Source organism: Lithobates pipiens, unplaced genomic scaffold (genome assembly GCF_037356315.1).
Source record: "Lithobates pipiens isolate NorthernLeopardFrog02 unplaced genomic scaffold, aLitPip1_a1.2 Scaffold_13, whole genome shotgun sequence".
NCBI classification, from domain to species: Eukaryota; Metazoa; Chordata; class Amphibia; order Anura; family Ranidae; genus Lithobates; species Lithobates pipiens.
Window position 1 is genome coordinate 34,224,622 of NW_027507718.1, and position 130,110 is coordinate 34,354,731.

Sequence of the window (130,110 nt, forward strand, 5' to 3'; positions counted from 1 at the left end):
TGAGTTTATTGCTCTACTTATTTTTGTGTCATACACAAAAACTGAGACTGAGCTATTTATTCTGTTCTCTATATCATTTATAAAAAAAAATTGAATAGAATTGGTCCCAACACAGAACCTTGGGGACTCCACTCACCACTCCATACCAGTCTGAATAAATTTTATTAATCACCACCCTTTGGACACATCCCTGTAACCAGTTTTTTACCCAAGCACAAACTCTTATGGCCCATGCCTGCAGATCTCAGCTTGTATATTAAGCGTTTATGGGGGACTATATCAAATGCTTTTGCAAAATTCAGATACACAAAGCCCACAGGCCTCCCCCTATCTAGATAGCAGCTCACTTCCTCATAGAATGTTAGCAGATCTGGCAGGAACAACCTTTTGTAAACCCATGCTGATTACCCTTATTGATATACTTTTCCTCTGTAAATCTTTGGATATAATCCCTCATCATCCCCTCCTATATTTTACCCACTATTGATGTTAAGCTGACTGGCTTATAATTCCCAAGAATATGTCTCTGCCTTTTTTGAATATTTGTAACACATTGGCTTTTCTCCAATCAGCTGGTACCAATCCTGTCATTATTTTGTCCACAGAGATTATGAACAATGGCCTGGCTTATAACCTGACTGAGTTCTCTGAGGACTCTTGGGTGTAAGCCATCTGGTCCTGGTGATTTATTTGTGTTAAATTTTTTATAAAGTCTTTCCTTGACTCCAGCCTCAGTTAGCCATGAGGGAATGTCCTGTGTTGTGCCATTAACAGTATAGTCACGGTCGGTAAACCTTTGTTTTTCCTGCGTAAAAACAGAGGAAAAAAAGGTATTTAGTACAGATGCCTTCTTTGTGTCATCTGTAACCATCCTCCCATCCTCATCTATTATGTGTGCAATGTGTTCTGATTTTGACTTTTTACTGTTAATATATCTAAAAAAATTATTTGGATTCTTTTTACTTTCTTCCGCTATGCCTCTCTCGTAATTGTTTTTAGCCGTCTTGATTGCGATTTTAACTTCTTATTGCATTCCTTGTAGTGAGGGAATGCTGATGGTGACCCAATCCCTTTATATTTTTTAAAGGCCATATTGTTCTCCTTAATGAAACGTTTCACATTACGGTTTAGCCACCCAGGTTTAATCTTTGCTCTTCTATATTTATATCCCATTGGAATGCACTGTGTGATACCTTTGTTTAATATGCTCCTAAAGCACTCCCATTTCTCTTCTGCGTTCATCGTTTGCAGGATTTGGTCCGAATTTATGTCATGTAGCAATGATCTCAGTTCAGAAAAAAATTGCTTGTTTAAAATGTAGTGTTTTTTGTGCTACCCTCATGCCTCCTCTTCCTATGATTTATGCTAAATGTGATCATCCTATGATCGCTAGATCCCAAGTTGTCGCATATCGCAACACCTGAGATCAGACTTGGATTGGTCATAATTAATAGATCTAACAGGGCATTCTTTCTAGTTGTGGAATCCACCAATTCGGACATGAAGTTGTCCTGTAAGACATTCCTGAAATAACGGGCCTTTAATGAGTGAGCTGTTCCCTCAGCCTAGTCAATATAATATAATTGATAATAATAATTGAAGTCCCCCATTATGATTACATTTCCCTGTTTCCCTGCTATTTCTATCTGTGATAGTAGTTCTAGCTCCTCCTCCTCCTGCAGGTTGAGTGGCCTGTAACATACCCCTACTACTAATTTCCCACTTACTTCTTTTCTTTGGAGTTCTACCAACACTGATTCAACCTCCCCCTTAGTCCTATTCATAATGTTGCTCCTCTCTACCACCCTTGCATCATTTTTGGCATATAGACACACACCTCGCCCTCTTCTACCTTCGCTGTCCTTGCGATACAAGGAATACCCCTATATGTTGACCAGCCAATCGTGAGAGCTGGCAAACCAAGTTTCAGTTATTCCCACGAAATCTAAGTCCTCCTCAGCTCCAGTTCCTCTATTTTGTTGGCTAGGCACCTAGCATTTGTGTATGCTCCTCTTAGTGTTGTATGGGTGCATATTATTTTATCCCTTTGTTTCCCCTGGCTTTGTTTTTGCATATGGCAATTGTTTGCATTTCCAAATACGACTGGATTTGATGTTATGGCTGTATTATCACTGCTGACTTCCTTATCACCCTCTGTTGTCTGCTCACTGTCAGCTATCTCTTCCTCTGACCCTTGTGGGGAATTTTGCACCTAAACACTTCCTCTAGCTTCCTCAGATGTGGTGGTTACTGTACTGGCTTTCTTTCTTTCTTTCTTTCTTTCTTTCTAACACTTTTTAAGCTAAATACATTTTCTGCAACACAGAAAAATAACTGTTAATCATGCCAGGAATCCTGTTTCCTTTTAACTTACTGTGTAGTGAATGGAAATTTCAAACAATCTTTTCTGTCTTCCTAGCTATCTTCTGTGAACTACAGAACACTTCCTCCCCATGTCATTACCAATGTGGATCATTGCAGCACTTATTGTATGTGGAAGGTCAGGAAGCTATTTGGAGTGCACCATACTCTACCTTTTAATACTACCTTAGTACAGGTAACAGCAGTGATGTACGGGATGAAGGATGAAACCATAGCACCTGGTGGGAACACAGGCATCCAACACTCCCAAAAGACACAGGGGTGTCCAGAAATATGATTATAATACATATTGCACAGAGCTGCCATTTAATAATGCTACAATTTTAACAAACTGTACGCTTTCTGTTCTCCACTTAGATTTATGATGTTTTTCCTTGGCTGATGAAACATGGGCCAGGTCCACACCAGACTGCTTTTGCCAAAATTAACTATCTGACACAGTTTTCAGTAAAGGAGATTTAGGCCCATAAGGAGAATGGATTACTGGAGGAACTTCAAGATGTAATTGACTATTATCTGGACAAGATTGAAAAAGTAATGGTTTTCCTCAATATTGAACTCATTGCACACATTACAATCTGGTTTTACAATCTCCTTTAGTTCTACCAACATCTATGTAGTGCGAGGGCCTACCTGAGCGGATGCAAGTTGATTGGATAGATTAGGTAGTTCCAGTTTGTAAATCCAAAGATTGTAAAAAGATAGTATAGTCCGATTGTAATATGTATGGTAATCAGTGCTCCATTAGGGGCGCAGGGGCGCCACCCCCTATCCATGTGTCCGGCCCCCTAATCTACATGCGGAGCACCGGATGCATGGATTCCAATGTTTTTTTTTTTTAAAGCATGTGATTAGAGCCTGAGGCTCTAATAGACTTAAAAAAGGGTGGGCTTGAGGGGCGCACCAAGCCTACCAGTTGTGTGACAATAGCCAATGAATATTGGCTATTGTCACACTGATTCTCCTCCCGGCCAATCAGGAAGCGGGTCTTGAGACCTGTTTCCTGATTGGCTGAAAGGAGAAGAAATCCTAGACCTATGAGGAGGAGGGAGGAGGAGGGAGGAAATGTCATGCAGGGGAAGCCACTCTGCCGTGAAGCTGAGGAAGGAGGACGCAGTGTGAAGCCACCATCCGGGGCAAGCCTGCACCATAGACACTGGCGGTGTGTCCATAAGGGCGCACAGGCGAATTTCATAAATTGAGTAAAAATAATCTGTGGACAGCCCACAAATAAGTGCTGGTTATTACTGTTACTCCAATTTTATCACAAAGCATTGCTGCTTCTCTTCATACCGTATTCAATTGAAACTGAAATCTAGAAGCTGTCCAAGAAAAGTACAGCTCACTATCCCTCCCCCCCTCAGCACACAAATGATTGACACCTTCAACTGTGCATGTTTTCCTATGAGAATGTGTAGAGGGTGGTGGGTGTCCTTTCCCTCCACTCAGGTGTCAGATTCAGTGGCGGCTGGTGAAGTTTTAGGATAGGGGGTGCCAGACCCCGCCCCTCCCTTTTGACCCATCTCACTTCTCATAAGCCCCACCCCTTATAGAATCCACCCACTCTGTCCCCTCTATTCCATTAACTTCCACCCATAGTGTCAGAAGTATACAGCTCAGTATCATGGGACAGAGTATACAGCTCAACATCACGGGACAGAGTATATAGCCCCAGCATCACAGGACAGATTATACAGACCCAGAATCACAGGACAGAGTATACAGCACCAACATCACAGGACAGAGTATACAGCCCCAACATCACAAGACAGAGTATACAGCCCCAACATCACAAGACAGAGTATACAGCCCCAGCATCACAAGACAGAGTATACAGCCCCAGCATCACAGGACAGAGTATGCATCCCGAGCATCACAGGACAGAGTACATAACTCCCATGGTTAAACAAAACCAATCCCCCCTACCACCATCTCTCTCCCCATCATTACACAGGACCCTTTCCTCAAAACTATCCCCCATTGTTACACAGGACCCCCTCCCTCATACTAACCCCATAATTAAACACAGAGAGGTTATTTGTTTAGGGTAGAGAGGCCAGGATTGGGGGTGATTAGGGTGGAGATGCGGGGGGTGGAGAGGCAAGGAGGGGGTGTTTAGGGAGGAGAGGCAAGGATGGGGGGTGTTTAGGGTGGAGATGCAGTCGGGGGGGTGTTTAGGGTGGAGATGCAGGTGGGGGGTGTTTAGGGTGGAGATGCAGGCAGGGGGGATGTTTAGGGTGGAGATGCAGTCAAGGGGGTGTTTAGGGTGGAGATGCAGTCAGGGGGGTGTTTAGGGTGGAGATGCAGTCAGGGAGGGTGTTTAGGGTGGAGATGCAGTCAGGGGGATGTTTAGGGTGGAGATGCAGTAGGGGGATATTTAGGGTGGAGATGCAGTCAGGGGGGGTGTTTAGGGTGGAGATACAGTCAGGGGGGATGTTTAGGGTGGAGATGCAGTCAGGGGGGTGTTTAGGGTGGAGATGCAGTCAGGGGGGTATTTAGGGTGGAGACGCAGTCAGGGGGTATTTAGGATGGAGATGCAGTCGGGGGGTATTTAGGATGGAGATGCAGTCAGGGGGTATTTAGGATGGAGATGCAGTGAGGGGGGATGTTTAGGGTGGAGATGCAGTCAGGGAGGATGTTTAGGGTGGAGATGCAGGCGGGGGGGTGTTTAGGGTGGAGATGCAATCAGGGGGGGTATTTAGGGTTTAGATGCAGTCGGGGGGTATTTAGGATGGAGATGCAGTCAGGGGGGATGTTTAGGGTGGAGATGCAGCCAGGGGAGATGTTTAGGGTGGAGATGCAGGCGGGGGGGTTTTTAGGGTGGATATGCAGGCGGGGGGTGTTTAGGGTGGAGATGCAGGCAGTGGGGGTGTTTAGGGTGGAGATGCAGGCGGGGGGGTCTTTAGGGTGGATATGCAGGCGGGGGGTGTTTAAGGTGGAGATGCAGTCAGGGGGGTGTTGAGGGTGGAGATGCAGTCAGGGGGGTATTTAGGGTGGAGACGCCGTCGGGGGGTATTTAGGATGGAGATGCAGTCAGGGGGGATGTTTAGGGTGGAGATGCAGCCAGGGGGGATGTTTAGGGTGGAGATGCAGGCGGGGAGGTCTTTAGGGTGGATATGCAGGCGGGGGGTGTTTAGGGTGGAGATGCAGCCAGGGGGGATGTTTAGGGTGGAGATGCAGGCGGGGGGGTCTTTAGGGTGGATATGCAGGCAGGGGGTGTTTAGGGTGGAGATGCAGTCAGGGGGGTGTTTAGGGTGGAGATGCAGTCAGGGGGGTATTTAGGGTGGAGATGCCGTCGGGGGAGTATTTAGGATGGAGATGCAGTCAGGGGGGATGTTTAGGGGGGAGAGGCAGGCGGGGGGTCTTTAGGGTGGATATGCAGGTGGGGGTGTTTAGGGTGGAGATGCAGGCAGTGGGGATGTTTAGGGTGGAGATTCAGGCAGGGGTGTTTAGGGTGGAGATGCAGTCAGGGGGTGTTTAGGGGGAGATGCAGGCAGGTGGGATGTTTAGGGTGGAGATGCAGGCAGTCTGCTGTTAGGTACATGATAACAGTAATGAATGTATTTTACTATTAACAGTACAACTATGAGTGCAAAAATTGCAAATAAACTATATGGCTATGGCATACTATTGTTTACTGGTACACCAGTTGTCTAATGGTTGGAAACTGACACTTTATGTGAGAAGGGTTGCTGCCCCCTGATATTTCTATTATTCTCATAAAAAATTATTATTCAGAAAGAAAACCTCTGGGCAAATAGCTAACAACACAGCTAAGCTGCAGATATACTTAAGTTGTTATCAGTCATATGATTTGAAATTTGATCAGCCAGTATTCTGGTTCCCACACCCCTTCTAGACTTCACAGCCAGGCACACCTCTCTTTCTGAACCAGGAACAGTGGAGTGGTCTTCCTGCTTATGTGGTGTGGCAGAGGTGTGTGAACCATAGCACTAACTTAAAAGAATTACACATTATTTGCCTCTAATTCAAATGTGATTCTCTGGAGTGGCTGGGGCATACAGAGCTAACAGAATACAGCAGGCTGATTACTAGTAGTTAAACACATTTTCATAGTTCTCAGTCATCTGTTACAGAAAAAGTACATAAGGAACTGGATACCATTCTTGATGGATCCAAACTAGTCTGCTATGAAGACCGGAAGAGGCTTCCATACACCAGTGCTGTGATGCATGAAATCCAGCAGTACTGTATGCCAGTATTGCAGCTGTAGGCATTCCAAGGACATGTGTAAAAGAAGTTCATCTCTATACATACTCTTTGAAGAAGGTGAGAACATATTTGTTCGGATTAGATGTATTCACCATTTACAGCTTCGATACAATTTTTATCTGATTTTCAGTGCGATTATGTAGCAAAACTTGGATGCAATTTGGATGGGGTTCGCATATTCTATGGACCCAAAATCATGCTGAAAAAGTAGTACAGGAACTTTTTCCAAAATTTCACCATGCTCAATTACATTTATGTGAAAAAGCATATTTGTTCTGAATATATATATATATATATATAATATATATATATATATATATATATATATATATATATATATATATATATATATATATATATCATTTAGTGCTTGTTCTCACCAGTCTGCCCACTAAAACTCTGAAAACACTGGTTTACATTGTGTAGGGGCAGTGAAAAGAGGTGCAATGCATTGTTACAATTATGTTTACTGTTTACTTTTTTCTTGCAGTGAAGCTATAAAACGAAGGCTAAAAACTCAGGGGCCACCACAAATGTGATACAAATGTGATACATATTGCACAAAGCTATAATAATATAATAAAAATATATAATAAAACATTTACAAAAATGTGAGGGGTGTTCTCACTTGTGTGACATACTGTGTATACTGTGATTCTGTACTCGCTAAATATGCTGCAAACATCTCTCTCCACCGAGTTTGGCTGCATACATTTTAACTGTGGGCAGCTGAAGCTGCTGTCTGTTCACTTCCTGGATTTACACAGACACACAGAAGCACCCCTTCAGCTCTGTAGCTCTCATTGGCCCTCTTATGACTCATCCCCTTCCTGGCAAACTCTCATGAGAGTGAGAGAGGGCTGTGCATGATGTCATAAGCCTAGGCTTTTTACCAGACAAGAAAAAGAAAGCGGGCTGTATAAGGTATCACTGGCAGGAAAAAAAAATTACTATTCAAAGTTAAAACAACAAGGGCAGAAGATTTAATAAATGGAAAGTTAAGAAAATGACTGAAGGTCCGCTTTAATTTTTTTTTTTTTTTTGCATACAACAAATCTAACAAACTTTATCCTGTCTGATTTCCACTTAGATGGATGATGTTTTTTCCTGGCTGATGAAATGTGTGCTAGGTCTGCACCAGACTGCTTTTGCCTAAATTAACTATCTGAGACAGTTTATTATATTAAAAGAGATTGTTAGGATCTACAATATACATTCAGTACTTTATGCTAAAGTTGCTCTTATTTGAAGATACAATGGTGCTGGCCAACTTGAATTCTGTACTTTTTGATCCCTAGTATTGGAAGACACATGATCAATTTAACCCAAATAATTTCTTGGATAAAGATAGGAATTTTTTTACCAAATGAAGCTTGTTTACCTTTCTCTGGAGGTACAGTCTACTGATCTAATTGACTTTGCTGTAGGATGTGAGTTGCCTAGCATGTAGCATGAACATTGTAAAAAATTATTGTAAAAGTAAAACAAATTAAACAGCTTAGACATTGGGATCAGCCAGAGAGCCCATGCTCATTAGAGCATTCCTGTTCATGTCAGCATGATAGAGGAGGAGATAGTTGCCTGGTTCTGCCCGATGGATGTTTCCCCGACCAGACAAGTTTACGGGCTTCACATTAACAAAAGCATGTTACCCAAGTTAAAACTGGCTGGATCAACAAACTATCATCATATATCCATGGGTATTAATTGGTAACTAATCAATGCAAGTTGTCTTTTTGGTCTGATACATTCTTGTTCTCTACATATAGGTGCCCAGATGTGTCTTGGAGAGCAACTTGCCCACTATGAACTATTTATCTTCTTCACCACTCTCATGCAATCATTTCGATTTCATCTCCCAGAAGGTGTAACCGAGGTCAACACAAAATACATCTACAACCTTACTCTACAGCCTCACCCTTACAAGATCTGTGCTGTGGCATGTTAGCTTGGTGGACCTCTTATACTCTATTGTTTACCCAATAACAACATCAATTTACAGTTCTGTTTTCTTTAAGTTCATGTAATTGTTTTAATTTTTTATAAATGAATGTTACTATATAAATGTACAATTTTTCTGAAGAATACAATTGTTGACAATGATTTTCCATGTAAATGCAAGGTAGTATAAATGCAGTCAGAACAGTTTCTGTATTATAATATACATAGTGTTGTGTACGCCGGTACTATTTTCCCTCACCTGTTACAATGTAATATAAGGGAATATCTGTGCAACAGGGTAACACATCTCAAGAACGGTGTGCAAGAGCCACTGTGCTTAGAGTTAGATCTAGGTTCAGAGAGATGACCCTTCTTCCAGTTCTGCTGTGCAAGAGATCACAGGATGCTGATCTCAAAACAGTCAGGTACGAATAATCCTTACCTGTTAAAATACATTCAATGTTTTTTAATGATTAGGTAGCATTTGCCTATGTCCATTACAGGTTTGCATTTTTTTTTTAATCGGACCTAGTGATTCTCTCCAGACAGTCTTATCAGTGATCATTTTTTACTAGAAATTCTACTATATGTATGTAGCAACCAGTCTTTATGCAGCCCTGCGTGGTTTAATTTCATAAGTATGATCCAGTCAGCCCAAGTTGACTTTATGTTGTAGGTGGTGCCGTAGGTGGCATGTCCATGATGTCCTGCGCTCACAAGAATTGGGCTGAATGCAGTGGCAGCTGGTGAATTCCTTTTTTGGGGGGTGGGCAAACAGCACACTCTCCCCCGGGCCCCCAGTGGAGCTGCACTAACATACTCCCCCACCACCACCCGCTGGCCTTACCTTGGATGCGGCCGGTGAGAGCGTAGCGTGTTCGGTGAAAGCTGCTCTGGTGTCCTCTCCTGGAGCAGCTTCCGCGGTATCTCCTCTCTCCTCCTCCCAGCGCTAGGTGTCCAATAAGATCACCGGACGTTTTGGCCAATCGGGAAACGAAAGGTTTCATACCAGCTTCGCGATTGGCCAGGAGGAGGATCAGTGTTGCAGCAGCAAAGATTGCTGGGTGGGCTCCAGAAGCAATGCTCTGCGCCTCGAGTCTACCCTATTTTGAAGCCTATTATGGCTCTAACCAGCGCTTCAAAAAACAAAAACCCCTGGCAATTCATATGTCCGGTGACCCGAAAGGGGCTGGACACATAAAATAGGGGGCGGCAGTGGAAAGATTCATGCTATGCATGCTTCTAGCCATTATGCATATAGGGAGTGGTAGTGCCCAGGCGCCCCTAATGAACAGGACCCACTGGTTGAATGACACTGGGAATTAGTTAACTCAGATGAATCAAGTAGTGCAGGTGCTTTTTATTTTGCGCAACAAAACCCCAAGATAGATTTTTACTAGAACACCATCTCTGCATGTACAGCTTCAAGTCACTGTTCTGCTTACATTCTAATTGCTGAAAGCGCAATCTCTGTGAGTTATCTTAACTTACTGTCTCAGTAGCTTGGTAGATAGTGACTCGATCCAAAATACATCATCATGCAGATAGTAGAAAGCTTTAATCCAAAATTTGTGCAGATCATATCAGATTAGTCACAAGAACATAGCGTGTCTAGCTCCAGAAGAATACCGCACACGTGATGAATAAAAGCATGAAGAAGGGTGGGACTAAGTTGCCAATTTCCCAAAAATGTATGGTTGCTAAATGTTAAATATAGTCAATGTTTATTACCAGGCCAGAAAGTGAGAGCAAATCTCCCCAACAGGGCAAGGTCTGCAGTCAAACCTAACAAAGGATGTAACTGTTCCCCACTATAACCAAATATAAAGTTTTGGCTGAAGATACGATGAGAACGATAATTATGAACCTATTAAGGCTTGCCTGTTCGCAAATGCACAGCACTCTCACAGAATCATTATTAGTCATGAGAGATGAGCCGAACACCCCCCAGTTCGAAGGTTTCACTAGACAGCCTGGTCGACACCTCTTCCAAAGGGATCTCCCAGCCTTATCAGTATCCGTGTAATCCTTTACTGACGGGTAGTATTGCAAAGGACTGATGCATATTTGCTTGTCCCTTGTTGGAGAGTGTTAAAAACTGAAAGGGGATGTCCAAGTGGAGTAGCTAGAGCACCGATATGCAAATAGCAGACCTCCAGCTGTTGCAAAACTACAAGTCCCATCATGCCTCTGCCTCTGGGTGTCATGCTTGTGGCTGTCAGAATCTTGCAATGCCTCATGGGACTTGTATTTCTGAAACACCTGGAGGTCCGCTAATTGCATATCCCTGAGCTAGAGTATCAGAGCTGTGCCTCTTACTTCAGTGCCCAGCTGGCTTTATAAAAAAAAAAAGTCTCCGTTACTTCCTGGACAGACCTTGGGGCATGATGTCACTATGATGTCTATGGATATTAATAGGAACACTGCACCAAAATAAAAAATTATGGCGTAGGAGTACCCCCCCCCCCCCAAATCCATACCAGACCCTTATCTGAGCACACAACCTGGCAGGCCGCAGAAAAAGGGGGCGCTCTTGCCCACCTTCTGAACCATACCAGGCCACATGCCTTCAACATGGGGAGGATGCTTTGGGGTCCCCCCAAAGCATCTTGTCCCCAGTGTTGATGGGGACAGGGGCCTCACGCCCACAACCCTTGCCTGGTGGTTGTGGGGGTCTGTGGGCGGGGGGGCTTATCAGAACATGGAAGCCCCCTTTAACAGGTGGGGCCTTGGATCTGGGGGTCCCCTTATTTGAATTGCTATTGAGTACATTGTACCCCTACGCATTCCCCCAAAAGAAAGTGTCAAAATGGTAAAAGTTACAGTAGACAAGCCCTTTTTTTTTTAAATAAACTGCCCCACAATGTCCCTTCATCTTCGATCACAGTGTCCGACGACACGTGCAAAAAAAAGTCACAGAGGAAGGCAGGGTCATCCATTTACATCGCTGTGTGGCCCCGCCCTCTACTGTATATGCACTATACAATAGCTGTCATCACAAAGAGGCTTCAGTCAGCGGAAGCCTCCCATGGAGGTGGAGTTGTTGTGGGACATGGGACAGTTTGTTTTTTCTTTTAATAAAGGACTTGTCCCAAATTGTCTACTGTCATTTTTACAATTTTGACACTTTTTGGTGAACGTGCAGGGGTGTAATGTACCCGATACCCATTCACATATGGGGAGCCTGGAATCTGGGGGTCCCCTGGTTATAGGGGGAATCCAGATTATTACAAGCCCCCGCCCACAGACCCACCACAACCACCGGGCAAGGGTTGTGGGGGATAAGGCCTTTGATCAACACGGGGACAAGGTGCTTTGGGGGGACCCAAAAGCATCCTCCCCATGTTGAGGGCATGTGGCCTGGTATGGTTCAGAAGGTTTTTCTGCAGCCTGCCACATTATGTGCTTAGATAAGAGTCTGGTATGGATTTCGGGGGGACCTGATGCCTTTTTTTATTTTGGTGCAGGGTCCTTAAAATCCATACCAGACCTGAAGGGCCTGGTATGCATTTTGAGGGGAACCCCACACATGCTTTTTTTTTTTTAATGTTGGTGCGGGGTTGCCCTTAATATTTATACTAGACTGAAAAGGGCCTGCTAATGGACTGGGAGGGAACCCATGCCATTTGATTCAATGATTTTTATCTATATTGCTGGGGGATCTGACAATACATTACAGCCGCAAGCAGTTTTAAATTACTTTTTCCCTTTAGAAATGTCATTTTGCTGTGGTTATGCTCTGAGCACGGGGAAAACATGCTACTTTACAGACATGCCAAGCACACCCCCGCCTCCAAGCACGGTATTTAAAAGGTACCTTTCATTTTTATCATTTCACTTTACGCTTTATTAAAATCACTGCTCCTGAAAAAGCATCTGTTTTTAAAAAAAATGTTTTGCATTGATACATGTACACTGGGGCAGGACCCAGGTCCCCAAATACTTTTTATGGCAATAACTTGTATACAAGCCTTTAAAATTAGCCCTTTTGGATTTGTCAGGTTAGTGTCCCATAGACTTTAATGGTGTTCCATGGCTTTCGAATTTGCGCATAATGTTCGCTGTTCGGGGAATAGGCGAACAACCGATGTTTGACTCGAACATCGGGCTCATCCCTGTTGGTCAGTGATCTGGTAAATGCTAGTCTTCTCTTAGCTGTGTGAAGGATTTCTAAGCACAAGAACAAAACTTGTTATATTGCAGCTTACCAGTTCTTAAATGCTGTGCCCACTTTTGTTGTTTTTTTTCCAGGCTCATTTTCGCAAGTATTTAAAAAAAAAAAAACTGTACCTGGCCAAAATTCCAGTGTCTTTGTAACTTCACTGCAATCTTATCAGTTTTCTCAAGATATCTTCTATGAAGAACAAAATAACTACTCCCTGTGTAACAGAGGGGGATTTGTAGTGCAAATCCAGAGCACAATCTAGGGCGACAACCTCTATAGGTGCAGTGCAAAAATAAAGCAGTCATTTAAAAGACAGAAGTGTATTACTGGCAGGATCACCACAAAGTGGAAGAGGGGGAAAAAGCCCAAAAGTGTCAAACTAATAGGAGTCACCATTTCGAAGGACTGGTAAGCTTAAAGCGGTTGTAATGTCACTAAATCACAAATCCTGGAATACCCTGTTCCAGCAAGATACAATGTGCAGTGTATATATTTTTTTAAAATTATGCGGCAAAATAGCCAATTTTTACATTCCCGCTGTGCAGTCACAGTCTGAGGGTTAAAGCAGGAGGGGCTGAGATTCCCCTCTAAACATCAGTCAGGAGGAGACTGGCACATATCTGCACTCCAAAATTAGGTTGTTTTTTTTTGTTGTTTTTTTTTTTTTAATTATGCAGCAAAACAGACACTGCACAATACATCTTGCTATAACAGAGGGGATTCCAGAATGTGCGATTTTACAGGCATAGCAGAATAGGGGTGGGATGAGGTGGAGATGGCACACACACAGACTCCTGAGCTGACAGGCAGGCAAGGAGGGAGAGAGGGAAAGACTGCGGGATGACTAAACGGACCACGGTATCATGAATCGGTAGACATGATTACCCTGGTCAGCACCCTAAGAGGGACACAGGAACAGGCAGGATCAACCTGGTATTTTACAGCATAGAGCAGGACAAATGACACTGCACAAGCACTATGCTGTATAACCTGCTTTAAAGAAACAGGATTTTTTTTCTCTCTTCGGGTTGCAACCATTTTAATTATTTTTTGGTTTAGATAAACTTTAAATTCTTAGGCAATAGTAAATTGTGAGGTCAAAATAATTAGGACAAGCATTTACATCAAAGGCCTGAAGCTTTATTTTGATTAATATTTAGAATTTCTTTTAATTATTTTTTTTTTTTTTTAAAGATCAGTAACTATATACAAACACAGAAATACTGTAAAAGCACAAGACATACAAATAAAATATAAAGCAAATCAGGAAATAATTTTAAACAAATCGGCCTGGGACTTTTCTACATAGATGGATGGTAGGACCATTTAATGAAAACAAAACTTCTATTAAACTCAGCAGTGCAATTATTCGGTAGGAAACATCAGACTTGGGTTCAACTACCTTGAGTCAGTCATTCTGAAGATGTTCTCATGCACAGCTTTGATAAAACACAGAGGCAAAGTTGATCATATAAAGACAATACAGCCTGACATTTTAAGACTATGGAGAGCTGTGGCTGCTCTGTCTGGTGCAGCTTTTTTCAGTACAGCCTCACTTGCAAAGTGTCACCTTCAGACTTCTAAGGTGACATCTCCTTCATTTGTCTGAGTAGGAAAAGAAGGCAGATTGACTCTTATGGGTAGGGATGGTAACACTGGTGATTTAATGGTTACTGACTATAAGGGAACATCAGAATAGAAGCTTATCTCCATATGACCTGCATAACAGGGATACAATTCATTTTTTTTAGATTAAACACATGTATCAAAACTTTTGGTAGCAAAGGCGATTTAAGATGGTGCACTATACGTTAAATTAATTTCATCCCATAAGACTGCTGTGCATAAATCATATGGCCAACGGTCCTCTTGTCATGTTTTTTTTTCTATAAAGAACCTATTCATATGCTGCATAAACTTTAACATGGATATATAAAAACGCAACTAATGAAGAAGTCACTGATTATTTTAAAATAGCTTAAGATATTCAAAAAGAATTGAAGGGCAGTGGTCCTCCGTAAAGTCACCCTGTTTGTAAAGATTTGGTTTAGTTATTTTCTGTTGCATTTTCCTCCCAGTTAGTTTGATGAATATATATGTAACATATGGAAAAAATAAATGATGTGAATGCCATTATGCATTATAAATATGTTAGTTCATGGGCTAGTAATACGCACAAGGCATCACTCCTTTAATATATTCTAAAGAAAAAAAAACGAGAGAATAAAAAAAAAAAACACTGCTTGTGGCGAATGACACATTTGGTTTATGTTGAAACAATTTCTAAGCTACATATTTACAATATACCTAAAATACAATTGAGGGATCCCATTTAGAAAAAGCTGAAGCCACTACACATTGTACCAGTATTCCGGTTTCACCTTTAGGGATACTGCATATGAAAATGTGATGTACTGGCCTATTTAGAGAAATGTAATAGCATCTGATGTCTTAACCCTTCAGAGGCAAGCGATGGACCCCTGTATATGAAGGATTTAATTGGGACAATGAAGTGGATATTCCAACAATGACTAAACTTGCAGGTCTGCTATAATTTACACCAAATTACCCAGGACGTTACTTTTTTTTAACCAATGCCCCATATACAATAAAAGTTATGATAATTTTATAATTTAAATACATCTAGTAATTAATGGGAAAACAAATGTATTTAAAACAGGTCCTTCACCATAGCAAACTAAAAGAATGCAACTGTCCATTCAAATGTAGCGGTCCCATTTAGAACTAGTCTGCCCAACAACGTTGGTTGAGATTTGATAGCAAAGGAGTAAATATTTACTTTTGTGGCCTGTCTCTGAAAGCACATTACCACCAGCAAAGAACTCCTGCTGCCCTTTTTTAAATCTCTGCTCTACTTTTATTGTAATGCCTCCAGAGCAGTCACTACTGCAACTAAGGACAATTCCATTTATTCAGCTGGAAACTCAGGGTGACTATGGCCAGTTCTGTCTGAATGACAAAGGTCTGGACAAGAATGCGCCAACTGCTGGTTCAGATTACACAATACCAATCACCCCAGGAAAGCAAAAAGGGCAATTGTTAATTTACTCAACAAATCCCACTCATCTGTTGGGTGGCATTGTTCTACAATATAAAAAACAAAAATATAAAAACATCCATAGCCCCAGACTAGCAGCAGAAATAATATTTTTGCCATTTTTCTTTTGCTATTTTATCTTTTTGGGTCCATTAAGTGTGGAATCTTCTACACCTTGTATCAGAGTACAGCTACAAATCAAGCATACAGCATTTGATAAACCAGGTGGTCACATTCCAAAATCCCATAGCCATAACTGTGTAAAATTTAATTAAACAGAAAATACTTTGTGAAATATTTGGAAATCATTTGAAGCTTCAACGTGCTTTATGCCACACCGTGTATAACAATTCGGCAAAAGCGCACACATTGAAGTTTTAGGGTACAAAAGAGACCGCTGGTTTAAATAGATATTATGAATAGGTTAAGCATAGTGAGCCATCTCTGATTAAGATTATAAAACAGAGTCTATTGTCTGTGGAAGTAGCATGCAAGTTGATGACACACTGCAGGACCTTTCCTGTAAAATGGTCAACACATTGTTTGTGACTTTGATGCGGGGTGCCTTTTTACGACTTTTACGATTGGTCCAGCAGCCACGCCAAAGGAACAATTTTCTTCCTAGTTGTCTAAACTTGTGCCGAAAGCTCCTGTTGATCCAGAAGTACACAAAACAGTTGAGGAAGCCATTTCCACTTGGAAGCCACAAGGCTACAAACTCCACCCATTCTGGAACTCTTTCATGTGTAATAGCTGAGAGAGAGAGAGAGCGAGAGAGAGACACCATTAGCGAATACATTTTATGAGATGTCAGAGCACTAAAGAGAAGAGCCTTTGGTGGACCAGACGCATAGTAAGGTGGAAGAGTAAAGGAATGAGGTAAGTATTACCGCTTATTGCTCTACACCTAGACTAATAAGCATTTAACCTTTACAGTGCAGAGGGGCCCCATGCCAACAATATTTTCTAAAAAAAAATAAAACAAAAAAACCAACAGTTCAGCTTTATTAGGTTTAGCAAAAACAATTTACTAAAGTGTAGTGAAGGGTTAAAACCGCTTTTTTTTTCTGTGTGCATCCCATTGCGGAGATTTCCATTTACTTTCTGACCCAAGGACACAACCGAAAGCGAGAGACACCTCACAAATGGAGGAGACATCCTTTAGTCACTTGTCACCAGAACAGGAGTTCCCATTGGAAGACTAATACTTTAATTTTTTCCAGTGACAACATACAATTTTGGATTCTCTCGCTTCCCTACTCTATCCAAAAACTGTAAAATAGTTTTCCATATGCATACACTTTATTTAGGTGTGACAGCAGTTTTGTCAGCAAACAAGACGCATATGTGAGAATATAGAAAGGGAAAAAGTTCCACTCAGGCACAAAATCCCCGGGTAACCACCAGCACCAGGAGCTGGTTCTTGTAGTCATTAGCCACTAGCACAGTCTATGCCAATGGAGAAAAGAGGAACTGTGCACTAAATAAAAGTGTGCATCTTCCAACACATAATCCAATCCATTAGGTACGCAAATTCACCAACGTATTTTACTCTGTTAGGAGCCAAATCTCCCGCTTATGCTTATTTTATTCAAAACTGTTCCGAGACTTAATTTGTGAGAAGATCCACTTTTCTCCATTGGAGTTTGATATAGACAGACACTGGAGTATTTGCACTGCAGGAGCAGTTAAAGGGCAAAAATGTATAAACCTAGAAGACAAATTTTATGGGCAAGTTCATAGAGGCCCCGACTAAGACTAAATGTTCTGCTGGACCTGGTAATCTCAAACCATGCAGAGCTCATTACTATATGTTCATGTTCTATAGGATTTCATTTAATTTTATTTGTAAGCAAACACACTAGAAATATAAAAACACTTAACTTTAAGAAAGCTAATTTTCCAAAGATGAGGACTCTCCCAGTCTAAGCCCTTGTACACACGATCGGAGATTCCGACGAACAAATCCGTCTGAGTTATTCCGACGGATTAATTCTGGACGAGGTTCGGAAGTGATGTTGCATACACACGGTCGGACTAAGTTGTCGGAAAATCCGATTGTACATAATGTGATGACGTTATTTCGTTACAACGGGACTACATTCAGGCTAGTAGCCAATAGCTTTGGTCTAGGAATTTGATCTGAGCATGCGTGGCACCTTGTCCATCAGAGTAGGCTACACATGATCGGAGTATGTCCGATTGGAGCATTTTGTCTGAAAATATTTCCAGCAAGTTGGAAAAGTTGGTAAGACGGAGATTCCGACGGAAACAGTCCGATGCAGACCACACACAGTCAGAATATCCGACAAAATGCTCCGATAGGAAACATTCCAACGGAATCTCCGACCGTGTGTACAAGGGCTAAGACTGGGAGGGAATATGGACATCGAACACAGAACGTAAAATGGAAATTCTTCAAAAAGACTGTATGTGAACACACTACAAAGTATATTCCCATGGGCGAGAAGTTTAACCACTTAAGGACCAGGCCTCTTTTTCAGACTTGGTGTTTCCATGTTTAAAACTGTTTTTTTTGCTAGAAAATTACTTAGAACCCCCAAACATTTTATATTGTTTTTTTTCTAACACCCTAGAGAATAAAATGGCGGTCATTGAAATACTTTTTTTCACACCATATTTGCGCAGCGGTCTTACAAGCGCACTTTTTTTGGAAAAAATTCACTTTTTTGAATAAAAAAAATAAGACAACAGTAAAATTAGCCCAATTTTTTTTATACTGTGAAAGATAATGGTATGCCGAGTAAATTGATACCCAACATGTCACGCTTCAAAATTGCGCCCGCTCGTGGAATGGCGTCAAACTTTTAGCCTCAAAAATCTCCATAAGTGACATGTAAAAAATTCTACAGGTTGCATTTTTTGCGTTACAGAGGAGGTCTAGGGCTAGAATTATTGCTCTCGCTCTACCGATCGCGGCGATACCTCACATGTGTGGTTTGACCACCGTTTTCATATGCGGGCGATACTCACGTATGCGCTTGCTTCTGTGCGCAAGCTCGTCATAACGGGGTGTTTTTAAAAAAATTTTATATTTTTTTCTTATTTTTTTAATTGATTTTATTTATTTTTACACTGTTTTAAAAAAATAAAATGGATCACTTTTATTCCTATTACAAGGAATGTAAACATCCCTTGTAATAGAAAAAAGCATGACAGGTCCTCTTAAATATGAGATCTGGGGTCAAAAAGTCCTCAGATCTCATATTTGGGCTAAAATGCAAAAAAAAAAAAATAAAAAGAAAAAAGAAAATCTGACATTTAAAAAAAATATATACCTTTAAGAGGTATGGGCGGAAGTGACGTTTTGACGTCGCTTCCGCCCTCCTATGGTATAGAGACGAGTGGGGGCCATCTTAGCCTCACTTGTCTCTATGCCCAGCAGATGGAAGGACCCGATCGCCTCCGCCGCTACCGACGGCTCCGGTAAGCGGTCGGAAGGTGCGGGAGGGCGGAGGGAGGGGGGGGTGGCACCTCTCCCGCCGCCGATAGCGGTGATCTCGCGGCGAATCCGCCGTGGAGACCACCGCTATCGTACAGCCGACCGCCGCCTGAAGAGATGGATATCTCGGTTGTGGCAGCAGCTGCTGCCGTTACCGAGATATCCCTCTTCAAAAATAGGACGTACATCGTCGTGCGGCGGTCGGCAAGTGGTTAAAACGCTCAAAGTTAGAAAAACTATAAATAAAAACTTTAAAAATGAAGAAACACGATTGTTGTTGAAATGTTACAATATAACAGGATATGTAAAAAGTAAATCAAGGCTGCAAAAATTCTAAACAAATGACAGATTGAAAAACATAGTAGGATATACAAACCCCCAAAAACATCTTCAAACATATTAATAGCAAAAAGGTCAGGTCTGAGCATGTAGGCCCTTTACAAAATATAGAGTGGGTGACTGGGGACAAACAAGGAAAATTAAATACCTTCTTAAGCTCTGTGTATACAAAGGAACATGGAGGAGCTTATGTCCATATTGGGGATGGTATTGACATGCTCAAATGATCCTCAATGGCTCAACATTGATATGGTTCAGAAATATTTAGACAGAATAAAGGTGAATAAAGCACCTGGACCAGGTGGCATATACCCATGAACCCGTAAAGAATAGAGCCCTGTCATTTTGAAGCCATTGCTTCTAATTTTTAGGGACTCTAATGACTGGCATAGGGTCAATGTGGTGCCTATATTTAAAAAGGGATCACATCTTAAAGAGGAAGTAATCCCAGATGGGTTTTACTTCCTCTTTAACTCCCTGCAAATTAAAAGCATAATGGGCTAGTATGCATTGCATACCAGCCCATTATGTGACACTTACCTGCAAACAAATCCATAGCTGTCCCCCATGCAGGCTGTGTCCATCCTCACCCCTCTTCCTTCCAGGGTCCACAGACTCTGGCTCTGACTGGCCGGAGCTGCGTGACATCACTCCCATGCATGCGCACGGGAGCCATCAATAACAGCACACAATGGGGGAAGAAACAGCACGGAGGTCCGCTCCTTCACAGCGCATGCGCCAATTACATCAGTGCACTACAAGTGAAATATCTCCTAATCGGCACACGTTGAGATATTTCCACTACCTATAGCTAAGCCTTATTCTAGGCTTGCCTATAGTTAAAAGTCACTAGGGAGGGTTTACATCTACTTTAACCAAGTAAGTGCTGACCATTTAGTTCAACTTCTACAGTCAGGAAGACACTGCAGAGTTTAATAAAAGACCACATAGACGAGTTCTTGCTGAAAAAAATATATATATTTTAAAGCCTCATACAGCATGGATTCATGAAATTTGTCAGACAAATCATATTTCATTTTATGAAGAGACAAGTAAAACCTCAGACAAAGTAGTGGTTATGGACGAAGTATACTTGGCTTTTGCAAAAGCATTTGACAACGTTAATTCCACATGGCTAATGTGTAAGGTAAATTCTACAGGCCTGAAAATATCAGTTTGTAAATGGATAGAAAACTGGCTAATGATTCATAGTAAGGCTTCATGTGGAATGTGCAGTTCAGTTTTGGACACCAGTTCACAAAAAGGATATTGAGGAACTGGAAAAAGTGCAGAGAAGAGAAACCAAACTGATGAGAGGCATGGGGGAGCTCAGATATGAGGAAACAGACAACTGAATTTATTCTCTAGAGAAGAGGGGATATGAGCAACATGTGTAAATACACAAGTTGTCCAAATAATGAACTTGGTAGTTATTCACTTTAAAAGGTCATCACAGAGGATAAGGGAGGCACTCTACATCTGGATGAAAAAAGATTTAAAGGATCACTAAAGATTGTTACAAAAAAAAACAAAAAACAAAAAAAACCTGTTATACTTACCTCCACTATGCAGCATGTTTTGCACAGAGTGGCCCCAAACCTGGTCTTCTGGGGTCCCTCAGTGGCTGTCTCGGCTCCCCCGCAAAGACTCAACACCTTCATGTGAGCTCCCACGCATGGTGTGGAGTGCTTGCGGGCACACTCCCGTGATCAAGCCAGCGGCCATAGCCACTCACTGTATCACTCAGCCCCGCCACCCAGCGCACCCCGTCATTGGATGCAATTGACAGCAGCGCGAGCCAATGGTTGCGCTGCTTTCAATCCATCCACTGTAACCAATGAACAGCCAGGCTGAGCAGTGAAGAGGATGTCGGGGGCGAGCGTGGGACTTTAGAGGGGTCAGATAAGTAAAAACGGGGGAGGCTGGGGAGGGCGGTATTGTTGGATGTTTTTTCACCTTAATGCATTAAGGTGAAAAAACATGTACCTTTACAACCCCTTTAATCTCCAAATACTGAAAGACTTCACAGTGAGCTCTGAAAAGGTGTAAAAGACTCCCTCAAGAGCTGGTTCTGTCCATATCAGTAGATTGCTTTAAAAGAGGCAATTCTTTCCTAAATGTACACAATATAACTGGATACTAAAATGTATAGGCAAGTTAAATCCAGGGTCTGTTTTATTGCCCCTTGAGGGATCAGGAAAGATTTTTTTCCCCCTGCTGGAGCAAATTGGATCATGCTTTTTTTGCCTTCCTCTGGATCATTGTGACTATAGGATTGTAAACGTAAATTTTTTTTTCCCCCACCTTAACCACTTCAGGACCGCCGTATTGCCAATGTACATCAGCACAATGGCACAGGCAGGCATAATCACGTACATCTACGTGATTGCCTTCCAGCGGGTGGGGGGTCCGATCGGACCCCCTCCCGCTGGTTACGGCGGTCCGATTCGGTCCAGGAGCGCTCCGTGATGAGGGGATGGCCGTTGGTTTTCGGCCACCCCCTCTGGATCGCTCCTGGCCAATGAGAAGCTTCCTCCCCTGTGTATTGTTTACACAGGAAGGAGGAAGTGATGTCATTCTCCTCGGGGCGGTCTTTTTGACCGGACTACGAGGAGAAGACAGAAAGTAAGTGTGCACCAACACTACACTGACATGTAGGTACACACAGGCACACAAACCCCCCCCCGATCCCCCCCCCCCGATCGCCCCCCCCTCCCCCCCCAGTCACAGTGTCACTGATTGCATTGATCATTTCTTTACTGATCAATGCATTCAGTGTCAGTTGTGACAGTAAAAACTGTCAGGACAGTTAGTGTTAGGTCCAGGGTAGCCCCCTATCACCCCCCAATAAAGATTTAACCCCCTGATTGCCCCTAGAGTTAACCCTTTCACCCCCTTTTGCCAGTGTCACTAAGCGATCATTTTTCTGATCGCTGCATGTGTCGCTAGGTAGCTAGTTATTTTTTTAGGTTCACCGCCAGGTTTTTATATCGCTAGGTACCCCGATATACTACCCAATAATGGTTTTAACCCCCTGATTGCCGCTAGTTAACCCTTTCACCCCCTTTTGCCAGTGTCACTAAGCGATCGTTTTTCTGATCGCTGCATTAGTGTCGCTACAGTCGCTAGGTAGCTAGTTATTTTTTTAGGTTCACCGCCAGGTTTTTATATCGCTAGGTACCCCGATATACTACCCAATAATGGTTTTAACCCCCTGATTTCCGCTAGTTAACCCTTTCACCCCCTTTTGCCAGTGTCACTAAGCGATAATTTTTCTGAACGCTGCATCAGTGTCGCTAGGTAGCTAATTATTTTTTTAGGTTCACCGCCAGGTTTTTATAGCGCTAGGTACCGCGATATACTACCCAATAATGGTTTTAACCCCCTGATTGCTGCTAGTTAACCCTTTCACCCCCTTTCACCAGCGATCACAGTATAAGTGTCACTGGTGACGCTGGTTAGCCAGTTAGTTATTTAGGTTCCCCGTCAGGTTTTTATATAGCGCCAGGGACCCCCATATACTACCTAATAAAAATTTGAACCCCCTGATTGCTCCTAGTTAACCCTTTCACCACTGATCACCGTATAAGTGTTACGGGTGACTCTGGTTAGTTTGTTTTTTATAGCATCAGGGCACCCACCATTTATTACCCAATAAAGGTTTAACCCCCTGATCACCCGGCGGGTGATATCAATTAGGTTTTAGGGTCAGGGTCTGCGTCGCCCCAGGCAGCGCTAGGTTAGTGCCAGCACCGCTAACACCCACACACAAAGCATACACCTCCCGTAGTGGTATAGAATCTGAACAGATCAATATCTGATCTGATCAGATCTATACTAGCGTCCCCAGCAGTTTAGGGTTCCAAAAAAACGCATTGTTAGCGGGATCAGCCCAAATACCTGCTGGCACCTGCGTTTTGCCCCTCTGCCCAGCCCACCCAAGTGCAGTATCGATCGATCACTGTCACTTACAAAACACTAAACACATAACTGCAGCGATCGCAGAGTCAGGCCTGATCCCTGCCATCGCTAACAGGTTTTTTGGTAGCATTTTATATTCAAATCCGGAAGGCAGTGCTTGGTTTTCGGGGTCCCGTACGTGGCTAGGCTCCCAAAAAGTCCCCCACATGTGGTATCCCCGTACTCGGGAGAAGCAGCAGAATTTATTTTGGGGTGTAATTTGACTTCTGCCCATAGCATGTGTGAGCAATATATCATTTAGTGACAACTTTGTGCAAAAAAAAAAAAAGTTTGTAATATTCCCGCAACTTTTGGCAAAATATAAAATATTCCATGGACTCAACATGCCTCTCAGTAAATAGCTTGGGGTGTCTACTTTCCAAAATGGGGTCATTTGGGGGGGTTTTGTGCTATTTTGGCATTTTATGGACTTCGAAACTGTGATAGGTAGTGAGGAGTTAAATCAAAAATTTGCACCCTTAGAAATCCTGAAGGTGGTGATTGGTTTTCGGGGTGCCGTGCGCGACTAGACTCCCAAAAAGTCCCACACATGTGGTATCCCCATACTCGGGAGAAGTAGCGGAATATATTTTGGGGTGCAATTCCACATATAACCATGGCATGTGTGAGCAATATATCATTTAGTGACAACTTTTTGTAAAAAAACATTTTTTTTTTTTTTTTTTTGTCATTATTCAATCCCTTAGGACAAAAAAAATAAATATTCAATGGGCTCAACATACCCATCAGCAATTTCCTTGGGGTGTCTACTTTCCAAAATGGGGTCATTTGGGGGGGATTTGTACTGCCCTGCCATTTTAGCACCTCAAGAAATGAGATCGGCAGTCATAAATTAAAAGCTGTGTAAATTCCAGAAAATGTACTCTAGTTTGTAGACGCTATAACTTTTGCGCAAACCAAAAAATATACGCTTATTGACATTTTTTTTTACTAAAGACATGTGGCTGAATAAATTTTGCCCTCAATGTATGACTAAAATTTAGTTTATTCGATTTTTCTTATAACAAAAAGAAGAAAATATCTTTTTTTTTTCAAAATTTTCGCTCTTTCCATTTAGATCGCAAAAAAAAAAAAAAAAAAAAAAAATCGCAGAGGCAATCAAATACCATCAAAAGAAAGCTCTATTTGTGGGAAGAAAAGGACGCAAATTTCGTTTGGGTGCAATATTGCATGACCGCGCAATTACCAGTTAAAGCAGCGCAGTGCGAAATTGCAAAAAGACCTCTGGTCCTTAAGGTATTTATTGGTCCGGAGCTGAAGTGGTTAAAGGCCAGTACACACGATACGAAAAGCAGAAGTAAAATTTCATCCAACAATTTTCAGATCATTCGTATGGTGCTTTAGACAGCCGATTACGCTAATTCGTCCAACAAAATCAAGATGTGCAGACATTTTTGTCGTACGTGAACTCAATGTCCGATTTTTGTTTAATTGGTTTTCGTCCAAAAAATACGTACAAAAACTAAACAAAACATTACGTTGCTTCTGAAGTTTTAGTCTGTCCTACGAGAAGAGTACTTTGACATGAGACTAGCATACAAAAAACAGACGAACAGTAATCCGAAAATCTGATGGTGTGTACGAGGCTTTAGTGGTGCAACTAGATGGGCTTGTGTCTTTTTTCAACCAGACTACGTATATATAGTCATCTATATTTGAGGATGCTTAACAAAAACAGTAATTCCCCCTACTAATGCATACTAGTTCCAGAGCAAAGAAGCTGAACTGCATCAGCTTTGCTGCAGAGGTCACCTAGCATAGTCCCCACCATAAGGCAAAAATATGGAGGCCGTCATTGCCAGCTCATAGCAATATAAATAAAAATACCAGTCCTCTGGAAGTCACACTGATTCAATGGCTTAAGCACCAAGTCACTGACTGGTAACAAGTATGCAGTGTTGACTTCAGTGGACTTTTCAGAGTACCATTACTGTTCCAGGTCAGTGGCTTAATAAAGCCAAGTTACAGCCATGACACTGGTATAAGATGATGATCAGCAAAATGGTAAAACCTGTACCAAGAAATATATCTACACAATTATCTCATTAATACTGCATCTTATTCAATACCTACTACTACCATTTCAGCATTCAACCTAAAGGACCCTCAAACATTTATAAGTATCTAATAAGTGGTTTGTTAGGAATACCTCAACTTCTCCTTTCTCCCTCCTTATGCCTTTAATAGGCCCACTACTAACCCCAAGAACAGCCAGCAACCTGGACCAGGAGCTACAGTCTAACGTCAGGTTCACATATGTGAGGCTGCAGGTTGGTGCCTGAGGTGCCGTGCAGATTTTTTTTTACCGGTTCAGGTCCGAATTTGCAACTGAACGGGACCCAAACACACACAGGACCATTTTTAAATCCTGAGCGCGGCCACCCCAGACATGTGTGAACCCCTCCATTGAGAGCTGGTCACACTCGCATGTTATGCGAATTGGATGCGGGGAAACCCACATCTAATTTGCATACGTGTGAACCCAGCCTAAACTGCATAGTGCACTTATCTTCCACCAAGCCAGTGGGCCATGTGCTGTGCTTCTAATGCTTGGAATCAAACTGACACATTAAGGCCTCATGCACACTGGATGTTTTGGATGTTTTTACAGCAGCTGTTTTGGCAGTTTTCTACAGTCATTAAACTCTCCATCATGTTATCCTATGTGTCCATGCACCAGAGGCGTACCTAGGGTCTCCAGCACCCTTGGCGAGAATCTGTATCGGCGTCACCCCCGCCTTCAGGGCCCCCCTAAAAAATAAATATTTTTGCCAATAAAACGATTGTGTTTACCAATATACAAAGCCGCACTTAGGTTGACAATCCCGGTGGCTGCCTCCCCAAAAAACAGAAGTTCCCCCAAGGAGTCCAGATATAAGTGAAAACCGTAAAAAGTGGGGTCAGTGGCACTACCTTTAACATAAGTTCGTTTTCTCCAGTCATAACTGGGTTTTAACATGCAATATATATATATATATATATATATATATATATATATATATATGGGGTAAGAGAAGATATAGATATAAGATCCCACCTAAACACTCAGTGCCATCCTACTCTTACCAATTGAAAGTGAATAAAGTAATGTATGCCAAGCGTATACAAGCTTAATAATGGTAGTGTATCCAGTGCCCTAGAAGTGTAGCAGTATAATGAGTGTCATTCCAAAAAATACCTAAAAAAGCCCTAGAGAAACACAAAGGGCAAGAGAAGAGAAAAAACCCAGCCAAAACAAAAACTTCACCTTAAATTAAAACCAGCTCTGTATAATGCAAAGATGTAGTGATAAAACCAGAACTATACAGTGTAAACACACACTTAATATATACTAGACACGTGCAGACTGAAATATTTTGTTTCAGAATTTCGTTTTCGTCTGAAAAATACATTTTATTTAGTTACTCCCGAAATTAGTTTTTATTTATTTTGTTTTTCGTTAAAAAATCCAAATGAATCAATGTCGAATCTGTCATTGAAGGCTTATGGTGTCTGTCGAATGTTTAAAGACGATCCGACGGAGCAGCGAAACTCACTGTATGATGCTGCAATCATACATTCCCGGTCTAATATTTCGAATACAAGCTATAGTAGGAGTCTAATGTTGTACGTCTTCTATGGGGTTTTTTTTAAAGGCTATTTGCATTGCACACAGGGTCTGGTATGGATATTAAGGGCAACCCCGTGCCAAAAAAAATATAAAAAATGGCGTGGGGGTCCCCATCAAAATCCATACCAGACTCTTATCCGAGCATGCAACCTGGCAGGCCGCAGGAAAAGAGGGGGGGACGAGAGAGTGGCCCCACCCCCCGAAGCGTACCAGGCCACATGCCCTCAACATTGGGAGGATGCTTTGGGGTCCCCCCAAAAGCACCTTGTCCCCATGTTGATTAGGACAAGGGTCTCATCCCCACAACCCTGGCCGGTGGCTGTGGGGGTCTGCGGGCAGGGGGGCTTATTGGAATCTGGAAGCCCCCTTTAACAAGGGGACCCCCAGATCCCGGCCTCCCCCTGTGTGAAATGGTAAGGGAGTACAAAAGTACCCCTACCATTTCACCCAAAAAATTACAAAAGTGTTAAAAATGACAGGAGACGGTCTTTGACGAGTCCTTTATTAAAGTGTTTCATTTTCTTTATTCTGGTCTTCTTCCTTCATCCTTTGGTTTCTTCATCTTCTTCCTCCGGTGTTCTCGTCCGGCATCTTCCTCCACGGCGTCTTCATTCTCGGGCCACTCTGCACAATGGGAGGCCCCAACTGTGTGACGCTTTTCTTCTGACAGTTCTTATATAATGGAGGGAGGGGCCATCCGGTGACTCCTCCCTCCGTTATATAAGAACTGTCAGAAGAAGAGAAGCGTCACACAGCGGGAGCCTCCCATTGCGTGGAGCGGCCCGATAACGAAGAGACACCGTAGAGGAAGATGCCGGACGAGAACACCGGAGCAAGAAGAAGCATATCGGAGGAAGAAGATGGAGGAAGAAGATGAAGAAACCGAAGGATGAAGAAAAGAAGAAGGAAGAAGACCAGAAGAAGGAAGATGAAAGAAGACTTTAATAAAGGACTTGTCAAAGACCGTCTTCTGTCATTTTTTAACACTGGTCATTTTTTGGTGAAATGGTAGGGGTACTTTTGTACAACCTTGCCATTTCACACGGGGGGGGGGGGGGAGCCAGGATCTGGGTGTCCCCTTGTTAAAGGGGGTTTCCAGATTCCGATAAGCCCCCCTTCTGCAGACCCCCACAACCACCGGCCAGGGTTTTAGGGGGATGAGGCCCTTGTCCTCATAAACATGGAGACAAGGTGCTTTGGGGGGGGACCCCAAAGCATCCTCCCAATGAGGTCATGTGGCCTGGTATGGTTCAGGAGAGGCAGCTGCTCCCTTGTTCTCCCCCCCCCCCCCTCTTTTCCTGCGGCCTGCCAGGTTGCGTGCTCGGATAAGGGCCTGGTATGGATTTTGAGGGGGACCCCTACACCATTTTATTTTCCCCTTAATATCCATACCAGACCTGAAGGGCCTGGTATGCCCTTGTAGGGGAACCCATGCCGTTTTGTTTTTTTTTACATTAAAGTTGTGTTGTAAGTCCCGCTGTGATTCACACTCAAGTCGTGTCCAAGTTACCTCCCAAAGTCGCGCTGGAAGTCATGTTGCCCCCCTGTGAATGGACTGTTATGATACAAGTTCAATAGACACAGATTGTTATTGTCAGGCACGTCGAATCTCCTATCTGTATCGAACTGTGTCAAAACGAAAATGTAAATAAAGCATTTATTTCGGATCTTTCGTTTTTCAGATTCTGTGCTTTTATCGTTTGTCAAAACAATAATAAAAACAAAAATACCTGAAATTGACAAAAATGCACATGTCTAATATATACTAAAAAAACGTATATAGCCTGACTCCAGATTCTCCTGGAAGAACGGAGCTTGGATCTCCAAAGCTCTGTTGTGCCAGGAAAATCTGGAGACATCCGCCACCATGGACTAGACCTTTACATACCTGGTATATGCATAAAAAAAAAGTACCAGTTACTTACCGGTAACTGTCTTTCTGGGAAATCTTCCAGGACGGCACACCTGAGAGATGAGAGGCTCCTCCCTACAGGAAACACAATCAATAGACAGCTGTTTTAAGTCCCCACCCTTCCCCTTGATCCTCAGTTTGTAGAGAAGTAACTCCTGAACCAGGTTCACAAGGGAAATCATTCCTCATAGGTACTCACCTTCTAGTGTTCTAGAATTTTCCCTCCTCCAACGGGCGGGAAGTAGGCCCGCCGTCCTGGAAGATTTCCCAGAAAGACAGTTACCGGTAAGTAACTGGTACTTTTCTCAAGTCATCTTCCAGGACGGCACACCTGAGAGGATAAACAAGTACCTCAGGCCTACCTTAGGGTGGGGCCACTGCAAAACCCTCTTGGCGAACCTTGGCTCTGCAGTGAGCTTTACCTCCATTCCATACGCTCATATGCTTGATGAAGGCATCTTAGCTGGATCATGCGGCTGATCTGCAGGTCTGCTCCACAGATGTTCCTGCCTTTTCCGCTTCAGATGCAGTATCTAGGTGAAATGGGCTCTTAAAAATGGAATCAGAAAACATGTTAAACTTGTAGGTTAGCAATGTTGCCTATCTCACACATCTAACAACCATGGCCTATTATGCCTGTAGGTGCTACTTAGAACCACTAAAAAGATAAATAAGAGACCTGTGTAAGACAAGGACACTACATTAATCAATAAGAGGGCCTGTCTTAACACTATCCTGTTGAGGGAAATAAAACTGCTTCCTTTTTATCTTTATGTCAGCAAAAGACTAAAGGGAAGCCTACTTAAGGGAAATAGATTAACAGAAGCTTGAACCCTGGGTTTAAGGCACGCCCAATCTATGTCCTTACTTACGCCTGAGAGCCTTCTTCAGGAGATTAAAGTCCCTAGCAGGAGTAGACTACCCATATTGCTATGTCTAGTTTTGCTAAAAGGGCAAAATGAAGGCCATGCACCGAGCCGAAACCTATTCGATCGGGTATACATCTTTATACTTCATCCTTAGGCCCTAATACTCCTCTGAACAGAACTCTCCAAGTTCTTACTAAACAGGGCGATTCATTATCCCCTTCCTCCAGTGTCCCATAACCCTACAGGGCTTCAACCCTAGGAAATGGTTCTGGCATCCCTGAATGCAAGTGGTCAAGGTTTTCTGACATGTGAAAGCTGCAGCCCGAACTCCTGGCCCCTCCATGGAAAAGAAGGCTGAAATACAAAAAGGTGATACATGCATTATTAATATCACAAATAAAATGATCATAGATTGTGGGCACGGCACAATAGATTTAGACAGAAAGGACACAAGCATAGACAACAATGTTGTGTGCCTGAGTGTGACTAGCTAAACCAATATATCAAATATGGGAAGAGACCCAAATCTGAACCTCAACGTAGACAAACAGTCCTCATAGTCTGGTTTTCTGATGTGCTGCCAAGACGTAAAAACATTAAGACTCAAGCAAACACTAAATGCTGCGTATTTCTTTAGTGCAGCTAGCTAGGTCATAACTGATATATAAATACGGAAAGGACAGGAACCCCCTTTACTGTTGTGCTTTACCTATGTACAGCAAAACAAGGCTATAAAGACAGAAAGACCCAAACTTCTATGTTGTGTATTTCTGACAAACCACCACAGTTATAAGATTAATATGAACACCAACTCCCGTGTTGTGCATTTTTGCTATGCCACAGGGAAAAATATGGAACACAAGACAATCCTTTCTGTCATGCACTTCTGTAGTGTAGTTCAGATAGAACCAACACTGAGAAAGGACACAAGCAACCTGCAGCATTGTGTTTTTCTGAAACAGAAAGCACCAACAAGCTTCAATCTTGAGTATTTCTGCTGTGCAACAACATAAAAGCAGACACTGAGGAAAAAGACAGACAGCCTTTACAGCTGCAATCTTTCTGGTCTGCTGCAAAATAAAACAATAACGTCATGATGAGTATTCCTGCTGTGTAGCAAAACCTCAATCAGAAGGGACAGATAAGTTTAGGGTTCCCACACCCGTGCGACCCAACCTGCGACTTGGGACTGCAAGACGCATGAGAAGTCATATACTATGGCTTCCAATGGGTACCATTTGTGTCTGTGCGACACCAGCAGTCCCTGATTCCTGGATCCACAGACCTCAAGATTACACAGGTCGCAGGGAAAAAAAAAAAACAAATAGCAATTTTCAGGTCGAATAAGTAAGGGGTCCCCAATGCTGTGACTCCCTGGAGGATTGCAGCCAACAAACCCCTGCTGTGTATCCCTAAGATGCAGAAAGGTAGATCCATGAGAAACACTGCTTAGCCTGATATACAAACGATAAGGCAGTAAATATAGGACATACAGGACACAAACATTCAATCTTTGTGTATGTCTGATGTGTAGTAATATACCAATACTGAGCAGAGAGGCCACCATCCTCAATGTGTCTCTCAGCTGAGCAGCAAAAACAAAATCAGAAAAAGACAAGCAATCTTCACTGCTGTGTCCTTTCTGATAGGCAGCCAATAAGGCAGTATATGCAAGACATAAAAGGACAGACAACCTTCAATCTTGTATATGTCTGATGTGCAACAATATAACAATTCTGAATAGAGATAGCACATCCATATTGAAGCGATTTGGCCTTGCGACTCAACATGTCAAATCGCATGGCTAAAATCAGCACAACACCACTTTGTGGTGCTACATGGATTACCAAAGGCAGTATATGTACTACACCTGGCAGGGGTTCAATTTGTATTTCTACTAAGTAGCCCAACAAATTCGAACCATCAATTTTCACTGCTGCCTTTCTGATAAGGCAGTAATACAGGACACAAAACCTCACAGACCTTAATGCTGTATAAATCTGATGTGCAACAATAAAACACTATGAATAGAGATAGCACATCCATATTGAAATGATTTGTCATGCGACTCAACATGTCAAATCGCATGTTTAAACTCGGCAGCCATTGCTGTTAATAGCACTGTCTGAATCAGCACAGCGCCACGCAAATCAGGACCATCAGACTTCACTGCTGCCTTTCTGATAAGTAACCAACAAGGCAGTAAAACAGGACACAAAGCCCCACAGACAGACCTCAATCTTGTGCATGTCTGATGTGCAGCAATATAACCATTATGAGCAGAGATGGCACCAGACTCAATGATGTGCATTTCTGCTGTGCAACACAAAACCAGAAAGTACAGACCACCTTCACTGTTGTATTTTTCTGATCTGTAGCCAAACAAAGCAGTACCTTTAGTATATAAAGGACAGAAAACAAGCTTCAGTGCAGTGCATTTCTGATGTACAGCAATATAGTCCTTATTAAGCAGAGATGTCACAAATCTCAATGTGTATTTCTGCTGTGCCACAAAAACATCCCAGCAAGCACAAACCTTCACTACTGAGGTCTACTGGTGTGCAGCCAATGAGGAGTCATGGTCTATCCCTTTATGAAATAACCAACAGGCAATTTATTTCATAGGCATAGCCTGGGCTGTAGATACTAAACCTTCACCACCAGAGAAGGAACAGATCCTAAAATGGTTGGACACCCTACTATTAGTAGTAGTTGTTGTCCTACCTTACCTCCATAGACTGAGCAAACGCTAGCCAGCACATATCCAGGTGGTGCTGATTAGCAACTAAAGTCTCAATGAGCCCAGCCCTAGAGACCAATTTAAGACCTCTCTAGAAGAGGTGGTTACCGGTTTAGCCTGGGAGGTAAATAGCTATTTGCAGGCTTCAAGCAATCAATTATGTAGCTCTTGCATAGGTTTGCACAGAAAATCCTCAATTAAAAGGATGTAGGGAGCGATCTATGGTGAATCGCCTTTAGATCTGCCACTGAGTGGATTGTAGCCCAAACCAATAAAAAAAGTTTCTTCTTACCTCCTACACTATAATATAAACACAGTGTAAAGGTGGAGTGGGAGGTTGGAGCTTATGAAAGTTAACTATAGCAGGCAACCCCCAAAAGGAGGATCTGTGACAAGGGAACCCCTACTGTGCCACACAGTAGCTTGGTCTCTGCCCATCCTTGAATGTTAGGTCAGCTTTTAAACATTGTGAAGCAACTTCAGATTCCTAGCAGCTGGGCTAATAGGGCCGGTAACCTAGTGCACCTGCTGACCAGGGGAGCTTCTGAATCCACCAACCACTGCCCAATTAATAACCTGTTCAGTGGTATACCTGGCCTGTAAGTAACTTTGTATCTACCAGGTCCCCTCTGTACGCTATATTCATCCCTACTAAATGTACCACAACTGGGCATGTAGGGAGAGGCTGGCAACCTACTGCTGCGATAACCACAGTGTCTCTGCTGTAAGAGGGAGCTGTGGCTGGTGGTTTTAGCAGTGGCGTCTGCGCTATTTGTATCCCGACCCCAAGTTCTGCACTGCACCAGTCAGTATATACACGGGGAAGGGGGAGCAATGGCCTACCTACCTCTTTCTCATCTGAGGTGGTTTAGGCACACTCGTTCCTCTGCACCACCTGTCCACCATACAGCTTCTCTGATGTAAGAGGGGCTGCAGCTGGTGTTTTTAGCAGAAGCTTAAGGGCTATTTGAATCCAGACCCCAGGTGAGATCTCAAATGCCCAGGAACCCTCTGGCTGGAATTGGGGATTTTGCAGCTAATTTCCCACGGCAAAAGGAAAGTAAAGTACTCACCGTTGTCGTCTTCCTCTTTTTGCCACAGCCAGCGGGCTTGCTTTTCCATCCTTATGGTCCACACGCAAGGAGGATAGCCGCCAAAGTGCTCCCCCCCCCCCCCCAACTGCTGTCCCCATAGGGAGGTGCTAGGTTAGGCTGTGTCCTGCACTGTACCAGTCAGTCAGTCTATATACATGGGGGGGGGCAATGCCTTCCATTCCTCATTCCCATCTTCATATCTGAGGTGGTTAAGGCAGACATACACCGTAGTAAACTGGTGCCTCCTCCCTCTAGAGAAAGGAGGATGTGGGCGCCTGCTCCTACTGACTCTCAGCCTTCCCTCCTGGGTAAGAACGCCGCTGCCATTTTCCCGAAGTTTGAAAATGACGCGGGTGCTTGTTGCCACGCCCTCTCCGGCAGCCCACGCGAGCTACCGGGGACCCAGGAGTCGGGGACAAGATCCCCCTGGAAAGAACCGATGGCCAGCACCCCCGTCTGAACAGCCACCTGTACAGGTAAGGAGGGGGAGACAGGATAATGGCCCCTGAAGTTCTGGGTACACCACTGTACCCAGGGTCCTTCAGCTCTCAGGGGGGCTCTTCCAATTTCTGCTGCCCGCCCTGAGGAAAAGATAGGGGAACCCCCCAGGAAGGACAAGAATATCCTACCAGACCCAGAGGCTTCCCAGGCTTGTGGTCCGGCTCCCAGGGGGAGACCACCAGCCCCAGGCTTCGGGTCATTTGGAAAAAAACAAACAGTTTCGCTGTGTAGGGAGAAACACAATCAAAAACTGAGGATCAAGGGGAAGGGTGGGGACTTAAAACAGCTGTCGATTGATTGTGTTTCCTGTAGGGAGGAGCCTCTCATCTCTCAGGTGTGCCGTCCTGGAAGATGACTTGAGAAAAACTGGATGCCTTGGCATGCTGTATAAATCCCGAGACCAGTGCAGAGTGGAGCTTGAAGCTGAGGGAGTCGGCCTGGTCCAATTAGAGGGAGTGGAATGACATGCATGATATCCCTGTAGGGGTGCAAGGAGTAGGGGAGTAGAGATCTTTTAGGGGGAGCACTGAAGTCACTTGGAGACTCTACGAGCACAAAAGTCACTGGATTTTTTATGGACACTTGTATAATTAATGTAGAAATACTTTCATGGAGTTTAGGGTGAGGTTTTTTTTTTTCTAATATATAGGTGTCTTTTGCATGTTAAAACCCAGTTATGACTGGAGAAAACTAACTTGCATTAAAGGTAGCGCCACTGACCCACTTTTTACATTTTTCAATACAATAAAATGATTATTAGCATATACAAACAACAAAACGTATAAACTTATGGAGGAACAGGAGGGTACAGTGTGGGGAGGGGGGCAGGATGGCACAGTACAGCTGTTAGGAGGGTACAGTACAGGGGGCATAGGAGAGGGACATGAAAGTACAGTATGGGGGAAGAGGGCACAGTATGGGGGGGTGGGGCAGGAAGGTACAGTACAGTGGGGCTAGGAGGGTAAGTGGACAGTACAGGGGGCAAGAGGGTACAGTATAGGGGCAGTAATGTAGAATACTGATATGGTCTCCTGAATCAGCTGTGTAGGGAAGCTGATGTCACAGATCCTATCTATTCTGGCAGGCTGCTGTCACAGGGCTAAATCTACAACAGGAATGACAACTCCGCTCTTCCTTCCCCCTTCAGAGTTTATGGCTCTCTTCTGGTGCTTCGCTGGAGTTGAAGAAGCGAGGGGAGACCAGGCACCTATGGGAAGATCTGTGATATGTGGATATGCGGCCCAAACAGGGAAGCAGAGCGGTGCACCGCTCCCTGTGACAGTTACAGAAACTATGTGCCACGCATCTCCTTTCCCTCAGCAGCTGAAAGCTCAAAGGAGAGAGGGAGGGAGACTCCCCCATATCAGCGGCCCTGCCAGCAGCAGTGCTCAGCAGCAGCACCGCCAGCTCACCCCTGCGGTGCCTGTGCTTAAGAGAGAAGAACACTGCTAATTGGCAGCCGCCCACCCGGTTTGCGCCGGTCTCGCCAACCGCTTGGTATGCCCCTGCCATGCACACAGGCTGTTAGCAGTTTTGGGCAGTAAGGTTTTTGAGCAGTAAAAAACCCAAAACTAGTGGATTCTGAGAGATGTTTTTCAGCTGTAAAAATGCTCTAAAGCTGATAAACGTCGATAAACACTCAAAAAAGTCGCTCACCAGCGTTTGACGTTTTTGATCCAAAAAAAAAAAAAAAAAGTTTTTAAGAAAAAACACCCTGAAAAACTCACTGCAAAGCTACTGGCATTTTTATAATGTTATTTTAACGTCCAGTGTGCATGAGGCCTTAAGTCTCTACAGAAAAAAAGGATCCCCAGTATTGCATGGCCAGCCAGCTTTGTGAAAGCTAGGAGCACTGGCCAGACTGGCATAGACCAAGCTTTTTGTCCAGGTCACCAGCTAATCTAATGCTGGCAGTGGGCCAATTCATGGGGTGACATTCAACCAATATGGAGTTACACCATTGTTTTGCTTTCCAACAAAACCTCCAAGTCGTCAATCTCAGAGAAGGGGTTTTGGGAATTTGGTCACAAAGTGAATGGCAGATCCTATTCTATAGTAGCATTTAGAGTATTCACAGAAAGGTAAACACTTCCTAAATTTTGTAGTAAACTGTCAACGGGACTCATGACAAAATATAAAGGCCAGACCTTGGTAGCAAGGAAAACATCCAGCAGTTCACCCCCTTTTCAAAGCATCTAAAGTAAAACAAATGCAAACGATTTAAAATCAAGTGTGTCAAGCCAAATACAGGTGGGGGTAATGGGGAATTTAATCTGTTGAGTTTTTACTGCTATGCAGGGCTCGGTTAGAGAATTACCCTCATTCTATCCCCCTAAAAAAAAAAAAAAAAGTTTCACCAGACAGTGGATGAGCAAAAATCTCAACAGGGACACATTTCTGGGTTCCTGTTGCAGAATTTCCCTCATATTCTGTCTGAAAAATGTAAAAATCAGAACAGAACGTAAAGCTAGCCATACACAGATTGAAATTCATCTTGTAAAGCAGGGGTGAGCAAGTTTCTATCAGTGTGTGGCCTTCCCCACTCAAAATAAGTAGATATTTTGATCAACTTTTGTCAAAGGAACATGTTGGAAAATATTCAAGCATCAGCTAATCATTGTATTCTTAGAGCAGCAGGTGTCACTGTCAGAATACAATCCCATTTGCCCTCATTTGTGATTCATGGTGGAACCAGCTTAAGGACATGGCTCTCTAATTGAGCCCCAAAAAAATGTAATACATACACGGTGCCCTTTTATTCTGCAAATACCTGAAAACCATGAAATGCTAAATGATTGCATTTAATGAGGTTCTTACCATTATATAGGATCGTAACCATGCATGGTGCCCAGCAAATGTAGAAAACACAGACCACAGGAATTAGCACCCTGGATGCAGCATCTCCTTTACGTGGGCCTCTGTCCACCATTTCACTGGTTGCAGGCCGGCCTCTGCTCAGATGAACTGGTATGCCGCCATCCATATTCTCGCACACTGTGGCAACAACTTGTTTGTTTCTGCCAGACAAACACACACTCATCCTTCTGCTTTGCATTCTTGCAACTCTCCATAGTCGCAGGTTGGCAAACGTGACTATTGCTGAGCAAGGAAAAAAGATGACTATGGTCAGCATTAGAGAGTAAGTCATGTTGCTAGCATAGTCTGGGTTACAGATGAGAGAGGCTCGGGAAAAATAGACATGTATCACTGTGCCACCTGGGATGGAAATGGGAAACAAGAACACAGGAGGCAACAACCAGGCTGCTGCAATTAATAGCTTGACTCTGCGGCGACTCATTACTCTGTTATAGTGCAAAGGAAAGAATACGGCCACATATCGCTCCAGGCTAATGGTGGCCAATGAATAAATAGAAGAGGCAAACACGGAGGAATTTAGAAAGGCCACAATGTGACAGTAAGATCCAACAGCAGAATCTGCTTCATCTTCATCACCTGGCTCCAACACAATACTTCCATACAGATTGAGCGGAACCACGACTAAAGCCAATGTGACATCTGTGCCAGTCAAAGAGATAAGAATATAGCGACTGTTACATGACCAGCCAGAAACAGATGAGGCAATAACAAGTAGTACAAATAAATTCCCCAGGATGATCAGACACCCCAAGGTGGTGACGATGCCAATCTTCAGTGTATGGTCACCATCAGTACACCACCACCTTCCTGCCATGTGCTTCTGGTCAATCTCCATAGTGCTTATGTTCCAGGCAGAGAAATTTGTCAAAGCGCTGAGCAAAATGGACATGTCTAAAGCAGCAAAGGATTCTTGTGGTGCACGCCAATCAGGAGGTGGATTTCCAACCTGCAAAGAAAGATATATTGAAACAATGTTTTATTGATCAAATTACGAGTGCAGGTTATAGCTTGGCCAATTTTGAGTTCCATACAAGTCAACTAGTTCGCACCAAATACTCTGCCCCATTTTAATTCTGGGAAGCTCTGATGGGTTCCCAAGTATCTTCTACTAGGACTACTTCCGATTGTCTTCTCTGTCTACAAGACAATGAGTAGTATTTGTCACCACACATACAAAACCATGCAGTAGCATATGCTATACTTTTTTGAGTGCAACTCTGTGCCTTTACCATTAACCACATTGCTTATTTTCCATTGCCCTACTAGGTACAACTTTTTTTATTTTTATAAAACATAGTCTTAGCATCCTCCGTATACCTGTAGTTTAGACCAATGAACAGAGCCTTCGCCATAAAACACCATGCTATTCTTATTCGCCATTTTCAGTACTTCAGCAGTGTTTTATTATATAAGCTGTAACTTGTCATTTTCATCCAGAGTACCAATCTGCAACAGGTGCAATGGCACTTCCTGTCTCAAATCCATCTATGCTCTTGGATGTTGCGCTTCCACATCCTACAACAATGGAGGAGAGCCTCACTGCCCTCCTGACTGGTTTTCTTTAAGGACAAGGATGCACCATTTCTCAGTGGATTCCACCATGATCTATGCGTTTCCATGCCATCCTTACTTTTAAATACCATTTCTACAATATATGCCTTTTCCATTTAAAGTGGTATTAACCTCTTTGCACCGGAACTTCCCAGCCCTTTAAGAGGCTTATGGCATTGGGAGGCAGGATGCAGCTTAAGCTCATGTAACCACCGAGATTGTCTGTGACGGTGGTCACATGGTCCAAAATATCACAATCATAGGGAGTTATCGAAAAGCAGTTAGGCGACGGTAACTGCGCCAGTAGTGTGCACACACACGGCACAGGTGTATCGGGGCAATCCATGCATACATGTAGCCCCTCAGTGCTAAGGATCAGGTGCAGAGAGGCCATATATTTGTGAATGGCCGGCACAAAGGGGTTAAACCCACAACAATAAAATCAGTCTGTATAGGCAGTAAAGCATGCTTGTTATACTCACTGTAGAACTTAAGGGGTTAATCCTCTGCATTGTGTAAAAAAGATGGTTTGATTGTGTCCTCCCTGATCCTCCCCTTCTTCCACTGTCCCCAATCCATCTGCTAAGAACAGAGCCTTGGAGGCACTCTGCATATACTCTGCTCTGGTGTGTGTTGCTAGAGAGTTTTTTTTTTTTTGGCAGGGTGCATGTGATCAGCACAGGGGCAATCAGCACTGTCCTGAAAAGTCAGGGGTCATTCAGCCTCATAGGACAGTCAGTGCAGAATTAAATCTCCTACAAGATTTAACCAGTGCTCGGCCGCACAATGATAGAAGTCATATGACTGTTATATACTGCTGATTAGAAAATGTATTTAGCAGTTTATATTTACTAACCGACTAGATATAGTGAATGCAGGGTCCTGGATTTAGCAACACTAAGAAATAAATCAACGTGAACAGATCATGCAGCTACCAATGAGACCAATAGGGTTTTAAATGAACCTTATAGATATTTGACATGTACTGTATACTACAGGTTTTAAAGCAGACATTAAAAGGATATTTGGTAAAATATGGCAGCCGATGCCTGAAGGATTGAGATAGCTGCACTTTTAAAAATTGTCAAGACAGCTATGGTTTATTTCCATACGTCCTACACACACTATTACAAACTGACACCAGCTTTGAGGGAGGGGGTGCACCCTCAAAATGCATCAGCTTGGCTCCACAGCCAGGTGTAATTGGGGTACACACATCCTGCTCTTTGTGACATCCTGTGGTTTATTGGATTTTACTAGGTGCATTCTTGTATCTAATTTTACCAGTTTTTATTGCCTCATTCAATTTTTGCTAATGCACTAGGTGCATCTTGTTTGTTTTCGTAACATTACATGTTCCACCCATATTTAAGGTGGAACATGCAACAAGCAGCTGCAGCCATTACACAGTGGGTGGGCGTCTCCTCTGGGCTCCCACTGTCACTCTGAAGCCAATGTGACCGTGCGGGGCTCTGCAGTCCTCTGAGAATGTAAAACTACAAGTACCAACTACCTTTGCAGCTGCCAGCTTGTAGTTCTGAATGAACTACGGTGCTGTTGAGCACTGTGGAATTTAATTTATTCTGTCAGCAAGTATCTGCTTGCCCCTATGAGATTTGAGCAAACAGATACACTGACCTGTCTGTAGGAGTCCTGCATGGTACCACTGATCTTCTGATCACAGGTGAAATGCTTTGCAGTCTCCCAAAACAAAAAATAGTAAATGCACATTTTTTTTACCTGCAGTTTAAATGTGTATTTATTATTTTTTCTTAATAGGTGAACTTCTCCTTTAACCACTTTCCACCCACCGTCAAATGACGGCGGGGCGATGTGGCTCTCATTTTGGGACAATGTCATATGATGGCTGATGGAGGATCAGTGCCCTGATTACAAAGCAACCCCAACAGTAATACCAGTCTGTGCCCATCATTGACGCCAGTCTGTGCTACCTTTCAGTGCTGCCTATAAATTACTTTTTTTTTTTTTTTTTTTTTTTATAAATAAGAAACTAAGAAATAATTTTTTCCTTAAAATGTTTGGTCTTAGTCTGTTTTTTTTTAGCAAAAAATAAAAAACCCAGCAGTGATTAAATACCACTAAAAGAAAGCTCTAATTGTGTAAAGCAAATTATAAAAAAAATTTTTTGGGTAAAGTGCTGCATGACCGCGCAATTGTCAAAGTGCGACAGCACTGAAAGCTGAAAACTGGCCTGGGCAGGAAGGGGGTGAACATGCCCAATATTGAAGTAATTAAGCAAGCCATTGATATTTTGTTTGATTCAGTGTAAACAAGACAACCTTTGAGCTGTGGGTGGCCCTCTTACCACCCCTAGGTTAAAAAAATAAATAAAATTGACTTAGCTGCATGGAAAATTAGAAGACCAACTGTGAATGGGACAGTGTATTAGGTGCAAACAGTGACATCCATTTAGATGCAGTCACTATTTCAGGTAGTCAGACAGCCACGGATGCTTTGGGTGTCTGAATACAATAGCCAGCCATGCAGATTCCACCATCCATGCTAAACAGAACATATATACCATTAGAAATGTACTGGGGTATGGCTAGCCTTAATGAAACCCTACTGAAGCCAGCATGTAGTTGGTGTTAAAGAGACAGTTAGCATTCCTTATATATTTAAAGCGGTGTTCCAGCAGCCATTTTTTTATTTTTATTTTTTTAAGTCAACAGCTACAAACACTGTAGCTGCTGTCTTAATAAGGACACTTACCTGTCCAGCGAGCCCGTGGCCGATCCGTCCATCAGATCGGGTGCCAGCGCCACCATCTTAACGTGAGGAAACAAGCAGTGGAGCCTTGCGGCTTCACTGCCAGTTTCCTACTGTGCATGTCGCACAGCGTTTTGTGAACGGCCCAGTTTTCTGGGACACACACGCGTTACAGAAAACAAAGGGGCAGCTCGCCGAAGTGGAGGAAGTGCCACGGAATAGGAAGAGGCAGATTAGGAAGAATACCAAGAAACAGGGGTTTCTGGCAAGTAAAAAAAAAAAAAAAAAAGTGTTTTTTGTTCAATTTTTTTTATTTTTTTTTCCTCGATTTTATTTTTTTTTTTTTATTTTTTTTATTTTTTTTTGGTGAATGTTAATGTAATTTTTTTTTTTTTTTTAGGGTGGCCCTCCACTTTAACAGGTGAACATAGCCTTTAAAACTGTCTGTGCCCAATGGAACCGATCTAGTGACCTTTTAAGAAAGCCTTTTGTAGAGTAGCTTATGTAGCCAGTCTATACATAGACAATGTTACTCAAACAACTACAGAAAAGCTACCAAAGTTTTGAAATTCACTTAGCCTTAAATGCAAAAAAAAAAAAGCTTCAATCCCTAACAGTCCTAAATAAAATATTTCCGTGTGGATAGACTGCTCAGGAAAGTCTTCATGTATCTGTATACAATGTTTAGGAAAATTGTGTGCTTATGGTTATTACCAATGGTCTTACCTGAAACCTAGGAGTGTCAGTTTGCTAAAAGGCTGCCAGCTGCAGTTCATTTCCTTTTATAGATTATTCCAGACCAGCAGGGGCAGTAGAATGTCAAATGTCTATTGCCCAAAACCAAAAACATTTTCGGCTTGCTATAGTTTTAGCCGGTGTGAATATTTTTTAATATAAAATATATTCCGTATTACCAGCTAAAATACATTCTTTGATTTACTTTTTCTTTTTAGGTGCATACTCAGTGACAGCTGCAACCTTCTGCATTGCATCTAATAGGAGAGAGGCCAAGAGCCCTGCAGCCACATAAAAGAGCTGCTGATGATTGGGTGAGCATTGTTTAGCTACCCATATAGGTGATTCCTAACCCTGAATGTAATTAACAGCTCCCCTTCTCTCCACACTATACACTAGCAATTTTGTGCTTATTCCCTGAAAGGGCAATCTGGTATGCTGTTCAGTGATGTAACCCTTTCTCTCTTCAAGGACCTTCCCATCCAGCTGTAGAAAAGCAATAATACAGCTCAGAGATCATATAAGCTGTGAAATGCAGTAACCCCAAGCAATCAGAAAACATAGGTTAGAAGATTTCAGTATAAGGCTGGGTTCACATATATGCTAATTGGATGCATTTTAACCGCATCCAATTCACATAACATGTGTGTGTTACCGTATTTCAATGGAGCCAGGTTAACACATGTCCAGGGCGGCTGTGGTGCAGTTTTCAAAAGGGTTCTGTGAGTTTTTGGGTGCAAATTCAGTGAAAAATTTGCACCTGAACTGGTGAAAAAAAACGCACAGGACTGCAAACAGCACCGCAGATATGTAAACCCAGCCTCAAATATGAGTAGTTGTAATGTGATACTGCTCTTAGGACCTCTTCACATAATGCATTAATGTGCACTGCATTCATTTCCAATAGGCAGAAGGCACACCTAAATGAAATGTTATAGCTGAACCTTTTCTTTTTATGTAATACACCACAATGCTAATCATGTGACACCACAGTGCACACATCACTGTACTTTTTAACGCACATTACTGCGAGTGTCCATTTTACAAAGAATAATAAAAGCATATATTTGCAGAAAAAAATTACATTTATTATTTTTTTGCAAATCAGTCTACAAAGCATTGTAACTGAAATCAGTGAATGGTGGGTGCAATGCACAGGCTTCCTGCAGGTCAGATCCGCATAGAGGTATAGACTTTCAGTTGGAGAGTTGGAAGAAATGTCAGTGACCTACCACTGCAGTGATCACTGCACTCATATTCCAGTGAGAACTATAAATAAACTACAAGTAGTTTATTAATTCACAAATGCAAAAGTGATAGCAGCTGTGAGAGTGAAGAACTCTCATGCCGCGTACACACGACCGTTTTTTCCGTCAAAATAAACTCTGACGGTCTTTCCGACGGAGTTCTGCTGAAACGGACTTGCCTACATACGATCACACCAAAGTCCGTTTGTTTAGAATGTGATGACATACGACTGGACTAGAAAAAGGAAGTTCAGTAGCCAGTAGTCAATAGCTGCCCTTGCGTTATTTTTGGTCCGTCAGAATAGCATACAGACGAATGGTTTTCCAGATAGGAATTGATTCCGTCGGAAAGATTTAAAACATGTTCTATTTCTAGGTCCATCAGAATTTTTGAAAGAAAAATGCAGCCCACACACGATTGGAATATCCAATGAAATGATTCCGTCTGACCTTTTTTGCCGTAAAGTCCGGTCGTGTGTACGCACCATGCACTGTTGGGGGGGGGGGGGGTGGTCATTTACACCATGTTACACCCTAAATACGAGTGTAACATGTGAAATGGTGCAAAACGTGGAGTTAACCTTAATGGCTTAAGTATAGTCAAATATTAGTATTAGTCAATTTTATTTTGTTATCATAAAAAAAAAACACAGCACAGGGGACAGTATTTATTATCAATGTAAAGTGTCCCTCATGGCTGCTGCTTTTGTTGAAATCTTTTACACCCCCCCCGCCCCCCGTGGTAATCTTCTGGCATGATTAGACATGGAGGCTTTAATTGGCTTCAAAAAGGGTGGACTCGGGGTGCAGAGCACTGGGCCCACCCAGTTGTGTGCCAATAACAAATTAATATTCGCTATTGTCTTCCTGATTGGCTGCAAGTCCTGAGACCCAGTTGGTCGAGAGGCGAAGCGACCATATTGGCCACCGAGGAGAAGATGCAGGGAAGCCGCCATGAAGCCGCCAAGGAGGAGGAGATGCAGGAAGGATCCAAAGCCCTCGACCTAGATGCGGTAAGTGTGGGGCTGGTGTGCGGATGGATGATTGAGTGATGGGGGGGTCTGACCGACCAGGGAGGTATGGTGAGTGGTTTGTTTTCCGCCCCTTCCCCACAATGGGGCACCAGCCGCCACTGTGCCGCTCAGGCTCCCTGAAGGGGTTATCAAGCCTATACACCCACCGCTTGGAGTGCTGGCCAGGAGGGAGCCAGCCTTCTAAGATGTCCTAAAATGTCTCCAGGCCACGCCGGAGTCCAGGCTGAGGTTGCCACTTACTACCATATGATATGGATGTGTGGTCACAGGGACATCTTCATTCATACTGAATCATACTACTACAGTATCCCATTACCACCAGCTCACAAAAAGAGGGGGGCAAGAATACATACTTGAATGCAATAAAAAAAAATATTCTGCGCTCAGTGTATCAAAAACCAATAAAGTAAAACTCTCAAAATGTGAAAAATCTCAGTCAAAAAAGACAGCTGCTTTCACTATATCTTCATATAACAATATAAAACAAATATCAGCAAAAAGGGGGGCATGTTGCATCTCAAAGTGCATATACAGTGCTTTACATAATTCATGAAAAAGTTCATGGGTAGTTCAGGATATAGAATGAGCTAATTATCATTTTTATATTGTTTATGTTGTTCTAGATAGCACTGCTCCTTCCATTATATGATTTTTATTATATATATTTTTCAATATATTTTTTATTTTTTCATTACTTATACATTTTCAGTAAGGAATATGGAATGACAGCATTATAGTTTATTCTCCTACATGTCTTTAAGTTTTTTCAATCCGGATGGTTTGTTTTTATTGCGCCGGGTTGCTGACATTACCATTTATGAGAACTTCAGTCTCCAGTAACATGGCGGCCGTTAAGTGATTCTAAGGAAGTTAGCAGAGTTTACCATTATGAGCCTGTATAGTTCAGTTACCACTGTTCACTGCTACCTCCGTTGCCCCAGTGACGGCGTCCGTTAGGACAAAATGCGTAGGGTGGAGTTTCAGCAGTGACATCATCATGCCCACCTGAGCGATGAACACTTTGTGCACTTGATGCCTGTGTTACTCTTTTTATGTGTAAGTAGATTACCTTTTTTAATAAACATGGTTTTTGGATACTGCACAACAAGCTTTTCTCTTCCTTTCTGCATGTGACTGTTTGGTCTCATTCGTGGCTGCGAGTATATTGCACTTTTCTTGTTGTCTGGTGGCAGTTTGAAAAACACCAAATGGGATTGTATACAGCTGTCAGGTATGCATACTGAACCTGGGCGGGGAGTGGAGCTGCATTCAATTTATCCATCCATCCAACTGAGGGTTTCTCACTAAGGCGCAGCCAGACCTTTCAAAGAGGTCTTAGGGGGTTATTTATGAAAGGCAAATCCACTTTGTACTACAAGTGCAAAGTGTGCTTCAAATTGCACTGAAAGTGCACTTGGAAGTGCAGTTGCTGTAGATCCGGGGGGGACATTTAAGGAAAATAAAAAAAACAGCATTTTAGCTTGCACATGATTGGATAATAAAATCAGCAGAGCTTCCCCTCATTTCAGATCTACCCCTCAGATTTACAGTGACTGCACTTCCAAGTGCAATCTCACTGCAATTTCAAGTGCACTTTGCACATGTAGTTTGCACTTGTAGTGCAAAGTGGATTTGCCTTTCGTAAATAACCCCCACGGTGTCTGGTAAGAGGCAACATTATTCCTTTGGTGGAGCACATTTGGGTGATCACCTGAAGCACAAGATTTTTATAAGAAGCACAAGTGGAGCCCTTTATTATTAATACACATTTCTCTATTACTCCACCACACCACGAGAAACCTTTGCTGTTTTAGACATGCTGTCCTTTTTAATTAGAGCTTTGACAAATTTCTCAGCCTGGAATTTAAGCACCATGGAGATGGGCCAGAAGCACATGGCAGGAAGGTGGTGTTGTATTGATGGTTACCATACACTGAAGATTAGCATCATCACTGCCTTGGGGTGTCTGATCATCCTGGGGAAAGTTTTTTGTACTAATTGTTATTGCCTTTTCTGTTTCTGGCTGCTCACTTAACAGCCGCTATACCCCAATGCAGTTTGCTTCTCTCCCCATGATTAAGCACCGGGGCTGTATTGAAACACGTTGGGGGCATTGCCTGGCTGGAGCACGGACTGAGACAGCCATATACTTCTCTATTGGTGGGATCTTTTCTTCATTACATGCTGATGTTTGGAGCCGAGATGAGCTCCGTTCCCAGTCGGTACACCCAGCAGTTGGTGATGGATTAGGATCCTCTGGAGTCTGAGCGACACCCACATTTGTACATAGGTAGCCAGGTGATAAGCATTAAACAGGTTCTGTTCTTGGATACTACAGTCACATTGTGGCTTTTCCAAATCCCTCTATGTTTGCCTCTTCTACTCAATCTTTGACTATTGCCACTATTAGCCTGGAGTGATATGGACTATATTTTCTCCTTTACACTATATTATTGGGTCACTGCAAAGTCAAGCTATTCTATCCCAGGTGGCACAATGGTGCATGTCTATGCTTCCTGATTCTCTCTTATCTGTAACCCAGACAATGCTGGTAACATGGCTTACTGTCTACTGTTGACATTAGAGAGTAAACTCTGCAATAGTCACATTTACCAACTTGTGACTATAGAGAGTTGCAAGAATGCAGAGCAGAAGGATGAGTGTTGGTCTGGCAGAAACAAACAAGGTGTCGCCACAGTATTTAAGAATGTGGATGGCAGCAGACAAGTTAATTTAAGCAAAGGGAGGCCTGCAACCAATGAAATTTGTGACAGAGACCCACGTAAAGGAGATTCTGTATCTATGGTACTAATTCCTGTGATCTATATGTTCTACATTTGCTGGGCGTCATGCATGGTTTTCGATCTTATATAATGATAAGAACTTCATTTAGTGCAGTCATTTTGAATCATTTAAGATTTCATAGATTTTAGGTTTTTGCATAATAAAATAAAATTGCATGAATAGTATTACATTTCATTGCAGCATCCCTACAGGTAAAACCACATTTTAGAGAACATATAGTGACTTCGGGAGGTGCAAATCCTGACGACAACCTCACATCGAAACACGTAGGGTGGTGCCACATTTTGAGTGACATCACCCCGCACAAGCCCATTCGCTCACAGCCATTGACTTTTTTTTGGAGCTAGTGGTGCTACAGATTACATGTGCTTTATTCCTTAGTGCCGGGCATGTCACAAAAATGTGTAAGTATACTGGATATGTATTTTAATAAATTGTGAAACAGTTTTATGTGGCACTCTCTCTGTTCCTTTATGGCTGTTGAAGAGTCTAAAGCCTCGTACACACGCTAATGCTGTGTACACATGATCAGATTTCTCGTCAGAAAAAGATATGGCGGCTTTTCTGGCGGAATTCCGCTCAACACACGGTCACGCAAAAGTTTGCTGAAATTACGACTGTCAAGAACGCGGTGACATAGCATGCTCTCAATCTTTTTCTGCCTGGAATTCCGCCAGCAAAAGACCAATGGAGCATACAAACGGTCACATTTTCAGACGAAAAAAACTCTCATCGGTCTTTTGCGGGCATGGACGCGGCATTAGATTTTCGGGCCACCAAATGTCCATTTTTTGTGGCATGCTAGTCTCATGTCAAAAATGAAGAGGTTACTTACTATCTGAAAATTTTCTGAACAACAGAATACAACATCAGAAGTGACGTAATGTGTTGAATAGTTTTGTATGTACTCTTTCATTTCTGAGAATGCATAGTCTTGCTCTTACGATTTTAAATAAAGTTTTGACTGCTGCTGCTTAAAAGCTGCTGGAAATTGGGATGTGTACATGGTCATTACACGTGGGAGTTTATTTAATTATGTTTTTTGGGTGAGTACTTTATTCTTTGAAGGTGGAGGACACTGGGTGCAGAGTTTGCACATCTAAAAGATTTTTTGGCATTAAGCACATTACACTTTATGGTGGACTGCAGAGCTTCAGACTTTTTTTATTTTCTTATGGATACTTTTGCTGCATAAAGTTTGTGATGAACTTTTGATGAATTTTTGATATATTGCATTTATTTATTTTTCATATATGCATTTTACTTTATAGTACTTATTACATGGATCTGAGATTTTTTTAGGATGAGCTCAGGCGTGTTCACAACCCGCAAGTGCAGAGCTCGCCAGGAAGTCAGCACTAATCACAAGCAGTGAGACATTTCTCGATCTCTGCAGCCACAGATGGGGAAAAAGCCTCGCTGCCTGCAATTACCGCTGTGCAGTGTCGACCTCCTGGCGAGCTCTGCACGTTTGGGTTATGTACACGCCTGATATCATCCTCAGTCTTTATGGTGTTTTAGGCTGTGTTCATATGGAGTGGATCCGTTGGACAGACTCCACTAGCTCAGCGAGGGATCGATCCATTGATCCCCGCTATGCGGGCAGATGACAGGTCCGTCTCCGCTCACTTTGCAAGAACTGTTAGAGTCCCGTTGTCGTCTATGGGGAGATTCGATGAAAACGGACAGCCTGTCTGTTTTCATCTGATTCCATCCAATCTACTGGATGGATGGTGAACGTATCGTCGATGGCGATGGCGAAATGTACTGAGCCTGAAAAAAATATATAAATGCAGCCACAGCATCAAATAACTGGTAAACTGCTATATATTAATATAATTTTTTCCTCTTGTGTTAAGAAATCCTTCACACAGCTGAAAGAGAAGACTAGAGTTTACCAGATCAGTGACCAATAATGATTCTGTGAGAGTACTGATGTGTGTTTTAAAGCAGCCAAGCCTCTCATTAGGCACACAATTAACATGGGATCTTCGGTCAAAACTTTTCGGTTAGAGAGGGAAACAGATCCTTTATTAGGTTTTCCTGGGTCTTTGTCCCTGTTGGGAAGTTTTCTCTCACTTTCTGGCCTAGTGATAACCCTTGACCATATCACAAATTTGGAGAACTTATAATTTCAGGTAATTGGCAACATGTATCCTCTAATTTTCTTTCCATGTGTAATGAAAAGATGTAGAGGTCTGTCTAGTAATCCATTTTAGGGTTTAAGTCAGTTGTATAATAAACAGAAACAAGGCTAAATATTTTTGTAGCACTACACCCGCAGGAGCTGCTGGATAGAATGGATTCTCTGTTCTTTGCCTCGACCTCCCAAATGACTCCAGCCCCTCTGACACAGTAGGTTAAGTGAACAAAGCTTACAATATCACAGAAATCACCAGATACTTAGTAATGATGATATGACATCATTACAGTGTATGAGACACCAAACTAATTAATAAAGGCAAGTCTCAATATCAAGGGTCAAGTCCTGGGGAAAAAAGTGTGGGAACTCCCACCCAAGATCCACTCCCCCACCAAAAAATAAATAAAAAATGATATGCTCATATTCTTGAATGCTTCAAAAGTGGTATTTTTCATCTAATTTTCGTATTGTGTGTATGAAGCTTAACTGTTAGTACATAAAAAAAACAATCCTCAATAAACATAAATACGGTAATTCTCTGAATAATCAGCATTCATTCAATTGTGCTTCCATGCAAATGTAAACATCATGTTCTGATCTTTATTGGGGAATGTTATTTTGTATATAGAGTGTTTATGTGGTGAGTTTACACTTCATTGAACAGAGTTTGGATAACACAGGGTTAAACGGAAAGGTCATCAATTAACTGCACATTATCTGGACAGAATGCTTGGGGAGATAGTGATGTGTTCCTGCTTAGGAGATGTATGTTAGCTTGGGGGGCTGCAAACTCTGCAGGGCTCCAACACACACTCGCTGCTATTCCAACCCTTCACATATTTCCACATAAACTTCCCTCCTGGCATTAAACTTTGCCAGGTATTGTGCTCAGCTTACCACCCCAAACTGATGTTCCTCCCTCAGCTCACCTCTCTCCCTGCATGTCCTGTGAGCTGAATATCTGTGCTCCTCCTCTGGGTTCTCTCTTCATATGGCACTGAAGATAGAGGAGGGGGGATTCAGCGGGACACACAGGGCAAGTATGCAGGAGACTGGGGGGGGAGATGAGAAGACAGAAAATCAGGGGGGGAGGGGCCGGCGGGAGATCGAAGCGGAAGCTGTCATGGGGCCCCCTACTGGCAATGCCTGAATGGTCAGGTGTGCTGCACTTACTATTGTGAGCTGTGTCGGCAGCTGCTGGTGTAGCACCTGCCACACAGCTCGCATACTTCAAAGTCTTGCAGGACACGGCTGTTAATGGGAACTTCCTATTGTGGGAAAAGTACAGGCACTCCGTTCCCATGCGTTCCCGCAGGACTTGAGCCCTGCTCAATATACTGCCACACTGTATGATTTGTAACAATAAAGGCATGATAGGGGATTAGCAATAGTAGTAGTGCAACTCAACATACAGTATGTCAGTAATAGTCAGCAGCATGAATAGGAGAACATTATGCACCAGGACCAACATAAACAGTAGCAAGATTACAGTGAGTGCAGCAATGAACAGTAATATGAGTTAACTGTGTTTAGGAGACTATACTACCAAAGTGCATTAATTCTGACTGTGCTACGCCTAGGCTAAATGGACAGAGGCCCCATTTAAATGAATAATAAATAGGGGCTAGTAACATTAATTTGTTTAAGTGCAGTCCTTTACTGTGTTCTTCTGCTATCTATTCCACTGTCCAATGGGAACTGTAGTGTCAGGGTCCATGAGTAAAATTCTATAGTTGATTTTCTGCACTTATCCTATGATCCTCAACTTTCGTTGCATAGGATTGGTAGGTGGGAATCGAGGGGATTTCGTTCCTACATTAGGCCTCAACTGGTGGTTGAATAAAATATATAAAAAACAAAACAAACAAAAAACAGCGGAATAAGGGTGTGAGGGGTTAGCAGGAGACATTCATGTTCAAGAGGGGGTTGTTTTGTGTCCGTGGGTCTGAAGTTATCATGGGCTCTGTAGTTTTTGTCATCATCTCGTTTCAGATGGAGGTTCACAACGCCTTGCCTGGATCAGTGGGCACTCGTACATGTGTTGGGGGGCCAGGAGAGGTGATGCTAGGCCCAATGGCTGTCAATTGGGCATATCCCGGAAAGAAGCGTATCTGCGATGGCTGGGAGTGCCTGGAATGAAATAGGAGAGAGTAGTGAAAGATGTGCTGAGGTACGCTGGTTGGGGTGCTCCACCAGATGTCTTGGTGATACATGCAGGGGGCAATTACTTGGGATGTCGCCCGGTCAGGGACCTGATCGCCGGCATCAAGTCAGATTTTTTGCTATTAAAAGAAACCTTACTTAACAAGGTGTTGCTGTGGTCGGATATCGTTGCGAGGACTGTTTGGAAATAGGCGAGGTCGGTGATGAGCATTCAGACGACAAGGATCCAGGTATATAAAGTGGTGGGGCGGTTTGTGCTCAAGCATGGAGGTTTGGTAATTAGACATATGGAGCTGGAGAAGAATGTTGGATTGTACCTGCGGAAGGATGGGGCTCATCTTTCTGATGTGGGGATTGACCTGTGGTCAATGGGATTGCAGGACGGCATCCAAAGGGCTCTGAGGTTGGGGAGGTGCCCTCAAGAGTAAGGGGGTCACCCTTTCGGGCTGTGTCGGTGTTAATGGTTGGTCTCTGACGGTGGCAGTAAACGTATGTGATGATAAATGGGGTGGGGGGCTCATCTCTGATCAGCCCCTCCAGTGGTTTCCAACAAGGGGGCTGGAATTTGGTAATGGTAGCACTGCGGGAAGGTGGGTGTCTACGAGCGGTCACAGCTGTAGACTAACTGGTTTTAAATGGTCCCGCAGTGTGTGGTGAGATAAACATATGTGAAAAGGTGGGTCGCCATCAGAGACCAATAATCTGGGTTAAAATGTTGGTGGTTATGTTGTTTATGCTTATATATAAATATATTTTGAGATGGGAGTTATTTTGGTTGAATTTTTTAATAAAGGCTGTTATGGCCATTTATACTCCAAAAGGCAAAGTGTGGTCTCAAGTATTCTAGATTTAAGATAAAGGAGTAAGGGGAGTATGGTTATAACAGTTATGGTAATGGGGCTCATTATGTCTTACACTGGTCAAGCTCTTTAACACTGTGCTTGTTGTACAGATATTTCTTAAGAATCAATTGTGGCAGGTGAGGGAAACAGTCCAGTAAAATAATACTGAGATACACAATACTGTTATAATTCAGAAAATGCTCTGACTGAATTTATTCTACTTTGCATTTACAGGGAAAAATGATTAGCAACAATTGTATTCGCCCGAAGCATTGTACATTTACATAGTAGTAATAATTTTAAATTCAAAAAATGACATGAACTTAAAGAAAAGAAGGGCTGTAAATTGATCTTGACATTAAGTAAACAATACAGAGAATAACAGGTCCATCAAGCTAACATGGCACAGCACAGATCTTGTAAGGGTGAGGCTGTAAAGTAAGCTTGTAGATGTACTTTGTGTTGACCTCGGTTACACCTTCTGGGAGGTAAAATCTGAATGATTGCATGAGAGCAGTGAAGAAGATAAATAGTTCATAGCGGGCAAGTTGCTCCCCAAGACACACCCGGGCACCTATAAGTAGAGAACAAGAATATGTATCAGATGAAACCTTAAAAGATAACTTCTATTGATTTACCTCTTAATACGCAAGGACATTTGGCTGATCCAACCAATTTCAGTCTGGGCTAACAAGCATATGTTAATTGGGAGCCCTTAAACTTGCCTGGTCAGCTACTCTCAGGGAAACATCCATCAGACAGAATTTGGAAACCATCTCTTTCTCTTTCTGCTCACATAAATAGCAAAAGTCTCTGACTGATCCCAGCTTTTTACCAATCTATCAGGCTTACAGGCAGCTTATTTGAAAAAAGCAATATTATCTGAAAGGGTAAAGCCCCATACACACTATAAGATTTTCTTCAGATTTTTGATTTCAGATTTACCAAAACCATATGTAGCACAGCCCCCTAGGGGACTGCTGGCAATTACCTGCTCATCTGCACGGCCATGACCAAGTGAACCTTCAAACCCACCTGACACTTTGGTTTCAGACATCCTTGTAGCACCGTGTGGAAACAATCAAACAACTCAGTATAATTAGGTTCTGAAATATTTAACTTGAATCAAATAAGGGAAAGTTATTTCAAAGGGAGAGGTAATAAATCTGCCGAGCTGAGATAACAGCGCCAACTCAGCAAACAAATTCCTCCCAAAGACACAAGACAATGGTTCAGCAACAACAATATTATATATATGATCAAAAGTCATCTCCTAGTAGATGTTTCAGTTAACTACTTATGCTGCCACATTGAGAAAGATGTAATCTAGCTAGCCTGTTCTATCATAATGAAGGGAGTGGTTCCACAAAAAGTAATATAGGGGCCTTCCTATAAATAATGGCAAAAGAGTTCCACGTTGCAGATCTGATGTTCTTCGCTGGCTAGTTAACTGTAATCCGTTTGGGTATAATGAAAGCAATGAATATATAAAGGTCAAGCAATTTGCCCTCTCACCAACAACCAAATTGCTCCGATGTCTTCTGGACAGGAACTGCTGTCTCAATCTTCTGAAGTGAAGCTTGCCACACGCACCCACACCGACAGGCAGGCAATTCGAGTGATGTTGGCGCCAGGATGTCCAACAGCGAATAATAGAGCTAGGCCCCTTAGGCCTCGGGTTGGAATTAAGACTCTGCATAGTAGGCAGCGACCTCTCTCTCTGTTGCACAGAGAGGTTTGTCTTACGTCAGTCCCATGAGGAAGAGAGCTCTGCCTGGGCTTTTCGCTCCTTTTATAGTTACTCAAAACAATCTTCATGTTACAGCAAAGATCCCTGGGATGTGTAGTCTTAGGGTACATAGCACCTATCTGAAGGAGAACTATACGTCTCATAATTCACTTTGTTGGACACACAAATATGAAGTCACTGGTTACACTGATTACCAAAAGGACAAGAGTTGTCTAGAAACACTGAAGGGTACAGTGCTTTCTGCTCGTAGTCCATATCGCTACATCCTCCCCACACTTGAAAGTCTTTGGTCCCTAAAGATAGGGCATAACCTAGAATCACTTTACTGCATGAAGCTAATCAATTAATTGTCTACTAAACTAGAGGCGGCAACATCTAATAACTGGTTTAATGAAGGATCATCTGATAACAAACTATATAGATCAACAGGAGAGGAAGTCATGTTCAGTTTATGACGGGCCAAAAGTAGATCAGTGGCCCACCCAGTAGTGCCAGAGGGTGGACGGGGACGTTGAGCAGTGAGTATGAGTTCATCTGAGTTTTCTCCAAGAGTGTCATAGGTCAGCCTCTTTGGGGGACTTATCTTTTGTCTCAGCTGAGAATGTATATCTTCCAGTGACTGTTCCGTTCCCCAATAACTGCATCCAGCTTCCGGTTCAGAGCCTACCTTGGTCTCTGGCTCTACCTTAAGTTCTGGTTCTATTTCAGGCTCTGGTTTTATTTCAGACTCGGTTCAGGGACTATCTCTCTCCTCGTTATGTTAGTAGGAGGGATAAGTGCATCAGCCGTATCAGACACTTCACTAGATTTCAGCTTGACTTACTTACTTTCCAGAACTGTGTAGTGAGCCATGGACTCAATGCCAGGCAAGTGAAGGCCTGTCCCTAGGCAGTCTTCTTCTTCTTCAGCCTCAGGAACAAGGGAATCATCTCCCAAAGAGTGGACCCACATCCAATCCAGAGGTACTTCCTCATCATCGCTTTCTTCTTCCGGAGATGTGAGAGGACAGGGCTTTCTGACCCGAGGCCTCCATGTTGGAGACTGAAGGGTCTTGGGGCCTAAGTGACCATGGTCATCATGGAGGATGGTTAACACAGTCAAACAATGTTTCTGTGGAAGGAACAGCTGACTTAGGCCGCGTACACACGGGCGGATTGTCTGCCCAACTAAGTTCGTCAGACAATCCGACAGACAGTCCGTCCAACTTTTAAATGAACGGACTTGACCACACACGACGAACAGACAGTCCGCTGAAAGCTTGCGCGATGACGTGTACAGCACGTACGACGGGACTAGAAATACGACGTCCAATAAACTGCAATGCAACCTTTCGCCGTGTAAATCCTTTCTGAGCATGCGCCATACTTAGTCCGTCCAACTTGCCTACTCACGAGCGGACTGTCCGCTGAAACCAAGTTTGGACGGACAAAATTACGGAAATTCCGAAAGACTTAGTCCGCCAGACTGTCCGCTGAAAAAGTCCGCTGAAGCCCACACACGAGCGGATTGTCCGCTGAAACACGTTTCAGCGGACTAAGTTGGACGGACAATCCTCTCGTGTGTACGCGGCCTTACAGTTTCTGCCTCTTTGGAGGGATCTCTTTGATATATGATTCTGTTCCATTTTCATTCATTCCCATTCCCTATGAATCACCTTGGCACTCTCAATGGGGCTATTCATCAATATTCAATGGTCTTTAGTTGATAGTGACTTCCTTATTAGAGTCCCCAGCGGATCTTCCTGCTGATCTTGTCCCATGTCCTCCTTAGTCAGCTGAGGCAATTCTTGGCTGTGTACTTGGGTCAGGTTAAAGTAGTATTTTGGTACACCCACAGGGGTGACTCCCACAGCTTCAGCCCCTATGGCTCCCCTGTGTTTATATTCCACCCCCTGGCACACAGCCTGTACTCCTTCGGGAGGCAAGTGAACCCAACTCCCCTGACTATTCTGGGTGAAGTGCGGTCTTCGGGAAAGAGAATCAGCGTCTCTATTTTCCACTCCGATATTTCAAACTGAATCTGGAAGTCAGATAAAGCAGTTAACCACCAATGCCCAGTGGCATCCAACTAAGCAGTGGATAGTAAGTAGGGGGTTGTTATCTGTCTTCACCGCAAAAGTGGCTCCATACAGGTAGTCCCAGTGTTTACTTGAGAGGAGGAGTAAGGCTGCGGCTCACGTAGGCTACTGGGCGGAGTTTCCCTTTCCGACTCCTGGTACAACACTCCCCCAACACCATCTCTACTGGCATCCACATGTAATTCGTAAGGCTTCGAGGGGTCAGTGTAGGCCAACACCAGAGCCTCAACCATACTCTCCTTCAACCGTTCAAAGCACCTCTCACAATTCACTGTCCATCGGTCCTGGATTGATTGCCTAGGCTTCCTGCCACCCTTTTTCTGGGTTTTCTGCTGTTTTCCGTCCAATTGCTTCTGTAGTATCTCGTTCAATGGCCGAGCAATTTGGGAGAAGTTCTCCACAAATCGTCTGTAGTAGGAGAAGAAACCCAGGAACGACCTCAATTCAGTGACCGTAATTGGGCAGGTTCAAGAAATGACCGCCTCAAGTTTTTGGGGGTCAGTGGCTATCCCCTATGCAGATGCCACATGTCCTAAGTATGTGACAGAGGTCTGATAGAATTGGCACTTCTCCAATGACAGCTTCAACCCCTATTCATGTAATCACTGGAAAACCTTCTCAAATTGAGCCTCATGTTTTTCCAGTGTTCAGCCAAATGCGATGATGTCATCTAGGTAGACTAATACTTCTACCAAGTTCATATCACCCACTGTATTCTCCATCAGTCACTGAACAGTGGCAGGAGCTCCAGTCAATCCCTGGGGCATCGGATCAAACTTCGAAAAATCCCAGTGGACTAACAAAGGCTATCTTCTCTTGGCCTTCTGGGTGCCTAGGGTTCTGGTAGTATCCACTCTTTAAGTCGAACACACTGAACCATTTGGCCTCTGATAAGCACTGCAAGGCTTCTTCTATGCGAGGAGTCGTGTATTGGCCTGGGATAGTCCTTCGAATCAGGGTTCAATAATCAATACACATCCAGAGAGACTTATTCTTTATTCTCACCATCATGATCGGAGAAGCATAAGGGCTTTGGGACTCTTTAATCACCTCCTGACCTTTTCAGTTCAGCCAGTTGCTCCCGAAGGTCTTCCAAATCACATAAGCGGACCCGCATTGCCCTCTCTCGAAAGGGCTTATACTCAATCAATCAGATTTAATGTTGAGCACTTTTAGCACAGCCCACGTCAAAGTCATTTTTCAAGAATATTTTCTTCCATCAAGCTGTTTGAGCTTTAATCCTTCCTTCCCAGGCAGGGTGGAGGCTTAGGCAGTAAGCAGTGGCGTTTCTTCCATCTCCCACTTGGGCTGTCTCATTCTTCGCTACCGGGGTGGCAGAACTCACTTTCCTGATCACCATTTGAGGCTTCAGGCTGACCGGGTGACTAGTGACGTTCCTCACACTGACAGGAATTCGCCCCCTACTCCTTAACAAAGCCCGAGTGGGTACAATCTCTGGACCCAGCTCCATCCCGACTTCTTCCTCTGTGGGATCAGCTTATACCACCACGTACAGGCCTGGCTGGTCCCAGGACAACTTAACGGTGGCTTGGAGGCAAGCTCTTTCCCCAGGCTGTAGCACCCTCTCTTGAGTGCCCAGTCGCCACAACCTTCCCACTCGTTCAGCAGGTGCCTTCTTTTCTTGCAATACCCTCTGAAATGCTTGGCTCAACACGAGCACCCTCTACGGCCAAGGGAGTAAATAGGCACTAATACCAATCTGGTAAGAAGGCTATCAGTAAAGAATTTCGGCAGGCTCCAGGCGGTGGAGGACATACGAAGGTCTCTGGTCTTCCAGGTAGAACAGAGACTAAGGTTATTTTATTATTCAATAGATTTATATTAAAATGTATCGCATATGCCAAGAATAAGTAGACAAGTAAACATACAGGTAAATAGGGATGAGCCGAACACCCCCGGTTCAGTTTGCATCCAGAATATGCGAATGGGCCGTAAGTTTGAGCGAACATTCGAACACCGTTAAAGTCTATGGGACTCGAATGTGAGAAATCAAAAGTGCAAATTTTAAAGGCTAATATGCAAGTTATTGTCCTAAAAAGGGTTTGGGGACCCAAGTCCTGCCCCAGTGGACATGTATCAATGCAAAAATCTATGTCGCCATAGTGAAGGACACTGATCCCAAAAAGCTTATCTCGTGCTTTTATGGTATGCTTACGGCCCCCGTCTCGGCGAGACTAGCGTATGCTCTGAAGTCCCGCTGGGAGGGTGATGTGGGTGAACTGACAGACGAGGAATGGGAGGAGGCTCTGGAGACGTGCAAGTTAGTGTCCCCTAGGCTCCAGGACAGGCTTTCTCAGATTTACAGTGCATAAAGCATACCTCACCCCACTCAGGACCGCCAAATATAATATGAATCAATCTGTGCTCTGCCCGATGTGTACTCTTGAGACTGGGACGTTCTTCCATCTTATCTGGTCTTGCCCCAAACTGCAGGAACTTTGGAAACAAGTAGTATCATTTCTACATGATGTTATGGGCTCGCCCTTGGCTCTAGACCCCAAACCTTGTCTACTAGGGATATTTCCTGACGTATTAGATAAAACTACTGGCACTTTCCTGCAGGAAACCTTGTTTTCTGTTCGAAAAGTGATAGCTAGACAGTGGATGAGGCCCCTTCCACCCCGGGTTGAGGACTGGAAACGGGAAGTTAATCTTACGCTCCCATACAAAAAATTCTTATATAAAAATAGGGGTTGCCCAGCTAAATATCATAGAATATGGGATAAATGGCTGCAGGAGGCTGCCACGTGTGATGAGGGAATTTGATGTACTGTTACAGTAAATAACATGTCAATGTTTGGACTTTCCTTGACTGTGATACATAATCGCTACTGTACTGGAAAAATGTCTTCTATATACTGCTATGGCTATGACGCAACGCCTTTTGAATGTTCGGTGTATGCCACTGTGATTGTAATCTCTGCAATAATGTTCAATAAACATTACCTGTTTAAAAGTTAAAAAAAAAAACTGCTTGTGGGTGTAATGTAATGTCAGTTCCCGGCAATATGGATGAAAATTATTGAGAAAAATGGCATGGGTGACCCCCCCAGCCCATTACCATGCCCTTTGGGTTGTGTATGGATATTAAGGGGAACCCCACACCCAAATAAAAAAAACAAAAGGCGTGGGGCCCCAGGCCCTGTATACTCTGAACTCTGAACAGTATACAGGCGGTCCCCGTGTTACAAACAAGATAGGGACTCTAGGTTTGTTCTAAAGTTGAATCTGTTTGTAATTTGGAACGGGTACATTTTTTAAGTGTAGCTTCAGCCAAAAAATCTATTTTTAAGCTTTTTGGATAACATAGGGAAGGGTTATCATCACCCCTGTAACATTTGCTTAGCTGTCTGTGCCCCTGTTCAGAAAATTTCAGCTCACTTTCTGTCCCAATGACAATTGGATTTTGAAAATGTGGGGTTTTTGTGGAAAAAAGGATTATTGATAAAGCATCAGAGGAGACACCTTTTTCCTATATTAACACTTACAGGAGAGAATTTCCCTTCCTAGGGGTAGATTTCCTTTCACTTCCTGTTGTCCCCCTCTGTTTGTAAGTAAGAGTCGTTTGTAAGTCGGATGTTTGAAAGTAGGGGACTGCCTGTATATACTATACGGCCTGCCCTATATACTCTGCAGAAATTTGGGCCTTAGGTGTTGGTGGTACCAGAACACTGTAAGCCCTCACAGTTACTCTTGGTTGGCGCTGGAACGGGCCCTGTTGTGAAATATTATCTCAAGACCAGCAATTACATGCCCCTGTTGAACAGGGGCAGAAAAATTGGGCCTTTGGTGGTGGTGGTGATGGTGCCACAACACTGTAAGCCCCCACAGTTACTCTTGGTGGGCGTTGGAACGGGCCCTGCTGTGAAATATTATATCAAGATTTGTAATTACATGCCCCTGTTGAACAGGGTCAGAAAAATTGGGCCTGTGGTGGTGTGGTGGTGTTGCCACAACACTGTAAGCCCTCACAGTTACTTTTGGTGGGTGCAGGAATGGGCCCTGCTGTGAAATATTAGATCAAAAATTTTAATGTTAAACAGGGGCAGAAATATTAGGTGTTAGGCAGTGGTGGTGGTGCCACAACACTGTAACCCCTCACAGATTCTGTTGTTGAGCGCAGGAACGAGCCCTGACGTGAAATATTGGATCAAAAATTGTATTTACATGTCCCTGTTGAACAGGGGCAGAAAAATTGGGCTTTAGGCACTGGTGCTGGTGCCACAACACTGTAAAGCCTCACAGATACTTTAGTTGAGCGCAGGAATGTGCCCTGCTGTGAAATATTAGAGCAAATATTTTAATTACGTGCCCCTGTTAAACAGGGGCACAAAAAATTGGGCCTTAGGAGGTGGTGGTGGTGCCACAACACTGCAACCCTTCACAGATAATCTAGTTGAGCACAGGAACGAGTCCTGCTGCAAAATATTACAGCAAAAATTTGAATTACACGCCCCTGTTAAACAGGGTCCAAAAAACTGGGCTCTAGGCACTGGTGGTGGTGCCCAGAACCAAAAATGTTTTTAGAAGCTATCAACATGAACATTGAGGAGGAATAGGATAGTCACTCAGCATCAGCATAGGCAGCCTTCAAGGGATCTCACATTCATAAAAAAATTAATCGGTTACATCAGCATCAGGTGCTTGGTAGCTGGTGATCCAAGACTGATTCATTTTTATGAAGGTAAGCCAATCAACCGAGTCTGTGGACAGGTTACGTCTCACACGCACACATCTAAAAAAAGCCCACACCAAAGAACTTGCTGTCAGCAGCGCCCTGACATGTGGAGCTCTGCGGTGTGATGCAGTCGGTTGGCTGTCCGTAAGCTGGCCCCTGGAGGGCATCCTGCCTCTGAGTGGTGCCTCCTCCTCCTCCTCTTACTCCTCTCTTCTATCAGTCACCCACGTAGAGTCAGTGACCTCATCATCCCCTCGCTCCTCACCACTGGAGCAAACCTGGCAGTATGCTGCAGCTGGGGGAATGTGATTGCCAGTTTCTTGTCCTCCTTGGGCACCCCATCTCTCTGGGCTCACGTTACTTCCTTCATCCTCAATCTGGGTACCATCATCTGAGCCTTCAAAACGCTGTGCATCCCCTTGCAGCATGTACCTGTGGTCGAACAGTTCGGGGGACTCCTCAGGACATGATGGTGAGGCTAGGGAAGGAGTGACTGATGCCATTGAGCCGATGGAATAGGCCGCTTTGGCAGCTGCATTGGCAGCCAAACTTCTCTTAGCCTGGGTGACAGAGGATGAGGAGGATGAGGACGGCTTTGTGATCCACTCTACCAACTCTTCTGCATGTTGTGGCTCAACACGGCCAGCTGTCAAATAAAAGGACAAGCGTGCTCAACAGCCACGTGCTGAGGATGCACCATGTCCACGACCAGAACTGTTGGTTGTAGACACAGAGCCTGCTTGCCCTCTTTTAGTGGCCTGTGAGCGTCTGCCTTTCCTTGGTGGCCTTCCAGACATACTGTAAAATTGGATTAGCAAAACACCGCTTGAAGTTTACTAGAAAAATGACACCAGGAATGGCCTGCAGTCAGGTATAGGCTTGGCTAGACTAGAATGCAATGGATATATATATATAGGAGGTTGTATATATATCTTTATGCACTGCAGATCACTGAATCACCTGCCTGCCTGCCTGAAAGTGTATTTGAAAACGTACACCAGCAATGGTCTGCAGTCAGATGTAGGCTTGGCTAGACTGGAATGCAGTGGATATATATATGTTGGAGACTGTATATATATTTAATGCACTGCAGATCACTGAATCACTTGCCTGCCTGCCTGAAAGTGTATTTGAAAACGTACACCAGCAATGGCCTGCAATCAGATGTAGGCTTGGCTAGACTAGAATGCAGTGGCTATTACAATGTTGGAGACTACATATATTTAATGCACTGCAGATCACTGAATCACTTGCCTGCCTGAAAGTGTATTTGAAAACATACACCAGCAATGGTCTGCAGTCAGATGTAGGCTTGGCTAGACTGGAATGTAGTGGATATATATATATATATATATATATGTTGGAGACTGTATATATATATATATTTAATGCACTGCAGATCCCTGAATCACTTGCCTGCCTGCCTGAAAGTGTATTTGAAAACGTACACCAACAATGGCCTGCAGTCAGATGTAGGCTTGGCTAGACTAGAATGCAGTGGATATATATATGTTGGCGACTGTATAAATACTTAATGCATTGCAGATCACTGAATAACCTGCCTGGCCTGCCTACCTGCAAGTGCATTAGTGCATTTGAATACGTACACCAGGAATGGCCTGCAGTCAGATCTAGCTACACAGGATACAGTGTGTATGTGTGTGTGTGTGTGTATATATATATATATATATATATATATATATATATATATACAAAGCCGGGATGTATATATATATATACATATATACTAAATACCCCACATCTAACTGAAGAATCAACTGCCTGCCTGAAGTATATTAGAAACAGTACACCAGGAGGAACAGTCTGCAGTGAGATCTAGCTAAACTGGATACAGTGTGTATATGTGTATATATATATATATATATATATACACACACATCAGCTGCATCAGCAGCTGCAACAAAAAAAACATGTAATATCTCTATGGTAAACTAAAATTGTAAAAGTAAATATAAGTTGCACAGTCCAGGATTCATCCACCGTCACCAAAGAAGGGAAGAAGGGAAGGAAGAGGAGGTATATGAGAGTCCCCGATTGGATAACATTCTCGTTCTGTGAGTGGGTTCCCTTACCAGAAATGGTGGACCCCCTTAGTGGCAAGGTCGTGCACGTGAGCAGAAATAGCCCTCTGCGGGACAGGTAGATCTCCTCGATCACCAGGGTCTCCGTACTAGACTCCAATCTCTGTGACCATGAGAATAACGTCGTCAGCAAATAAGCTGATTTTATGCTCTTGGTCTTAGATCGATATTCCTGATATTTTCCTGTGGGATCTGATGCTCTCAGCTAGGGGTTCAATAAGGAGGTTAAAGATTAGGGGGGAAAGAAGACAGCCTTGTCCCGTTCTATTTAAGATTTGGAATGGTAATGAGAGGGTCTCTGCTGTATATACTTAAGCCAATGGGAGAGAGTACAAGGCCATGATGGCATTTTAAATTTGTCCTTGTATCCCAAATTTGGCCAGTACTAACGAGTGGTAGTCCCAGTTCACCCTATCAAACTCTTGTCTAAAGATAGGAATATGGAAGGTGTGCTTGATTTCTCTACATGGTGAATAGCATTAATCACTCTTCTGGTAGTGTCTGATGCTTGGAGGCCTTTCATAGATCCCGATTGGTCCCTGTGAATAAGGGTTGGTAAAATGCTAACTAATCTATTTGCTATAAGTTTTGTATAGATTTTTAAATCTATGTTGAGCAAGGATATAGGTCGGAATTTTTTTGGTGCAGTGGAAGCATTTCAGTGAGGAAATTTGCAGAGGGGGGTAGCTGAGTTGTAGGTCCTACATAGCATAAGAGCTAGGATATGTTGACATTTTTTATAGTATTCGCCAATTAAGTCATCTGGCCCTGGGGATTTAGAATTTGGAAGGTTGTTAATTGCTTGCAGTATTTCAGGGATAGTAAATGGAGATGTAAGTTGTTGTGGAGATATATAGGAGAGGTAAGCATACTCCAGGAAGGCTAAAATTTCTTCCTGGGATGGTTGATAAGTGTTTTTATCATTCTTAATATTGTAGTCTTTATAGTATGCACTAAATGAATTGGCAATAGCGTTGGGTTTAAGTCGTTTTTTTATAAAAAGGAGAATAGGACTGTGCAACGGATAATATGGACTGGAAATGTGTTTATATGCGCTACGGGGTTAAAAGCTGCCTCTACCATTTATTTCCCCCAATTGGGTAGAATATACATTTGTTATAAGCTTTTAATATAAGTTCCTTAATACATGGTTGGGATATTACAATAAGGTATTGATTAGGCACGTAGGCTTGTAATAATAACCACATTTATATTGGTAGCAGCTACAAATTTACAACACTAGACAGAGGGTCAAACACAGGATTTGGTTTTGCATTTTGTATTTTATAATTCATTTATTTTTATTATTTATAATTCACTATTTTTATCATTTGGGCTTCGGACCCCCCATTTAAACATAGAATATCAACCCACCTTCTGTTCACCTTTATTTATTTATTTATTTGTTTATTTTCCTTGGTAGCAACAATTTTTGGTCACTTATAATTATTGCACAGGTTCTTTTTTTATATAAAACCCGGTGGACATCATCTCACCGCATCACTGCTGTTCTGTGCTCACACACAGTGGGCCACTATACTGAGGCGAGCGAGCAGAGAGATGAGATCATATCTCACCACCCGCCTGCATTGCCGCTCTTCCACGCTCACAGTGGGGCTGCCGTAATGCTGGAGGTGAGGCAGTGGAGCAGAGAGATAAGATCATCTCTCACTGCCTGTCCGCAACACTGCTCCTCTGCAGACACCGCGCGGCAGAACACAGATACACTGCTGGAGGTGAGGCAGGGGAGCAAAGAGATAAGATCATCTCTCACTACTGCCCCCCCCCTCCATTACCGCTGTTCTCCCTCACTACCTACTACTCTAGGCTTGCCTCTAAACTAATGTGCACACCTGTGCTGCCACCACTGCAGTGACAACCTTCATGTGGTGACAGGTGACAATCCACATCTGGTGGCAGGTGACGTGGTAAATGACAAGCTGCATCTGATGGCAGGCGACGTGGCAAGTGACATTCCAAATCTGGTGACAGGTGACGTGGCAAGGGACAAAATGCATCTGGTGGCAGGTGACGTGGCAAGTGACAAGCTGCATCTGAAGGCAGGCGACGTGGCAAGTGACAATTCACATCTGGTGGCAGGTGACATGGCAAGGGACAAAAAAGCATCTGGCGACAGGCGATGTTTCTAGGGATAAAATGCATCTGGTGACAAGCGACTTGGCAAGTGACAAGCTGCATCTGAAGGCAGGCGACGTGGAAAGTGACAATCTGCATTTGGTGACAGGCGACGTGGCAAGTGACACTCTAGCACATTGTGGATTATGGTGAGTTGAACTATTTCATTATATATTACAATGTAACAATAGAAATAATGAGCTTCAATCATCCCGACATCATATCAATGATGGTGTCGGGATGAATGAAGCGCCAACACCAACCATTGCCCCCATAAAATGGCAGTGAAAAGCCGCAAAGGAGCTGTGAAAAGAGTCTGTATGAGTTTGGCACTGCACGTGTGATCCATTGATTGCGGGTTCAGTAGTTTGTAACCTTCTGTGAAAAAATGCACTTTTTTCCCTGCAAAAACTATGTGCAGTTATGATTTTTTTTAAAAATGGAACCAGTCTTCAAATCTATTCTAAATGAAATTATACATATTCATACCTGGGAACCATTCAAAGTCAATGAGCCTTGGATTGTGGCAGGGAGAGATTTGGGGCAAGTGGAGGGGCCAATAGGGCTTATGCAGCAGGCTGGGGGCATTGCAACAAGCTAGGGATGCTTGTAGGGTGCTTTGGGCACTTTGGGGGGCTCAGGGGTGTGTGGAATGTCTACTTTGGGCATAGGGCTTTGGAGAAGGCTGGGAAATTTGCTTGTGGGCTGAGAGGCTCTATTATTGGCTGGAGGCCACTGCATGGGGCTGGGGAGCTTTTTGTGTGTTGGAGGTGCACTGTGAGGTACTACAGGTCTTTTCAGCAGGCTGGGAAGCACTGTACATGTGCATACAAATATACAATAAATACATATATGAGAGCCTGTCAAATAATTAGTATTTCCAGTCTAGTCCCAAGATTTACATAGCTCTGACACTCAGCAAATCCCTGTCTGGCATGGTGCATTGTTAATGCTCGTGTCACTGCAACATGCACATTGCGTATGTTAGTGTGTTGTGGTGCCATTTGTTGCCAGTGCCATTCATTGTCAATGCACCAACAATGCACATGTGTTGCAGTGCACAGGAAAAACAGGGAACTGCCTATGTAAACAAGGCATTTCCTCATTCTGATAGGTGGCATGACAGGGATCTACTGCTCTCAGTGATCGAGAAAACAGTAAAATCTGTCATGTCCCAGGCAGCCAATCCCTCCTACAGTTAGAACACACCTAGGGAACACAGTTAACCCCTTGATCGCCCCTTGTGTTAACCCCTTCCCTGCCAGTGTAATTTTTACATTGATCAGTGCATTTTTATAGCACTGATCAATGTAATAATGGTACTGGTCCCCAAAAAGTGTCATTTGGGGTCAGATTTGTCCGCCACAATCCTGCTAAAAATCGCAGATCGCTGCCATTACCAGTAAAAACAATAAAAAAAAGAAAAAAAAAGTCCCTAAATCTCTCTCGTAGTTTGTAGATGCGATAATTTTTGCGCAAACCAATCAATATATGCCTATTGCAATTTTTTGACCAAAAATATGTACAAGAATGCATATCGGCCTAAACTGATACATAAATTATTTTTTATATATATTTTTTTTTTAATCTGTACTATAGCAAAATTGGCCACACACGATCGAGGGCATGAGAGGCAGAACAGGGACACACACAAATCCCTGTTTTGTGAGGAGAGGCAGATCATGAGTTCCTACTAGCTAGGAACCACGATCTGTCATCTCTTATAGTCAGTCCCCTCCCCCCCACAGTTAGAACACACATAGGGAACACAGTTAACCCCTTGATTGCCCTCTAGTGTTAACCCCTTCCCTGCCAGTGACATTTACACAGTAATCAGTGCATTTTTATAGCACTGATCGCTGTATAATTGTCAATCGTCCCAAAAATGTGTCAAAAGTGTCCGAAGTGTCTGCCATAATGTCACAGTCCTGATAAAAAAATCGCAGATTGCCACCATAACTAGTAAACAAAAAAATAATAATAAAAATGCCATAAATCTATCCCCTATTTTGTAGACGCTATAACTTTTGCACAAATCAATCAATATACGCTTATTGCGTTTTTTTTTTTTTTTTTACCAAAAAACATGTAGAAGAATACACATCGGCCTAATCTGAGGAAAAAAAATTGCATTTTTTTTTTTTTAAATTGGGGATATTTATTATAGCAAAAAGTACAAAATATTGTATTTTTTTCAGAATTGTCGCTCTTTTTTTGTTGATAGAGCAAAAAATTTAAACTGCAGAGATGATCAAATACCACCAAAAGAAAGCTCTATTTGTGGGAAAAAAAGAACGTCAATTTTGTTTGGGTACAATGTCACAGGACCGTGCAATTGTCAGTTAAAACGAAGCAGTGCCGAATCGCAAAAAATGGCCTGGTCATTGAGCAGCCAAATATTCCATAGCTGATGTGGTTAAGGGGGCAAATCCTTCCGGGGCTGAAGTGGTTAACATAACACACTGGAATAGCCAGGTATGAGTCCAGCCTTACAGGTCTTGTCCTCCTCCTCCCCAATTAATTCGACAGTGAAAGAGGAAGCTCTCTCCTCTTTGAACTGAAGCACAAATTACTAATTTCTTGTGCTGCTTTTCATTCTTCCAGTCAGGTCACATATAAGTATTTTCACTGCATACATTTAAAAATACATTTAATGATGTAATAATGAATTCAGAACTGCATTCAATTCATTGAACTGTTTTATTTCTGCCAGGGGTTCAGATCTAGCAGACCTATGAAATGTCCCTCTTAAAGAACTAAAGTCACGATACATACCTCCTCTCCATCTGTCCAAAGTCCATGATGGGTCATTTGCCAAACCAGCGCCTTCTTCATCGGGTGGTGCGGGATGATATAACTCCTGCGTATGAGTAGGAGTCAGTAATGGTGGCAAACAGGCACTGTAATGGTGATGTAAACTGAGCTGCACATGTACAGCTCACATCACATTCACATGCCTCAGAAGACTGTAAGGAAGGTAAATGTATTTTATTGTAGAAGAGGCATTGCATGTCTCTTCTGTGATAAATAGTCTGCCTGTTTGTAAGTTGTTTTTTTTTTATGTTGCCTCCAGTTTCGCTATAAAATATAATTAACTTTATACCATACAAATTTTTAGTATTAAAAAAAAAAAAATTTTGTGGAATGTTGATGCTAGGCAACTCATGTTCTACATTATAGTCAATAAAATCAGTAGGCTGTAATTACCTCCAGAGAAAGGTAAAAAAGCTTCATTTGTTACAAAATTTCCATCTTTATCCAAGAAATGATTTGGGTTGAATTGATTTGGTGTCTTCCAATACTGGGGATCAAAAAGCACAGAGTCCAAATTGGCAAGAACCATTGTATCCTAACATAAGAAAAGAGGAAAGAGCAATTCAGCACAAAGTAATGAAAGTGATTTTAATACCTGTAGAAAGGAGCTGGCTATCTCACCTTCAGTAACAAAAGACATGCTACAACATTGTTACAATGAGACTGTTTCCATCTAGTGCCAGCTAAGACTCTGTGTCATCACATCCTGTCAGCAGAGTGATTACCATCAGCGAGCAAAGCATACAGAGAATGGTAGTTCCAGGACTCAAGTTTCGCATTCAGATTTAGCTGTATGGAACTACAAAAGACCAGCAATTCAGACAGCACAAGACAGAGTAAGAGATCAGACCTAAGGGAGAGATACTGCCTCCAAGGTGACCTCACCACGCGATTTAGGCCTCCGCTGCCATTTGTGACATCCAGCCTTAGAGAGGAGGATCTCGGGTGCACATCCAGGCGCACCTGCACCAACGGTGAAGCATTCCAGTGTGCGGTGACAAGTCAGGTTACCAGGAGAGCTTGATTGTTCCAAGACATTAATTTGGGCCTTGACCACAGGATTGGGTTAGGGGGCTTTTGCCAATTTGCAGAAAACAGGGACACTGCACCACAGAAGAAGTTAAATGGACACTGTATACAGACATCATTGCTGTTAGTCATCTTGTTGACACTTGTAGCGTCGCAGGGCTAAAGGATAAGGTCATTCATTCTCAGGGACACTGTATACAGACACCATTGTCCTTTCACCTTGCTGAGAAAGATCCTGCCTTCCTCACTTGATAATCTGGGCCAGTTGTGTTCTTTGGCCCTCCTATTTAGGAGTTTAAGTGCACCAACAAAAGTGGCTAGCTGAAGATACAAAGTCTTATCTTTTCTTCAAAAGGACTGAAGCTGCTAGTGCTATACGGACCCGCATACATTTTTTTAGGGCTATGTATATGCAGTGGGTGTGTGTGGGAAAGTTTATCTAGGAAGTTAAGCCATTATATGTTGATTTGAATAAAGTGATTAAAGTTAGGCCTGTGGTGTCAGGGGACGAAGAGAGAGGCCTGACATAAGAGTGCCATAAGAGGCTCATTCCTCTGTTCTCCTCCTGCCGACCTAAGTAAAGGTAACCAATCTGGTAGAGATTGCCATATTGTGATTTATTAAAGTGTTTGCCTCTGCTCTTGGGGTTATTCCAAGGTTTTGGATCCCCTGAAAGCAGTCTGAATATGGTATTGAGCTAAATTGCTCTTAATCTCAGTTAATTCTCTTCAATTGCATTACTTGAATATATATGGTTACTGTTTTTTAATCTTTTTCACAGAAATAATATTGCAATAATATTGCAGTAAAGTTTGCAGTAAAGGCAATTTCTGTGTTTTATCATAACGTGTGTGTTTTTCATTGGCTGTTGCACTTGTGTGCCTGAGGGGGCTGAATCTGTTACTGGGGTTGAGAGGCAGAGTAACGGACTGAACAAACTTATGCAGCTCCTCCGGGGGTAGCGCTACATACCTAAACATTTTCCCTAATGCATTAAGGAAAAAATGTTTCAGTAAGTGTATCACTACCTCTCCCTTATACTTACCTTAGCCCTATATCAATTCAGCGCTGTGCCAGCCTGTAAACATACCAAAACATACAACACACATCCATCTGGAGCACTGTCCACAACCAGTCTATCTAACAGAAACCCAGTCGGGGAGCACTATTTGATTAGTTAGGTCTTATAGAGCACTCTGGGCTCTATAGGTATTACTTCGATTACTTCCCCCTGTCTCCCAGGGACCCTGGGACATAGTGGGTGAGAGAATGATGGGCCCTGCTACAATGTTAATATCTCCCCAGCCAATCCCTGGTCAATATGGCAGGTGACAAGCAGGGGGCTGAGGGAGGTATAAATTGGCCAGAGTCTAGAGCAGAAGTCCCTTGTTCCTGGGGGAGTAAGACCCAGCCTGAGAGCTGTGGCATCTCTGGGAAATTCACCTGGAACTGGAAGCACGTTTGTGGGGTCCCAACTACAGTTTGGCTGGGGGGCCTCTGTTATCTATACTATTGGAGCATTCTCAGAAAGCTTCTCAAAGATCCAGTACACAGGCCGCTGAAGTACTGAAGCTGCCTGACCCTGCTCATGGCTGCTTGGAAATCAGGAAACAGTGAATACCAGCTTTTTGGATCTAAAGATTTTGCTACTACTCTCTACATTCAAGACTGCATTCATTTTGAGATATTCCTATTTGTTGCTGTTCCTTTTTAACACTTCAAAGGGGGTGCAATCACTCTGAAGTCTCAATGCAGAATTTGTGTCCTCACTGTCAAGTCACGGTTACTGGAGTATCCCTAGGCTATCCCTAGGCTCACTCTCACCCTATCCAAAATATACCAAATATATAAAACACAAAAAAAAGACATGCACTAACTCGAGTGAATGGAAAACGTTATGTACCTTGCTGCAGTGTGTCTTTCAGGGAATGCAACTTGGGATCAAACCGACAGACCAATCGGGTCTGTGCGCTACATAAGTATGTTTGTTAATTTAAAAAAATAAACAATGCGACTTTTCAAACGCTTGAAAAAGTATATTAAACATATACAAAAATGGTTAATTAAGCTGTTAATTAACAATTTGAATGAAGTGTTATTGTGTGACACTTCAATAAGGTTAGGAAAAAAGTTAAATAGTATGAAGCTTTGTAATAACACATTACACCTCTCCTCACTGCCCCTACACCTCAGTGCACATGTATTTTAGGCTCTGTTCACACTAGTGCAATTTCAGATGTAGTTTGAGTCACACAGAATCGCATGACAATGGAAATTAGATTTTTTCAATGATGCCCATGTCACATCAATGCAACTCAGCATAGTACAATTTTGGAAAAGGTTCCTGTACTACATTGGCTTGATTACAGCATGATTATGGCCCCATAGAATGCGCAAACGCCATCTAAATTGCATCCATGTTGGCTACATAATCACACTGAAAATTCGCTCAAAATCAGATCTCAGCAGTGTGAACCCAGCCTTACCATGCAGACTGATGTGTATGAGCTGTAAATGGTGAATACATCGAATCAGAACAAATATGTTCTCACCTTCTTCAAAGAGTATGTATAGAGATGAACTTCTTTTACACATGTCCTTGGAATGCCTACAGCTGCAATATTGGCATACCGCTGGATTTCATGGATCACAGCATTGGTGTACGGAAGCCTCTTCCGGTCTTCATAGCAGACTAGTTTGGAACCATCAAGAATGGTATCCAGTTCCTTATGTACTTTTTCTGTAACAGATGACCGAGAACTATGAAAATGTGTTTTGACTACTAGTGATCTGTTAGCTCTGTACACACCATCCACTCCAGAAAACTGCACTTAAAGTTGAGGCGGAAAAAAAAATTGTATTCCTATTCAGTTACTGCTATGATTCACACACCCCTGCCACACTGCATAAACAGGAAGATGACTCCACTACTTCCTGGTTCAATTTTACGGCTTCTTCTGTTTCTTGCCTGCTCAGTTGGGAAGCACTGAAGCTGAACCAGTAAAGGGAGGTGTCATATGCCTGGCTGTGAAGTCTGGTAGAGATGTGGGAATCAGAAGACTGGCTGAACAAATTTCAAATCATATGAGTAATACATGTTTTGGTATATCTATAATCCAGCTCTATTCAGAGGCATAAGTAGAACCTTCAGGACCCCAGTGCAAGAAACCAAGAAGGCACACCTCCCAACTTTTTGATATGGGAATGAGGGACACCTATCAGCAAAAATATGCAGGAACAGGACACACACCCCTGCCATGCCCCCTTATAGGAGAATTGTACAAAAAACAAGATTGGTTAAACCCACAAGTGCTTTTTTTGCCACTTCTATTCCTTTATATTGGCTTTTGAAATTTACAGATGCAGCAATTTAGGAATCAGATGAAAGGTTTAGCGCTGGAAAACACATTTTGATAGATAAAAAATGCACTTTATATACATCTATATAGATCAGACCAAAATGAGGGACAAATGAGGAGGAATGAGGGACAGAGGGACATTGCTCCAATTCAGGGACAGTCCCCTCGAAATCAAGGACAGTTGTGAGCTATGAAGAAGGACTCCCCTGACCCCTGGCAGGGATTCTTTGGCTTTGGTGAAATATCAGGGGTCTAAACAGACCTCCCCTTTGAGAATAGAGAGATTAAGGACACAGCCTTCAATCTCCACCTCTGCAACCTCAGTTTACTATGCCTCAGTTATGAAAGGACACAGGAGCGATCAGTAAATAGGCCAGATATTAGCTGAGCAAAACAGAATAGCCAATGATTAAGAATTATTTCAAGACACAGGTTTCTCTCCACTGCAGTGCTCACAACTAAGTAAAAATCAATGATGTGGCTTTATCCTGTCCTCACCTTGTATATGAGGATAAGCCACCATGTAAATCAGAGCCCATTGCAGGGTGGTGGTTGTAGTTTCTGTTCCAGCAAGAAAAAGATCCGCAATTGTTGAAATCAGATTTTCCTCAGGAAATGCAAAATATGCATCTTCTCTGCTCTATAAATTATGAAAAGCAGTTAATAGAACAGTTAATAGAACAATTACACAATAAACATGGGGTATATGAGGTTGAGTATATTGTGCCTGTTCATAAATTAGATAATTTAAAGTGGTGTTACCACCAAAAAATAAAAAAGTATTTAAAATTCTTAAAATAAATAAATAAATAATAATTGGAAAAAAATAAATACATTTTACTCACCTCTAAATACCTGTTGCTAGGGGGTCCCTCGTAGTCTACTTTCTTCCTTGCCCGGGCTGGTGACATCACTTCCCCTCCCGCCGCACAGTCATCTGGGACCTGTCGCGTGTCCCAGATGACTGTGTGGCGTATCACAGCGAGCGGAGCGGAGAACGAGGGGGGGGGCTTCGTTCCCCCGCATCGCTGGACCCTGGGACAGATAAGTGTTCGATTATTAAAAGTCAGCAGCTGCAGTATTTGTAGCTGTTGACTTTTAATTATTTTTTTTTAGGGGCACCCCACTTTAAGCATAATGTTTTTTGACCTTTGAGTTATGTGTAACATTACTGTGCCATCAGACATTTTATAGCTGTAAGTCTTTGATTCTCTCAAATGTGCCATCTCACTTAAATTGATTATTGTGGGTAGACAGAGTGTAAGCTGATCATGAAATGGAGGAGTTTAGAAGACAGAGAAGTCGCTGGTCTTAGCCCATAAAGGAAGGAAGGTGAGGCAAAATCATCATTATCATTATCTTTACAACATGAAGGCAGACAGTGCAGTTACAATACAATTCAATACAAGAGGAATCAGAGGGCCTGGCTCATTCGAGCTTAAAATCTAAAAGTAAGGCTGAACATGACCTGGGGGGGGGGGTAAGATTGAGGAGGCCCAAAGAAAGCTGGTCATGGACCAAGGTGGATAGAGAAGGCAAATTGGCGAATCTGCCTGGGGTTTATTTGAAAAGGGTTTAGTGAATCTTGGCAAACCTGAACACAGAGGCAAATTCCATTGAAGTCTGTAGGGGTCATTTACTATAGCGCTGAGCAATTGCGGTAATTAGCGCTAAAATGCCACAATTGCGGTAATTAGCACTCAAATGGAATTCACAATAGCTCTGTGGCAAAAATAGTCCCAAAATCAAATTTACTATAGCTCCCAAAAAACAGGTAGCGCCCAAACCCTTACTCTTGTTAGGACCTGGAGAATTCCACATAGAAATAATGCTTAGAGCAAGATATGATCGCTTAAATGATACTGAAATATGCAGTATCTTTTTTAACCACTTCCCACCCGGCCATCATTCTGCTATAGGCTTTAGTTATCCTGACTGGGCGTCATATGATGTCCAGCAGGATAACTGCCGGCGCGCGCCTGTGGGGGCTTGCATCGCATCGATTGGTACTATGGTGTGTCAGTCTGAGACACCGCTACACTGATCTCGGTAAAGAGCCTCTGACGGAGGTGCTTTACCACATGATCACCCATGTCCAATCATGGCTGATCATGATGTAAGCAGGAAGAGCCAATTATTGCCAGATGCGAGTAGAGGAGAGCCGATCGGCGGCTCTCCTGACAGGGGGGTCTGCGCTGGTTGTTTAACAGTGCAGCCCTTCTGTGGATGCCCACACTGGACCACCAGGGATGCCGCCAGGACCACCAGGGAAGCCCCCAACATGTGGATGGCCAGGTATGCCCCCCATGGCCACCGGGGATGCCACAGTGTGCCCAATATATGCCAATCAGTCCCCACAAATGTTGCCAGTCAGTGCCCATTATGAATGCCTGCCAGATCAGTAATGCCCAGCAGTGCCACTCTTCAGTGTCCATCAGTGCCACCTATCAGTGCCCATCCATGCCCATCAGTGCCTATCCATGTGCCACCCCTAAGTACCCATCAGTGCAGCCTTTCAGTGCCCATAAGTCCCGCCTATCGGTGCCCATCAGTGCCCCCTATGAGTGCCTGTCAGTGCTGCATACCAGCGCCACCTATCAGTGCCCATCAGTGCCACCTCATTGGTGTCACCTCATCAGTGCCCATCGGTGCCGCATTATCAGTGCAGCCTCATCAGTGCCTGTCATTGAAGGAGAATCCTTACTGATTTACAAAAAAAAATTAACAGAAACAAAGAAAAACGTTATTTTCAAAATTTTCAGTGTTTTTTATTTGTTGCACAAAAAATAAAAACCCCAGCAGTGATCAAATACCATCAAAAGAAAGCCCTATTTGTGGGAACAAAATAATAAAAAAAATTGTTTGGGTACAGTGTAGCATGACCACGCAATTGTCATTCAAAGTGCAACAGTGCTGAAAGCAAAAATTGCCTTGGGCAGGAAGGGGGCATAATTGCCTGGTATTGAAGTGGTTAAAGCTAATCTGCTTTTAAAGTGTGTGAAAAAGTGATTTCTACACAATATCTTTAAAAGTCTGAAAAGAGATAAATTCCCCCTCTCTTTACCACTAGGTGCCAGCACAATTGAGCATGCTCAAACATGCAAACTACTCTCATTTTAATGCCTGTGTCTTTTTTTTTACCAAGAGTTATAGTAAATACCACAATGAGTGCTGGGTAAGGCTCCTTTCACACGGGGCGGATCAGTGATGATCCGCCCCGTGGATATCCGCTTGCACAGCGGGGATCACCGGAGCGATCTCCGCTGAGCAGGCAGAGGACAGGTCCGTCTCCGCACACTGCGCAGGGACGGACCTGTCACAGCGCCGCTCTCCCCTATGGGAGATCGGGTGACGACGGACCGCAGTGTCCATCATCACCTGATCCGATGAAAAAATAGCTTTTTCCTCCGTCACACTTTTTCGGATCGGAGCGGCACAGATGTCAGCGGACATGTCACCGCTGACATCCGACGCTCCATAGAGCTCTATGGAGCATCCGTTCAGGTCCGCCTGAAAACTCACAGGCGGACCTGAACGAATCGTTCGTGTGAAAGGACCCTTAAAGAGCATTTTTGGGGAGTGAAAATTAGAGATATGTAGCCCAATGCACGTTTCAGACATTGATTCTAATGGTACAATTGTAACTTCCCCAAATAAATCCTTTTCATGTTGAGATGAAATGCATTTTTCTCTCAAAGAAATTGTCCTTGCAACAATGTTGCTTCTTCATCATCTATTTTGTTTTTAACCACTTACAGACCGGACCATTTTCCTGGTCAAAGACCAGACCACTTTTTGCGATTCGGCACTGCGTCGCTTTAACTGACAATTGCGCGGTCGTGCGACATGGCTCCCAAACAAAATTGACGTCCTTTTTTTCCCACAAATAGAGTTTTCTTTTGGTGGTATTTGATCACCCCTGCGGTTTTTATTTTTTGCGCTATAAACAAAAATAGAGCAACAATTTTGAAAAAAACGCATTATTTTTTACTTTTTGTTATAATAAATATCCCCCAAAAATATATAAAAAAAACATTTTTTTCCCTCAGTTTAGGCCGATACGTATTCTTCTACATGTTTTTGGTAAAAAAAATCGCAATAAGCGATTATTGATTGGTTTGCGCAAAAGTTATAGCATTTACAAAATAGGGATAGTTTTATAGCATTTTTATTAATAATTTTTTATTTTTATTTTTTTACTAGTAATGGCGGCAATCAGCGATTTTTATTGTGACTGCGACATTGTGGGGGACCCATCGGACATTTTTGACACATTTTTGGGACCATTGTCATTTATACAGTAATCACTGCTACATAAATGCAGTGATTCCTGTGTAAATGACACTGGCAGTGAAGGGGTTAACCAGCGGGTGGCAGTGTAGGGGTTAAGTGTCCCTAGGGGTGTGTTACTAACTGTGGGGGGGGGTTGGGCTTTCATTTAGTGAACACTGATCTCTGCTCCAATCACATGGAGCAGAGATCAGCGTCACTAGTTGCTAGGCAGAATGGAGAAATGCTGTTTACACGGCATTTCCTCCATTCAGCCATCCCGTGAGACGATCGCGGGTATGCCCGCGGCGATCGAGTCCGCGGGTCCCGCGACCGGACTCACGGGGGTCCCGACCAGTGGCAGGGCGGCATTGAAGATTGGACGTACCTGTACGCCAATATGCCTGCCCGTGCCATTCTGTCGACGTACTTCGGCGTGCACTGGTCGGGAACCAGTTAAGAATGCTAGACTATGTAATTTTTTCATGTTTTGGTAAAATATTTTTTTCTCTGTCACTTTCACTTGTTGCTGTCCATCTCACAAAAATCATTACCCCAAATCACACAGGTGTCTTTACAAACCACAAACAATACCATTGTTGATGCAAATTTAAAATGAGTCACTCTTTTGTGTGTTTTTATTATTTCCAAATGATCCTAATTTGAGCCCAAAACATGTGATATGTGTACCAACATCAGAAAAAAAAAATGTAATTACCAAAAATCACTATTCTACACTCACACTGCAAGAAACACCAAATATCACAAAATAAATCAAGAAGGATAACTCCTAACTAATGCAGTATATGTGTATTCATGTGTAGGAGGGTTCCACATGTGGCAGCACAGTGGCTAATGGATAAGCACTTCTGCTTAGCAGCCCTGAGGGTCTGGTTTGAATCCCAAACATGGCAGTTCATGTGGAGAAGTTGTCTGATTTGCCTATGTTGTTAAACATAACTCCTCACTCAGGGCCTTCCCTAAATTATGTCTAAATATAGTATCTATGTGTAGGAGGGTTCGATCACCATTGCAAATTGTGTCATATGTTTTAGATGGGTAAGGACTCTAATCAGCCTTAACATGTTCCCACCAGCACTAATTGCAGCCTCTTACCAAGACAAAGCCCACAAAATGACAGCTGTTTATCTCTCAGTATGCTGACAGTAATCAGCCATAACCAGCCTTCAAAACAAATGGCATATGCCAGAAAGTTGTTCACTGGCTCTCTGGCCTGCCACAGTACACCTGCATTGATTAACTTCTTGCACCCCTGGGACTTGGGACAGTTTGAAACCACAAAGATGCAGCCTAAAGACATGTCACAGCACAATGGCTAAAAGGTTACCACTGCTGCCTAGCAGCAATGAGTTTGAATCCCAATCCTGCTACCTGGCTAGAGGTTTGTATGTTGTAGTGTTAAAGTTTCTTTTTCAGCAGTGATGACATTTTTGATGACTTTCACATAATGGAACCCCAAGAAATCACATTATAAATCAAGTAATTGTGGGTTTGTGCCAAATCTAAAACTGGGGTGTTTTGGCCCAGATATGGATGTCTAAGCCTGGTGCGATGCTGCATACATATTTTAATTTAGTATGCTTATGATTTCCTATTTTGGACCCTCCATATGTCCAACAACGTACAAGTTTGATTTGGAGATTTTTGGGATCACTGATCATGGGCAGAGCATTGGACATGTTTTATTTTGAGCTTTACCCTGCACAGATATCAATGCTGAGGCATTTTTTCATTTGTAAAGAGTGTGTATTCCTAAAGAACAGGTGTGAGCACTTGAGGCTTACCTCAAGAGACAGAAACATTTACACTGGTGGGTGTGTCCCTTAGACCTCTTTCACACTGAAGGCAGTTTTTAGGCATTTTAGTGCCTGTAAAGCACATGAAAACTGCCTCCCATGCCTCCCCAGTGCTTTCACACTGGGTCGTTGCACTTGCGGGACGTAACAAAAAGTCCTGCAAGGCTCTCCGGGTGACGTCTTTGGATGGCCACGCCCCATAGCTATGAAAAAGACACCAGACAGAGGGTGACAACACAAAGAAGAAAGACATTGGCGAGGAAGAACACAGCAGTGGGAGAAGACGATGGCAAAGGAAACTATAGCATTGGGAGTGACGGCGGCAAGAGAAGATAGTGACAGAATATGGCAGCCAGAGAGACGCAACCAGGAGAAGATGTCGGTGAGAGACACGGCTTCGGAAGAAGATGGCTCAGAGCTATTTTACAAAAGGACTTGTCAAAAACCAACTCTTGTATTTTTTTTACATTTCACTGCTTATTTTGGTGAATGGGTAGGGGCCAATGTACCCGATACACATTCACAAAGGGGGGCTAGGATTTGGGGGCCCCTTGTTAATACGGGCTTCCAGATTCTGATAAGCCCCCTACCCACAGACCCTGACAAACAATGGCCAGGGTGTCTGGGAAGAGGCTCTTGCCCTCATCAACATGGGGACAAGGTGCTTTTGGGTCCAAAACACCCACCCCCCATGTTGAGGGCATGCAGTATGGTATGGTTCAGGAGGGGAGGCGCTCGTTTGTCACCTCCCTTTCCTGACCTCCAGGCTGCATGCTTGGATAAGGGTCTGGCATGGATTTTGGGGGGACCCCACCCCATTTTTTTAAATAGAAAAAATAATCCATACTAGACCCAAAGGGCCTGGTATGGACCTGGGGGGGACACCATGCCGTTTTTTTTTTCCAATTTTTTATTTTGGACGCCAATTTTATTTTTTTGGGGAAAACCCCGCTGACAGCTGATGACTCATCTGTCATTAAGGACGCAGCAGACAGCTTCCCGGTCCCTTGCGTAGCAACCAGCTATATACTGTGAAAATAATTGTATTTTCTATGTATGATTATCCTCAGCTCAGTAGTGTAATGGTATACCCTGCTACCTTCAAAGGTTCAAGCCATCCCACTGATGGCATCACCTAGTGAAAAGTTGCATTGTACTCAGCAGCATAATTAGCCAATGCACATCAGTTTGGTTGATTTCATAATTTTAACTCTTCAAATGCATGCAATGGTATGTAAGTATTTAATAATATTATGGTGTGGAAGTTCAAAAACAGGCTATTCAAAAATAAAGACAAAAAACAATGTGCGGTCTAGCCCCCCCCCCCCCCCCCAGTCCATGCCAGGCCCTTTGGGTCTGGTATGGATTTTAACGGGAACCCCACTCCAAAATTAAAGAAAACATTTATATAAAGTCCCCCCCAAAATCCATACCAGGCCCTTATCCGAGCATGCAGCCTGGAGGTCAGGAAAGGGGGGATGAGAAAGTGCCCCCCCCCTTGCTGAACCGTACAAAGCCACATGCCCTCAACATGGACTGGCGGAAGATCAGAGGAAGAAGGAGAAGACCAGAGGAAGAAGAGGGGAAGGAGAAGCCAGAGGGAGACCGGATGAAGAAGTGGGGAAGGAAGAAGACATTTTTAATAAAGGACTTGTCAAAAACGTACACATTACACTACTTTTTTGGTGAATGGGTAGGGGTACAATGTACCCCTACCCATTCACATAGGGTAGGGCATCGGGATCCAGGAGATTCCAGATTCTGATAAGCCCCCCGCCCGCAGACCCAAACAACTAATGGCCAGGGTTGTCAGGAAGAGGCTCTTGTCCCAATCAACATGTTATGGACTAGGGGGGACCACACACTGTTTTTTTCTTTGATTTTTTGATGGGAGTCGGCAGTACATTACGACCGCAAGCAAATTTAAATTACATTTTTTCCTTTAGAAATGTAATTTTGCTGCAGCACTGTTCTACGCATCGCACAGATGCGACACTTTACAGGCAGACTAAGGGGAGCCCCCAGGCACAATATTTAAAGGAATTTTTCATTTTTATTGTTTCACTTTAAGCATTATTAAAATCACTGCTCCTTTAAAAAGATAATTTAAAAACTTTTTTTGCATTGATACATGTACCCCAGGGCACGACCCGAATCCCCATGCACATTTAATGGCAATAACATGCATATAAGCCTTAAATGAGGACTTTGGATTTTGCAAGTTCAAGTCCCATTGACTTCAACCATGCCGATTTGACAGGCATGTTCGCCTGCTATTTTCATGTACTGTGGGATCGCATATTGGCGCTATAGTAAATGACCCCTTATGGGTGATAAACCTTGTTGTCAAACAATTCTGGCCATTTTTAGGCCTAATAGACAAAAACAGCATGGGAATCTGGGCACTGCCATGGAAGACTTGTACTAATGCTAAAGAATAATTTTATATAAAATAGTAGGGAGAGTGTCTCTTAATGTGCATTCAAGGGCAACAGTGAAAATATATGAATAATTTAAATAACCTACTTGGGGATGCCCTAAAGGCAGTGTTTAGCCACCTCTGAATGCAGCAAACTATTCACAGTTATGTAACTGCGTGAATGTAGCCCAACGATCACCATACTTGTTATAATCTGACCATACTATCATTATACAAACAACTTTAGATTTACCAAAATAGGTAATATGAGGACCTACCTAATATTTCCAATCAATTTGTATCCACTTAGGTAGGCCTTTGAACTACATAATTGTTGGTAGACCTAAAGAAGATTGTACAATCAGATTTTATTGTGTGTGATGAGCTCAATACTGAGGAAAACCATTACTTTTTCAATCTGGTCCAGATAATAGTCAATGAAATCTTGAGGTTCCTCCAGTGATCCATTCTCCTTATGGGTCTGAATCTCTTTTCGTGTAAACTGTCTCAGATATTTCATTTTGGTAAAACCAGTCTGGTGTGGTCCTGGCACATGTTTCATCAGCCAGGGAAAAACATCATACATCTAGGGGAAAACAGAAAGGATACATTTTGTTAGATTTGTAGTGTGAGAAAAAACTGTAGCTCTGTGAAATAGAAGAGGTCCCTGCGTCTCCAACCTTTGCTTTATTGCATCTCTCCTGCGTCTCCAACCTTTGCTTTTAGCATTCAACACTTTTAGGAGCAGTGGTGGCCCATAATGCAGGACGCACAGGCGCCGCCCCACCTATCTATGCATCTAGCCCTCTAATCTACTGTACATGTGGGTTTCGGGACGCATAGATTTCAATCAGGTGTTTTTTTTAAGCACATGATTAGAGCCAGAAGCTCGAATAAGCTTCAAAAAATGGTGGGTATGAGGCACAGAGTGCACCCAGTTGTGTGACAATAGCGAATGAATATTCGCTATTCTTACACTGATTTTCCTCCTGGCCAATCAGGAATGGGATCTGAGACCTGTTTCTCGATTGGCCTGAAAGGTGAAGCGTTCCAATTGATCTAGGAGGACGAGGGAGGAGACGCACGGCAGACGCTGCCATGATGCTGAGGAGGAGACGGGATTCACTGCCTGTGCCATAGATGGGGTAAGCGACCGGGGGGGGGGGGGCGCGGGTGACCTGACCAACTGGGGGGTGGCTGTGGATGCCCTGTTTGCCACCCCACCCTCTGCCACTGTCTAGGAGTGTTGGATGTCTGTGTACCCACAGCGTGCTCCATCCTTTATCCCCTACAACACTGCTGTCACCTGTACTGAAGTAGTATTGAACAGAGCATTAAACAAAGTGCTCAACGGACACCCTAGGACTAGGTGAAATACAGGTGAAGGGTCAATAAATACTTAGAAATGTTCTAAATCCCAATCCATGAATGCCTAATAAAGAAGATCTCGTAGTCCTCCAATGGTCGTTTATTATAAAGGGTTAAAAGTTATAAAACACTGATGTGAACACCAAACAATCACATGGCTACTAGGTTCCCTAAGAAAGTGTGCTGGCAGTGGATGTATCTAGTGTATAAAACAGCGGCAATCCTGTTGTAAAGAAGTAGCCTAGAGGCTGGTGGAATCATCCAACTAATACTCAGTGGGCAGTGGAGAAGGCCACTGTCATCCATCTCAGCCAGGAGGAACACGCATCACCAGAAATGATGCCACCAGCACCGGGATCTGAGTTACTACTTTACAATTGTTTGGTGCTGAAATCAGTGTGTTATAACTTTTAACCCTTTATAATTAACGACTATTGGATGCCTTCGAGATCTCCTTTATTGGGCATTCATGGATTGTAATTCAGAACATTTCACCTAGGGGGTCACCTGAGCACATTTCTTGTGTTACGTTCAAGACTTTCTCCATTCCACCTTGTTCAAGTGGTGTCACAATTAGCCGCTGGTGTACTAATTTCCAAACTTTTTTAGCAAACTTAGCACCAGACTTCATTGGCATTGTCTTTCATCGAACAGAGTATGGTGCGCTCCATTCAGCATCCAGTCCAATCAGCAGGCTTTGGCCAGACAATTAACACTACTGTATTCCTTAAACTGGTATTATCCCCCAAAACAAAATGGTGATAAATTACAAATTAGCAATTGTTAGATGTGGTGGCTGCATTAGCTCACTACAGCAGTTTTTTTTTTTTACTGATCTAAAATGCACCCCTGTTGTTTACAATGTGCCTGTGCACACAGGAGCATAAACAAGTGCTATGTTATCTTAAGTTAAAAAGCGGTTCTTCACCCTAAAGGGGAAGTTCCGCTAATCTTTCAAAATAATTTTTATTGAATTTTCACAGTGTACAAGTTATACAGTGACAGAGAAATAGATTTATAGATAGAAAGTACGTAAAAGAATGACATGAAAGTGTAGTTAAAATAACAACTAATAATGCAAATCGTAAAAAACAGCTTCAAAGGAAGCAACAGTTCGAAGGAGTGTCGTTGGTGGACAACGGCGGATAAAGAAAGACAAGGGGGTAACTCGGGGAGGGGGGGGTAAAAAAAAAAAAAAAAAAAAGGAGATAGGGGAGGAGGGGGGGGGGGGGAAGAGTAGCAAGATCATCAGGAAATAGACAGTTGAATCATCAACATTAACAGTTTGCATTGTACCAGGAGGACCATGGGAACCAAAGGTGTGTAACAGAGGAGTGTTTGGTCGTAGACTTGGCTAGAGTGGTTTCATATATAAAGTGAGTTTGGACTAGATTGATAACTTCGGCTCTGAGTGGGGTGTTATTAGTTTTCCAGTTCCTAGTCAGAAGGAGTTTTGTGGCTAAGAGGACGTGAGTGAGCACATGTCGATGGGCTGGAATCAGGTCTTCAATCGTTAGGTTAAGAATGGCTAGTTGGGGAGATAAAACAATAGAAAAGTGTAAAAGTTCTCTGAGCAAGGCTTGAATGTCTTCCCAGAGCGTGCGAATTAGGGGACAGGACCAAAGAATGTGTAGTAGGGTGCCTGAGTCACAGCAGTTTCTCCAACAATTTGGGGATGTGGGTTGGTGGAATTTGGCAATTCTATGGGGGGTCAGGTACCATCTCATAAGTGTTTTTTGGGAGAGTTCCCAGAGTGCGGTGCATGAAGTGGCCTTGTATACAGAATTTATTGCAGCAATCCATTGTTGGTCTGAGAATTGGAGTTGTAAGTCAGATTCCCAGTCAAGGAGGGGTTTGAATTTGTGAAAGGTGCATTTTTCCTGCAGTGTGGAGTAGATGAGGGCGACTCCCTTGGTAGAGGAATTAGGAGAAAAAAAATATTTCCATATATTCACAGGAATAGCTCCTTCTAATGAGGGATGTGTTAAAAGGCATGTTCGTAGCCTATGATATGTCAGGAAATCCTTGGTGGGGGCACCGAGAGCTAAGCTAATTTGATGGAAGGATTTGTTATGTAGTACGGAGCGAAGCTCCAGGGTAGAGGACATTTTAGATGTAACCTCTATTGGAATTATTAAGTCTGGCGTGAGGTGTTTTAGAGTGTTGAGAGGGATGTGAATTTGTTTGGTCGGGAGTTGGGACCATGTGGTGAGATGTAGTATCTTCCAAGCTTTGATGGAAGCTTGAATAGGAGGGGAATAGTGTCGTGAGAAGGTAGTAGTGGAGGTTGTGCTAAATAGCCAATCTCGGAGGTTCGGGCCTGGTGTGTCTGCATTCTCAATGGATCCCCAAAGCGTAGTGGGGGAGGGCAGCAGCCAATCTTTCATCTGAGATAAAATTGTGGCCAAGTAGTAATCTTTTATATCTGTGAATCCCATCCCACCTTTAGATCTGTGTTTAATAAGTTTAGCTAGGTTGCATCTAGAGTTCTTTCCTTGCCATACAAAATGGTTCAAGATAGATTGCAGGGATGTAAGGTATGAGGCTGAGAGTGGGATGGGGAGTACCCTAAAGATGTAGAGGAGTCTTGGCAGGACCATCATTTTAAATGCTGCCAGGCGGCCAGCCCAGGAGAATTCATATTTAGTAAGTTTGTTGGATTCAGAGAGGAGCATTTGTTTTGCTTCTGTATAGTTAGACAAGAAGAGAGATCTAGTGGATTTGGTTAGTGTAATCCCTAAGTACGGGATACCGTTATCAGCCCAAGGATAAGGATACATGTTGCGTAGGATATTGCTAGTGATAGCATCTATGCCCAGGTCCAGTATGTAGGATTTGTGTTCATTGACCTTATAATAAGATACATTACTAAATCTGTGCAAAAGGAGTTGAATCGAAGCCAGGGAGGATTGGGGGTTCGTGATCATCAATATTACGTCGTCTGCAAACAAGTTTATCTTATGCTCGATTTCTCCAATTTTAAAACCGGAGATGGAGTGAGCTTGACGGACATGCTCCGCCAAGGGTTCCATAGCTAGATTGAAGATGAAGGGGGATAGTGGGCAGCCTTGGCGTGTGCCATTTGAAATGGAAAAGGGTGTGGATAGCATTTCAGAGGTATATACCCGTGCAGAGGGGGTGGAGTACAGGGCCATAATGGCTGAGAGGATCGGACCTTGAAATCCGAATTTAGATAGAGTGGCTCGGAGATATAACCAGTGGACCCTATCGAACGCCTTCTCCGCGTCCAAGGAAAGGAGCAGAGAAGGCGTTCGACTAGTCTCGGCTTTGTGAATTATATTGATAATTCTCCTTGTGGCGTCAGATGCCTGCCTGCCCTTGGTGAAACCAGACTGGTCCTGGTGGATCAGGAGGGGCATAACTTCTAACAATCGGTTGGCAATCAACTTGGCGTAAATGTTTGTGTCTATGTTCAAAAGGGATATTTGTCTGAAGTTTTGTGCTTGGGTTGGTTCCTTGCCTGGCTTCAGTATAGTGACAATTAAGGCTTGTAACATTTCTGGTGGGAGGGAGGAGGAAGAGGCAGCGTCATTACATACTAAAGTTAGGAAGGGAGATAAAGTGGAGCTAAATTGTTTATAATAATTGCTAGTAAGACCATCTGGGCCAGGTGATTTGTTGGACGAGAGAGCTTTGATCACGGATTCGACTTCCAAGGCTGTGAAAGGGGTATTTAAGGAAGCCAGTTGGTCTGGTGATAATTTTGGTAGGTTAATTTCCTGAAGAAAGGATTGGATGTCTGACAGCGAGGGTTGGACAACAGAGGCGTCGTCTTTTAAGTTATAGAGGGTATTGTAATAGTGACTGAATGCATCTGCAATAGATTGGGGGTCAAGTAGTTTTTGTTTGGAAGTGGGGTGGAATAGATGGGTAATTTTGGATTTAGCATGGTGTCCCTTAATTCTATTTGCCATAAGTTTGCCCGCTTTATTTCCGGTAGAATAGTGGGTTGCTTTAAAATAATTGTGGGCTTTCTCATACGCCTGTAGGAGGTGGGATCTGAGCTCCAATCTGAGGGCATCTAATTTAGCTTTAGTTGTTGGGGAGGGAGCGGATTGGTTTAGGTGTTCAAGCTTGCTAATTTCTGAAGTGAGTAGGTTTAGACCCTGTGATCTCTTCCTCCTTTCTCTAGCACCTATTTGTATGAGTATACCCCGAATGAATGCCTTATGGGCATGCCAAAGGACAGTATTATCAGTAACAGTACCAACATTATTATTGAAGAATTCGACTAGACAGTCTCTGATGTAAGAGGAGTGGGTTGGAGAAGCGATGATCGCCGCGTCAGCTCTCCAAAGTCTGGTTCGAGAGCGTGAAGATGAGTCTTCTAGGGAAATGGTAACTGGTGCGTGATCTGACCACGTAATGGTGTCTATTGTAGATGAGGAAATTTTAGGTAAGGTCCATTTGTCCACTAGGAAATAATCAATCCTGGTGTAGGAGTTGTGACGGGGGGAGAAATAAGAGTAGTCTCTTTCAGTGGAGTGATGGCATCGCCAGACGTCAAAAAGATCATGGGAGCGAATAAAAGAACCCATAGGGGAGGTCAACCTGTTGGATTGGGAAGAGGAGTCTATGGAGGAGTCGGGTACCAGATTGAAGTCTCCACAGATTATCAACTGGCCTTGTTTGAATCTGTTGATTTTCTTCATTAATTTAGAGAGGAAGCGGATTTGTCGTTTGTTTGGAGCATACAGAGTAACAATAGTGCATCTGGTGTTGTTTAAGTCACAAGCTATTGCAAGGTATCTGCCGTCTGGATCCTGTATGGTGTCATGAAGGGTAAATGAGCAAGTGTTATTGATGGCAATCAACACCCCTTTTCTTTTTTCAGGACCAGAGGCCTTGAAGATGTGGGGAAATGATCTGTGGGAGCAAGTAGGTTCTGCAGAGTTTTTGAAATGTGTTTCTTGAACACAAAGCACATCACAGTGAGAGTCTCGAGCCGTACGCCAGAGGGACTTTCTTTTGGCCGGATGGTTGAGGCCTTTAGCATTAAGGGACAAAAATTTGGGCATAGTGTGGAGGGAGAGTGGTGGTATATGCAATTAAAGCAGTACTTACAGTTACTAGTAAAAATGGTCCTGGATCTCACGGATTGCGTAAAGAGGATGAGGACGTAGTCCTTCGTAGAGGTTCAAGGTAGATGGTCTTGCTAATACAATAGAACGGGTAGGAGTGGGTGGAAGACAAAAAGAAAAACAAAAAGGAGATGGTTAAGGGCAAAGAATGAGCTGATGGAGAGATAACCGGTGGTGAAACCTGAGGGGAGGTAGGGAGGGATCAGCAGTGTGACTAGGACTACCGATCAAACCGGGGGAAAAGTCTGTGAACTAAGTACAACGAGCAGGCACCGAGCGGATTACAAATAACCAGTAGAGGTGGTGCAGCACCGATCTTGCAGTCATTGGATCATGTTGGATCGTTGATGGTCGTTGTAGTTCTGAGGGAACAGTGCAGATGGCTGTGAGCCAGTAGGTGCGATCTCTGGGAGTATGCCCCAGGTGCGGAGCAGTTTGATGCCCTCTTCCACTGTGTGGATGTTGTGGCGGGTACCATTTTTGGTAACCACCAACTTTGTAGGGAAACCCCACTGATAGGGAATCCTGTGATTGTTGAGTGGTTTGGTTATGGTTTGAAGTTGTCGTCTCTGCTGCCGAGTATATTGGGAGATATCAGCAAAGAGTTGGAGCTTCGCATAGGGGGGTGGGAGTTGACCCATGCGTCTGGATTGAGCAAGTAGCATGTCTTTAGTATGATAAAAATGGATTCTCATCAAGGTGTCGCGAGGTACCTCAGGCGGTAAGTGTGGCGGTTTTGGTAAGCGGTGGATGCGATCGACTATAGTTTCAATCTGTGGTAGATCAGGGAAAATTGTGGAAATGAGCTGCCGGGCATATGAATTCAGGTCAGTAGGAAGTATGGATTCAGGTATGCCTCTGATTTTTACATTGTTGCGCCTCGAGCGGTCCTCGAGGTCCGCCATTTTGGCCCGCAGCCATTTTTGCTCATCTTTCGTGTGATCGTAGGCATCAACTAGGTCATTAACCGTTTCAGTCATAGCTCCCATTTGGGTTTCAACTCTGTCTAACTTGCGGCCTGTGTGAAGCAGTTCGGTTTGAAAGACAGTGAACATAGAGGAGATGTCATGATGAAGGGAGCTGTGCAGGGAGATCAGCATCTATTTCAGCATAGTATCTATGACTGGTTGATTAGAAGTGGGGAAAGAAGCTATGGGGGAAGCAGGGGAGGGTAAAGGCAGTGGCTGGTCCTGGGAAGGCCTTACCTCCAGGTCCGGATCCGAAGGTTCTAAACAGATCCGCGATTTAGCAGGGCTGTTTGAGGTAGAAGATGTCCCCGAAGAAGGCAGGGAACTGGCAGATTCTCGTGGAGGAGCCGTGAGATCGTCCGTTGCGTCCGGGAGGTCTGTGTAAGAAGCCGCCGAACGTTGTGAGCCTGCGTGCTGTGAGGCGCCGCGGGCGCCATCTTGGATCTTTTCTCCATGAGGGAGCGCAAAGAATTCGGTCAGTTTCTTCGGTGGTTTGAGGTCCTTTCGTTTCCGAGAGCCTCCGGTCGGGTTCCCCCGGGTGTGAGGATCCGCTGAGATCATTTCGGTATCTCGATCGGTGCTGTATCAGTCCGTTTATTCCGTTCGGTGCAGGAGCTGAGGAATCAAGCTGCCATACCGCTCGGTGGTTAGCCACGCCCCCGAAGTTCCGCTAATCTGATCCCTCCCCCCCCCTCCGGTGCCACAATCGGCACCTTTCAGGGGGTAGGGGGGTGCAGTTACCTGGATAATCCAGGTAACTGCACCCACTTCCGGCCAGACCGCCGCAGACCCCCGCAGACGCCCCCCCCCCGTTGTGTTCTGGGAAACACACAGTTCCCAGAGACACAGCGGGGGACCATAAGAGACGCGCAACGTGACTCGCGAATGCGCAGTAGGGAACCGGGCAGTGAAGCTGTAATGCTTCACTTCCCTGACAGAGGATGGCGGCGGGGGCAGCAGCGAGATGAGTGATTACTCGTCACCTGCCGCCGACATCGCCGGACCCTGGGACAGGTAAGTGTGATTTTATTAAAAGTCAGCAGCTGCAATATTAGTAGCTGCTGGCTTTTAATATTTTTATTTTAGGTGCAGAACCGCTTTAAAATAGAACTGCTTTCCTGGTCAGTATTTTGCACCAGTATGCACAAATACACACTCTGTGTGTAAATACACATATAAGAGTATAAATATTAATGAATTTTGCTTAAGGATTTGTATTGTGTGTGCAAACACTAATATATGCATGAAATTGCATATAAATGCGTGTAAATACGTGCAAACCAAATTCCAGAAATTACGTCCAGAAATGCTGATGCTCAAACATCAGTAATAAAGCAGACTCCTTAGATGACCATTGTAAGCACCACTGTCAGTGGTAAATGGTTTGTCTCAACCTCCTTGCCCTTTTTGGCTCTGAAGAAAGGGGGTCACTCCCGAAACGCATTAGCCATTTCCGTAGAGGTATTCACCAAATTCCGCGGACATCTGGTCTGGAATCGCCAAACGTTTGGTGCGATGGATCTATTTGTATTGATTTTGCCTTTGATCAATACTCGTTTGTGAGTAGCCATTTTGCTATTTGATTTAATTTTAAATAAAGCTGTTTTATGGTAATGCACTAGGTCAGTGCGCCTTCCCCTCTTTTGTATTTTCTCTCTTTAGTATTTGAACACCCAATGTTCTAAAGGAGGGCTGCAAGACTTAGTGACTACACCATTTCAAACTGTATATATCACATTTCAAAGACCAAGAAACCAGAGCGCAGGAGAATTTGCTGTTTTTGTCTCAACCTCCTAACTGTCACTTTTGCTGGACAGCTTTAGCTGTAAAAGGAAGTTGAAAAATAATTATTGCCTGGATCACCATGCAAAAATAAAGAAGAAAAAAAGAAACCTAATGCAATCACCACATCTAAGAATTGGTGAGATGCAATTTCATAAATATTTGTATTTGGGTTTAATACTACTTTAAATCTAACAGAAAAACTGGTCTCTATGCTCTGGCTGCATTGTCAGGCAGAGGTATATGAAATACAAAAGTGTCTGAACAAAGTTTCATCTTTTTTGGAGGATAAGACAGTTCTCAGATGCATATTTACGCTTTTGAGTGTATCTAAACTCAAACCAATAATGTTATATATTGCAGCTTATCATTCCTTAGATACAGTGGCTGCTTTAGTTTTCTTATTTTTTTACTTTTCTTTTCCTTTATTCTCACCTGGTAATCCTGCTAGTAACAGACTTCCTGTCTAATGCCGCGTACACACGATCAAACAATCGGGTGGAAAAGTCCGGCAAACTCAAGTCCGCCGGACAATCCCCCCGTGTGTAGCCTCCGGCGGACTTTTTTGACCCGAAAGTACGGCGGACTTAGAAAGTAGTTTTGCACTCCAATCTTCCCGCCGGACTTGCATTTCGGCGGACAATCCGGCCGTGCGTATGCCAGTCCGCCGTACTTTTGAAATGAACGGACTTTTCCCGCTGGAGAAAAGTCTGCTCATTTCGAGCGCGTCTCCAGGTAGGCGGGGGCCGCGAAGGAGACGTCGCTGGCCCCGCCACCTGCTATGGACTTAAAGGGGGAACCCCAACGCTGAAAAAAATCGGTGTGGGGGTCCCCCCCAGGTCCACATTAGACCCTTGTCCGAGCACGCTACCCGGCCGGCCAGGAAAGGGGGGGACGAGCGAGCGCCCCCCTCCTGAGCCCTACCAGGCCGCGTGCGGCCCCCCCCACCCCAAAGCACCTTGTCCCCATGTTGATGAGGACAAAGGCCTCTTCCCGACAACCCTGGCCGTTGGTTGTCGGGGGGCTCCATGTCCGCGGGAATACCCACGATCCTCTCACGGAGAGGAAGAACAGGGAAATGCTAATGTAAACAAGCATTTCCGAGTTCTGCCTAGTGACAGTGTCACTGATCACAGCTCCCTGTAATTGGGAGCAGTGTTCAGTGATGTGTCACACATAGCCCATCCCCCCCACAGTTAGAATCACTCCCTAGGACACACTTAACCCCTACAGCGCCACCTAGTGTTAACCCCTTCACTGCCAGTCACATTTACACAGTAATCAGTGCATTTTTAATCACACTGATCGCTGTATAAATCTGAATGGTCCCAAAATAGCACCAAAAGTGTCTGATGTGTCCGCCATAATGTCGCAGACCCGATAAAAATCGCCGCCATTACTAGTAAAAAAAAAATCAATAAAAATGCCAAAAACTTCCCAAAGTAGCACAGGAACATTTTCCAAAGTCGCAACACGCTGAATCACATATAATGTGTTTTCTTTTGTCATGCGACTCTGTGTGACTCAAGATACAGAACAAGATCAGAAGTTGCACTAGTGTGAACCTACACAAAAAGAACAGAAAAATCAAATGTTTCAATTGTTTACTTGCAGTGTTTTTTCCAAAAATTTTGGTTTATGTAACTGTCAGGGAGGAACAAAGGGAAATACCATAGCTTGTCACTTGTGTGACAGCTCTGAGTTTGCCAGGGCTGCTCACATCACATCACATCCACGATAGCTCAGGGTTTTTTGGGTGTCTACACAAGGGAGGATTTTTTATGTAGATAACCAGGGCTGGTGCAATGATTTTTGACACCCCAGGCAAAACTTAATTTTGCCACCCCCTGGCTCTGCCCCTAAATCCACCCCCTTTGCCCGAGCATTAGTGTGACAGAAGTCGGCGCTAGAAAAAGCATGCGGCTGCAGTAGAGAGCACTGATCATAGAGGCACGCAGGATATGTTTGCTTCCGTTCCATCAGGACATGTCCTCTAGTGCTGCACCACTATAATGACACTACAGAGTGGCTGCCTGAGTAACATATAGCAGAGGCATCCCCTATGTCCCGCTAGATATGAACACTTTATCCCAGCAGCGCCCACGAGCGGTTATAACATTTAATACAGAGGTATTTATAATACAGCACCGAAAATGTAAATAGCGCGAAGACGGAAAGTAGGGAAACCAGCAGTCCTAGGCAGCAGTGCGCCCTGGGTAGCTGCCTAGTTTGCCTAGTGGTAGCACCGTCCTGTAGATAACATACATAAAATATGTCAAATGCACATACAACCTTGTGGGAAAATTACAACAGTATGTCTTTAAGTGCAAAATTCCCCAACATGCATCTTGCTCATGTTTGATGCTGCTATATTAGCTTTTTTTTTTTATATATATATATACAAATATATTTTTTCATGCAAATACATTATATGCACAATTATGCAGTATGAGCTCTTCTCTTTATAGAATTGTCAGTGAAGTCAAAATAATGATGACAATACCTTTGCCCAAACCGAGCTTCCACCTTCCAAAAGGCCATGATTGCTTTTGATCAGTTCTTGATATACAATGTCATCAACAGAAAAACGATGTCCATAAACCACAGCAGATATTACATTTGTAACAGTAGCAGTAATAATATCACAGGGGTCAAATTGGGCTCCTAGAAAAAAAAAGAAGAGTAATTACCGTACATTTTTTTGCATGTTAGAAGTAAGGCTGGTTTCACACTGCTCCGTCAAAAAAATGCATCAAAAATGCCTATTCGTTTTTGGTGTGTTTCCAGTGCATTTTGTGGTTGCCTGACTCCCAGGATATACCTGTGAAACATAGACATGCATGTGATTAAAAAAAAACATACAAAAAATGCAACCGCTGTGCATTTTTGGCATGATTTTGACAAATTTTCTTTTCATTTTAATAGGAAGCTGCGTTTTTGGTGCAGTTTTGAAAGGTGCACCAAAGATGCAGAAAACAGGACTTTTAAAAATGCAACTGAAACACAACTGACTGGTGTGAAAAGTTTCATAGGATTTAAAGGGATGCATTTTTCTTCTGCTTTTTTTTACTGAAAAAAATTTATCAGTGTGAAAGGGTCCTAACAATTTGAAGTTCTACATTTGCTATTCTTGTAATGATAACAGCATAGCAATTTTTTTTCCCATATGAGATCAACAATCAATTTTTCTGCATTAAAGAATGGTGAAAAGTAAACATGTACGCTATTTTTAGATTTTTCTGCAGACCAGGACTCCCAAAGAAATGCCCTCCAGCAAGTCAGCCCAAAATGAAACTCCTGTCTTACATTTAGATGGCTCCAAGGAACAGAATCCCCAGGAAAAGGGGAACCCTCCTAGCTGAGGAAGAAGATCCTCTGCCTAGGCCTCCCAAACACATATCAATTCTACAGCCACGTTCTGGGTACCCTCTTCCCATGGATTGGCTAGGGTCTGATAAAAATTCATCGCTCAGTGGTTAATCCTCTCATTCTGTGTTCTGGAAGCTCCTTCCAGAGGCAGACAGGAGAAATCAACTATCAAGCTTAGGAAACTTTGGCCAGGCCTAGAAACAGATCACCACTCAGTGGTACAGTACAGTACAGTAAATTTAACCTAATTTTTGGGAGGGCACTACAAGAATTTTTCAAACCCTTGCTGTGATTAATAAAAAAAGTAAAAAGGAACACATTTATGATATTGCTGTATATCAGGGATAGGGAACCTCGGCACTCCAACTGTGGTGAAACAACAAATCCCATCATGCCTCTGCCTCTAGGAGTCATGCCTTTGATTGACAGGGTTTGAGCTTCAAATAAAGAAAATGTAAAAGAGCTTGCTAATGTCAATAGCTTCCAAAATGTTGTAATATTCAGCAGCATATAGCCTTATACTGCAAGATTTGGTTTGAACCCTTAACAGCACCTTGCCATAGAAATTATCAGGATCCTTAGTAAGCGTGCATCTGGCTGTTTTGCCAATTGAAGTTGAAAGTAAGATTATTGTTACTAGGATTCAATGAACCAATCAATTCAAAGACCTCTCCAACCATTCAAGAGTCAGAGTGAAGTCCTGAGCTGCAAGGCCTGGATCCATCTGACCTCTTGCTGTAGCACTATGCACCCCTCCCCCCCACTCCCCTTTCTCCTGCCCTTTCTTACCCAATCTAGAGTCATAAACACAGAAGGTAAAAAAGTTATAAAGCTGTGGCATACAAGTCTACTGACAGGGGTCATCAACTTTCCATTTTGACCAGCTACTGTATATGTGATGGTATATCCTGCTGCAGAACTGTCTTTCCTGTGTAGAAAGATCTATATTTATGGAATGACCCTCACTGTGTGGCAGTCCACATACAAACCCAATTCCAAAAAAGTTAAGACACTGTGTAAAATCTACATAAAAACAGAATGCAATGATTTGAAAATCTCACAATCTTTTTATTCACAATAGAAAATAGAAAAACACTTTCAAAGTTTAAACTGAGAAAATGTACCATTTAAAAAAAAAAATAAGGTCATTTTGAAATTGATTGTTGTAATGCATCTTAAAGAAGTTGGGACAGGGCAACAAAAAAGCTAGCAAAGTACAACCCTACTTCAAAAAAAGTTGTCACAAGGCCATGTTTACCACAATGTAGTATCCCCTTTTCTTTTAACAACACTCTGTAAATATTTGGGAACTAAGGAGACCAGTTGCTGAAGTTTTGGGGAGAGGAATGTTGTCCCATTCTTGCCTGAGCATATGCTGCTCTGAAACCTGGATATAGCTTTAAGCATTGTACGATGTACGTCGACAGAATGGCACGGGCAGGCATATTGGCGTACATGTACGTCCAATCTTCAATGCCGCCCTGCCATCGGGAGCGTGCCGCCGGCGGCGCGCTCCCACGCTGGTCGGGACCCTCGTGAGTCCGGTCGCGGGACCCGCGGACTCGATCGCCGCAGGCATACCCGCGATCGTCTCACGGGACGGCTGAATGGAGGAAATGCCGTGTAAACAGCATTTCTCCATTCTGCCTAGCAACTAGTGACGCTGATCTCTGCTCCATGTGATTGGAGCAGAGATCAGTGTTCACTAAATGAAAGCCCAACCCCCCCACAGTTAGTAACACACCCCTAGGAACACTTAACCCCTACACTGCCACCCACTGGTTAACCCCTTCACTGCCAGTGTCATTTACACAGGAATCACTGCATTTATATAGCAGTGATTACTGTATAAATGACAATGGTCCCAAAAATGTGTCAAAAATGTCCGATGGGTCCCCCACAATGTCGCAGTCACAATAAAAATCGCTGATCGCCGCCATTACTAGTAAAAAAAAATAATAAAAAATTATTAATAAAAATGCTATAAAACTATCCCTATTTTGTAAACGCTATAACTTTTGCGCAAACCAATCAATAATCGCTTATTGCGATTTTTTTTTACCAAAAATATGTAGAAGAATACGTATTGGCCTAAACTGAGGGAAAAAATGTTTTTTTATATATTTTTGGGGGATATTTATTATAACAAAAAGTAAAAAATAATGCGTTTTTTTCAAAATTGTCGCTCTATTTTTGTTTATAGCGCAAAAAATAAAAACCGCAGGGGTGATCAAATACCACCAAAAGTAATCTCTATTTGTGGGGAAAAAAGGACGTCAATTTTGTTTGGGAGCCACGTCGCACGACCGCGCAATTGTCAGTTAAAGCGACACAGTGCCGAATCGCAAAAAGTGGTCTGGTCTTTGACCAGCAAAATGGTCCGGTCTGAAAGTGGTTAAAGGTGCCTTTCCACATGTGCAAGCTGTCCATTCCATATACACTAATGCACCCTCATACCACAGAGATGCAGGCTTTTGAACCAAACTCTAATAACAAGCCTCTACTCTTTAGTCCAGAGGATGCAGCGTCCATGGTTCCCAAAAGAATGTCACATTTCGATTCATCTGACCACAGAACAGATTTCCACTTTGCTATAGACCATTTTAAATGGGCTTTGGCTCAGAGAAGACGGCAACGTTTCTGCTTCATGTTCAGATATGGCTTCTTCTTTGCATGATAGAGCTTTACCTTGCATTTTTAGATGGCACAGCAATGTTCACAGACAGTGATTTTTGAAGTATTCCTGAGTCCATGCAGTGGTGTCCATCACAGTGTCATGCCTCTTTTTAATGCAGTGCCATCTAAGGGCCCAAAGATCACAGGCACTCAATCTTACTTTTTGGCCTTATGCCTTTCGCACAGAGATTTAAATATTTAAAGTCTTTGCAATTTTATGTTGAGGAACATTGTTCTGAAATTGTTAGATGCAGCTTCTCACAGATTGGTGAACCTCTGGTCATCTTTACTAGGGATGGCCTTGCGGTTCGCCCGACGGTCGTTTCGCAGCAAATTTTGCATGTTCACGATTCGCCAAACCGACGGACTTCTGGCACTGTTCGCGCGGCGGACATATGCGTTTACATTGTGAAAGAACTTTGACCCATAATGGCACATCCATCATGGGGTACAGGACAGCCAATTGAGACATTTCAGCACATGGACAATTGGACATTCCCCCTACCTTATAAATAGACCTGATCTGGCGGCCATTTTACATTCTGTCTTTTGTCAGTGTAGGGAGAGATTGCTGTGTGGAGCAGGGACAGACTGTAGTGACACAAATCGCTAGCTATTAGGTCCACAAAAGTCCTTTTAAGGACTGCTATAGGTGTACGGTATATAGGGTTCTGGTGCACTGCTGCTGACTGCTTTGCTGGTGATTGCTGAGTGCACTGCTGACCGATTCTGCAGCTGTCTTTTGTCAGTGTAGGGACAGGACGCTGTGTGGAGCAGGGACAGTCAGTTTAATCCCTAGCTATTACTATTAGGTCCACAAAAGTCCTTTTAAGGACTGGTATAGGTGTACAGTATATAGGGTTATGGTGCACTGCTGCTGACTGCTGTGCTGGTGATTGCTGAGTGCACTGCTGACCGATTCTGCAGCTGTCTTTTGTCAGTGTAGGAACAGGACGCTGTGTGGAGCAGGGACAGTCAGTTTAATCACTAGCTATTACTATTAGGTCCACAAAAGTCCTTTTTAAGAACTGGTATAGGTGTACAGTATATAGAGTTCTGGTGCACTGCTGCTGACTGCTGTGCTGGTGATTGCTGAGTGCACTGCTGACCGATTCTGCAGCTGTCTTTTGTCAGTGTAGGGACAGGACGCTGTGTGGAGCAGGGACAGTCAGTTTAATTACTAGCTATTACTATTAGGTCCACAAAGGTCCTTTTAAGGACTGGTAAAGGTGTACAGTATATAGGGTTGTACACGTATAATACTGTATACTTTCTTTCAAATATAGAAAGCCTATTATACTTGACTGCTGACCGATTCTGCAGCTGTCTTTTATCAGTGTAGGGACTGAGGGACAGTCTGCAAATCACTAGCTACTATTAGGTCCACAAAGGTCCTTTTAAGGACTGGTATAGGTGTACTATTTGGTGTGCAGTATATAGGGGTGTAATACACGTATAAAATACTTGCACATATAGAAAGCATAGTATAGTGCATTTCCACTGTGCAGCATTGTGACTGCTGAGCGGTTCTGCAGCGATACTACAAAGAGTGACAAACGCAATTAAAAAAATAATTTTATAATAACTGGTGTGATAGACCAGTGGCCTCCAAAAACAACACATTGAAGTGGGGTGTTATATACCTTCTTCCACATACATACTGCACTTCTCGAGAGACTTTTGTCACAGGGTCATTTAAAAAATGACAGGCAGAGGAAGAGGCAGGCCCTTTCGCAGGGGTGGTAGGGGTAGAGCATGAGCAACAGACTTGAGCCAAAGTGGCAAATTGCAGAAGGTGCGTGCGATTACGTCAAAGGATGCACCAGACTTGGTTGAGTGGCTTACTCAGCCTTACTCTTTTGCACCCTCCTCATCCTCTCGATCTGCACCTTCTTCTTCACTCTCTGCTGTGTGCACCCCAAAGACACTACCACCAACACCACCACCACTATATACCTTCCGCTTGAGTCACAGGAATTATTTTACGATCCATCACAAGACATTTCCGATGCGCAGCCATTCTTGGCATTGGATCAGGAAGAGGAGGTAGCAACAACCGCCACTCAGCAGTCTGACGACAGTACCCAGATCAGCCCAAGGAGGAGATTGGTCCCTGCTGTTGCTGCCTACTCCGAGATCTCTAATTATAGCGATGGGGAAGGTGACGTCGATGATGACATGTCTAGTGATGTCACGTGGGTGCCCACAAGAGAGGAAGAGGAGGGGAGTTCAGAAAGAGATATGGACCAGCAGATAGGGAGGAGAAGCAGGCGGAACTTACATTGCACAGGAGGAACAAAGCAGACTGCTAATGTATCAGGAGCGAGGCATCAACCATGTATGGTCACATCTAGCGCTCCCAGGACACTGGCACATGGCTCCGCAGTGTGGGCTTTTTTTAACGTGTCCGCTGCTGACAATAGTGTTGCCATCTGCAATCTTTGCAGTCAGCGCATAAGTCGTGGTAAGCCCAACACTCACCTAGGGACGACCGCCTTAAGAAGGCACATGAGCTGCCATCACCGAGCCCAGTGGGAGCAGCAGAACCCACAAAGCCAGACTCCAGGCTCTCACCGTCCAGCCTCATCTTCTACATCTCCTTCTCCTTTCTACTCACAATTGTCCTCCACTCCACCTTCCATCATGCCATCCTCATGTTTTTCTGCAAAAAGGTAGGCTTCCGTGGGCCAAATGTTCGAGCGTAAAACTACTGCCATATAAACTGGTGGACTCGGAGACCTTTTGAAAATTTGTGGCCATTGGAACACCACAATGGAAGGTCCCAGGAAGGAAGTATTTCTCACAGAAGGGCATCCCAGAGTTATATGGCCATGTTCAGCGGCAAGTGAATGTATCTCTGGCACACAGTGTCGGTGCCAAGATACATCTGACCACAGACACGTGGTCTAGCAAACACGGGCAGGGAAGGTATATAACTTTTACTGCCCACTGGGTGAACCTTCTGACGGCCGTCAAGCATGTAACCCGTGGCACCCGTGTAGAATTGGTTTTACTGCCACGGATTGCATGCAGGCCTGCCTCTTCTTCTCCTCCTCCTACTCCATCCTCCTCCCTCTCCTCCTCGGCTGACTCCTCCTTTTCCGCTGCTAGCGTCTCTTCCGTTGCACCGCCCAAGCTCTCCAGAACCTACTCGACATGCCAGGTGAGACGTTGCCATGCTGTGCTGCGTCTGTTGTGCCTGGAAGCCAAGAGCCACACTGGCCCTGCACTCCTTTCAGCTTTGCGTTCACAGGCAGATCAGTGGCTAACACCGCTCAATTTGACAGTTGGTAAAGTGGTGTGTGACAACGGTGCCAATCTGCTTAGCGCATTGAAACATGGCAAAATTACACACGTGCCATGCATGGCACACGTCTTAAACTTGGTCGTGCAGCGATCGATTGTCCAATACCCTGGGGTTCAGGACATCTTGCGGCAGGCAAGGAAAATCTCGGCCCATTTCAGAAGATCTTACACGGCCATGGCTCACCTTGCTGACATTCAGCGGCGACACAATCTGCCGGTCAGACGTCCTATTTGGGATTGCCCGACATGATGGAACTCAACCTTCTATATGCTTGATAGGCTGCTCCAGCAGAAACGTGCAGTTAACGACTACCTGTACGAACTCTGCGGCAGAACAGGTTCTGGGGAGCTTGGTTTTTTTTCACCGCGCCAGTGGCTGCTCATGTGCGGCACATGCAGACTTCTACAGCCATTTGATGAGATCACCAAACTGGTCAGTTGCAGCCATGGCGCCATCAGTACCTTATGCCTTCTTTATGGAGCATGCATTGCATCGTGTCATTGATCAAGCCGTGGAGGAGCAGGAAGATGAGGAAGTCGCAATGCTGGATGAATTTCCAGGGGGGCTACTCTATCTGAGACAATCAACAACATGAGTCTGAAGAGGAGTCAGAGGAGCAGATGAGGAGGAGGAGCAAGGAGAGCATGCTTTAAACCTTTCTGGGATCCCTGTTGTGCGTGGATGGGGAGAGGAGAATGAGGAGGACGACATTATCCTGGATGATGAGCAGGAGCCAGGCCACCACACCGCTTCCAGTGTTTTAACAGGGACCCACGTATAAAAAGCATAAGGGTCAAGGACCAGTACTGGGTGGCAACGTACTTAGACCCCCGGTACAAACACAAAATGGCGGAAATGTTACCACCGTCACAGAGGGTTGTCAGAATGGAGCACTTCCAGGCCTTGCTTCGAGAAATGCTGCATTCTGCTTTTGTGTGCGCTGGCAGAGGAGGAATTCCCACTCCCAGAGAAAGAGTTGCGAATACCAATCCAGCAGCGCCTGCAAGAAGAGGGCAGTTTGAAGATGTGTTGGTGACTTCTGATATGAGGTCATTCTTTCAGCCGACCCATTGACAGGTCTCATCCGGATCCAGCATCAGGGAACACCTAGACCGACAGGTGTCCGACTACATCGGGTTAACGGCCGATGTGGACGATCTGAGGAGTGATGAACCCCTGGACTACTGGGCTTGACCTCTGGCCAGAACTTGCCCAATTTGCAATGGAACTGTTGGCTTGCCCCTCGTCCAGTGTCCTGTCCGAAAGGACGTTCAGCGCAGCAGGGGGGATCATGACCGATAAACGCACTCGCCTAGCTCACAACAGTATTGACTACCTGACATTTATAAAAATGAATGAGGCATGGATCTCGGAGGAATTCAACACATGTGACCAGTAGACCATATATATGGATAACTCTCTAAACGATTTATTTAATCAAGCACACAGACCTTTTTTCTACCTTTGGCTCACTTCCTTGTACAAAAAAAGCCCACCGTACTATATGCCCGTACCCTTCTGTTTGAAGAGGTTGAGCGGTGTCATATTTTTGGGTCCCGCAGCGAGTTGCTGGTATCAGTGCTGCTGTCAGTGCTCTCTCTCTCTATCTAGGTGCTGGTGTCAGTGCTCTCTATCACGGTGCTTGTGTGGTGTCAGTGCTCTCTATCTCGGTGCTGGTGTGGTCTCAGTGCTCTCAATCTCGGTGCCGGTGTGGTCTCAGTGCCCTCTATCTTGGTGCTGGCGTGGTTTCAGTGCTCTCTATCACGGTGCTGGTGTCAGTGCTCTCTATCACGGTGCTGGTGTGGTGTCAGTGCTCTCTATCTCGGTGCTGGTGTGGACTCGGTGCTCTCTATCACGGTGCTGGTGTCAGTCAGTGCTCTCTATCTCGGTGCTGGTGTGGTGTCAGTGCTCTCTATCTCTGTGCTGGTGTGGTCTCAGTGCTCTCTATCTTGGTGCTGGTGTGTTCTCAGTGCTCTCTATCAAGGTGCTGGTGTCAGTGCTCTCTATCTCGGTGCTGGTGTGGTCTCAGTGCTCTCTATCTCGGTGCTGGTGTGGTGTCAGTGCTCTCTATCATGGTGCTGGTGTCAGTGCTCTCTATCACGGTGCTGGTGTTGTCTTAGTGCCCTCTATCTCTGTGCTGGTGTGTTGTCAGTGCTCTCTATCTCGGTGCTGGTGTGGTCTCAGTGCTCTCTATCCCGGTGCTGGTATCAGTGCTCTCTATCTCGGTGCTGGTGTCAATGCTCTCTATCTCGGTGCTGGTGTCAGTGCTCTCTATCACGGTGCTGGTGTCAGTGCTCTCTATCACGGTGCTGGTGTCAGTGCTCTCTATCACGGTGCTGGTGTCAGTGCTCAGTCTCTGTCGCGGTGCTGGTTTCAGATAGTGAGGGAGATAGCAGCGGAGAAGCCAATCAGCAGGCAGTGCCAGCACCATGGCTGAGGATCAGCACTGGACTGGCACCTCCGGACCACCGCAGTGGAGCCCAACATAGGTGGGGGTAAGGGCCGGGCAGAGGGAGGGGCTCAAGCACAGGATTCCACACTGGGACACTGGCACAGGACTGCGCTGCCCTGACTGTGGCACTGATCATCTCCTGCACCCCTTCATAGCCTGGCCTGGCCTTGCCTCTCCTCCATGGCCTTCATGCGCTCCTGAATTGTCAAAATTTCACAGATAATAAAAGAATGCTTGTTGTTGTCGATCCCAGATTCACTTAATACTTTTGTTATGTCAGTGTCCATGTTGTGTGCACAGTTAGTAAGTATTTTGTGACTGAAAATATGACCTGGAGGTTTTTAAGATTCGCCTGCCATTAAAGTCAATGGGGTCCGCCGCAAACTTTGCGGTTCGCAAACTTTTCGCGGCATTCACGGTTTGCGTTCGCGAAACGTCCTGTCGGAAGTTCGTCCATCACTAATCTTTACTTCTGAGACTCTCTGATACTCTAAGCCCTTGTACACACGGTCGGACATTCCGATGAAAAATGTCTGATCGGACCGTGTTGTCGGATAATCCGACCGTGTGTGGGCTCCATCGGACTGTTTCCGTCGGAATATCCGACCGACAAAGTTTTAGAGCTGGGCTATAAAATTTTCCGACAACATGATCCGATCGGACTTTGTCCTATCGTTTGTAGAGAATTCCGATCAGGCAGAGTGCCACGCATGCTCAGATCAAATTCCTAGACCAAAGCTATTGGCTACTAGCCTGAATGTAGTCCTGTCGTAACTAAATAACGTCATCACGTTACGAACGTTCAGATTTTTCGACAACTTTGTCCGACCGTATGTATGCAACGCCAGTTTTGGACAAAATCCGACGGATTTTGTTGTCGGAATGTCCGACCATGTGTACAAGGGCTAAGATGTCTTTTTTATACCCAGTTATTTTACTGACCTGACCATAATTAGTTGCAAAATGTTTATCCAGCTCTTCCTTGTTACTACCATGTACTTTTCCAGCTTTTTGTTGCCCTGTCCCTATTTTTTGAGACATGTTGCTTCCATCAATTGAAAAATGACTGTTCTCCGTTTTCTATTGTGAATACAATATGGGTTTATGAGAGTTATGAGGTTTATGTGATTTGCAAATCATTGCATTCTATTTCTATGTAGATTTTACACATTTTGGAATTGTAGTCTCTGGGTTGGAATACTGTAACGTTGGGAAATGTAATCGTAGTATACACATTGTAGGGGATCGGAGGGGTAAAAAGCCAGCTCAGACAGTTCAGTAAAATAAAAATGGCTTTATTCAGAAAAACAAACAGAAGAAATGACAGGCTTGTCTCGTAACACAGGTGCGGAGATAGGAAAAGTTCAGTCTTTTTAGCCAACAGGCTGATATATAGACAAATTTCACAGCTCTCGCCAGGGCTAAAGTCTCTGATACGGTTTTTCTTACCCCAGCAGGTACACAATCCAGCAATGGATCCTCTCAGACAGCATGCTGCTGTGTCTCTCTCCAAACACACTACTCCTCTCTGACATTTTCAGTTCAGCTGGCAATAAGCAGGTCTGAAGGGGAAGTACCTGACCTCTTAAATTAACCCCTTCTTAACCCTGCCCCAGGCTAGCCCTCTACAACACACACATGGACACCATGTACATTTAACAAATTTTAAGGTCCCTTTGTATCACTCTATCTCTGATAGATCTGCATCATCCATTTACAAATTCCTGGATAGTCTTTAATGTAGTTATTAATAATAGTTTCACTGGACAATAAGTACCGGTCAGGGTTGCCAACAGTCAGTAAATTTACAGACAGTTTGTAAAATTAGTGATTTTTTTTTTACAACTGTCTGTAAATATCAGGGGCTGATAGTTTGTAATGTCGTGTTGAGTTTTTAAGTGTAAACCAGGCAAATTACTTGTTATGGGAATTGTCAGTGTTTCCACGTTGTGTTTATACTATTTAAATATAGGTTATCTTAGTTTTTAATAGGAGTTCTGTCATTTTTTAGGTTGTCAATAAAAATGTGCTCTATCAGTACATTTTCCATGTTTTGTCAGTAAAAAATGCTGCGGGAGGTTGGCAGTACTGGTGCCAGTATATTTTTATTTTTTCACATGCCTGTATCTGATAGTACTTTCCTGAAAACCTGGTAACCAATTACATTTTCTAATCAGGACAGATCGGTTTTACAGTTTCTTTTCTGTTAGTTTGTTGCTTGTTGAACAGGTGTCAGGGCTGGCTTAGCCCTTCCTTCTCTGGGCTGGCCGCTCAGCTGTTGGCTAATTGCCAGCTCTCTTCTCTCTCCACAGTTACCAGCTGTTCCCGATGATGGTCGTCTGACCTGCCTACTTAAAGCCTTCCAGCTTACTTCACCTCTGCCTTCGCCTTGGTGACATCACTAGAAACCATCTCCTGCGGTTTGTTTAAAGACTGGCTTGCTGACATCCCTTCTGGCTCCTTATCCTGCTTGCTGTTGCTCTACTTGGATCCCTGACTTCTGGCCTGGCTGACTACTCGTTCTGGTTACTGGACTCTGGCTATGCTTGACTACGCTTTTTTTATTTACCTTTTTATTTTTATTAATAAACAAGTGTGATTTAATTGTACTTCTGTCTCAGTCTGATTCATGGTTTCTGACAACAGGAGGTTTGTTTGAGTTCTCTTACTTGTTCAAGGAAATGCTTTTATGAGGGAGTTTTTTTCTCATATATTTAGTTTATCAGAGCTTATCTGTCTATCTGCGAAAATGCAATAAGAGCAACATCTTCAGTCCATTACTTACCAAGCTAACCAAATATGTAAGAGAGTTGCCCTATGGCAACAATGTTTGCTATATATACAGTAGGAATATAATGGATTTGATACATCTATATGGCTAATGGGTGAATTGGGAAAACGTGATTAGGGTGTTATAGCAACTACACGTGGAAGTTTTTCCCTTTTTTACTAGGCTTTATTTTTTAAGTGATTATAATAAAAAGCCAAATATATTTATGTTAGTTGTCTTTTTGTGGTACCTAAAAGGTCCTCTATTTCCTTTTCTTGAGTATATTCCTGTCAATGTCTTGTGTACAGTTTACTAGCCAATGGTCTTTTACCTTATTCTCAAAAGTACAAAAATACAATCACTGCACCAAAAAATGGCATTTGTTTGATCCTGATTCAGCAAAATATCTGTGAAACCAGTAATTTCATGGCAAAATCAATTTTTACTAAAAATCACTCTTTTTAGCTCTATTGACACCTTTACACTTGCTCACTCAAACACACCTTTGTTGGTTTGTGCACTGTTTTAATGGTTTTACTGGATGTTGTTGGTGGGGGTATAGACAGAAACAAAAGTGCAGATTTGTCATTGCCAAAGTTACCTACAGATAAAGGAAGTCTATAGAATAAAAATTCAGGTGGTGTTCTTAAAACAGCATAGTTAACGTGGGTACAAAGCTAGTACACTGACCTTTTTGGGCTCTAAAAGACTCTACCATGTACTGAGCTTCATCTTGTATCCGAGACTCTAGTCCACGTTTTCCAAGTCCCAAATTCCGCAGAGTCATCAGTCCAAAACGCCTCTGTTGTTTCCACACATGTCCATTGGACATCAAAATGCCTAATAAATGATAGCTAGAATATATATTTACAGACTCTATGGAAAGATTGTAGTGAAAATATAAAGAAATATACAGATACAGAACCTAAGATGCATAATCTAATGGTGTTTTGCATATATAAGGGTTGCAGAATATTTTATAGTTGCCCTGGTTAATAATTAGATGTTGTAATTACTTTAGCTGGAAATTATACTTCCATGGTAACCAATCTGCGACCCTTTGGCGCTTACTGGTGATGCTAGGGGCCACACTTGAGGTATATATCAATAAGTTGACCACCACTGCTATAGTTGTGGGCTTAAAATCTATTTTAAAAAAATATATGTAAACATATAGTTGAAACTTCTGCAACTTTTACTAATACTAATGTAGCGGCCATAACCCTCAATGGGGCGGCCTTGACTTTTGGGCTTACCGGTTACCTCCGCTTGGCTTGTTCTTCCATGTCTAGGGATTCCCAGGGTTAGTACCCAACAACCTTGGACGCTGACACCATAAAAGTCCTTTAGAAAGGTTTTTATTTGCAGGGGTAACATCCAACAAACACAGTCTCATATGGGAACAGAGGGCAATGGTGAAGAAATTCAGGCACGTTGAACTGCTAATCACTAGAAAGTCTCTAATACAACCCAGAGAGTAGCCACTCGCAGCTGGGCGTTTCAAAGCTGAACAAATCTCTAACCAGAGATTATGGCAGTCAGCACTTTAATCCGGAACTTGCAAAGTCTCTAACCTTGAACAAATTTGCAATCGAAAGTGAACAGGAACCTTTCCTCAGTACCTGGAATGTTCCCTGTCTCCTTGGCAGTACTGGAAAAGCGTGGATCCGTTGACAACCCAGCAACCAGGCACTTCTTGGGATGCCAGCTTGTTGGCCCTCCTCTGAAGAGTCCTCCCCCGATCGCTTACACGGGCTGCGGTGCCCCTCCAAGTTGAGAGCACACCCGGACACCTTGAATCCTCCCTCAGTTACTGTGCCTCGGGCCAGCCGGTTCCGAGACTCTGGAACAGATGGGTCCTTGCCCCAGACCATGCGGGTCTAATGCAGCTAGTCAAACTGACCATGTTGCGGTGCTGCATACGCCCCCGTGACCAGGACCCCTCAGCTTCAGGAACAGGCATAACCAACGAACCACAAACACGTGACTTCAGTCTCTTAAGTACCCTTCCCCAAACTCCTCAGCTGATTGGTTCCGAGGAACGCTGATACCCAAAGTGTCCAACCAGGCCTGGTTCTGGTCCTCTCATTTGCACATAACTGTACATGTGACCAGGCAGAACCCTAACACAGCCCAGCCAAACTGAGGCTAAAGTTAAACCTGCACAATCAACCCTCAGAACCCCTTTACTGTTCTGAGGAAAAAACTAAATTTGCACATAGCGGACACTTTGTCAAAAGTGTCGCCGCTACACTAATTACATTCAATTGCTTTTAAAGTCTTAATGACTTTTATAGTAATACCTGTCCTTACATTTGCAACTTGATTAAATGATGTTCAAATCACTAAAAGTGAACCACTATATGTACTTTGCCCTGAAAATTGATATTGGACCCTAAAGATGACTTATTTAGTATCAGTTGTTTTCTGATCTGAAATTAGGTATGCTGTGTCCTTTCTATGCTGCCAATAACTATGGCATTCTGTGAATTCTGCTATTAATACGCTGTCACATGCTAAGGCCCACAATCAAGCCATTCTACCTTTTTCAAGTCCCAAAATCCTTTAAAGGGAATGCATTTTAGTTTTTTTACATATTGTTTCTCCTTACATGTTATAGTGATGACTTCCTTTTTGTCAGATACATATGATATATTGCATATAAATATTACAGTGTATAGTCTTCTATCCAGGTTAACTTTGAAGTTTTAATTGTTTCTCCTTAGTTTTAAAAAGGCTTTTTTTTTCACAGACCTCAGTAAATTAAAATGAAATGTAAACACACAAGTGAATGAGTAAGACTAGTAACCTACTCCTTTACTGGGCAACTCTGTAGGAGGTTTCAGTCAGACAAAGCTAGTATCAGAGCAATCTCTGGAGCTAATCCACAGACAGTGCTTTTGGAATCTTTGATCCTGTATTAAATGCGAATTTGCAAAACAAATTCACATTTCAAGATGCATGCATTTTAAATGGATGTTTCACATGTTATGTGTTTTGCATTGTGTGTACAATTTTACATAATTTAACTTAATCAAAAATGCTAAAGTGTGAATGGGTTCGGAGTCTAGTAGAAAAGGAAGACTGTACCTCCTCCACCTAGAAGATCCTTTAGATAGCTGGCTACAGGACGCCCAGACAGCTCCTCAGAATGAGAGACAATACCATCTTTCACTGCTCTCCAGCCATTCAGGACCACAAGAGGAGAACCTCCAAGCCACACAGTATAGATCTTCCCATAGAGCCTAGAGAGCTATGGTTGAGGGGAAGGTTAATTATTGGTAATGATACGTGTATATATAATTCTACTAAATTTCTTATAGAACAAAAAGATGCATACATACAATGAAAGTAAAAAGCTACAGTAGATACAGTTTGAAGTTTAGCCATTTTGATTGCATTAATATAATTTGGTTAGAGTGCCATACTGCTGTTTGTTGAGGAGGCTTTATTGCTAACTGAGCTACTGATGTATGAAAAGCATTCTAACATGGAAATTCCTTGATGACCTTAACCGCCAGTCATAATCTTTGTTTCACTTTTAGAGCTAGGCTGAACATTTTGCTGGTGAATGCAAGGGGAACAAAAAAAATGTCTTATAGCTTTAACTTCATACATCAACTGTGATTCTAGAGGGTTCAGTAGAACCCTCTTACTGTATGTACTACCCAGCAAAGTTGCCTCGTGTAAGAAGACCCCAGATTCAGGCTTTATAAGCAGATATGACACATCTTGCTTGAAAACAGTAACTTAAAACAGTTTAAGAATAGTTTTCTTAAAAAATACAGTATACATTGATCCAATGTAAAATGGTAACACTGGCTATAGATATTCAGACTCCTGTACTATCCACAGAATTCTTGTCACAGTGCCTTCAATGATAATTTTGTATTTGTGTGCAGAAAAAGGGCAATTGCTTTTTAACCACCTCAATACAGTGCACTTACACCCCCTTATGCCCCGTACACACGAGAGGGATTAAGTCTGACAGACTTCCGACGGAGTTCTAGCGGAGTTCCGCCGGAGTTCTGGCGGACTTTTCGACCGAACGGACTTGACCACACACCATCACACCAAACTCCGACGGAGTCGAACGTGATGACGTACGACTGGATTCGACGTAGGAAGTTCATAGACAGTAGCCAATAGCTGCCCTAGCGTCGGTTTTAGTCCGTCGGAGTAGCACACACACGAGCGAATTTTTCGAAGGGGACCGGGTCCGGCGGAGTTCCGTCGGGAAAATTTGAAGCATGCTTCATTTCTAAAGTCCGTCAGACTTTTGCGAAGCTAAAGTCCGTTGCAGCCCACACACGAGCGGATAGTCCGCCGGACTCAGTCCGTCGGAGTTTGGATGTCGAAAAGTCCGCTCGTGTGTACGGGGCATTACTGTCCAGACCAATTTTCAACTTTCAGCGCTCTCACAGTTTGAATGACAATTACTCAGTCATGCAACACTGTACCCATATAAAACTTGCGTCCTTTTTTTCCCACACAAATAGAGCTTTCTTTTAGTGGTATTTAATCACTAGTGTTTTTTTTTTTTTTTTTGTGCTATAAATAAAAAAATGTCCATGTCAATGTCCATGTTGTGTGCACAGTTAGTAAGTATTTTGTGACTGAAAATATGACCTGGAGGTTTTTAAGATTCGCCTGCCATTAAAGTCAATGGGGTCCGCCGCAAACTTTGCGGTTCGCAAACTTTTCGCGGCATTCACGGTTTGCGTTCGCGAAACGTCCTGTCGGAAGTTCGTCCATCACTAATCTTTACTTCTGAGACTCTCTGATACTCTAAGCCCTTGTACACACGGTCGGACATTCCGATGAAAAATGTCTGATCGGACCGTGTTGTCGGATAATCCGACCGTGTGTGGGCTCCATCGGACTGTTTCCGTCGGAATATCCGACCGACAAAGTTTTAGAGCTGGGCTATAAAATTTTCCGACAACATGATCCGATCGGACTTTGTCCTATCGTTTGTAGAGAATTCCGATCAGGCAGAGTGCCACGCATGCTCAGATCAAATTCCTAGACCAAAGCTATTGGCTACTAGCCTGAATGTAGTCCTGTCGTAACTAAATAACGTCATCACGTTACGAACGTTCAGATTTTTCGACAACTTTGTCCGACCGTATGTATGCAACGCCAGTTTTGGACAAAATCCGACGGATTTTGTTGTCGGAATGTCCGACCATGTGTACAAGGGCTAAGATGTCTTTTTTATACCCAGTTATTTTACTGACCTGACCATAATTAGTTGCAAAATGTTTATCCAGCTCTTCCTTGTTACTACCATGTACTTTTCCAGCTTTTTGTTGCCCTGTCCCTATTTTTTGAGACATGTTGCTTCCATCAATTGAAAAATGACTGTTCTCCGTTTTCTATTGTGAATACAATATGGGTTTATGAGAGTTATGAGGTTTATGTGATTTGCAAATCATTGCATTCTATTTCTATGTAGATTTTACACATTTTGGAATTGTAGTCTCTGGGTTGGAATACTGTAACGTTGGGAAATGTAATCGTAGTATACACATTGTAGGGGATCGGAGGGGTAAAAAGCCAGCTCAGACAGTTCAGTAAAATAAAAATGGCTTTATTCAGAAAAACAAACAGAAGAAATGACAGGCTTGTCTCGTAACACAGGTGCGGAGATAGGAAAAGTTCAGTCTTTTTAGCCAACAGGCTGATATATAGACAAATTTCACAGCTCTCGCCAGGGCTAAAGTCTCTGATACGGTTTTTCTTACCCCAGCAGGTACACAATCCAGCAATGGATCCTCTCAGACAGCATGCTGCTGTGTCTCTCTCCAAACACACTACTCCTCTCTGACATTTTCAGTTCAGCTGGCAATAAGCAGGTCTGAAGGGGAAGTACCTGACCTCTTAAATTAACCCCTTCTTAACCCTGCCCCAGGCTAGCCCTCTACAACACACACATGGACACCATGTACATTTAACAAATTTTAAGGTCCCTTTGTATCACTCTATCTCTGATAGATCTGCATCATCCATTTACAAATTCCTGGATAGTCTTTAATGTAGTTATTAATAATAGTTTCACTGGACAATAAGTACCGGTCAGGGTTGCCAACAGTCAGTAAATTTACAGACAGTTTGTAAAATTAGTGATTTTTTTTTTACAACTGTCTGTAAATATCAGGGGCTGATAGTTTGTAATGTCGTGTTGAGTTTTTAAGTGTAAACCAGGCAAATTACTTGTTATGGGAATTGTCAGTGTTTCCACGTTGTGTTTATACTATTTAAATATAGGTTATCTTAGTTTTTAATAGGAGTTCTGTCATTTTTTAGGTTGTCAATAAAAATGTGCTCTATCAGTACATTTTCCATGTTTTGTCAGTAAAAAATGCTGCGGGAGGTTGGCAGTACTGGTGCCAGTATATTTTTATTTTTTCACATGCCTGTATCTGATAGTACTTTCCTGAAAACCTGGTAACCAATTACATTTTCTAATCAGGACAGATCGGTTTTACAGTTTCTTTTCTGTTAGTTTGTTGCTTGTTGAACAGGTGTCAGGGCTGGCTTAGCCCTTCCTTCTCTGGGCTGGCCGCTCAGCTGTTGGCTAATTGCCAGCTCTCTTCTCTCTCCACAGTTACCAGCTGTTCCCGATGATGGTCGTCTGACCTGCCTACTTAAAGCCTTCCAGCTTACTTCACCTCTGCCTTCGCCTTGGTGACATCACTAGAAACCATCTCCTGCGGTTTGTTTAAAGACTGGCTTGCTGACATCCCTTCTGGCTCCTTATCCTGCTTGCTGTTGCTCTACTTGGATCCCTGACTTCTGGCCTGGCTGACTACTCGTTCTGGTTACTGGACTCTGGCTATGCTTGACTACGCTTTTTTTATTTACCTTTTTATTTTTATTAATAAACAAGTGTGATTTAATTGTACTTCTGTCTCAGTCTGATTCATGGTTTCTGACAACAGGAGGTTTGTTTGAGTTCTCTTACTTGTTCAAGGAAATGCTTTTATGAGGGAGTTTTTTTCTCATATATTTAGTTTATCAGAGCTTATCTGTCTATCTGCGAAAATGCAATAAGAGCAACATCTTCAGTCCATTACTTACCAAGCTAACCAAATATGTAAGAGAGTTGCCCTATGGCAACAATGTTTGCTATATATACAGTAGGAATATAATGGATTTGATACATCTATATGGCTAATGGGTGAATTGGGAAAACGTGATTAGGGTGTTATAGCAACTAAACTAATAAAAAAAACATACATTTTGTGAAAAAAATGCCTTTTTCTTTGTTTCTGTCATAAAATTTTGCTAATTATTAATTTTTCTTCATACATTTTGGACAAAATTTATACTGCTGTATATCTTTGGTAAAAATAACCCAAATTAGTGTATGTTATTTGGTCTTTGTGAAAGTTATAGAGTCTACAAACTATGGTGCCAATCACTGAAAATTGATCACATCTGATCAGGCCTTCAGTACATCAGGTGTATCTCATTTCTTCAGACACTAACAAGTCAGGAAAGTACAAATACCCCCCAACTGACCCCTTTTTAGAAAGTAGACATTCCAAGGTATTAAGTAAGTAGCATGGTGAGTTTTTTTAAATTGTAATTTTTTCCCACATTTCTTTGCAAAATTAAGATTTCTTTTTTTTTTTTTTGATTTTAGATTTTTTACAAAATTGTCATATTATCAGGTTATTTCTCTCACAGAGCATATGCATACAACAAATTACACCCCAAAATACATTCTGCTACACTTTCCGAGTATGGCGATACCACATGTGTGAGACTTTTACACAGCCTGGCCACATATACAGAGCACCAACATTGAAGTAGCACCTTCAGGCGTTCTACGAGCAAAAATGACACATCTCATTTCACAACCACCTATTACACTTTTGAAGGCCCTGGAGCACCAGGACGATGGAATTGCCCAAAAAATTACCCCATTTTGGAAAGCAAACACCCCAACGTATAATCTATGAGGCATAATGAGTCTTTTGAACGGATCATTTTTTTCCAGAAGTTTTTGGAAAATGTGAAAAAAATGAAAACACATTTTTTTTTACACAAATTTGTCAATTTATAAGATATTTCTAAAAAATAACATGTATATAGCAAAAATTACACCTCAAAACACATTTTGCTACTCTTCCCGAGTATGGCGATACCACATGTTTAGGACTTTTACACAGGCTGGCCACATAGAGAGGCCAAACATTGAAGTAGTATCTTCAGGCGTTCGAGGAGCATAAATTACACATCGCATTTCATTCCTACCTATCACACTTTTGAAGGTCCTTGAGCACCAGGACAATGGAATTACCCACAAAATGGCCCCATTTTGGAAAGCAAACACCCCAACGTATATTCTATGAGGCATGGGCTGCAAATAGGTACTCGGGTACTCTGATGGGCTGGTGACAGGTACTCGGGTACTCTGATGGCCTGGTGACAGGTACCCCGATGGCCTGGTGACTGGTAATCGGGTACTCTGAAGGGCGGTGATAGGTACTCAGGTACTCAGATGGACTGTGACAGGTACTCAAGTCCTCAGATGAACTGTGACAGGTACTCAGGTATAGTGATGGAGGAACTTCCGATGGGACGTTTCGCGAACGTGCCCAAATGTTCGAGAACCGCATTCACTTTAATGGCATGCGAACCTTAAAAATCTCCAGGTCATATTTTCAGCCACAAAATACTTACTAGCTGTGCACACATAGCCCCACAACATGGACACTGACATACCAGAAGTATTAAGTGAATCTGGGATCGTCAACGGCAAGCATTCTTTTTTTATCTGTGAAATTTTGTCAATTCAGGAGCGCATGAAGGCCATGTAGGAGAGGCAAGGTCAGGCCAGGCTATGAAGGGGGTGCAGGAGATGATCAGTGCCACAGTCAGGGCAGCGCAGTCCTGTGCCAGTGTTCCAGTGTGCCAACCTGTGCTTGAGCCCCTGACCCATCCCTCTGCCCAGCCCTTTCCCCCCCGGTGGTCCAGAGGTGCCAGTCCAGTGCTGATCCTCAGCCATAGTGCTACCACTGCCTGCTGATTGGCTTCTCCGCTGCTATCTGCCTCACTGTCTGAAACCAGCACCCCCATAGAGACTGAGCACTGACACCAGCACCGTGATAGAGAGCACTGACACCAGCACTGAGATAGAGAGCACTGACACCAGCACCGTGATAGAGAGCACTGACACCAGCACCATGATAGAGAGCACTGAGACCACACCAGCACCGAGATAGAGAGCACTGACACCACACCAGCACTGAGATAGAGAGAGAGCACTGACACCAGTACCGAGATAGAGAGAGAGCACTGACACCAGTACCGAGATAGAGAGAGAGCACTGACACTAGCACCGTGATAGAAAGCATTGACACCAGCACCGTGATAGAGAGCACTGACACCACACCAGCACCGTGATAGAGAGCACTGACACCAGCACCGAGATAGAGAGCACTGACACCACACCAGCACTGTGATAGAGAGCACTGACACCAGCACCGAGATAGAGAGCACTGACACCACACCAGCACCGTGATAGAGAGCACTGACACAACACCAGCACCGTGATAGAGAGCACTGACACCAGCACCGTGATAGAGAGCACTGACACCAGCACCGAGATAGAGAGCACTGACACCACACCAGCACCGTGATAGAGAGCACTGACACCACACCAGCACCATGATAGAGAGCACTGACACCAGCACCGAGATAGAGAGCACTGACACCACACCAGCACTGTGATAGAGAGCACTGACACCAGCACCGTGATAGAGTGCACTGACACCAGCACCGAGATAGAGAGCACTGACACCACACCAGCACCGTGATAGAGAGCACTGAGACCACACCAGCACTGAGATAGAGAGCAGTGACACCACACCAGCACCGAGATAGAGAGCACTGACTGACACCAGCACCGTGATAGAGAGCACCGAGTCCACACCAGCACCGAGATAGAGAGCACTGACACCACACCAGCACCGTGATAGAGAGCACTGACACCAGCACCGAGATAGAGAGCACTGACACCACACCAGCACCATGATAGAGAGCACTGACACCAGCACCGCGATAGAGTGCACTGACACCAGCACCGAGATAGAGAGCACTGACACCACACCAGCACCGTGATAGAGAGCACTGACACCAGCACTGAGATAGAGAGCACTGACACCAATCCAGCACCGTAATAGAGAGCACTGACACCACAACAGCACCGAGATAGAGAGCACTGACACCAGCACTGATACCAGCAACTCGCTGCGGGACCCAAAAATATGATACCGCTCAACCTCTTCAAACAGGAGGGTACGGGCATATAGTACGGTGTGCTTTTTTTGTACAAGTGAGCCAAAGGTAGAAAAAAGGTCCATGTGCTAGATTATATAAATAGTTTATAGAGTTATGCATATACATGGTCTACTGGTCACATGTGTTGAATTCCTCGGAGATCCATGCCTCATTCATTTTTATAAATGTGAGGTAGTCAACACTGTCGTGAGCTAGGCAAGTACGCTTATCGGTCACGAACCCCCCTGCTGCAATGAACGTTCTTTCGGACAGGACACTGGACGAGGGGCAAGCCAACAGTTCCATTGCAAATTGTGCAAGCTCTGGCCAGAGGTCAAGCTTGCCCACCCAGTAGTCCAGGGGTTCATCACTTCTCAGAGCGTCCACATCGGCCGTTAACCCAATGTAATCGGACACCTTTCGGTCTAGGTGTTCCCTAATGCTGGATCCGGATGACACCTGCTGATGGGTCGGCTGAAAGAATGATCTCATATCAGAAGTGATCAACACATATTCAAAACTGCCCTCTTCTTGCAGGCGCTGTTGGATTGGTACCCACAACTCTTTCTCTGGGAGTGGGAATTCCTCTGCCAGTGCACGCAAAAGCAGAATGCAGCATTTCTCTAAGCAAGGCCTGGAAGTGCTCCATTCTGAGAGCCCTCTGTGATGGTGGTAACATTTACGCCATTTTGTGTTTGTACCGGGGGTCTAAGTATGTTGCCACCCAGTACTGGTCCTTGACCCTTATGCATGGCTGCGCGTCGGCAATGTCTTTTGATGGATCGGAAAATAATTCCTGTGACTCAAGCGGAGGGTATATGGTGGTGGTGTTGGTGGTAGTGTCTTTGGGGGTGCACACAGCAGAGAGTGAAGAGGGTGCAGATCGAGAGGATGAGGAGGGTGCAGAAGAGTAAGGCTGAGTGAGCCACTCAACCAAGTCTAGTGCGTCCTTTGATGTAATCAAACGCACCTTTTGCAATTTGCCACTTTGGCTCAAACCTGTTGCTCCTGCCCTACCCCTACCACCTCTGCCTCTTCCTCTGCCTGTCATTTTTTAAATAACCCTGTGACAAAAGTCTCTAGAGAAGTGCAGTATATGTTGAAGAAGGTATATAACACCCAACTTCAATCTGTCGTTTGGGGGGTCCACTGGTCTATCACACCAGTTATAATACTTTTTTCTAATTGCGTTTGTCACTCTTTGTAGTATTGCTGCAGAACCGCTCAGTAGTCACAATGCTGCACAGTGGAAATGCACTATACTATGCTTTCTATATTTGAAAGTATTTTTATACGTGTATTACACCCCTATATGCTGCACACCAAATATTACACCTATACCAGTCCTTAAAAGGACCTTTGTGGACCTAATAGTAGCTAGCTAGTAGCTAGTGAATTGCAGACTGTCCCTGCTCCAAACACCAAACTGTCCCTATACTGAGAAACGACAGCTGCAGAATCGGTCAGCAGCACTGCATGCAGTGCCATATAATATGCTTTCTATATTTGAAATAAAGTATATTATAAGTGTATTACAACCCTATATATTGTACACCTATACCAGTCCTTAAAAGGACCTTTGTGGACCTAATAGTAGCTAGCTAGTGAATTTCAGACTGTCCCTGCTCCAAAAACCAAACTGTTCCTACACTGAGAAACGACAGCTGCAGAATCGGTCAGCAGCACTGCATGCAGTGCACTATAATATGCTTTCTATATTTGAAAGAAAGTATATTATAAGTGTATTACAACCCTATATACTGTACATCTATACCAGTCCTTAAAAGGACCTTTGTGGACCTAATAGTAATAGCTAGTGATTAGACTGACTGTCCCTGCTCCACACAGTGTCCTTTCCCTACACTGACAAAAGACAGAATGTAAAATGGCCGCCAGATCAGGTCTATTTAAAAGGTAGGGGATATATCCATGTGCTGAAATGTCTCAATTGGCTGTCCTGTACCCCATGATGCATGTGTCATGAGTCAAAGTTCTTCATAATGTAAACGAATATGTCCACCGCGAACAGCGCCAGAAGTCCACCAGTTTGACGAATCACGAACTAGCAAAGTTCGCTGCGAACCGACCGCCGGGCGAACCGCAAGGCCATCTCTACTCAGGTAATCATATGGACTGTGACAGGTACTCATATGGATTGTGACAGGTACTCAGATGAACTGTGACAGATACTCAGATACTTATATGGACTGTAACAGGTAGACATATGGATTGTGACAGGTATTCAGGTACTCAGATGAACTGTGACAGGTATTCAGGTACTCATAGGGACTTTGACAGGTACTCAGACGAACTGTGACAGGTACTCGGGCACTCAGATTGACTGGGACAGGTACTCGGGTACTCTGATAGACTGGGACAGGTACTCGGGTACTCACATGGACTGTGACAGATACTCGGGTACTCTGATGGGCTGCGACAGGTACTCGGGTACTCAGATGGGCTGCGGCAGATACTTGGGTACTCAGATTAACTGTGACAGGTACTCGGGTACTCAGATGAACTGTGACAGGTACTCGTGTACTCAGATGGACTGTGACAGGTACTTGGGTACTCTGATGGACTATGGCAGGTACTCGGGTACTCTGATGGACTGTGACAGGTACTCGGGTACTCTGGTGGACTGTGACAGGTACTCGGGTACTCTAATGGGCTGTGACAGGTACTCTGGTACTCTGATGGACTCTGACAGGCACTTTGATGGACTGTGACAGGTACTATGATGGGTGGTGACAGGTCCTGTTCATTGGGGGGGGCAATCAGTGTGATTGGTGTACACTGTAAGCGGTAACGAGATGTTACTGCAATCTCCTCCTCACACACGATCGGTGTGTGAGAAGGAGAACCCGGTAACATCTCATTATGCGGTTTGTTTACATTTAGTGATCGGCTGTGAAAGGATCACAGCCGATCACGTGGGTAAACAGCCAGCCTGGCTATCATTTGACAGCCGGCGGTTGGCAAGCAGTTAAAGAATGCTGGGTTTTGGAGATTTTACAGGAAACAGTAAATTAATATATATATATATATATATATATATATATATATAACAGTAGCTCCATTCTGGGATTTCTATAAAACTGCAGGGTGTTGTGAAAGTGCCCAAAAACAGAAGAAAAATATACTTGTGCTCAGATCCCAATAGCTTGTACATGCATATAATCTACCAGGTGCTAAAGGGGTGTGACCACATGTTAACACTAAAAATACCAGATGAACCCTCTGTACACCGCTATCTACCCTTTCTAGGAAACTTTGCAAAAAACGTAGGGATATTTCATTCACATATATTGCATATTTAAGCTGGCCAACTGCATCAAACGAATCCCTCTTACGGTCAGTCAAACTCTGCTTTGCCACTGCAAATGGTACTCTGAACACAATTCCAACATGGAACAAACAGATGCAAAATGGGAGAGAGCTACAAGGTTTAAGTCTGATCACTGACCTGCAATGCAACAGAAAAAAGATAGGTTTTTGCTCGGATCCCAATAGCTTGTACATGCGTATAATCTACCAGGTGCTAAAGGGATGTGACCACATGTTAACACTAAAAATACTGGATGAACCCTTTGCACACTGATATATACCATTTCTGGCAAACTTTGCAATAAAAAGGGATATTAAGTTCACACATATTGCAATGCATATTTAAGCTGGCCAACTGCATCAAAGTAATCCAGTTAAGACCAGTCAAACTCTGTTTTGCCACTGCAGTTGCCAACATGGGGCAAATAGACGCAAACTAGGGGAGAGCTACGAAGTGTAGGTCTGACCACTGACCTGCAATACCACAACTTAAACATGTATTGCAATATGTGTGAACTAAATATCCCTATTTCTTTTGCAAAGTTTGCTAGAAAGGGTGTATAGCAGTGTGCAGATGGTTCATCCAGTATTTTTAGTGCCCAAAAATAGGCACAGAAGGGAGTCCCTGATGTTTAAAGGCTCTAGCACAGCATTGGACTTCATAGCACTTCTAGACTAGAACTTGGGGTTTGGAATAGTGTTAGCATTTGTCAGTCAGATGCAGGATGATTGCCTCTGTTTACAGCTTACTGTGGTAGCTTTAGAGAATCCTAATGGAATGAGAAGTCTTTCTCACGCCAGAGGTCATGAGGCTTGAAAGAGCTCCATAGCTACTGAAGTAAGTGATAGAGTCAAAGGCCACAGCCCATTTAGAGCAGAATGTTGACTAATTTGAACGTCAAATAGTTGTACACTAGCTGAAGCTAAGAGAGGTGCAGCATGCAAAAAGGGATGTTGGCTTATATAGCGTCTATGAACTTTATGCCCATGTAGTAGTATTGCTAGAATCTGCCCTCTTTGATGCAGTTGTTTGCTGCAACTTCAATAAATATGCCCTTATCTTACTTTAATTTTGGAGCTGCTGATCAATCAGTATGTGTGTGGGAGGCTGCATCCATCTGAAACCCATATAGAAAATCTGTGCCTGATATTGCAAACCAGAGGCTCTCAATGGATTTTTCAGTGGCACCTGGAAGAGCCACTGTTATAAGTTATATTGACAACTCTCTAGGCTGTCAATCATAAAAGCCTTGCCTACGCTTCTGTAACAGTGACCCAACTTCCTCCCTGACATCACTGATGTTCAGATGGAGACCTCCTAGTATCAATTTAAGCCCAATGGTGGCTGCAAACATCAATTTAGAATGTGAAGAAGCCTTTCCACCTACCTTCTTCTTCTTTAAAATCCCTGCATTTCTAAGCCCCTGTACACACGGTCGGACATTCTGCCAACCAAATCCGTCGGATTTTGTCCGTCGGATTTTGCCCGTCGGATCTTGTCCGAAACTGTTGCATACACACGGTCGGACTAAGTTGTCGAAAAATCCGATCATTCAGAACGTGATGACATAATTTCGTTACGATGGGACTAGTAGCCAATAGCTTTGATGTAGGAATTTGATCTGAGCATGCGTGGCACTTGGTCCGATCAAAATTCTCTACACATGATCGGAGTATGTCCGATCAAACCAGTTGGTCGGAAAATATTTCCAACATGTTGGAAAATTGGGTCCGACGGAGATTCGGACGGAATCAGTTCGATGCATACCACACACAGTCGGATTATCCGACGACACGGTCCGATAAGACGCATTCCGACGAATTCTCCGACCGCGTGTACAAGGCTTTATGGTGCCGGGTTTGGGACTGATTTGAGGTCTGAAAATTCATGAGCTTCAGCCGATCTGAGATCTGAAGGTACAGGCAATGAAACTGATCTGTGGTCTGAAGGTGAAGGAATTGAGGCTGATCTGAGGGCTGAAGGCACTATTGTTCAATAGCACATTGTTTTTCACTTGTACATTGCCACTTAATTCAGAAAAGATTGCTGATCGTGTTATAAGCTATAATTGGATGAAAATGCTTATCTGACAATTTCAGCCCCTACACAGTACTGGTAGAAGGACTTCAACTGGTCAATAGATATCAGTCTAGCAGCATGATACATTAAGCACACAGGCATTGCTTGGTCATCAGCTTTAGTAAGAATTTCCAAAACACCTGAAAAATAAAACTTGCTAAAGCCTTTAAGCACCCCTCTATTTAAAGCCATACTGTCACTTGTATTTACATTTCTAAGTATTTTAGAAGTGTTGAAAAAAAAAGAAAAAAACATACACATAAAACCACCATTGTGATATTAAACAAGCATTAAGAAACCCAAATTCTACTTGTAAGTATTGTTACTTGAAGTTTCAGGAATTATATACCTACTTGTGTTAGCCTCTCTGGATGAAACTGGAATTTCAGTGTCCACAAGTTTCCAATCAAGGGCAATGGAACTGGCCCAGGGGGGAGCCTTCTCGAAGTCCATAGAACTTTCAAATAACTGATTATCAACAGAGTTCCCAAGAATAGGAAAAATAACTCAGAGATACTCCACATAGCAAGGTAAATGTGAGTTATATAAGACAATATGAAAATAAAGAATTGTTCGTGATGTAAATAAGCAGCTTGTCTTTATAGCACTGATCGCTATAGGTGACAGTCCAGATATCTTTTACACTGTGCTGTTAATATTTAACTACTATTGACCAGTGTCACATGACTATGTAAGTTAAAGGCAAACTATATATGTTTTTTAAATGGGTATTTTTTTTAAATATTTGTATTGTCTATGTTTTAAACTGTTGCCAACAATATGTTTACAATCTGTCTTCTACAAATAAATGTTTCATATATGCCACTTAATTTTCAAAGAACAATGGGTTATCTAAAAAGAGGGCACAGCAGAAGCTTGCTACCTGTGGGCTCATTTTGTCAAATTCAAATCAAGGACAAAGTCCTACAATAAAAGATATGTCATTATTATGTGTGCGTGTTAGCCCTTGTACACACGGTTGGATATTCCGACGTAAAATGTCCGATCGGACCGTGTTGTCAGATAATCCGACCATGTTTGGGCTACATCGGACTGTTTCCGTCGGAATATCCGACCAACAAAGTTTTAGAGCTGGGCTATAAAATTTTCCGACAACATGATCCGATCTGACTTTTTCCGATCATTTGTAGAGAATTCCGATCGGACAAAGTGCCACGCATGCTCAGGTCAAATTCCTAGACCAAAGCTATTGGCTACTAGCCTGAACGTAGTCCTGTCGTAAGGAAATAACGTCATCACGTTACGAACGATTGGATTTTTGTCAGACAACTTTGTCTGACCGTGTGTATGCAACACCAGTTTCGGACAAAATCTGACGGATTTTGTTGTCGGAATGTCCGACCGTGTGTACAAGGGCTTACATAAGCCTAGCCTCTACCTTATTACAACTTAAAAGTTAAATTTGATTTATTTATTTTTTAGTCCTGCCCATACAAAATAAAAAGTAGGCACATAAGCACTATACATTTACTTTACTAATGCTTGCTGAATCGTCCTCGGGTTGTCAGGCCCATTATCTGACATTGCATATTGTCAGTGCAATTCATGGCTTTAGAACAATTAGAGAAAATACCAGGCAGCCATCTGAATTTTTGGGGCCCCTTTACACAGCTTTAGTCCTGGGCCCCCCTTGGGCATTACCACCAACATTTCCCAGGACCCACCCACTGGCCATCCCACCAAATTTGCCCACTGGCCATCCCACCGTGTCCTTCATTTAACCCACTTTTATTTTAACACTCTTACAACTTAATATATCCTCCATCGCATATCCTCCTCCTCTAATCCCATCGCCTCCTCCAGTCCCACCTCCTCCTCCTCCAGTCCCATTTTCTCCATCCCACATCCTTCTCCTCCTCCTCCTCCATCTTATGTCCTCCTCCTCTTCCTCCGGTCCCATCTACCCCACCTCATGTTATCCTCTTCCAGTCTTATTTTCCCCATTCCATGTACTGTGGCCCATACAGTGTGAAATCAGTGTTTTTTTTAGTAAATGTGGCTATTGAATGTGTGCAGACAGCCTATGTTTCTCTATGGGGATGCAGTAACTGTACAAACACAGCCACAGGTTGTAATTTGATAGGTATGTGGATGCAGATGTACAGCCCCAAACACAGATAGTATGTATTTGGAGCCACTCACCTGCCCACCTGAAAAATTAGGACCCGCAGCTGTATTTGTACAGCTTCTGCATCCTCATAGAGTACAGGCAGCTCCAGCAAACCGCTCATTCACACTGTATGGGCCAGAGAACCCATGTGAATGAGCCCCTACATTTTTAAATGATATTTTACAATTTTTTTTATTATTTTTGTGCAATTTTTTAAAATTATTTTTGTACAATTTTTTAAAATTATTTTTGTACAATTTTTTAAAATATATTTTTTATAATATATATATATACCTACCTCAATACAGTGCAGTTACACCCCCGTCCTGCCCAGAACAATTTTCAGCTTTCAGTGCTCTCACACTTTGAATGACAATTACCCATGCAACGCTGTACCCGTATGAAATTTGCGTCCTTTTTTTCACACAAATAGAGCTTTCTTTTGGTGGTATTTAATCACTAGTGGGTTTTTTTTTTTTTGGTACTATAAATAAAAAAAGACCGTAAATTTTGTGAAAAAAATGCCCTTTTCTTTGTTTCTGTCATAAAATGTTGCTAATTAGTAATTTTTCTTCATAAATTTTGGCCAAAATTTTTACTGCTACATATCTTTGGTAAAAATAACCCACATTAGTGTATATTATTTGGTCTTTGTGAAAGTTATAGAGTCTACCAACTATGGTGCCAATCACTGAAAATTGATCACATCTGACTAGGCCTTCAGTACATCAGGTGTATCTCATTTCTTGAGACACTAACAAGTCAGGAAAGTACAAATACCCCCCAACTGACCCCTTTTTAGAAAGTAGACATTCCAATGTATTAAGTAACTAGCATGGTGACTTTTTTAAGTTGTAATTTTTTCCCAGAATTCTTTGCAAAATGAAGATTTTTTTTTTACAGAATTGTTAAATTACCGGATTATTTATCACACACAGCATATGCATACAACAAATTACACCCCAAAATACATTCTGCTACTCTTCCCGAGTATAGCGATACCACATGTGTGAGACTTTTACACAGCCTGGCCACATACAGAGGACTTGGAACCTGGAGAAAACCCAAAAATTTAGTTTTCTCCATCCGGAAAAACACAAGTGAAACCCCTATGTACTACAGTAGTAGGGTAACAGATCAGTCCAAGCGTCCGGGCAGAAGCATAGTTGAGAAACAGGCCAGGGTCAGTTCACATGGAAGGCAGAAATGTGGTGGATCAGCAATTCAGACGGTAGACAGAGGCATAGTCGATATACAGACCAGGGTCAGTTCATGTGGAAGGCAGTGGTATGGGTATTTGAGAAAGCAGGCAAATGGACAGCAAAACTGTTAAAAATGTGGAAATGGCAGGCTGTTAAAAATATGGGCTAATACTTTAGGGATGTATGAAAACATTGGAAGTGTTCTCCAATGCATAGGCCTGGTTGGGAGGGACACTGAGGACAATGATAGCTGGTATCTCCTGTAAATCCCCATACACACAAGTGGAAATTCCACCAGCAAATGTCAGATGAGAGCTTTTGGTCGGAAATTGTGACCGTGTGTATGCTCCATCAGACTTTTGCGGGTAGAATTCCATCCAGCAAAAGATTGAGAGCAGGTTCTCTATTTTTCGGTCGGAAAAAGTTCCTATCCGAATATGCGTTTGTCTGTATGCAATTCGGACGTGCAAAAAATCACCAATGCTCGGAAACAATTTGACGCATGCTTGGAAGCATTGAACTTAATTTTCTCGGCTCATCGTAGTGTTGTACGTCACCGCGTTCTTGATGGTCAGAGAACTTTTGTGTGACCGTGTGTATGCAAGCCAAGCTTGAGCGGAATTCCGTCTGAAAAACCATCCAAGATTTTTCTGACAGAAATTCTGTTCATATGTACAGGGCATTACTCCTCCTTTGCTGCATAGGCAAAAAATTTTGGTGTCTTTGGTCTGCTTCTAATGATGTAATTCTCTCTGGGAAATGGTGCTCATGAAGTCTGCTAACAGCAATTTTAGGAAGGGGGTGGGTCTTTCTGTGGATTTGGTGTAGGTGACATAAGCATTGTAAATTGCCAAATTAATAATATAAATGGACACTTTCTTATACCAAAAATGGGTCCTCCTTGTTGCCAAATAGGGCTGAAGCATTTGATCGTTGAAATACACTACCCCCATGTATATATTATAATCTTGGACACATGCAGGCTTTTGAATGGGACAGTGTCACTGAGGTGTCATTGTAGATGGTGGACAGCATGTATACACCCCCCTTATCCTTCCACTTCACGGCCAGCACTTTGTCATTCCTCAGACTCGCTGATTCCCCCCTTTAAAGCCTTGTGTTACTAAAGATTTCTGGAGGTACTGCAGGCCAAGGTTTTTGCACAATGTAGGTGGCAGAAAAGGAGCAATTTACCTTATGCTGTGTAATTGTAATGTCTTCTATGTGGGCAAAACAATACGATAACTCCGACAGAGAATCGAGGCCCACCTATATTATTCTGGCAATAGTAAACTCGCCAGCGTAGGCTGACACATGGGCTGCACCATTGCTTTGATGTTACAGCAATCAAATTTCTGGTCTTTGAATAGTCCAAAAGAGCCCTAGAAGGGGCGACTCGGACAGAACGATCCTGCAAAGTGCGACTCTGTGGATCAAACATCTCAACGCTACCTCTTCCCCAGGCCTCAATGAGATGATATATATATTTTCGTATGTTCGCAATTTCATCCTTCTTCCCTCCCCTTCCCTCCCATCCTTACCTCATGGGTTCATTTTGTGGGCCCCTGCTAACCACTGCGGAAATTCCCCACTGGCCTATGACACTTTGGGTTACCCGGCCATCCATACCTGTCCGGGAGCTAGACCAGTCATAGTCAAATTTCCAAACTGTTCTTTATTTTTATTTTTAATAAAGCTTTACTTTAGAATTGGGATTAATTCGCCCCACATCTTTTTTTGTAATGAATGTTCTATCTTATATTATTTTTTTGTGTAGTATTTATTTAACTAACTAGAGTTGTTGCTTTCCCTGCACGTTTAGCCAGTTACTTCCTGGCTGTTTTGTGACTTTTTTCTCCCCAATGGCAGACTTGTGACTCCCCTGGTGAGGATGGTTCCTTTGCAAACCACTCCTCGCTTGCGTTGTCTGAGCTTTGAGCCTCTCTTGCGCAGTAGCGTGGTATCTCGCACCTGCGCAGACCTATCTGACGCTTATTGGTTTCGGCCTGGCCGCAGAGGGACCCCTTACCAGGCACCATGTCCCATGTCCAATAAGCTTCCAGTCTATAATTATCTACTGGTGTTCTAGGATGACTATATAGTCCAGTCATCACCTTTCGTGACACCACAGATATGTGGTCTCGTCGCCTGCACTCTCTTCTCCTGCCTGCCATGCTCTCTTTCTTCCCCCTGGAGTTTTATATACAATTACCCAATAGATCTTTAAAGATCTCTCAACAGGTGAGTTATACTTCTTAATTACTAGGTAATCAGTATCTCACAAAAGTGAGTATACCCCTCACATTTTTGTAAATATTTTAATATATCTTTTCATGTGACAACACTGAAGAAATGAGTGTAAATTTGCTGTTCACTCAAAATAACACAACACACAGCCATTAATGTTTAAAGCGCTGGCAACAAACGTGAGTATACCCCTAAGTAAAGATGTCCAAATAGGGCATAAAGTGTCAATATTTTGTGTGGCCACCATTATTTTCCAGCAATACCTGGGGCATGGAGTTCACCAGACAATCACAGGTTGCCACTGGAGTCCTCTTCCCCTCTTCCATGAGGACATCACAAGCTGATGGATGCTCTCCTCCATCTTCCATTTGAGGATGCCCCACAGATGCACAATAGGGTTTAGGTCTGGAGACATGCCTGGCCAGTCCATCACCTTTACCCTCAAATTTTTAGCAAGGCAGTGGTCGTCTTGGAGGTGTTTGGGGTCGTTATGTTGAAATACTGCCCCGCAGCCCAGTCTCCGAAGGGAGAGGAAAAAAAGATAAAAAAGTGCAGAGCTAACAAACAGAGGACATAAACCATTACAATGTAAGTGAACAGTGATGTGCACAATGAAAAAAATGTCCAATAATATGTAATTAGAACACAAAAAGTCTTTAAAAGAAGCAGAAAAAACTTCAAAGTGCAGTGTCCAAAAAAGATCCTCAGACAGTTCACTGCCATGTTGAACTTCCAGTGACCAGTATGAGAGAGGGAGAGCAATAACACCATATTTAATATACCTGCTCCCCATTCACACCTGAGACCTTATAACACTAACGAGTCACATGACATCAAGGAGGGAAATTGGCGAATTAAACCTTTTCACTTGTCACTTGAGACATGTACTCACTTTTGTTGCCAGCGGTTTAGATGTTAATGACTGTGTGTTGAGTTATTTTGAGGGGACAGTAAATTTACACTGTTATACAAGTTGTACACTCACTACTTCACATTGCAGAAAAGTGTAATTTCTTCAGTGTTGTCACATCAAAAGATATAATAAAATGTTCCCAAGAATGTGAGGGGTGTACTCACTTTTGTGAGATACTGTATATGCACCTCCCTTGCCTTACCTGTCCGTCCCTCTCATCACCCCCTATCTGTGGTCCACCCACCCCCCCCTTTCCCTGGTGCACTTTTTACTCTCTGTTTGGGCAATATCTCACCCATCACTTTGTATACATCTACTCTTATATTTATTTAGACCTAATTCAACACAATCCCCCTTGTCCACCGTTGGGGGGGGGGGGGGGGGAGCCTTTTGAACGGCTGGGCTTTATACTTGGCAACTGACATGTTCGGTAAGCAACTTTCCAGTGTTACTGCTGAACTTTATCTATTTACATTATGCTTGGTATATTTTCCAATGTGTGTTTTTGTGTTTTATGTAATCATTTGTCTTATAAATTATGCCTCCTGACAAAGCGGTGTTTGTACCGTGAAACTAGTAGAGGACTGGTTAATCTATGAGAAACATTCCATCAATAGATATCTCTTGGGGAAACCTTTGAGTATTTGTACATTGTTTATTCAAACCATTTTAATGTGATTTATGTTTGTCTCTTTTTTATATGTAATAAATTAATATTTATCTAAGAATTACTTTTCTGTTTATCAGAAATAGTCCACCACAAACTTTGTGGGTTAAAGTATATGTTTGGCCAGCCTCAGCAACTGTCCTCACGCGCTTTCCCTTCCCTTTCTTCTCCTGTATAATTTTTGATGGTACTATTTTATGCCTAGATTTAGGCCTTGTTACTTGAGGCTATACTCAAACATTCTCTGCAGCCCAGGGTTGTCTGGAAGAGGCCCTCGTCCCCATCAACATGGGGACAAGGTGCTTTGGCAGAGCACCCCTTATGTTGAGGGCATGTGACCTGGTATGGTTCAGGAGGGGGGTGGGGCACTTTCTTGTTCCCACCCTTTTCTGACCTGCCCAGCGGCATACTTGAATAATGGTCGGGTATGGATTTTGGGGGGCCCACGCCATTTTTTTTTGTTTTTTTGGTGTGGGGTTCTCCTTAAAATCCATACCAGACCCAAAGTGCCTGGTATGGATTTGGGAGGAGGACCCCCACTCCATTTTTTAAACATTTTTGTATTGCAGGCAAGGGTATTGTATTACCAGCAATTTAAATATAATTTTGTTTCTTTATATATATGTCAGTTTTGCTGCAGTTCTATACACGGTACAGATGCACCACTTTACAGGCAAACTAAGAGGAACCCCCAGGCATTGTATTTAAATGCATTTTTCTGTTTCATTGTTTTGGCATCATTAAAATCACTGCTCTTGTAAAAACAATCTTTTTAAAAAAAAAAAATGTCATTGATACATGTCCCCTAGGGCAGTACCTGGATCCCATACCCTTTATTTGGCCAGTAACTTGCATATAAGCCTTCAAAATGGAGGCTTTTGATTTTTCGTTCGGGTCCAATAGACTTTTTATAGTTTGTGCGGCTCAGGTCCAAACTTTTTACATGTTCGGGATTACTGGTGCGAACCGAATCGGGGGGGGGGGGGGGGGGGGTGTTCGATCCAACTCTCTTCACTTGCTGTGATTGGATCTGGCTCAGGTAAGTATTAAGGATGGCTAACGGGGAAGGACCCACTGAACATTGTTTACTTTCATGCAAAGAATGCATGAAGGTAAGAAAAAACCTTAAGGCTTTAGAACCACTTTAATACATAAATTATTTCTGTCATACTACATGAATCAACAACTGGCTTTGCTTTTAAATTGAACAATTCAGTGACTGAGCAATCTAAGAATGAAATAATAAATAAAACACAATACTATAAAATGGAAAAAAATATTTTTAGACAAGCATTACAGTGTTAACAAACTCTACATTTTAAATTAAAAGTAACAAACCGTTTTGAAAAATCAACAATGTGCAAGTGAGAAAAAAAACATAAAAAGTTCAATGTAAAACATCCAAAACGACTTTGACGAGTCTTCAGTGTGTTGGACACAATGCGCTTACACTCACGATTAGAAGGCATCTTACTAGATAATATGGTGAATAATAATAATACCCTTGTAATTTAAGGAATATCAAATAGTGATTAAATGTATCTACAGCCTCCATTAAGCTGGATTTGTGCTGCACTCACTCCACAGTATATATTGGGGAGCCATAATTGTCATCCAAGCAAAACTTTAAAAAAATTATGTCATGATGATGAAACACGTTGGGTGGAGCTTCTTACATTACCTAGGTCACTTTTGTTTGCTCATTTCCGGTCCATGGAACGGAGGCGCATCCCAGACATATGTCAATGCTTTCTAGGCTGTATTTGACAGGTTCGGCTTTATTGTAAAGTGCATTTTATTATGTTTTTAACTCAAATAAAAACCCTATTTGGGGTTGCTTTTTCTGGTTTGTTCCATATGACCTGGTGTGGAGGAGGAGAGGACAAAAAATTGGAGCAGAGGAGTCATTTATAAAGCGCTAATATACCCACTGTAATATTGGTGAGTGGGGTCCAAAAAGGGGTAGCACGTGTGGGTGCGAGCATAAGAGTGTGGAAATAACACCTCAATGCTGAGTACTTTCACATGGACTCTTTTTACAAGAGACTATTGATGTTTTCAGAAATATATATGTACTTAGGAGGGAGGTGTTTTTTAGTACTGAAGGTGCATATAGCACATATTTTTTATATTGGTTGCACAGCACATGCACTTTATGAAATTGGTTATATAGCACACACCAGTGGTGGCTGGTGTTTTTTTTTGGGGGGGGGGGGGGACGAACAACCTCCCAACACCTGTTTGCCGGTTTGTCCGGCACTTACCCCATCGTGGCGGGTGGCAGGAGCGTGGTGTAGCGGCTCTGTGTCCTCCCCTCCTCCTTCTAGGCGTTCCATAGGATTGCCTGTCCTTTAAGCCAACTGGGTGACTGGTGTCAAAATCCGCTTCCTGATTGGCCGGGAGGAGGATCAGTGTTACAACAGCAAATATTCATTCACTGTTGTAACACACCTGGGTGGGATCAGAGCGCACTATCTACAACCTGAGCCCATCCTATATTGAAGCCTATTAGAGCCTCTGGCTCTAATCAGTGCTTCAAAAGAAACAGCCCCTCAGCAATGGAATCCATG

At 43.3% G+C, this 130,110-nt stretch overlaps 2 protein-coding genes and 1 pseudogene across 3 annotated transcripts; 1 reads left to right on the top strand and 2 right to left on the bottom strand.

Annotated features, from left to right (window-relative positions):
* Positions 1 to 13,857: 13,857 nt before the first annotated feature.
* LOC143974020 (D(4) dopamine receptor-like) lies at positions 13,858 to 42,185 on the bottom strand. Its single transcript, XM_077474990.1, has 3 exons — positions 42,173 to 42,185; positions 37,106 to 38,111; positions 13,858 to 16,532 (listed from the first exon to the last, which is right to left on the bottom strand). Exons 2-3 carry the CDS (start codon positions 38,052 to 38,054, stop codon positions 16,234 to 16,236), a joined length of 1,248 nt encoding a protein of 415 aa, XP_077331116.1. The 5' UTR covers positions 38,055 to 38,111; positions 42,173 to 42,185; the 3' UTR covers positions 13,858 to 16,233.
* A 2,181-nt stretch (positions 42,186 to 44,366) lies between these two features.
* Positions 44,367 to 47,336, top strand: LOC143975840 (uncharacterized; annotated as a pseudogene).
* Positions 47,337 to 52,598: 5,262 nt separating this feature from the next.
* LOC143974021 (cytochrome P450 2J4-like) lies at positions 52,599 to 121,001 on the bottom strand. Of its 2 annotated transcripts, XM_077474992.1 has the most exons (9): positions 120,734 to 121,001; positions 107,771 to 107,933; positions 105,371 to 105,520; positions 92,610 to 92,770; positions 81,296 to 81,472; positions 72,880 to 73,021; positions 71,575 to 71,762; positions 68,387 to 68,528; positions 52,599 to 52,989 (listed from the first exon to the last, which is right to left on the bottom strand). In XM_077474992.1, the coding sequence occupies exons 1-9, from the start codon at positions 120,902 to 120,904 to the stop codon at positions 52,811 to 52,813; spliced, it is 1,473 nt and encodes a 490-aa protein (XP_077331118.1). In that variant the 5' UTR covers positions 120,905 to 121,001; the 3' UTR covers positions 52,599 to 52,810. The 2 variants fall into 2 exon arrangements, with proteins under 2 accessions (XP_077331118.1, XP_077331119.1); XM_077474993.1 differs by lacking the exon at positions 107,771 to 107,933 and having other exon boundaries at positions 120,734 to 120,982.
* Positions 121,002 to 130,110: the final 9,109 nt, after the last annotated feature.

Coding starts and splice junctions, on each gene's coding strand:
- LOC143974021 (XM_077474992.1), bottom strand. CDS start 120,904: ATGTGGAGTATCTCTGAGTTATTTTTCCTATTCTTGGGAACTCTGTTG. Junction 105,521..107,770: donor GGATCTTCTAGGTGGAGGAG/GTACAGTCTTCC, acceptor ATCATTTATTAG/GCATTTTGATGTCCAATGGA. Junction 68,529..71,574: donor ATACATACTCTTTGAAGAAG/GTGAGAACATAT, acceptor TTCTTATGTTAG/GATACAATGGTTCTTGCCAA.
- LOC143974020 (XM_077474990.1), bottom strand. CDS start 38,054: ATGTCCATTTTGCTCAGCGCTTTGACAAATTTCTCTGCCTGGAACATA. Junction 16,533..37,105: donor GGTTACGATCCTATATAATG/GTAAGAACCTCA, acceptor TCTCTCTCTCAG/CTATTACACATGAAAGAGTT.